At 37.6% G+C, this 125,561-nt stretch overlaps 5 protein-coding genes across 10 annotated transcripts; 2 read left to right on the top strand and 3 right to left on the bottom strand.

Moving 5' to 3' along the window:
* The first annotated feature begins 4,874 nt into the window (after nucleotides 1-4,874).
* acaca (acetyl-CoA carboxylase alpha) lies at nucleotides 4,875-43,852 on the top strand. 6 transcript variants are annotated; one of them, XM_056746687.1, is made up of 55 exons: nucleotides 4,875-5,064; nucleotides 6,034-6,289; nucleotides 7,296-7,428; nucleotides 7,494-7,632; nucleotides 7,849-7,958; nucleotides 8,191-8,272; nucleotides 8,365-8,463; nucleotides 8,540-8,646; nucleotides 8,753-8,863; nucleotides 9,007-9,216; nucleotides 9,299-9,469; nucleotides 11,348-11,509; nucleotides 11,792-11,955; nucleotides 12,140-12,290; nucleotides 12,485-12,588; nucleotides 12,715-12,942; nucleotides 13,244-13,394; nucleotides 13,723-13,857; nucleotides 13,958-14,104; nucleotides 14,288-14,476; nucleotides 14,775-14,875; nucleotides 14,955-15,043; nucleotides 15,546-15,670; nucleotides 15,962-16,075; nucleotides 16,723-16,836; nucleotides 17,105-17,194; nucleotides 17,412-17,530; nucleotides 19,216-19,239; nucleotides 20,328-20,429; nucleotides 21,145-21,288; nucleotides 21,648-21,750; nucleotides 21,944-22,051; nucleotides 22,176-22,232; nucleotides 22,430-22,474; nucleotides 23,124-23,165; nucleotides 23,993-24,208; nucleotides 24,298-24,453; nucleotides 24,610-24,834; nucleotides 26,249-26,404; nucleotides 26,638-26,784; nucleotides 27,170-27,439; nucleotides 27,537-27,634; nucleotides 28,180-28,300; nucleotides 28,436-28,546; nucleotides 31,610-31,753; nucleotides 31,882-32,002; nucleotides 33,449-33,545; nucleotides 34,474-34,570; nucleotides 34,657-34,792; nucleotides 34,891-35,068; nucleotides 35,443-35,555; nucleotides 36,499-36,653; nucleotides 39,080-39,250; nucleotides 40,038-40,174; nucleotides 42,529-43,852. In XM_056746687.1, the coding sequence occupies exons 2-55, from the start codon at nucleotides 6,063-6,065 to the stop codon at nucleotides 42,653-42,655; spliced, it is 7,173 nt and encodes a 2,390-aa protein (XP_056602665.1). In that variant the 5' UTR covers nucleotides 4,875-5,064; nucleotides 6,034-6,062; the 3' UTR covers nucleotides 42,656-43,852. The 6 variants fall into 6 exon arrangements, with proteins under 6 accessions (XP_056602665.1, XP_056602666.1, XP_056602667.1 ...); XM_056746688.1 differs by lacking the exon at nucleotides 22,430-22,474; XM_056746689.1 differs by lacking the exon at nucleotides 20,328-20,429.
* A 1,158-nt stretch (nucleotides 43,853-45,010) lies between these two features.
* Nucleotides 45,011-57,042, bottom strand: aatf (apoptosis antagonizing transcription factor). The gene is made up of 12 exons (XM_056746972.1): nucleotides 56,934-57,042; nucleotides 56,271-56,438; nucleotides 55,559-55,963; nucleotides 55,310-55,447; nucleotides 52,352-52,466; nucleotides 51,850-52,078; nucleotides 51,491-51,658; nucleotides 51,145-51,228; nucleotides 50,963-51,030; nucleotides 50,813-50,893; nucleotides 50,245-50,316; nucleotides 45,011-45,536 (listed from the first exon to the last, which is right to left on the bottom strand). The coding sequence occupies exons 1-12, from the start codon at nucleotides 57,016-57,018 to the stop codon at nucleotides 45,485-45,487; spliced, it is 1,665 nt and encodes a 554-aa protein (XP_056602950.1). The 5' UTR covers nucleotides 57,019-57,042; the 3' UTR covers nucleotides 45,011-45,484.
* A 2,210-nt stretch (nucleotides 57,043-59,252) lies between these two features.
* Nucleotides 59,253-62,562, bottom strand: lhx1b (LIM homeobox 1b). Its single transcript, XM_056746740.1, has 5 exons — nucleotides 62,391-62,562; nucleotides 61,390-61,613; nucleotides 60,948-61,222; nucleotides 60,238-60,403; nucleotides 59,253-59,764 (listed from the first exon to the last, which is right to left on the bottom strand). The coding sequence occupies exons 1-5, from the start codon at nucleotides 62,558-62,560 to the stop codon at nucleotides 59,382-59,384; spliced, it is 1,218 nt and encodes a 405-aa protein (XP_056602718.1). The 5' UTR covers nucleotides 62,561-62,562; the 3' UTR covers nucleotides 59,253-59,381.
* A 32,483-nt stretch (nucleotides 62,563-95,045) lies between these two features.
* Nucleotides 95,046-99,217, bottom strand: mrm1 (mitochondrial rRNA methyltransferase 1 homolog (S. cerevisiae)). Its single transcript, XM_056746317.1, has 5 exons — nucleotides 97,976-99,217; nucleotides 97,740-97,833; nucleotides 97,346-97,466; nucleotides 97,139-97,258; nucleotides 95,046-95,969 (listed from the first exon to the last, which is right to left on the bottom strand). The coding sequence occupies exons 1-5, from the start codon at nucleotides 98,785-98,787 to the stop codon at nucleotides 95,926-95,928; spliced, it is 1,191 nt and encodes a 396-aa protein (XP_056602295.1). The 5' UTR covers nucleotides 98,788-99,217; the 3' UTR covers nucleotides 95,046-95,925.
* A 150-nt stretch (nucleotides 99,218-99,367) lies between these two features.
* On the top strand, nucleotides 99,368-105,273 carry mks1 (MKS transition zone complex subunit 1). The gene is made up of 18 exons (XM_056746390.1): nucleotides 99,368-99,599; nucleotides 100,037-100,164; nucleotides 100,243-100,295; nucleotides 100,376-100,531; nucleotides 100,808-100,905; nucleotides 101,018-101,146; nucleotides 101,531-101,635; nucleotides 102,433-102,541; nucleotides 102,625-102,681; nucleotides 102,765-102,807; nucleotides 103,158-103,220; nucleotides 103,293-103,363; nucleotides 103,442-103,511; nucleotides 103,596-103,703; nucleotides 104,162-104,295; nucleotides 104,395-104,477; nucleotides 104,561-104,658; nucleotides 104,980-105,273. The coding sequence occupies exons 1-18, from the start codon at nucleotides 99,523-99,525 to the stop codon at nucleotides 105,078-105,080; spliced, it is 1,683 nt and encodes a 560-aa protein (XP_056602368.1). The 5' UTR covers nucleotides 99,368-99,522; the 3' UTR covers nucleotides 105,081-105,273.
* Nucleotides 105,274-125,561: the final 20,288 nt, after the last annotated feature.

A 125,561-nucleotide genomic window follows, 5' to 3' on the forward strand; every position in this document is an offset into this window, starting at 1 on the left:
ACTGTTGAGCCCATAGCCCGTCTGCAATTGAACCGAACCTTTGAACCGAACCAATGAACCGACGTCGGGCGGCCTATCAGAGCACGACAACCTGACTGTCTGTCATGATCCAAGAAGAGGCCAAGGCACGGATATTAAACCTGTTAAGAAGATGACTTCTAGGGAAAACGAAGGCGCTCCGGTAAGTTTGCTGTTTATGTACAATCAGACTCTACAGAACAAAAGTATGTTGTTGCTAATTATTTTTTGGAACTATTATTATTATTACTTTTCGACCGACGTCGGTTCGGTTCATTGGTTCGGTTCAATGGTTCGGTTCAATTGCAGACGGGCTCTGGGCTCAACTGTTTTGCCTATCCTGGGTAGCCCGGATGTTACCATGTGAATATTTAACTTGAAATTTTCGATCTGAATTTGAGCAGTCGAATTAGACATATGTTTTCTTTGAAAAGTATTAACTTGAAATTTGAGATCTGAATAAGAGCAATCAAATTTGATCAATCTGAATGTATTTTATCTGAAATTCTGTAAGTTTTTTTTTTGTATCTGAATTTGTGAACATTAAATTCAGGTTTTAATTTGGAAATCAAGAATTTTCATATTTAAATTTCATAGAGGTAAATTTGAAACAAATAAATTCAGATACATGGTTTCCAAAGTAAAATAATTCAAAATCAAGTATTCATAAGCTGTTAAATTTCAAAACATTATGTCTCTTATTTGCTTCCATACAGTGGTGTAAAGTATTGGATTAAATGTAATTAGTTACTGTAATTCAGTATATTTTTGGCTACTTTGTAGTTTTGGCAAATTAGCAAATTTTAGTCTCTACTTGATTACATTTTTATATTAGTAAGCTATATGTTAGTCTATTTTAGCATATGTACTTTTTACTCCTGTACATTTGTAATGACTAATGCAATTACATATTACATTTTGCAAATTACCAAACTTTTTCTGCTGCAGTATATTGCAATTTACAGGGCGTTGAAGGTACTCCATCTTGTGCATTTTGAACTTACTTACTGAAGCTTGTCAACATGGCTTCTTTGTGCAACTCGCACTTTGTGCATTATCAGTTGACATCGCTGGTGTTTTATGTGGTAAGAGGACATGACTTTGGCTAGCGATAAGGTCAAAACCAGCATGTCCAGTGCAACTTTTGAAATTTTTCTTATGATTATTTTATAGAGACCTTTTTGAAGGATATTGGTTTGCTTATGAGCTTAACTGAGACTTCAGTGTTCATAATAGATGTAGGCTAGTTGGCTAGTAGGCTGTTGTAATTTTGACGCGTTCAGTTTGATTTGATTGCTCTCCTCACAAATCAACTGTTTCTTGTTTTTCAAAGACATGTCTTCAAAGCTAACATTACAACATTACATCGACCAATCGCTGAGCTTTTCAGACTACATGATTTGCTCTCTGTGAAGTCTGGAGTCTTTAAGTTGTTGATGTGTTCACACTATGTGACACTACGTAAATGATCTGTAACAGGAGGTGACACACTACATAAGCTGTGAACGATTCTGTCACCCAGCAACTCAATCCAGTGACCAAACCACGTTGTGTAAAGAAAAAACGCAAGTGGAATGGAAAATGACACGAAAAACATGCAACACTGGAATTGTTTATGTGAAAATCACAAAGACTCTTCTGGCTACTTCCTTGTACAGTATGTGTTTTACCATGGGTAAGGCACCTTACTCCCGTTTGCTCCCCGCTGCAGTGATAGCTGCCCACTGCTCCGGGTGTATGTGTGTTCACGACTTGCAGTGCGTGTGTTCACTAATTAACGGATGGGTTAAATGCAAAGATAAAATTTTACAGGGAGGGTGTGGCCTAGTGGTTAGAAAGTTGGACTCTTAGCCGAAAGATCACTGGTTTGATTCTCAGGGCCAGCAGGTAACGACTGACGTGTCCTCAAGGCCGGACTTACCATTGGGCCTGGGGTCCTGCCCTCCAGGGGGACCCGGGTGCTCTTGTTCACTTGATTTGTTTAGTTTTAAGCCAGTCATTTTCTTTGTTCAGTGGCCTAGCACGATTCAATAGCACTTCCTTATGTTAGGAATAATGTCATTTAATTGGCTAAACTTTCCGTCAGTCATGTTGGCATTTCCGGATTGGTTACTTGTGGATTCTATCCCACAAGTTTACCGCAGCTGAAACTTGTCTGCAATAAGACTCTGCTGACAAGTGCTGTCGCAGCGCCGTACTAAAAAGAAAACAAAAAACTGAGAAACAACAACTCGAAAGAACTGCATGTAAAATGGCCATAATGATTCTTTACACCTATGGCACCACACCCTGGTCTTTAGTCAGAGAATCCAGAGCATTTTTCACGGAGTCTCTCGTTTTTCACACACATCTCCCGCCACCCTCCCGTTTTGTTATCTCTCCCATGAGACTCCCTTATTTGAGTTATTTCTCCTTTGAAACTCTCGAAACGACGGGCCTTAGTTAAATTAGGTTAATTAAGTCAAAAAACATACTTTACCAACCAATCGTATTTATATATTTTAAGATATGTCAGTTCAAGATATTTTTTATCTGGACACCTCACAAACATTTAAGTTAGTCTGGGACTAGGCGTTAGCCTTGTCTGGGAAATGTCCTCCATGGGTTTTAGATGTGAATTCACACAAGATATTCTCAATTCACTTTTGTGTGGCAAATATTAAGGACTGGCTACAAATTAATGTATTAAAATAAAGATAAAGCTAAATGAGTAATTAAATTACAAGTTGTTACATCTTAGGTACTTCTTCTTGCGCCAATAAACAACCTGATAACAGCCTTATTACTAATAAGCTCAAAAGTACAGTAGAGGAAGAAAAAATTTACACGTAAGACTTTCAAATTCCGATAGCTTGTTGGCTAGGTCTCCATCGGTTTAGCAACCCGTTGCCTCTTGTATCTCGTGCCCCCGAGTGTAAGCCCATCAGATACAGTATTGATTCATGTTTAGCCACGTGTCCGATCTCTCTCTCTCTTTTCCACTTAGTTTTTTTGCTGGCTCTGCCATGGTGATGGTTTGGAGACTTGCCTTGAACTAGATTATTTCGTCTAATTGTAAGCTGTCTGCTAACTTTACCCAGGCTACGAGTAAAACGTCTTATGTCGTAAAGTAGGGGCTTGTGTAACATCCCGCACACCAAAGTTCCAAGTGGGATTTCAGCCGGTAGAGGGCTGCTAAGGTAGCTGAGGCAGTAAAAAACGTCCAGTTAAGAGTTCTCCTACCACTTAAATAATTTTAGAGAGATCATTTTAAGGTAAAAAACTACCTAGTGTTGCTTTAAGAAAAAGAATACCTTCATAGATTTTAATTCTGTGAATTTCAAAATCTACATTGGCCTTTAACTGTTGAAATATTTTAAAACGCTATTGTAAAAAGTTATGAGGTTACAATATTAGTTAATGCATTAGACATCATGAACTACCATTGAACAACACTTAATTTCAGCATTTACAAAACACATTTGTATAAAAAGCTGTAACTGTTAACATTAGTTAATGCACCATGAACTAAGACGAAAAGTTGTATTTACATCCCAGTGTTAATTATACAGTATGCGCGATTTAAGTACATTTGCCAATTCTAGTCGAAGGATGGGTGCTTTAAAAATGTTTAAAAAATAATAATTATGTGAAGTCAGACTCAAATGCATCTGTTAGATTACACATAGTATTTACCTTCTGAATAACTTATAATATTAAGTACAATTAGAATTATATTTCACACTAACACATTGCAAATTGTATGATCTGTTTATGTAAAAACAGGGTTTTTTCATTTAACTTAAAGTTGTATCAAATGTTATTTCACAATTATATCATCACTGATTAATACTATCATATTAATTTTACTTTAAGAGTAACTTACTAAATCACATTTCTTTGCCAATAATTGTGAAATACTGTGAATACATTTTGCAATGTACACTGTCTGTTTTCCAATAAAATGATTTACCCAATATCTGGATCAGGCTTCCATGTCTAGAGTACAAGTCTGGCAAAAGAGGTCAAGGTTGGTACTTCTGATATACCATAATCAGATCAGCCTAACATCAGACATTTGTTCTAAAGTGCAACTCTGGCTATCAACTGCATGTAGAGTCCCAGTAAAGCAAGAATTACATTAGATTTTATAAAAATCTCTAACATGAGATCACATTTACACCCCTAGCTCTACAAATCTTGGGTTATAGTCTTGATCTGTTTCTGAAAATATCACATGGATGATCAAAACTCCCTTTAACTAACAGAGAATATGTATTATTGTAACACATATAGGCACAAGCTTAGACCTTGGAGCAGAACCTCAACCTGTTCTAGCCTTTTAATTGCGCATCATATTCCATCCTTTTTCTTGCATTATACCAGATATTGCTAATCGTTTTACTGAGGTGTTCTGGACAGTCAAGTCCATCTTATCTGGAATTCTCCCTGACATTGAGTGTTTGCCTACCATCTAAATACCTACCCAGAACACCTCCGTAACTGATGAGCACTTTTCAAGCAACGCGACAGCAACATACATAGCAACAATGCATTTTCCAATATTAACATTTCTCTTCAAAACTGTAGCCTACAATTTACCTTTATACTTAAAGTCTATTATTTCTGAATTTCCAAACACTAAAACCTCGTTGTTCCTTTAACGTCACATAGCAGAATCGCCAACCTTGCTGTTTATTTTAAAAAGACGACTGAGGAAATACGTGCGTCAAATAAACAGTCGAATCATTGGCCACACCTTTAGCGATATTTGCAAGATAGATCCCGCCCATACCTAGAGCGCGCATTCTGATTGGTCAACCCGGGCAGCGCGAGCGCTTGCATCGTTGAGGTCAAAGGACGACGTCCAGTAGTAACCCCCTTCGCATCACACCACCGTGATGGTGCTGTCAAAGAGGTTGGAACTGCGGCCAGAGTACCAGTGTTATATAGCCTATTAGTCATCACAGGAGGGAAGATGTTCTTGAATTAAGAGGAAATTCATTCAACAGATATTTAAACGTCTGGTTATACGCATCAGAATTGCTTACAGACTCTTTTCGCACGGTAAGTTTGTAAAGCTCAGTACAGATACAACTGCCTGAATACGTTGATGCCGGCTAACGTAATGTTAACTGTTTGCACATGTTGGGAAACATCCATAAATGAAGCTCCATGAATCTGATGTTTTAGGTATAGTGGCACATTGAGGTAGCTTGTTTGCTACAGCCTTCTCTCAAGTCGCGACGTGCTGTCCAAATGTTTTCGAGAATACTAAGTCTGATTATTATTCAAGTACCCAGCGATTCACGGTCGAAAGAATACGTCGCAATTAAACTGCGTTAGATAATCGATTAAAATAAACTTTGCATTCATGGTGGAGTGGAGGGTCTAAAATGTATGCGGATACCCTTAACACACTCGTCAATCAGGTCTGTCCAGTTGGAGAAGGTGTGCGGTTGTATTTTCCTCATGTCTCAGACATGCAGGTAAGTTGGTAAATCAAGGCATAATAATCGAATCGGTTCCGATGGCCGATGGTGAGTGGATCCCACTCACTTTGTCAGTGTGAACTTCTGTCTATTACCACCAATGCAATCGAATGGTGGCATGTACCACCTGAATTCTAGCATGCTGGTCCTAATAAATATATATAATATAAAATATGATGCGATAAGGCTGCCTATCTCTATTTAATATTTACCACAGCACTGTATTTTTCTTTTTATTCTCTACTTTATTCTCTTTTACTACAAACATGGTTACTATAGTGGAACCATACTTCATTTCTGTTACCTGGTTTGGTTAAAAACACTAGTTATTGTATTGTCACGCTTACCATAGTAGATTCCATTAGTAGTATTACTGGAATAAATACTTCCAGTAGTAGTATTAATTCAGTATTCCAAATGACAGCATTAGTCTATAGTACGAATAACACGCATAATGTATTTTTAAGAATGTTTAGAACTGATTTATATATTGTCTTATTTATAAAACTTGAATGTGAACTGATTTCTTTGTATACTTCTATAGTGCTTGCAGCCTGCCAGCGTCACCTACCCATGGCAGAGCAGGACTCAGCGGAGAGTAAACCCCCAGCTGTAGCTGGGCTGCACTCTCATTTCATAGTGGGCTCCGTGTCTGAGGATAACTCTGAGGATGAGACTGCAGGAAAACTCGATCTGCAGATGGAGGACAGTCAGCGATCTCTTTCGCCCTCCTCTGTTAGTTCAGACAGCACTTACGAGATGGGCTTCGACAGCCTGGATGGTCCCTTGCACAATTTGAGGTCAGTGATCCTTTGTGCGCTGGTTTTCAGTTATTGTGACATTGCCTTGTATCATGCAGTAGTGCTATCTCTGGTACTAGAGAATAGGGGAGTGACTTTTTAATTAATTTTTACAAATTATTTATTTTTTCTATTGAACACAAAAAAGACATTAGGCCGGATGTTCTTGCTGCATTCAGTCTACATCTACTTTAATTTTCCATTCACCTCTTGTATTCCACTGTGCACAGTTGAGTAGTGTTGCTTGTCTAAGTGATTCAGTCTTTTACCTATTTGTGGATGAGTGAATCTGAAGCCTCTTTCTGTAAATTGCCAGCGTCAACATCAGGGTTCATCTTGGTTCATTGCTGTACTGTGTAAAACTCTGGACAGAGCGCCTCTGTGCTTGAACTCACAACTCCTGTTTCACTGCCGGTATTTGGCAGCTTTTTCTTTTTCTGTACCCAGCATGGTCTCACACAGACATGTCACAACTGGGTGTGCATGCGCGTGGAACCGCTTTAAGGAGAGGTTGGAGTTTAACTGAATTCTAGATTCTGGAATTGACGGTTTGGTGACATTCCCATGCAGGGGTAGTCCAGAAAAAGGAGGGCCTCTGTTTTTGTGTTTATCTTAGATTATTTACAACCTATCCTTACACTTAAAATGTGCCTGTCCGCAAGTGTTGCTAAGAGACTATTTTTACCTATACTTTTTTGTAGCTTTATCATAGCCCAATTTTCAACACTTTACTTTTACATTTAAACTTTCTAAGCTTTCACATTTTTTTCCATAGAACACAGAGTCATATGCACGTTTTGACAGGAGGGAATAAATGATGACTGATTTTCCCTTAAGTAAAATATGTTTCACTATCATTAATGTCACAGTATGTTTAAATGCATACAGACAATCAATTGGTTATTGTTAGTGGCTGATCACCAGCTCTTAACTGCTCTACTAGTGTTTTGTATTCTCTGGTTTCTCAGGCAGCATCGTGTATTGTGATGTATGTGTGTTTTTCAAGGCCTAGTATGTCAGGACTTCATCTTGTGAAGCAAGGCAGGGATCGCAGGCGCATCGACCTGCATCGAGACTTTACCGTGGCTTCCCCCGCCGAGTTTGTCACCCGCTTTGGTGGCAACAAAGTAATCGAGAAGGTAAGGTCATTGACTGCTGTCTCTTATACTTCTGTGGTAGCAGCCATTCAATATGTTTGTCATAGGTTCTCATCGCCAACAATGGGATTGCTGCAGTCAAGTGCATGCGCTCTATCAGGCGCTGGGCTTATGAAATGTTTCGCAATGAGCGGGCCATCCGCTTTGTAGTCATGGTGACCCCGGAGGACCTCAAGGCCAATGCAGGTGAGTTAAACTAGAGCTTAACTGTTAAACTGATCGAGTTAAAAAAAAAAACTCCTCCCAGTCGGGCTTTATCATATTCCAGAAAAGCCACGCTGGGAAGGCAAATGTATTTAAAATGTAAACATGATCTTTCAATATGGCAGACGATTGGAACTTTGATTACAAGACTATTTTTACTCATTTAATCAAATTTTGTAACAATATCAATGTCCACAGAGTACATCAAGATGGCTGATCACTATGTACCAGTGCCAGGAGGGACAAACAACAACAACTATGCTAATGTGGAACTCATCTTGGACATAGCTAAACGGATTCCTGTTCAGGTAATTCCATGTGATCTGGACCCGGTATGTCCTTGCAACCATCAAAAACAACCAAACCAACAGTGAAGCAATGCCGTTGCACCCAGAACAGACATTTTTAGAAAGAATTTTAAGCCTTAAACTTTTACAAATTTATTTGTGATAGACATGAAAAACATAGTGATGAACATAGAATGACAAATATATTACATTTGTTCCTTTTCTCATTCACATTTCACCTCACTTTCTGCAGGCGGTGTGGGCTGGTTGGGGCCATGCCTCTGAGAACCCCAAACTCCCTGAATTACTACACAAGAATGGCATTGCCTTCATGGGTAAGACTGAGAAATTAAAAAGGGCCCATCAGCATCATTGATAATATTATGCACGTCCCGTTATTTGATTGGTGGTTTGTGACATTTATTAGGTCCTCCTAGTCAGGCCATGTGGTCTCTTGGGGACAAGATTGCCTCTTCTATTGTGGCCCAGACGGCTGGCATCCCGACGCTACCCTGGAGTGGAACAGGTTTGTCAGTCCCTCTGTCAGTCCTGTCCTTTCTACTGTGGGTTTGAAGTTTGACTGTGGTGGTTTGTTTGTACAGGACTGACTGTTGAGTGGACAGAGAATGACCAGAGGAATAAAATCGTCAATGTTCCTCCTGAGCTGTATGAGCAGGGATGTATACAGGATGTGGAGGCTGGAATGAAGGTACGCGGTCCATATAACGCAAACATGTGGTCCTGATTCAGACCTGTCAGTGACAGGGCAATACCAAATGCTCAATGTGTTTTTAATGGTTTGATTTGATTCACAGGCAGCTGAGCAGGTGGGATACCCGGTCATGATAAAGGCATCTGAGGGCGGAGGAGGAAAAGGTATCCGGAAGGTCAACAGTGGGGAAGACTTCCCCAATCTATTTAGACAGGTAAGAGGTCATCCTCAATCATAATCCAGCACAACCACATTTCACTTACCTATTGGGGAATCTTGGTGTAGTTTGCTGTAGAACAAATAGTGTTTAATTTCAAAAGCTCATACTCTTTTTCTGTCCGTTTTAATTTCACATAGGTTCAAGCAGAGGTTCCAGGTTCTCCCATCTTCGTGATGCGTTTGGCCAAACATGCTCGCCACCTGGAAGTGCAGATCTTGGCTGATCAGTACGGCAACGCCATCTCTCTGTTCGGCCGTGACTGCTCTGTTCAGCGTAGACACCAGAAGATCATCGAGGAAGCTCCTGCGACTATCGCCACCTCTGATGTCTTTGAGACTATGGAGATGGTATTGGATAGTTATGAGTGCTTGTGAATATTCAACAGAAGACCAACGTTAAAATGCATTTGTTTGTGTACGTCTGTTCCAGTGTGCCGTAAAACTGGCTAAGATGGTGGGCTATGTTAGTGCTGGTACAGTAGAATATCTCTACAGTCAGGATGGCAGCTTTTACTTCCTGGAGCTCAATCCTCGTCTACAAGTGGAACATCCCTGTACCGAGATGGTTGCTGATGTCAATCTGCCTGCCGCCCAGTTGCAGGTCTGTGTGTGAACTTGTGCATTTAGAGAATTGTTTGGAGTTAAATACAACTAAGCTCTATGTCCTTAGATTATCTTGGAGAGCGATTTCAGCTTTTTTCTCATTTTGAGAAAATACAAGAGATTAACATTGGTCCACTTACATATTCGCTTTACTGTACTCTCGTGGGTGTTTTTACAAAATGATAGATAAATCAAAGTTATTTTGTAACATTATGTTGATGTTGCATAAATTGGATTAAACATGGAATATCTTTCTTTAATAGCTGTCCTGTGGATGTAATGTGGCTTAATGTAACTGGCACAATGCAGGTCCGTGCTCCCACTATAACAAGTGCATCTTTATATAGTCACGTGACTGCCGTCCTTGCTATATAGGTCATTTGGCTGAGGCCAGTGTGCCAAGAGCTGGTGGGAGGGGACAGAATCTTTTACATAACTCACAAAGACTGCTGCAGATGAGTGAAGAAAGCAGATAGAGAGAGAAGGTAGACCGTGGGAGTTGCTCAGCAAATGCAGAATTAAAGTGGATGTGAAAAGGACACATATAGCAAAGATAGCAGTCATGTGACTATTTTATTTTTCTTGACATGCAAACAAGTTCCGATCTAAATACAGTTGAATAAGTATGATTTGGAGCGGCACATAACTCTCAATAAATGGTGAAAGCTGAAAATGCATATCACAGTGAAAACCAAGACATGAGGTCAAAATAACTAGAGTTCTGAGACAGGATTGTATCAAGACACAGATCTGGGGAAGATTTCTGAAAGAGCATCTGCTGTATTGAAGGTTCACAGAAGAATGTAGACTCCAATAATCCTTAATGAAAAAGGTTTGGAACCACCAGATCTCTCACTTCAGTTGACCTCCGGTCCAAACTGAGCCATCGATGGAGAAGAGTCTTGGTTAAAGCAATGACCAAGAAGCTGATGATCACTCCTGTTGAGCTCCATGATCATATATGGAGATGGTAGAAACTTGCAGAAGGACAAACATCCCTGCAACATTCCACCAATCTGCGCTTTATTACTGTGTGCCCAGACTTAAGCTTTTGCTCACTGAAGATGAAATATGCAAAAACATACCTTTCAACAAATCTTTCAAACTGTCAAAACAAGATTCTCTGGTCTGATGAATCTCAGTTTCATGCATCATGTCTGGAGAAAACCAGGCACTTCTCACAGCTGAACAATACCGTCTCAACTGTAAAGTGTGGTTGAAACATCATCATGATGTGAGGGTGTTTTTCAGCTGCAGGGACTGGGTCATTTGTCAGAGTAGAAGAAAAGCTCAACGGCACAAATTACAGAGATAATGATCATGAAAACCCATCCCAGAACATTAAGAACCTTGGATAGGGCGGAAGGTTCATTCTCCAACATGACAATGATCCTAAGCACACAGCTAAAACAATGCTAGAGTGGGATTATGGAAACTCTGTCAATGTCCCTGAGTGGCCCAGCTAGTGCTTGGGTTTGAACCCAACTGAACATCTCTGCATAAACCTGAAAATGTCAGTCTACTGATGATCTCCATCCAACCTGACAGAGTTTGAGAGGATCTGAGGAGAAGATTGGCAGAAAATGGCTAAATACAGATGTGGAAAGCTTGTCAAATCATAGCCAATACGATTTGAGACTGTTAAGGTTCTTTAACCAACTACTGAGTTAAGGGTATGAATAGTTATGCCATGTATATTATTTTAAATAAAAAAATAAATGTTTAAGTCACAAATAATTTTTTTGTTTTGACATTTTGCAAGGCAAGTGTACACGGCAATACCATGGCACACGGACTCTACAACCAAACGATTTACTTTATTGTTAAGGAATGATTGCAAATGAAATTAAAGCTGTTTATGTCATCTGTCTGTCAGATCGCAATGGGCATCCCACTTCTCCGTATCAAAGACATAAGAGTCATGTATGGGATGCAGCCATGGGGAGACTCTCCTATTGACTTCGAGGGACTCTCTACCACCCCCTCTCCACGTGGACACGTCATTGCAGCTCGCATTACTAGCGAGAACCCAGATGAGGTGTGTATAAATCCAAATTGTACTGTATGCGAATAGAGATTACACAAGGCCTGGGTAGTCAGAAATAAGAAAATGATCATGAATTAAGTATATTATGATGATAGTGTTTGTGGAATTGGAAAAAATATATGTAGTGATGCAAATGAAAAAAGATGTGAAATACTTTAGTGCGTTACACTTTATTAAGTATAAAAATGTTGAAAAAAACAGTTTGACATGTCATGTTGAATGATGTAATTGATTATATTTACAACTAATAAGATGCTTATTTGTGTTGGTTAGGGTTTTAAGCCCAGCTCGGGTACCGTTCAAGAGCTCAATTTCCGCAGTAATAAGAACGTATGGGGTTATTTTAGCGTGGCGGCTGCTGGAGGCCTCCATGAATTTGCTGACTCTCAGTTTGGTCACTGCTTCTCCTGGGGAGAGAACCGTGAGGAAGCCATCTCGTAAGTACTTCCTGATTTATAGATTCAGTTTTTGACATATTAATACTTTTAAAAGTAAAACAACCTGGAGCTTAGTCTGCAGTCCAAAATGTTCTACAGTGCACAACCCTAAGGCAGCAACAAACCACACATTTTAAGATAAAATGTTCTATTCACCTTAACAACAATATCCGCTTTATCATAGAAACATGGTGGTGGCCCTCAAGGAGCTGTCCATCAGAGGAGACTTCAGGACTACAGTGGAGTATCTGATAAAGCTTCTGGAAACGGAGAGCTTTCAACACAACACCATCGATACCGGTTGGCTTGACCGGCTCATATCAGAGAAGATGCAGGTACAGTCATATGCCTCATAACACCCGCTTCATTTTACATCACAACATGTCTCAGTCAAACATTGATCTATAGTTGCAGGACATCTTGTCATCCTATCCTAATGTTACTATTTGGTGCATCATTTAGTGAAGTCAGTAGTAGCCGTCCTTCATAAACAGGTTTCTTATTTTAAAAAACATGTAATTGTTTGCAGGCCGAGCGTCCTGACACTATGTTAGGAGTAGTCAGTGGAGCTCTGCATGTGGCTGATGTTAACCTCAGGAATAGTGTGTCCAACTTCCTGCATTCACTGGAGAGGTATGAAAATCAAAGTGGCCATCTACTTTACTTTTTAAAAGGGACTTTCAAAAGTTGAATGAATTCTTGAAGTGACTGCTTGTGTAAACGGTGGCTTGCATATGTTCCTTTCCTGGGTTTTTGCAGAGGTCAGGTTTTACCTGCACACACCCTGTTGAACACGGTGGATGTGGAGCTGATATATGAGGGGACCAAATATGTCTTGAAGGTGACGAGACAGTCCCCCAACTCTTATGTGGTCATCATGAACGTCTCTTCAGCTGAGGTGGACGTTCATCGGCTGAGTGACGGGGGTCTGCTGCTCTCATATGATGGCAGCAGCTATACCACATACATGAAGGAGGAGGTGGACGGGTAAATACGGCACAAATGTGGAAGAACGTAGAAATGATGTAGTCATTGTCTCAATTCAAAAAATAGACCTTTAGCCAATATGCTTCTGTCATAAATAATACAAGTGATAAATTATTTACAAATATATTTTATACTTTGAAAAGCTTGTTTGTTTTATATTGTATTCTCCTTGTTCCGTTATATCATGGTATATGAGAAAATTAAATATTTGTATTGTTTAAAAGTGGCTGTCAATGAGGTTAACAGGCAGTTTTTGTGGTCACCATGTTCTGGTTCATTTAAGCATACTGGTTCTTTTTAGGTATCGCATCATTATCGGTAACAAGACATGCGTGTTTGAGAAGGAGAACGACCCATCGCTCCTCCGCTCTCCATCTGCTGGGAAACTCATCCAGTACAATGTGGAGGATGGCGGACACTTGTTTGCTGGACACTGTTATGCAGAGATAGAGGTGTGTTAGAAAGAACATAATCTCAGCCCCAGACTTCAAACCGCAGGTCGTTCAACTTGTCTGTACACAGCTAGCACACATAAAAAAAATATTTGAGAGAGCAGTTTTACATCCATTCTAAATCATGAACATCTTGCAGATGTCTTCTAGATGTCAATATGACATCTGACAGTAGACGTCTTCGAGACGTATCGCAGATGAGGAAATATATGTTGCAGATGTCAATGCAGACATCAAATAGACATCTGCCAGATGGAGTGTGCTATGTGGATAGAGACCACAGAGACTGGTGTGCATGCGTGAATTTCTTGTTTTGTTTGTGATGAAGGTGATGAAGATGGTGATGACCCTTACGGCCTCAGAGTCTGGATGTATTCACTATGTGAAGCGAGCAGGCGCAGTGCTTGAGCCTGGCTGTATCATCGGGAAATTACAGCTGGACGACCCAAGCAGAGTACAGCAGGTACACGCATCTATTACTGATCCTGTTATGAGTGGTTTACATGTGATGCATAGTAAGGTTAAGTGGTCTAGTGATTAAAGTAAGAATTTATGTTTTTAAGGCAGAGCTGTATACAGGAATGTTACCCACCGTTCAGTCTGTGGCTTTAAGAGGAGAGAAGCTTCACCGAGTCTTTCATATCACTCTGGATCATCTGGTGCACATTATGAATGGCTACTGTCTTCCAGAACCTTTCTTCAGTGCCAGGGTGAGGGAACACTGTTTGCGTAATTTAAAGTGATGTCTTCCTTCACTTTCTGTCTCAGAAAAAAGATATGTCATTTTTGTGCAACAAACATCGTATTTATTTGATTGTTTTATAAATATTGCCCTAAATTTGCTCTTTGTGTGAATAGACAATAAGGTTGTGTGTTTGTCTATGTGTTTTTAGCTGAAGGAATGGGTGGAGCGTTTGATGAAGACTCTGAGGGACCCATCTTTGCCCCTGCTAGAGCTTCAGGACATCATGACAAGCGTGTCAGGCCGAATCCCTCCTGCTGTAGAAAAGTCCATTAAGAAAGAAATGGCTCAGTATGCCAGTAACATTACATCTGTCCTCTGCCAGTTTCCCAGCCAGCAGGTGCTACTTTTGGCCTTTTAAAGCTCTGAAACTGTATTTTTTTTGAAAATCTTAGTGACTTTGAGTTAGCTCAACAAACTATTAACACCAAACACAATTGGATTCAGTTTTGCCCATACCCATTTTGTGTGGCATGTAGAGTTTTAGCCTGTAGTGGCCGTTTCAAATCGCTTATTTGCAAGCTTCCATGACAGAAAGATTTCTGCCTATATATACGATAAACTGCAATATAGCTCAATATGTTTTATAACCGAGTGTATCGCTGTTGTTCATAAATGCGCTTCAATTTTCTTATAAGATCGCCAATATCCTGGACAGTCATGCTGCCACACTAAACAGGAAGTCAGAACGAGAGGTCTTCTTCATGAACACACAGAGCATTGTACAGCTGGTTCAGAAGTTAGTCATTCATTCGGACATTATAAACACACATATACTCAGAAACATCCCTAGTAATACACAGTGCATTTGTTACCAGGTACCGCAGTGGCATCAGGGGTCATATGAAGGCAGTAGTGATGGACCTTCTCAGGCAGTACTTAAGAGTGGAAGTTCAGTTTCAACATGGTAAGAATTCTGCCATAAGGTATAAAATTCTGATATCTGAAGATCACTTTTTAGGTGACCACTTGGTGGCAGTATAACATTTTGGTGGATTTGGGTGTATTGATTCTTACAATGGAAAAAAAATTAAAAAGATCATACAGTTTGCGGATTATTCATTTATTTATATATATATATATATTTTTTTTTTTTTATTGCAATTAACCCACGGGATACAAGCATTTGACATTTTGTGTTCATTTCTCACCCTTCTATGCCATTTGGTGCTGCACACCAGGAAATTAATCTGATGTCCAGTTTATAGATAAAATGTGGCATCTGATCATGTATTTTAAATGCATAAAGAATGTATTTGAAGTATTTCCTTTGAATAGTCAAGATTTACAACAGCATGTTGTAGTGGGTCTGTTTTTCTCAGCTATATTGATTATATCTTACACAATTGCATATATATGCAAAATAATAATTAATTGTATCATTCATTTGTGCGTTTGCGGTAATTTAGGACACTATGACAAGTGTGTGTTTGCCCTACGAGAGGAAAACAAAGGAGACATGACCAATGTGCTCAACTACATCTTCTCTCACGCGCAAGTTACAAAGAAGAATTGTCTGGTAACCATGTTGATTGTGAGTCACTCTTTCAATTACACTGGTTAATGATATTTCATTTATTGTGAATGTTTGGTATGGTTTTGAAAGGCTGTAATATAAACTAACCCTTACGAAAATTAACCATGGTTTATTTTGTGGTAAAAGTGTAGTAAACATGTTTTTTTGGTGCATTGATTACTTGGGGCAAAACCAGGTAGTAAAACTATTGTCAATTTTCATAAAAGTAAGACCGTTGTCTAATGCCCCAAAAAAGAAAATATTTTTTCAGTTTGTCATATGAGTCAATGGTTCATCGTCTCTTTGTAGGATCAGCTGTGCGGCCGTGACCCCACCCTGACGGATGAACTCATGGCCATTCTTACAGAGCTCACGCAGCTGAGCAAGACCACTAATGCCAAAGTGGCCCTGCGTGCACGCCAGGTTAGATCCCCTCACTTATACACAGACTAGGTCAGAGGGTCAGAAGCACTGTTTTAAAATCTACTAAGCTCCCCACTTAGGTAACACTTGAATGCCTTATAAGCACCAGTTGGATCTTTTTAACAGTTATGCCTTTGGTTATGATGTTGTCTTATAAGGTAGTTACTAGGGATGTAACCATATTGAAATCTCACTGTACAATAATACCTCGGTATAACGTCCACAGTGCGATATGTATTTGACTATATAGCGTGACAAATGATAACTTAGAAACGTGCCATAAGTATCCCCTTTTCTTTATCCTCTAATCATAACTGTTTCTTAGATGTATGAGTTATAGGATGCGATGCGTCAAATGACTTAAAAATCCCTTTTATAAATTAAAATAATTGCACCAGATGGTTACCTTGCCAAAAAGGTAACGTTTATTATTATAACATTCTCTATGTTAGGCCCAGAAGACCTATCGTTTCATACAGTCACGTAACTACGATAATATTTAGACAATTTTGCTATTGGGATAACACAAAATCGATAATATTGTTAGATAATGAAGCAGCTCACTAAGGTGAGGTTAAGATTTTTTAACAGTTTTCACAAAGTACTTTGTTTAAAGACACAGGAATCTAAACTTTAAATTCTCACAGGTTCTTATTGCTTCTCACCTTCCTTCGTACGAGTTGCGACACAATCAAGTGGAATCAATCTTCCTGTCAGCCATCGACATGTATGGACATCAGTTCTGCATTGAGAACCTACAGGTAGGACTTGTCTATGTGCTTTTAAGTAACAGGACTTGTGATTAAATGTAGTTAAAAGAATTATATTCAAATTGTAATATGATTTTATTCAATTATTCTCCAAAATGACTCTCTGAGTTTGGATTTGAGGAAAAAAAAAGACTTTCATAGGCTTTGGCCTTTTTGCTTTATTTTGAATATTGTATGTTTTAAGTATTTCTTTTTAATTCCAGTTAGTGCTGGTTTTTATTGTAAAATAGTAATAACTTGAAATGTTGCTTTTCTCTAGAAATTGATCCTTTCAGAGACGTCCATCTTTGATGTGCTGCCAAATTTCTTTTACCACAGTAATCAGGTGGTACGAATGGCTGCCCTTGAGGTAAGACTGTAGCTTTGCCATTTCGTTGCCTTGGAATGTTTTTTCTAGAAAACAAAAATGTTTTATCTACAAAGTTAGAATGGAATTCCAAAACTAAACAACTCAATACAGCTCCGAATGCTGATAGAACCTTTTGATTCCAAGGCGACAATATGTTTTATATGGAGTTCTTCAGGACATTTTTCACTTTTTCCCTCATGTGATTCTTTCTCCCCAGGTGTATGTTCGTAGAGCTTACATTGCTTATGAACTGAACAGCGTCCAGCACCGTCAGCTAAAAGACAACACCTGTATCGTTGAGTTCCAGTTTATGCTGCCCACATCCCATCCGAACAGGTACTTAAGGATGTACTATAACCCTGCCTCCCTCACCTCTCCATCACCCCTTTTTGGGACTGTGGAGGAGCATGTTAAAATAGTGAAAGGGGTTATTTATTGCATTTGTATCAAGTATCAATCAGCATAAGGATAGACGAAGTGCAACACAGATTCTCCTCCATGGGTACCACAATTCTCATTCATCCTCTTCTAAAAGCGGTTACCTGTGCACAGTCTTTTCCGATGGTTTAGTCTCTGCTTTAATGAGGTTTGTATGCAAGTAATTGACGAAAAACAATATAGTGACACTCTCTGAATCACAGTTCCTCTTTATGGGGTCACAGATCTTTGCTCCCACATCCATTTCTTTCAGGTGACATTAAACTGATCACATTAACAAACCAAAAAATGCAACGCAACCAATTAAATGGTCTCAGCGATTGCACTGATTGGCTAACTTTCCTGCAGCCCTTGTTTATTGCATGCAACGTTATGCTTGTGAGCTGATTCTGTATAGTTTGTCCTGATGTATGCTATGCTTCTTTGTATTTTTTTCCTAAAATAACTGTCCACAGCATGTGCTTTTTCCACCGTTACTGCTGCATTGCATCTGATGAGCTGAAAATCAATGACTTATGTCTTGTGCTATGTTTGAGTAGTTGCATGCGAGGGAGAGGCAGTCTTAAGTGAAGTGTGTGGCTTCAGTGCTACCAAAATTTCCCCTTAAATTAAATCATTTTATTATTTCCTTCATAAAGATAATGAAGCTTTTTAATGCACCATTTAGATTTTTTATGTGAGCATTGCTGTCATTTTGACAATTAAATTCAAAGACTATTCAGGCTATTAAGCAGTTGTTCCTGTTAAATGGTTTCAAAGCAACAACATAAACGTTATTGCATATACGCACAATGGTCTGCCCTTAACTACTCTTTTACATTCGCCAATAATAGAGTGCCTGTAGATTATTTCTGAGAAGATTAAGACACCGAAAAGAACTGTTACTTGGCTAAACTTGCCTCTCCAATATTTTATACAATTTATATACAGTAGTTTTATAGACTGCTCTACCACTAAATTTCATTGTCACGTATGTTTACTTTAAATGCGACAAAAACACAGGACCCCTTCAACAAATTCTTTATTTAAAAAAAAATGACATACAAAACTCAACAAATTGTTTATTCAATACAATTATTATACAACAAAATAATATAAATTAAATATAATATAAATAGTTATATTATTAGACACTAGCCAGACTGATGAAAAACACAGATTGGACGTTAAGGACAGTCCACAAATGCGCGTCTGATGAAACCGTCTGAAAAGAAAATGGTCAACTGTCATGGAATAATGCCAAAAATCTTAAATTTTGTAAAAAAGGAACATCGAAAATGTATTTCTTAACTTAAATAATTATAAGAAAGCAAAGTAAAATAAAATATCTTATAACTTTCTTTTGGTTTTAAGGGCTAAATCCTCAAGATTGTTGAGTCTCATGAGATTGATTTAGCTTGGAGACTTCTGTTACGTCTCATTGGCAGCAGTCTACAATTGCAGTTCATTTGCGCACAAATGAAACCGTGAAATCGGATTTGATTTGTCTGTCAAGTGAAAGGGCCACACACTTCTAAACTCTCAGGCTGACCTATCTTATTGATGCCTGACACTAACCAATCATCAATGTTGTTTGATTGCAGAGGGAACATCCCCACTCTTAACAGGTATAGTACACATTCTTTTTTTCCCGTAAACCAAAGCATAGGCTAGAAAAGCAGTATGATTAAACACCAGTGTTGGGTAAGTTACTCTGAAAAAGTAATTAATTACTAGTTACTTGTTACATATTTAATAGAGTAATTGGATTACTGTAAAAATGACTCTCTCTAAAAAGTATTTAATTACTTATTACTATTTACTTTCTATATCCTATATCAACCTTGATTAGTTAAGTGACTCAAGGTTAAACATGAAACAAATCTTCATGTAATTCAAATCAACAATGTAAAACTACATAACGTACTTTTACGTTATTTACTGAGTAAAGTATTACAAATGTTTGAAATATACATTTATGTGTTCATTTTTAAGTTAGACTTTGAATTTTAATGTCAATTCCAGTATTGTATACATTACACAGTATTTAGTTCAATAACATCCAAAGTAACGAATTAAGTAACAGAAAAAATAAAAGTAATCCCTTACTTTACTTTTTAAAGGGAAAAGTAATTAAATTAATTATTTACGAATTACTTTGTAACTAGTTACACCCAACACTGTTAAACAGATAGGCTGCGGACTAGTGGTCACGCAATCTAAGCCCAGAAATTTGTGTATGTTTGTGTGATAAAGATATCTTGGATCAACTACCGTAATTAGCATTGAACCAAAATAAAGGTTCGTGTTCCGAATAGCATTCAATACATCCACACCCTGCTGAACGGATCTAATGATCATGATCTTGCTTTCCACGTTGAATGCTTCTTGCACTTAGATGCTGAATCAGACCAGAGGATCACATTTATTGTGATGCTGCGTGTTGTGTTTGGGTTAGACAAAAATGAGTTCACTTTCTGTTAAACTCAAAATAAGAATAAAGATAGCTGCATCTAAAAACATTCTTAACATCAGCGTGTGTGCATGCAAATGATAGAACTCCAGTAATGCTTGAATAAGAAAAAATGTACTGGGTTTGACTAAACTGTATGATAGTGGTGAGTAGTTGTACAATGTGTGTGTTTGATGTCATCTGTTATTGGTGTCTTCCCACTGTGTGTGTCAAAATGTGACCGTGTCATCACTGTCCTCCCAGGAGATTGTCTGTCCCACTACAGGAATACAAATCTCCAGTTATCGCAGCAAATGATAGTTCCGCCACAGGGGCAGCGAGTGACTCTGCTGAAAATGAGGAGAGGTAGAACAGGACAGATGGTTTAAGAGCACTCACAATATTTAATCACAGAGAGGGTTTAATTGGCCATAATGTGTATATTTGTTCTTGTGTTCCCACCTTTTGATGGTTGTGAATCTTTTGTTGGGTTGGGATGTGCTGTTAATACTAACATGGACAAGGAAACCTGTCACTTTTACCTTTTTTCATCGGACTATAAATATACATTGTAAATAACAACAGAATTGATGGAAGTCACGATCATTTAGCAGTTTATTGTAACCATGGGTGTAAGTAGAGGAATATTCCAGGTTAGCTGCAGACTGCTGTTGATTTCTACAGTAAACAGGAAAGAAAAAAAGTGTTTACAATAATGCAGTGTTTACGGAAGTATGCACATTTTTATTCGTTTTTCGAGTCAAAGTTTCTGTCAAAGGAGCTTGATGTTAACCTGGAATATTTATATTAACCAGTCTTCACTATATCTTTAATTGATTTATAAGGCTGCATTAATTCTCCCATACAATGAACTTTCAATCATATTTTTGCATGTTTAAAGAGACATGGCAAAGAATTTCTCTTTAACCCCCTGATCTTGAGTGAGGAAATGATTTGATCTTCTTCCTGGGATCTTCAATAAGGGAATGGTCTACAAAGTACCGGTACAGTAAGTGAGAGTGTAGGTTTGAGTTGATGGTTAATAACACGTTTATTTGTTTTATGTGTGTTGTGCTCTCAGGATGTCCTTCTCTTCTAATCTAAACCACTATGGCATGGTCCATATGTCCAGTGTTAGTGATGTTCTGCTTGACACATCATTCACTCCACCCTGTCAGCGCATGGGTGCCATGGTTTCCTTCCGCTCCTTCCAGGAGTTCATCAGGTCAGCATGTCTTTAGGTTACTTACAATGTGAAATTTAAAGGCAACATAGATACACAACCTATTTAATAAATGTTAGGGATTTGTTTTCTCAATCATTATTTAGAATATATCATTTTATATATAAATGTGTGTATAAAGTAATACATTATATATATAACTACATTTACAATTAATATATCATTTTTCTGCCATTAAAATATTTTTTGATTTAATCTATATAATTTGTATGGATTGTTTAGTTTAAGACATATCACATAATGGATTGTCAATTAGTATTGTTCACACTAAGAAGTGTGACATGATGGATAGTTTTGTTGGTGAACCTAAATGTGTGTGTTAAATTGAATTGTACTCACAGGAACATCCAGGATGTGTTGAGCTGCTTCTCAGACTCTCCTCCATCTACTCCAACATTTCCTGAGGGTGGCATCCCTGTGCTGTATGGAGAGGATGATAATAAGGTGAAACTTTCACCCAACTTGTTAAATAGTGTTCATAGCATTTTAATGAATGGCTTGTAGTTTAACTAGTTATCAACACAGATTTACATAATTTACATATTTCAAAGTATCAATTTGAAATTGCCTGACATGCAAAAATAAAATATATGATATAAAAATTTCAACTTAGTTTTACTTTTGTTTTTCACTGTAGAGCATCCAAGATGAGCCGATTCACATTCTTAACATTGCCATAAAGACTGACAGTGACATTGATGATGATGGGTTGGCGGCCATGTTCCGTGAGTTCACCCAATCTAAGGTGAAGCATGTTTCATGAAGTGAATCTTCATGTTTTTATAGCATTATTTCTTTTGAGCATTGCTGAAGCAGCTTTTCTATCTCAATTTGTTGCGGTGTAAAAATTCAATTAATGTCTACCACAGAAATCTCTGCTGTTTGAGCATGGCATCCGAAGACTTACTTTCCTGGTTGCTCAGAAGGTATGATTAAAAACCGACATTGAAGCATGTTTTTGCTCTCTAACTGCACTATTTCTTCCGATGAGTGATAACTAATAGTCTGCAGTTCAACCTGAATCGAAATAACAGTCATTTATCATAAATTATTTGAAATCTGGCCTGGCCACTGCATGTGTTTCTGTCTCCCTTTCCTTTGCTCTCGGTGCGGTTATTAACAGGATTTCAGGAAGCAGGTCAACTGTGAGGTGGACCAAAGGTTCCATGTAAGTAGTTTTTAAGGGATAAGACACTGGCTCTGTTTCAAAACCTAGAGGAGAGTCTACAGATTTATCTTCTAAAGTAGCATCCTAATAAAAAAAACTCTTTCTGGCCTTTCTAAGTATGATTATTAAGCTTGTTTTTATAATTATTCTAAGGTTTTCATTTAGTAATTTTTTTATTAAAACATGCCCATCCCTAACATCACTTATTTAAAATTGTTTAAACAGTCTTTTATTTTTGCTTTCCTAAAAGACAAGTTTTACGCCCATTTGTTGCTTGACGTTGAAGTTTGGACTTACAGTATTTGTAACTGAATTGAGACTTTTTTTGCATCCTGTAATTGACTAATTAACATGCATGTGTTGTAACATACATGTTTTGCTGGTTCAAAATTGCTATTAAGAAAATTTATTTTTGAGCTATGATGGCAACAAATGTTGTCCATGTATGTAGGTCCCTAGATTTTGGAACAGAGAACTTTAAAATTGTTGAAGTGACTTACACTTTATGATAAAAAAAATGTATTCGGTCAAAATACTCTTTATGTTATATTGTTTATATAAGTCTGGTGTTGGAGTCAAATGAGGTGTTGACATGGATAGAATACAGTGTTGTTTAAGTTTCAGTTAAATGTCTTTTTTTGTTTTATAGAGAGAATTCCCCAAATTTTTCACTTTCCGGGCTCGAGACAAGGTGAGCTATGGTTTACAAATGTCTACGAATGCCAGACATAAAAGGCCATAATACATTACATTTAAAAGCATTTGATAGATCCATTAAGTGCTTTATGTTTGGGGGAAAAAGAACAAAAGGAATATGTGAAGTGAAAAAGGAGGAAGCAGTTATATTCATGTTTCTTGTCTTGGCTGTGGAAGTCACTCCATCATGATCAACAGCGTTTCTCTGTCTTCTATCAACCCTGATAGTTTGCTAAAATGGTTCCAGCAAAGCTCATTACATTAATGAACTTTTTAATTATTTGTCTCATTTGAGAGGGATGACATCCATTAGCAGCGGTGATTACCTACATTTACTAAATCCAGCCTGCTATTACACTGTAGCTCACGGGCACGTTCTTCTCCTGTAGACTCACGTTCATAAAATTTCCCATTCATATTTTATTCATTCTTTTATTAAAACATGACCTCATATTTGCCTGAGTGTTTATGTGGCTTGAACTCCGATGCGGCAAAATAGGGAATGCAACACATTCTCCTTAAAAAAAAAAGCAAATGTGTTGCATCGATGCAATGATTTTATTTCATTTATTTACTTGTTAGATTAAACATTGTTCGGTTTAAATTTGGATTAATTTCTGAGATGCGAGTGGCTCCAAACAAAATGGTAATTTTAACAATCATAACAAAAGCATATGGATTCCTTTTTTCTGCAGATCAGAACTTGGCCTTTCTGGGTTTTGTGTGCATTTTGAATCAGTTGCATATACAAATTTGTATTATAAGTAATAAGTTTGCTCATTTTTAAAACATGCATAACAGTGTGCCAATATTATTTCCTAGTTTGAGGAAGATCGTATCTACAGGCACTTGGAGCCTGCATTAGCTTTCCAATTGGAGCTCAACCGCATGCGTAACTTTGCACTGACGGCTATTCCCTGCTCCAACCATAAAATGCACCTATACCTGGGAGCTGCCCGTGTGGAGGTGGGCACTGAGGTCACAGACTACCGCTTCTTTGTGCGGGCCATCATCCGCCACTCTGACTTGGTCACCAAGGTTAGGAGCTACTTGCATGATCATTCCTCTGTGATCACATCCATATATCTAGTCGCAAATGTACTGACGTGTTGTTCTATGCTGTGTAGGAGGCGTCGTTTGAATACTTGCACAATGAGGCAGAACGTTTGCTGCTTGAGGCCATGGATGAGCTGGAGGTGGCCTTTAATAACACCACAGTGCGCACCGACTGCAATCACATATTTCTCAATTTTGTTCCAACCGTCATCATGGACCCTTCTAAGGTAATTGATACACATAGCCAGCCATTCACGCCAGAGCCTGCCTTCATGTTTTATCACAGAAAATGGTTGGGATGTTGATATTTATATAAGTTATACCATTCTGTACCTACCAAATGCATAAATGTTACATGGTTTAAACATTTGGATTGTCATCAGATCGAGGAATCTGTGCGTTCCATGGTCATGCGTTATGGCAGTCGTCTGTGGAAGCTTCGTGTGCTCCAAGCCGAGCTGAAGATCAACATCCGGCTGACTCCCACTGGAAAACAGATCCCCATCCGCCTCTTCTTGACAAATGAGAGTGGGTACTACCTGGACATCAGCCTGTACAAGGAGGTCACAGACTCCCGTACAGGACAGGTGGGGCACAAAGATCGACAGGTGGGGCTCACGTGTCTCTCATGCAAACACAACACATACATAATATACTGAAAAAGAAATGTCAGTTGAACAACCATTTTTTTAATGCAGGAGTTTGTGGGACATCTGCTAATGTCATTTATAGCACGGCTGATATATCAGCAAGGCCAATAAATGCCAGATGTATTTAATTTACTTCATACCCAAAAACCAAAATACAGTCATTGTTTACTCACACTAGATTGTTCCAACACTGTAAAAATGTCTTTGTTCTGCTGAATTCACAGGAAGATATCTGAAACATTGTAAAATCTTCTCCCCCGTCGACTCCTGTAGTATTTATTTTCCCTAATATGTCCGTAAATTGTGGGTGAGAGCTGACATTCCTCCAAATTTCTTCTTGTGTGTTCATTAAAACAAAGACATTTATACAGGTTTGGAACAATCTAAGGGTGAGTAAATGATGACAGAATGATGTCATTTTTGGGTGAAGTATCCCTTTAAATATCAGGGATTAAAAAGGTAGTGATACAAACTTGCTCAGATCCAATATTAAGTTTGTTAATATGTTTTTGCAGTAAAACAAAATATTAAATGAGTTGACTGAACAGAAGCAGGGAGAAGCTGAAACCTACTGTCTCTTTAACAGACTTATTGTATTATTATTGATGCAGGTATTTTCTGTATATTTTAGTTAAAATAACTAGTATTTTTTTATTTTAATATTAAGTTTGTTGTCAGTCACATTTAAATTCTGTCATATCACACATATTGGTTATATATCAACTTTTGGCCCTACCTGGTGTCTAGATATCAGCATCATCACTTAATAAACCCACATTGGGGGACCATTACTTATAAGTGTTGACTTTTAACCATCTAGTTTTGTTTGTCAATGACATACCAACATACCTGTCAAAAATTAAAACAACATTTCCATGAAATTTGATGCTTAAGGAATATTACCCAAATGTGAAAATTCTCGTGTTTACTCTTGCATGCATTCCTTTCTTCAGCAGAACACCAAAAAATAGTAGATTAATATGCTGTTTTGTTATCTTAAATAAAAACAGTAACCACAAGGTGTTTACATTTCGCATGCCATGATGTTCATTAAATAGGTACAAAAGTATTGTTTTGCTTCAGAAGAAATTTTTTAATGCACTGGAGTCATTTGGAATACATCAATGATGGTATGCGCTTTTTGGAGCTTTTTTGGAGTAACATGAAGACATTTTAATATAATATGTTTATTATTCCTTTGTGTTCAACTGAAGAAAAGGAGTTGTATACATCTGGGATGACATGATTTTTTTATATTTGGGTAAACTATTCCTAAATCACTTTTAGCCATTGAACTGTTGGTATTGATTCTAAATGTGTTTTTTATATTTGTGATATTTATACTTTATGAATCTTTTTGCTTTCTCCTCAGATTATGTTCCAGGCATATGGAGATAAGCAGGGTCCTTTGCACGGTATGCTCATCAACACCCCATATGTCACCAAAGACCTTCTGCAGTCTAAACGCTTCCAGGCCCAGAGCCTTGGCACCACCTACGTCTATGACTTCCCAGAGATGTTTCGTCAGGTATCGTCCTAAAATCAGGCACCCTGCATTTTTATTTTAATGAGTTATGATGCACTTACAAAATGATGTGGCTTCTTTGCAGTGTATATAATTCTGTCATTTGTTGGTGCACCAAAATGACTAATAATTTGAAATAAAACAATAAATGAATGTACATTGATGGAAAATTTTTGTGTATTTAACAAACATCGCTCATAGCTGATTGGTTAATTATGGTGCCTATCTTTCTCAAGTCTTTGAGGAAACTATGGCAGTCCATGGACGCACACGCTGACTTGCCCAAATGTCCTCTGCCATCTGAGCTGCTCACCTTTACGGAGCTGGTTTTGGATTCTCAGGGTCAGCTGGTACAGATGAACCGTTTACCTGGAGGAAATGAGGTTAGTTCATGTAAACAAATTAGCACATGTAGTACATTTAGTGTACACTAGGGGTCACTCTGTTGCTTTTCAACTGTTGTTTTATCAGGATGGTTAGCTGTATTTAGTTTAGGAAATGAAAATTTTACAGTAATGATAATCTGCTTCGCTGTTATTTGGTCATCTTAGAACATGGGTCAATAACCACAACCACTTAAGGGATTAATAAAAGTTATTTCTTCCTTGCTGTTAAAATGTTGTGTGAAGTAAATGCACATTAGCACTATATCGACCACCTTGTTCTCTAGATATTGGTGTCTGAATCTGGATCACCCATTAAAAAAAAAACACAAGAGTCAACTGTTCTTTAACAGTCAGTTTTCTCCGTCTGTGTGTGTCTATCCAGATTGGCATGGTTGCATGGCGGATGACTATCAGAACCCCAGAGTACACGGCCGGTCGTGAGATTATTGTGATCAGCAATGACATCACACACAAAATAGGCTCCTTTGGGCCCCAGGAAGACTTTCTGTTCCTGGAGGCTTCCGAGATGGCAAGAGAAAGTGGCATCCCACGAATCTACATCGCTGCCAACAGTGGAGCCCGCATCGGCCTGGCAGAAGAAATCAGACACATGTTCCACGTCGCCTGGCAGGACCCAGCAGATCCGTACAAGGTTTGGAGTGGATCCAGGGGAGAGGATCACTGATCATTAAAATGGTGTTTGCTTGCAGGATGTGTGTAAATCACAATGTTTGTCTGTTGATTTGTAGGGCTTTAAGTATCTATACCTCACACCTCAAGACTATAAGAAGGTTTCTGCTCTGAACTCGGTGCATTGTGAGCATGTGGAGGACGAGGGGGAATCTAGGTGAGTTAAGACTACCTTATAACATGTCAGACTGTTACAAATATTAATCTACAATATTTGGTTCTGTATATCTTGGCATCTGGCTGTGATGTATTAAAGCAATAAGCAGCAAGAGTGTTATAGTGATTTTAGTGAAAATGAAAACCCACTTTGTCATAGTAAAGCCATTTTGTGCTTTAACATTGATGACAACAGCAGTATCATCAAAACAATATTAATTTATTATTATTCATAAAACTTTTGGCAAGTAATATGTCTAGTCATATTCTCGTCACATAATAAAACCATTTCATTTATTAGGTACCATGTCAATTTATTTATTTCGAAAAAAACGATGTAATAAGAACATTTTAACATATGTTGTGAACCGCGTTGCCTTTTTTGCCCTCTAAAAGGTTTTATGTATTTAAGCATAATTTGTATTCTTAAAAATTTGGGGGGAAGCTTAAAAGTGCAAATGTTGAAGAGGAATGTGTTGAAATGGTACTAGGAAACGTGAAATAATATAAATTCTCTTCTAAGAGACCTTTCATCGCTCTTTGCAGGTATAAAATCACTGACATCATTGGTAAAGAGGAGGGCTTGGGTGTGGAGAACTTGAGAGGTTCCGGCATGATCGCAGGAGAATCATCACTAGCATACGATAATATTATCACCATGAACCTGGTACACTGATGCACTTGTTGCAAACCACTTGTTATTTGGCAAAACATGATGCTAATTTTTAAGCGATTGGTTTAGAGAAACACATAAACATTCATGTGATACTGTTTATAAGAATCTGACTTTGGTGATCATCAGGTGACGTGCAGGGCTATTGGAATCGGCGCTTACTTAGTGAGACTCGGTCAGAGAACGATACAGGTGGAGAACTCGCACATCATCCTGACTGGGGCTGGAGCTCTCAATAAGGTTAGTAAATGCACGGCAACGAACCCTTTTTTTGGCACCTGATGTATTGCTGTGGCCATGATATGCAATGCTACCTTAAGTTTGCTCAGTTGCTGAAATGTAGAAATGGCTGTAAAGGTGTGGCAGATGTTAAAGAGTCTTCTGATTGGTTATCTTTTCTGATCGGAAAGAATCTGACAGCCACGTCAAAACAGTTTTATAATTTGCATAGTCTGAGCTCTATGTTTCTTTTTATTTTCAAAGGTCTTCTCCATTGTTTAGCTGCTGCTAATAAAGGTGGCACATGTGCATAAATTACTTACTCACTCTGCTGATAAGGGCATTTTAATTGGCCTCTTTTTATAATTGCATAATGTAATTTGATGGGGCCGAGGCAGGAATCGTGACAGGCTAGTGTGAACTTCTAAAGCCTTGTGTGCGCTCAACTATGACCTAAATAAATGAAGCCCTAATTCGTGCAATTACCACAACTGCATTGCAATATGACTTTTATAAATCAACCGTCTTTCTTTACTGGTGATTTGGTTGGTGGTGCGTTGAAGCGTGTGTTTTGAAGCTTTTGTAATTTTGGTGACAAAGTTTTACGGTTGCAAGACCTCTCTGCTCTTGTAAAGGTGGGTTTTGTCTGAAGTTTAGGCATCTCATGACAGTTAAAAAGAGACATCTGACTTGTTATTTTCAGACCATTTTTTCAGACAAACTCCCCCCATGGGAATTTCTGCACCAATTTGTTTTTCACAAATTCTTTGCACAAGTTTATTCTTAAAAGTATGAATTGAGCTTAACAAAAAAATGGCAAACATTTGGGATATTCTCATTTATAAAAACAAAATGATTTGCTTTTTATTATTTTAGTTATTAAACAAATATAAAAAGCATTTTGTTAGAATGTGGAATAGGGTTGATTACAGTTAACTGTATATTATTACGTAAAGGCGGGGTGTCCGATTTTTCAGCAGTAAGGTGCACAGTGCACAAGATGGACATTAGTTGAGCCGAGCGCTAACGAAAGCGAAAGATGGGCGTAGGGGTGTGTCTGTTTTGGTGATTTGAACATCAACAACGGCTTGAGAATTCGGACGTCCCGCCTTTAAGTCTGTAACTCAAGGTGATAGCCGTGCGTGTGTGTATATAATTCACCCCTCAGTGATTGCCACCCAGCCCCGCACATCTCTCTCTCTCTCTCTCTGTGTGTGTCTCCCGTCATGATGATGCAGCTCCTGCAGGAATAATAGAAAGAGAAGCGTAAAGTTGTTATTTGCATAGAAATAGGCTGATGTCTGGAGCTGAGACTGGAGGGACACTCATATCATTCCTCTGAGGACAGAATGAGCACTTCTGACCAGACGGGTCTCTCTTGCTCTGTCTCTCTTTATCTGTTTCTCGCTCTCTCCTCTGCAGAAGTCCAAAGCAGGTTATTGTAAATTCACCTGCATATGTCTTTATAATGCAATATGAAGCTGTAATGCATATATGTAAGTTAACGGAAGCAACGCCCCATCTATCCCCAACTGTGAATGCACTCTGCAATCCAATGGAGTGTCTCAGAGAGGACACATTTTTGTAGGCTACCCGGAAGTATTGTAAGTGCCAGGCTGGTTCCCCACCGTTTTTAAGAAACAATAAGGCTTTAAAAAGATCACAAGCGGGTTATAATTGGTGTCTTTTATGTCATACGTGAAAATATTTACCATTTGGCGATTTACCAAAAACCCATTCAAAAAAACCATAGACTGTGGAGCGATGGAACCGGAAGTCTTAAAATGCTGAACACAGCGATTGGCTCATTTACAATGAGCGCAGATATCAGGGTATTGCAGACCTTTGTAACTGTTTCTGTATATGTACTATACCAGTTAAGAGGCCAAAAGTAGACCCCTTAAGACCCAGATCAATACAGATCATCCCTAAAGGCCCAAGTATATTTCAATTTCAATTTTGCTCCTCTCCTTTTCATGCATACTGTAATGAGCGTGAGCTCAAATGCTCATGTGAAAGTGTTGGCCCCCTGTGGGTCTGAGTGTTGTCAATCCCTCGCACATGCACTGCTGTCCACACAGACAGAGAAACCTGCTCAGTTACTGACAATTGTGCACAGATCTTAGCAGATTTAGGTTAGGTCCCAGGGACTGTCTGAGTCCTGCTTGAAGTATAGGGAGACAAAGTTACGCTAGCAACCAGACCAGTACTACACTCCCACTCAGACCAGTATCAGACATCTGATTCCTGCAGCTTTGCACTGGGAATCCCCGCCCTCAATGAAATGGAAAGTCACAAAAAACTACTCTTATTCTTTTCCTTTTTTTGCATGAAGAATCTCACTGGAATGTGAATGGAGACAGGGAAGAGAAATCCAAATATTGATGTAGTTCCAGATGGGAAAAAATAACCCTTTACTCTCACTCATTGAGCACTAAGTGACAGTTATTCTTCCCAAGCAGCTGACAGCATTGAGCTGAGAGCAGAATCTCTTAAGCCCACAGCACTGATCTGACTGCCTGTGTGATGGTATTGATACACTGTCCTGGGACCTCCACAAACACTGACACTCATATTAACACAGAAATACACATTACATGCTTTGTGATTCTATAAGGTTACCTTCCCATGTCCAATCATTATACTGAATAATATATACAGTTATCTAATATAAGATAACTAATTATAAGTTCAAACTAATCCGAATGCTTTAGATGGGTGATGGAGCGCTGGGTTAAATGGCATGGTTGATGGTGCAAGATTGAGCATCTCTAGGAATAAAAAAAGCATAAATATGAAGTGGCAGTTCACTGAATGAATATAATGGCAGAGGGCAGAAGGACTTATGAGCTGATAAAAAGCAACAGTAACTCAAGTTTGCAAACAATGAGGTTTGCAAAAGACGATGCACAACACATCGAATCCATCTGTTCTGGCAGGTGGTGATGTAATGATGTTGGGTATATTTTCTTGGCACATCTGGAGCTCCCCAGTGGTAAAACGGGTTGGGGTCCATGCTGTTTGAGGCTGTGAGGCTACATTAATCTTTGCAGTGTAGTCATTATGTTGTTATTCTCTCCACAGGTTTTGGGTCGCGAGGTGTATACCTCCAATAACCAGCTGGGTGGAGTACAAATCATGCACAATAATGGCATCACACACACCACTGTGTGTGATGACTTTGAGGGAGTGTTTACATTACTCCAGTGGCTGTCTTACATGCCAAAGGTATGCAGGAAGCCTTGAATGATCTGATTGTAAAATATGCGATGTGTATGTGAAAGGTTTTTGGTAAGATGTAGTAACTGAAAAGGTTTATACGCCGACAATACTTTTTCCACATTGCCTTATTTCAGATGACATCTAGTCCCGTACCTATGCTAGCTGCTAAGGATCCCGTTGACCGGCTGGTGGAGTTTGTTCCCACCAAGGCACCTTATGACCCACGGTGGATGCTGGCGGGACGTCCCAGTCAGAGTAAGTGCATGCTACACCAAACACTTAAAGGAATGCTTCACCCAAAAATCTGTCATCACGGAGAACAATATTTGGAAGAATGCTTAAACCAGAAAGATTTTGCCCTCCATTTGATTACTAAGTAGGAAAAAATACAATGGTAGACAAAAGTGCCCCAGAACTGTTTGCTTTCCTACATTCTTCAAAATGTCTTCTTTTGTGCTCTAAAGCACAAAAAAAATTTAGAGTAATTTTTCATACTTTGGAGGAAAGGTCTGTTTGGTTATAAGCTTTCTTTCAAATATCTTTCTCTGTGTTCATCAGAACACAGACATTTAAACAGATTTGGAACAACTCGAGGATGATTAAAAGATGACAGAAATTCGATTTTTGGGTGAAATATGTCTTAAAAGCTTCTGCTTAAATTTCTGCTTGAATACATGCTAATAAAAATGTTATTGTTTAACAGCTAGCAGCTGAATTCCCAATCATCAATCGTTAAAAACATTCTCTCTTTAAGCCAAAATTGTGCTAAAACGCCAGACATGTGGTACATTTCATGTAAATATTTTATTCTTTATATAATATGTTGTAATGAGTGAGTGTGTGTGCCCTGTGATGGGTTGGCACTCCATCCAGGGTGTATCCTGCCTTGATGCCCGATGACTCCTGAGATAGGCGCAGGCTCCCCGTGACCCGAGGTAGTTCGGATAAGCGGTAGAAAATGGATGGATGGATGGATAATATGTTGTTTAATTGTGATCTTAGCAAGTGATTTTAAAGTCTTCACCTTTTAGGTACGATTCGGACATGGCAAATTTAATTTCTCTACGTTCCCTTTTTTCGTATTCGTGTAAAAGTTTCCAGGTTTTCTCTAGGTTCCGAGTTTAAGTTTTGAGGCTCTCCTTTGCCTGGCCCCACATAGTTTTATTATTTTAGTGCTTTGTTTTAACCACAAATTTTGCTTTAAAAACCCGATGTGAGTTGATATAGATCTTAAATTGAATGGAAGTAGGAACATTTGTTTTCAACTCCACTCATGACATTCCTCATTTTGTGTATGTGTTGTTGTGGCCTCCTGCGATGATATATTGTGTTTTGTGTATTAATTGTGTGAGGGATGTGTTGTTAGGAATGAGGAAGGATCCAGTAATGGATGTCTGTGATCCGAGGGTTTATGTTTGAGGCACAGCTCTTGGTCTCTCCTCTCAAAGATAAGACTGGCATGTATGGAATGTTTTTTAGTGCTGAGACAGATTACATATCACTGTAATTGCCACAGCAAGGTAGAGAGATATCGCCTGTAGGGTGGCAGGAGAAGGGATCTTTGTCTTAGTGCTAAGACAAGTTTCATAGTGTAATTAAATGGTATCCTCTCTCTGCAGTAAGCATATTCTCTGTCTCCGCTCAGCATATCTTGGATGAAGATCGGGTGCTTATATAGGCATCTTTCTTTTCTCCCCACAGGCACTAAGGGTGCATACGTGAGTGGATTCTTTGATCATGGATCTTTTATGGAAATCATGCAGCCATGGGCACAGAGTGTAATCGTGGGTCGGGCCAGGTAAGCACCCATGTGTCATGTGTATATGTTATTTTTCCTTTTTTTAGTTTTCATTTCGATTCTTCCCTTTCTACACTTGCCACAGAAGTCGTTTCTATAGAAAAGGCATCAATCACAGTGATGTTAGAATACTGTACAGTTTTTTTATTATCAGCATTGCCAGTCATTCTCTCCCCAAATACCTTAGGATGACCTCTGACCTCAGTGCCTAAAGAGCAGCGTTTGTCAATAGGAAAGATTCTCCTGTGATAAATACATGCTAAAAGCTCCATTGGGAAACATTGGTTTTACATCTGTCTCCATTTATTTCAAAAGTTTGGTCAAAATAGATTGACAAAAACATTTTGTTTTGTTATGTAGTAGTTGCCTGTACAGGACTGTTCAAGTTAAACATAATTTCAATTTTGGATGGACTTGAGATGTTGAATTATGTTTTAATTATATTTTTATATGATATTTATTTATATGATATTATTTTTATATTGATATATAGATATTGGCTTTTTTTAAGCTGTAAAAAAAGTATTTATCGTCAAATAGGCATTTTTCAATATACCGATAAGAGTGATATTTAAAACCATCATTATCGTTTTCTTGATAATAATAAATGTATTTTTTTTGCATTAATAGCCACAGCGGTTACGAACTCTTTCCGTCTCCATACAGTCGAAATTGAGCATGGTTCATTGACCTAAAATAGAAAACACAAAGAAAACAAGCTTCAAGATGAATTTCACTGTCATTATTTGTTTTTTTAATAAAGTAGATATTACAAAACTACGGTAATTGTAAATTCTTTTCGCCCTGACTACAAATCTGATATTACGCCCAATTATCAACTCTCAAAAATGATAATATTGTTTTTCATTGAAATTTTGGGAATGTCAGAATGCAAAGAAAAATAACAAACGTCTCTTGTCAATCATAGGTTGGGAGGAATACCAACTGGAGTTGTTGCAGTAGAAACTCGATCAGTGGAGTTATCCATTCCAGCAGATCCTGCTAATCTAGATTCCGAAGCCAAGGTACGTGTTTACAGAAAGTGTGTTTTCCTAACCCACATGTTCTCTCTGAGGATAATAATCTAGTATTTGTACTCTGTGTCTTGTAGATTATCCAGCAGGCAGGACAGGTGTGGTTCCCTGACTCTGCTTTTAAGACCGCACAGGCCATTAAAGACTTCAACAGAGAGGGTCTTCCACTCATGGTTTTTGCCAACTGGAGGGGCTTCTCCGGCGGGATGAAAGGTCGTAAATTTAGACCGTGAACTCTGTTTCGATTCAAGAACATTTGCTTTGGTGAGCTATGATGGTAGCTGCTAACATCTCAACTCTTGTGACTTCAGACATGTATGATCAGGTGCTGAAGTTTGGAGCTTATATAGTGGATGGACTGAGAGAGTACAGACAGCCGGTGTTGGTCTACATCCCACCACAGGCTGAGCTCAGGGGAGGATCATGGGTTGTGATAGACCCCACCATTAATCCGCGCCACATGGAAATGTATGCAGACAAGGACAGCCGGTAAGAGGAACAGGATGTGAATCTGTGTCTGTATTTAGGATGTGTATCTGTATTAAGTAGAATAGGGCAACGCGCGCTAAATAATTTTAATATGTAAAAATTGCTTTAAAATGGTGTTTATTATCAATGATTACAGCAAAAAAGGTGTCTTTTTGGTCCACAATTCATATGTACGTACCGTATGTACGTGCATATACAGTATATTGTTTATATACATGTTATATTCTGTATATAACATTTCTAATATGTTAAAAAGCACATTTTTCACTTTTTTTATAATATAGTAATATGTGTAACAGATAGGCCTCTACCATATTACGAGATTTTCTCATTACTAGTGAAGAAAGATGTTTGATCTATTGTGTGTCCTACAGTGGTGGAGTTCTGGAGCCTGAGGGAACAGTGGAAATTAAGTTTCGTAAGAAAGATCTGGTGAAGACCATGAGACGAGTGGACCCAGCCTACATGGGACTGGCAGAGAAACTGGGTAGGTTATTTTTGTCGTTGAGATTTAGAAGCAAATATTAACCACAGTAAGTCATGGTACTAGGTGATGAAATGTATTTTTAATTTATCAACATACGTTTATTAAAACATACCATTGGACAAGTTTTAATTTTTTACAATTTAATTTTGGAAAATGTTTTTTACAAATTGTCCAATTTCCCTGAGAATGGATTCGTTAATTTTAAGTCATTTGTATCATCACTAATTGTAGTCACCATATATCTTTTTCCGTTTTCTAATTGTTTGCTGACTTCCCTAGATCTCACTCTCCACCGGAATGTTCTCTCCTCATTGGGTGTGTAAAGGGGCTGTATTAAAGCACCTACTGCACATGATGCTGATTGCATCAACCGTCTTTCTCTTTGTCTGTTCTCCCCGAGGAGACGTGTCAATCACAGGGGCTTCAGATCTATCAGACCCCGCTGCCGTTACACGCCTCCCTCAATCGATTACACCCTCAGCAGTCACTAAAGAGGACCGTGCCACTAGAGTGGCCTGCGGTATCGCAGGAGGCCGCACTGAATGATTGGTTCTGACACGATCAATCTCTTTAAGACAGCCACAGGGCTGATGGGAGATCCTAGAGAGCTCCTTGGTTGCAGCATACCTTTTTATATAAAGCTGTATGCTCAAATGTCTGAAAGTAGTTTCGTAGGCGAAATAGAATTGCAGTAATGTATTCGTTTCTTGCATTACAAAACTAAAATGTTGTTTGATTAAAAAGTGATATTTTTTTATGGATAGCTATTGTATTAATAATGAAGAAAAAGGAGCCAATAAAAGTCCAGTATACTAATAAAATGCCAAGCAAATATTATTCAATGTCAATTTGTTGGTAGACTTTGAAACTGACAACCATAGAGATATGTTGTGCTTTATTGGTTGTGTTGTTTTGGTTAATGTTTGTGTGTGTTTGCATTTAGGCACGCCAGAGTTGAGTGTAAGTGAGCGTAAGGAGCTGGAGGCCAAACTGAAAGAAAGAGAAGAGTTTCTGTTGCCCATATATCATCAGGTAGCCATTCAGTTTGCCGATCTCCATGACACGCCAGGCCGCATGCAGGAGAAGGGAGTCATCACTGTGAGTATTTACTCCCACTGCATTCTACACAAGTCTGCCCTGCTGTTCACATTCTATATTCAGTTATACATACAGTAGTTGGGTTTTTTGTTGAATGCGCTAGTATGAGATGGTCATACCATGGTACCATACCATTATACTAAACCAATTTGCTGTCACACAAAAACATGAAGATAAATATATTATAAACAATGAACAGGAGGGTAAATGAACAGTATGTCTGTTGATTTTCTGTATAGAACCGAAGCCAGTATGCTAAATATACACTGATTCAAGCATTGGTTATGCTTAACACACTTTTACACACAATAATTATATTTAAGGGCAGTCTGTTCAATCTACTAAAGCATTTTTGGATTTTTAATGTACTACTTTGGTTTATGGAGTGTCCAACAACAAGTTTTTGTACATACATGGTTTAAAAACACTATTTTGTAGTAATAAAATGTCTGACTTTCAAATGATTCATACCGCGATTCATCCGTCTAATCCCCTCCTATCCGCTAGCCTAGTGTCATGTGACTGGTCAGATGGTGTAGTCTGTTGTGATTAGTTAAACGTGTTCAGCATGTGCCGCAAACGGAACGCCTATTATCATTCATGGGAGTCTACTGTGATTGGTCAAACATGTTCATCATGTGTCGCAAATGGAACGGCTATCATCATTACTGGATTACGGTTTAAAGATGGTTGAATATTATATACAGTGTATAGAAAGAGATGGCGGGGATTTCACCTTACCAGTTTGAGCCCGAAGAAACGAAGAAACATCCGAAGACGATAGTAGATAATAGATTGAGCACTTAAATCAGCTCTATTCAGTTCATAGCTAGATAACAAACTGTAATACCCCAGAAATAACGGTACATGTAAGCATTATATGCATTAGCTAAATACAGACATAAGGTACACAAATATTTCTTCAAGTTCAGACAAAAATAAATAGTCACACTTACAGGTTGTGATTCGGTGGACCTAACAGATCCAAATAAGGTTGGTATTTCCCCGTCTTTCAAGGATAGTCGTTTAACATATCCTGCAGTGAACGTGCCAAGATTATTGAAGCAATCTTCTGTGAAATGACGCGTGCACAGTAAAACCCTGGGGTTCTACTCCTGTGATATTTGAAAATGAATTGTAACCATTGTTTCCTCAGTTCTTCCTTTGGTAGTTTGAATAAGACGGACTTAGTTTTACAACATAGAACCCAGGTTCTATACATGAACGAGCGACAGTGTTTTGGGGGAGGAGAGTGAAGTTTTCGTGGCAGTCCCAGCAAAACGTAGGCGGGAACTTTTTCTAGGGACATAGATACGCGGCAGTTAGAGACTCAGACAGCGTCGACTCCCTTTTATACAAACCAATAACTTTGTTATTCATTCACCTTCGGACTTACAACTTGGCGGAAAGCTTACTTTCAAACATGGCAACAAAACACACTGCATGAAATGTAAATTTCATGATCTAATGTTACTTAAAATAAATAAAATCAAAACTTAAATGTGGAGAGGCGGTAGCGGGTATAAGTTAGCAATGGATAGGTTTGTGTTATGGAATGAAATGAAAACTGAAAATTCGGCACCAGCAGACAAAACAAAGACAGACAGTGGACCTAAAGTTTCTTACCATTTTTTTGGGGCAATTTGGGACAGGTGGGGCTGAAAAAGTTTGAGAAACACTGATGTACAGTAAAGGGGTGAGGGGGTGCCAGATCTTTAAATGGGTTTACACGGGGGCCATAAACCATTCACATCTATGTGATGCTGAAAGTGTTCAATAAAACCTATATATGTATATTAAACGATGTAAACATAAAAATACACTGTGTGTGTATATATATAAACTCAGTATAATATGTAAATACACTATATTTTAATCTACTTGAGCAACTTAATGTACCATTATTGATGCTTCTTAATGCATCATTAAAATGAGTGAAAATGTATTGCTAAATAATTTTAAAATGACTTTCATAACAGTTTAAAAATGGTTCACCGGTTCTTTCATTAGAAACCTCTTGATCAAAAGCCTTCTGCTTAAAAGCATGCTTGAAAATAGTTTTAAGCACAAATCTAATGTGCTTGCATACATATAAACTAAATTCAAACTAACATCATTTAAAACAAATTATATAAAAAACTATATGTTTTTAAATGGATCAGTTTCCCAAGTACCCAGCATACATAGGAACACCTTCAAAACCGTTTATAAAGCATCCCAGGATGCACCTCATTGTAATAATAAAGAACGGGTGGGTGTGGCCAAACCTTAAAAGAATCATATGAGAGTACTGATGTACAACCATTTTTGGTCACTATTATCTTTAGTGAAACATTTTTAAGTTCATAAATGAAAATTTTGATCATCAAATAGTTTATCTCTGAATAGTATAACTTTGAAATAAGTTGAGCTGTGTGTGTGTTTAGGATATCCTGGACTGGCAGACGTCTCGTCAGTTCTTCTACTGGCGTTTGCGACGGTTACTATTGGAGGACACAGTGAAGAAGAAAATCCAGTGTGCTAACAGCGAGCTAACCGACGGACAGGTTCAGGCTATGCTGCGCCGCTGGTTTGTGGAAGCAGAGGGTGCTGTGAAAGTACGTTGGCAAAATATCCTACCTCCTCTCAATTTCTTTTGTTTTTGTTATCTTAAAGCTGAAGTATCTGCACTTTTTTGCTCTATCCCATCCCATTTCAACACATTTTTACAGTTTACCTTTAATAAGTGAATCATTTGTTGATTTATGTTTCTTCTGGAAAGAATATTTTTGTTCACGGCTGCACCTATCACAGGGTAAAAATCTTTCTGAGGTCTGTGTTGGACCAGAGATAAGTTAAAAGAAGAAATGGATGACGGGCTCGTGTAGCCTAGACAAGGCCTTCACCAATCATCACACCACACAGGTCCTGCCTGGAGCAGAGCCAAACCCCCGGGGCAGTCTAAAGTATCTGTGGAAGACAGTGTCTGGTCCACTAATACATTACTCCAATCAGAGCGAGCTATCTTAAGCTACAATTAATCTCCACCCTGGCACGCGCAGATAGGAGTGCAACACGCTGTTTCTTAATTAAAAGCAAACGGATTAAAAATGATTAATATGGGGCATTAAATGTTCTTGCCGACTACAAGTGCTTGCGGTTTTTGGAAGCACGGAAGCCCATTAACGCCTCGACAAATCTTCACAAGCACAAGTCCGGCTTTGTTTCAGATCAGCCTGATGTTATCAGCCTAAGCCTAAATGAAGAGCTGCTGAGCAGCATTGTGACTTGGTTTTCTAATAGAAGCATTTTCCAAAAGTTTTTTGGGCAGAATGTGTCGAGCAAGCTCAAATCTAAATTGATGTTGTTGTTTTTATGCATTAATCTTTATTTTGTCTCTCTCAGGCATATATGTGGGACAGTAATGAGGAGGTGGTAGAGTGGTTGGAGAGGCAGTTGGCAGAAGAAGAGGGTGCCAGGTCAATCATCGATGAGAATATCAAATATATCCGGAGGGACCACATTCTCAAACAGATCCGCAGGTATGTGGCATCCAGTCTTAATAGATGTAATGTCTGTTTTATTCTGCTTATACATTTTTCTGCTTATTGCTCAGCTAACTCAACATACAAACAAGTAAATAAATAGACATCAAATGTTGAATGATTTTTGTCAATTAATTAGCTTATATGTATGGAGAGACACCATCACAGTTACATGGCAAACGGTTTCCAGAATGAACAGTCCTTTATATATTTACATCGTCATTATTTAGAAATATTTGACAGCTGAATGACTGATCAGTCGGTATCCAGTATTCCGAGAGCTATGTTATATGTTTAGTTTAGCTTTAAAGGTGCAGTTTGTAACAATTTTGCTGATCAAAATATATAACACTAGCTAAGTGGTTTATGGATGAGTACTTGCAATATCTCAAATGTTTCCAACTACTTGTAAATCGTGAGAAAATCAGCATTCTAAACAGCGACACGTGACAGTGCAGTCGCCTGTCAATGGCGTCATATCAGCGTTCCCCTTTTTTACCGCCTTAACATAGTCGTGGACAAATGTTGAAGTAGTGTCTAGCGTCTAGCAACCCACTAAATTGTTTCGAGCAGTCACTTACACTCACCTAAAGGATTATTAGGAACACCTGTTCAATTTCTCATTAATGCAATTATGGTGGTAGTGTAATGGTGTGGGGGATGTTTTCTTGGCACACTTTAGGCCCCTTAGTGCCAATTGGGCATCGTTTAAATGCCACGGCCTTACTGAGCATTGTTTCTGACCATGTCCATCCCTTTATGACCACCATGTACCCATCCTCACATGGCTACTTCCAGCAGGATAATGCATCATGTGACAAAGCTCGAATCATTTCAAATTGGTTTCTTGAACATGACAATGAGTTCACTGTACTAAAATGGCCCCCACAGTCACCAGATCTCAACCCAATAGAGCATCTTTGGGATGTGGTGGAATGGGAGCTTCGTGCATCCCACAAATCTCCATCAATTGCAAGATGCTATCCTATCAATATGGGCCGACATTTCTAAAGAATGCTTTCAGCACCTTGTTGAATCAATGCCACGTAGAATTAAGGCAGTTCTGAAGGCGAAAGGGGGTCAAACACAGTATTAGTATGGTGTTCCTAATAATCCTTTAGGTGAGTGTATTTATGCACCAAAATTATTTGCAACAATTATTAAACTTTACCTCATCTGCTAACATGATTTTTCGTTCCCGTCTGATTGATGGCCATCAGCGGTGGAGTTGAAGACAACATATCTCATCATTCCATGCTCCTGCACAGCGTAATCAAGCTACTGCATTGTGGTTGATTTGATCGTGCACCCCTCTAGCGGCGTTTTTTTACAAACTGCACCTTTAATTGCAATGATGATTTTGTCAAATGACTTCACTACATAATTGAATATGTGTCAAGAAGTTTGAAATTTTGCTAAGTGGAGGTAACACATGCCGTTTCTGCCAATCTCATATTAATCTATAGAGTAGGATTGTATACTTCGTACAAGTCTTTAGTTTGATCACTTCTAAAAAAGACAGATACAGCAGTGCGATTATTTACGAAAACAGGCAAGCTTCTGAAGGGGGGAGGAATTAAAGCACGAGAACACAATACATAATTAAATATCTGTTGATTCACTATAACAATGTGTTGTTTAGCTTATGCACGTATGCGCAGATTGCCAACAAAACACAGACTCTTTTAGCATTGGGACCGCTCCAAAATTTAAACCGATGTTTCACGCTGATCCACCGTTTATATTACATTCATCACCCAAATGCAGTGAACAAAGAAACACAGGTGAACTTCCCGGATGAAGCGCATTGATCGCTGTGCTCTTTCTCTCGCTCTCCCTGGTTGACACGTAGCTATGCTTTTCCAAGAGAATTCTCCATTACAGATCGAAGAAAAGTTTTTACGCAAAGAAATGAAACTGAAAAACTTTCAGAGACCTATGCGCACCTTGGGGGAGTGGATCGAGCAAAGAAATACTACATCATGCGTAAAGAAATCCGAATGCATGAAACACTGTTGAACAATCCATTTAAACATTTGTGCACATACACATGCAGTATTTGTCAAGATGTGGTCTTTTATGTAAACATTTTTTAAATTATAGTAATTTTTTTATCTACAAAACTTATTTGCACATAATTTGCTAAACATTTTTGTACAGTTGTCCTGAACGTTTGACTTGCGGTGTAAAATATGCTCATTACAGTTATTATTAAATTGTCAACAATTACATTTCCTTTCTCACATAAATGCATCTGTGCATTTTTTATACCTCTACACACGGACAAATCTAGATCTATGTTGTAAACACATTTTGATACTATCTTGCATTTGTTTCTCTTTCTGTCTTAGCTTGGTTCAAGCTAACCCTGAGGTGGCCATGGACTCCATTGTTCACATGACCCAGCACATCTCCCCAACACAGCGTGCCGAGGTGGTCCGCATTCTCTCCACCATGGATGCCCCCGCCCCCTCATAGAGCATCTACACAATCATATCAGATGTCCGCTTCTAATGCTATGAGAATAGAGTTACTGGAAACTAGGACCAGATGAGCCAACATGGCAGTGCTGTGATTAACACTGTGGGCTATGATTCTGATGAGGTCTTATGTCAAAATATACTGTGTTTGTCCACTAGAAAACATTTACAGATATCAATGCGCACCTTTAGACACTTTAGTCAAAAATTGTACATGCATTTTTTCATTTATACATTTTGCGATCTAGTCAAGTGCACTTTGATAAATAAGCAGAGACCAATTGTTAAAGTAAAAAAAAAATCCCACAAGAATTTATTTTCTGTAACACTCAATAGGCACTGTAGAAGGCGATTAGAGAGTGTTACTGTATGAGAGAGAGTGTTTAGCAGTTTACAGCTTTAAAGTAAAACATTTTTTACACTAGACTTAGGATTTTCACAATTGTTTAACACAATTGTGTGCATGAACATTTTTTAGCCACAAAACAACAGTGCAGATGTTGGATGTCTCACTGTCTTGCACACAGGTTACACTAAAAGTGAGCAATTTGAGACTTTGACCGTTTGTTGCGAACGCAGTATTTCTTTACATGCAGATGGTCGAGTGAACCGTATGACCGCATCAGCTTGTTGCTTTCTCTTGTGGCTTAACCAACGATGTGATTTTTAAAAAAAAATGTGTATTCACTGATATTGTGCTATTATGCTGTTTTTAGCATAGATTACATAATGCTGAGTTGTCATGACTAATTTATTAAACAATGAAAAAATTAGGTGATTTGCATTTTAGTTAAGACGGTACATTACACTGTAAGAGCATCTGCACATTTTTAGCTGAATTTCATAGTAACCATTTGAATTCTAGAAAGACATGCAAAGAAGTGTGTTATAGTTTTGCTTAACAAAAATAACAACAGAGGTAAGGGTGTCTCGCATGAGTGAATGGAGTAATACAATTCTCATGTCATCATGGTTGATGGCTGGAGATGCTACTGGAAAACCTTGAGATACCTCCGGACTATAGATTGACTCTGTAAACATGGCAACATTGTGATAAGTATGACATCTGCTTTAATCGTCTATAAGTGTTTCTAAATGTGTTCCTGAACGCAATCAGAAGACTGTCTAAATGGAGAATTTCCTGTGTGCAAACTGTTATTGCTCCAAAAATAATTGAATAAAATATATGATCTAACATGGTATTGTATTCTTTAAGTACATTGAGCTTGATACTTCAACTTCATTTATTTATATAGCACATTTAAATGCAATGCTGTTGCCCAAAGTGCTTCACACATTTTAAATCCAATCAAGTACACATATGACCAACAAACACGTAATACAACATTTGTGACCCTGGATGACAAAACAAGTCTTATGGGTAAATTTTTCAAAATTGGAATTTTTACGCTATCAGAAAGTTGAATAAACAAGCTTTCTAGTGATGTATGGGTTGTCAAAATATTGAGAAAATTGCCTTTGAATTTGTTAATCGGAGGCGCTGTAGCAGGCCATTCACTCACTAAAATAAAGAATTATATATCGAAGGTAGGAAATTTACAAAATATCTTTATGGAACATGATCTTTACTTAATATCCTGAAGATTTTTGCCATAAAAGAAAAAGCTATAATTTTGACCGATACAATATATTTTTGGCTTTTACTAAAAATGTTCCCATTTAATTTAAGACTAGTTTTGTGATCGAGGGTCACATTTGTAAAAGATTCCCACATCAGACTTTCCCTACTTTGAAGGCCACACTGACCCTAAGAGATCACTAATATAGTTTGGGGACAAGTTGTGTAGCGCTTTAAAAACCCATAAGTTATATAATTGTTTTCATTTCAATATGCTTCGTTGACTTTTAGAACTCAAACTTACCACACCAGTCCTTTCACAGAAATGACCCTGCTAAAAAATATCCTTATGAATGTATGCAACACTAGCATTAACACATTATCACACAGACCACCAATTTTCCTATTACACCCTTTTTTTCCAAAAGTGACACAAGGACATTGCCCCTTTGAAACACAATCTTGTTTCAACTGACAGATAATCAGTGCTTGTATTCATGTTCTTGAGAAATGGCAGACAGAGAAACACATCTCGATAGATTTATCAATATAGCAATCACTCCCATTCTGACCCCTCTGTGTGCAACGCACCGTCTACTTTCACATTATCTGCCATCAAATGCAGGGACCAAACTGAATCAAACCAATCCAATATTCAATGGAAATAAAAGTGAGGCGTTTCCCTGATATTCCAGTGGTTCTGCATGCTTCCAGAGAGTCAAAATGCAGTTGAGGTTTCCCTATTATTTGCTCATCAATTGATCTGCACAATAACACATGGCAAGGTGTTTATTTAAGAGGCAACAAAAGTTGTAACTTTGAAATTTAATAGAAACACTGTTTCATTTACAGATATTTTCAGAGACAATAAAAAAAAATGAACACAAAAACAAATTCATTAGCTGAGTCCAGGGTTTATGAAGGTTTTCATCTCCAGTAGATATGTTTGGCAACAGTGCAGTTAAAGAGACAGTTCACCAAAAAAATGAAAATTCAAAAATTTCAAACCTGTATGACTTTCTTCCTTCTGCAGAATGCAATATTTTATTTTGAAGAACGTTGTTTACCAAACAACACTGGACTCCACTGACACAAAACCACCGAGACGTTTCTCAAAACATCTTTTTTTGAGTTTTGAACAACATGACGGTAAATAAATGATACAGCATTTTTATTTTTGGTGAACTATCCCTTTATTAAACTTGCTGTTAGGACGCTGCGATTTAAGTATTGAGACAGATGTTTGAATCACTGTGCCATCACCGGACCGTTGGCAAAAAGAGAACGATACAGCTCAGACCTGCAAACAGACAAAACAGAATCCAAAAGGTTAAAAAAAAATCTCACTCAATGGCAACATTTACTGTTCAACTAAACGAAAATGGTTTTCTAAATGGATAGATAGATAGATAGATAGATAGATAGATAGATAGATAGATAGATAGATAGATAGATAGATAGATAGATAGATAGATAGATAGATAGATAGATAGAGCGGGGAAAATAAGTATTTGACACATCAGCATTTTTATCAGTAAGGGGATTTCTAAGTGGGATATTGACAAAATTTCCAGCAGATGTAGCCATCAAGCCAAATATTGAATTCAAACAAAGAAATCAGAACATTTAAGTATACAAGTTCAGTCATAATAAATAAAGTGAAATGACACAGTGAATAAGTATTGAACACACTTTATTTAATACTTTGTAGAAAAGCCTTTGTTGGTGATTACAGCTTCTAGACGGCTCTTGTATAGAGAGACCAGTCGTCTGCATTGCTCAGGAGTGATTCTGGCCCATTCTTCCACACAAATGGTCTTTAAATCTTGAAGGTTCCTTGGGCCTCATTTATGAACTTTGATCTTCAGTTCTCTCCATAGATTTTCTATGGGATTTAGGTTAGGTGATTGACTGGGCCATTCAAGCAGCTTGATTTTCTTTCTTTGAAACCACTTCATTGTGTCCTTTGCCTTGTGTTTGGGATCATTGTCTTGCTGAAATGTCCACCTCTTTTAATTTTCAGCTTCCTGGTAGATGGCAGCAGATTTTTATCCAGAATGTCCCGGTACATTTCTCCATTCATCCTGCCTTCAGTAATATGAAGCCTGCCAGTACCCCTTGCTGAAAAGCAGCCCCAAACCATGATGCTTCCACCCCAAAACTTAACTGTTGGTATGGTGTTCTTGGGGTGGTGGGCAGTGCCATTTCTTCTCTAAACATGGTGTGTAGAATGACTGCCAAAAAGTTCAATTTTGCTTTCATCTGACCATACTATGGGCTTCCAGTAATCCACAGGCTTCTCCAAATGCTCTTTCACAAACTTTAACCGAGCCTCAACATGCTTTTTGTTCAGCAATGGAGTCAGCAAACATGCCATGGCGGTTCAATATATTGCTTATAGTTTTCTTTGAAACAACAGTACCTGCTGATGCAAGGTCTTCCTGAAGTTCTGCCCGTGTGGTTCTTGGCTCTTGGAGAACTCTACTGATTATTCTTTGGACTCCTCTGACAGGGATCTTACGTGGAGCACCTGATCGTACCCGGTTTATGGTGAACTGATGCTCTTTCCATTTCTGGATAATGGCCCCCACAGTGCTCACAGGAACATTCAGCATTCTGGAAATGCGCGTATAACCATTCCCATCAAAATGCTTTTCCATGATAAGATTACGAAGATCTACAGAGAGTTTTTTGCTTTTACCCATCATGAAGTCTTTCCTGTGTGCCTCCTAGGTAATGAGAAGCCTTTACAGGCCATCAATTAGGACTAAAGCAGCTGATATCAATTAGTACTGATAGGGGGAAGGGTTCTCTCTCGATACTGACAGATTTCAGGTGATCTCCTGGCTTTCTATGCCATTTTGCACCTTGTTACCTTCATGTGTTCAATACTTATTCCCTGTGTCATTTCACTTTATTTATTATGACTGAACTTGTATACTTAAATGTTCTGCTTTCTTTGTGTATAGATATAGATAGTGCCCAACCCAAATATCTATCATACCCTGGTTCCTCATACAGCTCGTACTAAACCTTCTGCCACTAAAGGCCACAAATCCTAATAGATAAACTATGGCCCTCTTTAATGCAGAGCGCACAAAAGCACACATGCAGACGCCTGAGATTGAGATGCTAATGTCCCAGAGGGCCGGAGCTGAGCCCATGTCAACAGACTCACTTAAATCCTCAATCCCTATTAGAAATGCAACACCAGTGTCCAGGATTACTGTACACTGTGACGAACACACAACACATACATATTCTGATTTTAACAGCACTTGCTGGGGTGAGGAGGGACGCTACGGATCAAAGGGGAACGTTGAGACCAGAACCCAGTCTCTTGTGATGAGGTTTTACCAAAGACCCCCATCCGACCCTTGTCCCCAGTTCTTTCCCTCACCCCGTTGGGGACAAATGCATAGTGATTATCTATTGAAGCCATGCAGTATTCGTATGCAGTGTATTCACTAGCTTGCCCTTGTGCGAGAGAGAGAAAGAGTGTGTGTGTATGTGTATTCCCATCCCACTATATCAGCATTAACATTCATGGGGCCAGTGGTGCGTGTCGTGGCTATAGAACTGGTGTTGAGATACGGTAATGTTTGTGTGTACGAGTGTATCAGGCTGTATGAGGAAAAGGTTGCCTTGAATTTCTCTCTCCTGCAAAGGTCAGCCGTCCCTCTCTGATGCCATTGACATATATCATTATTATTTCTGTGGTGCAACGATTGTTATGTAAATAAGATGCATATGTTTGTGTGTGCGCATGTAATGGCTGGCGAAAGTCACGTTCCAGTTTGTGTCATTTACTGTACTGATAACATGGCTGTTGTTCATACATACGGAGATCTGCGCTGATTCTCTTACAGATGTCATGCAACATAACTAGATAGCTTCATTTGCAACCTTTTTTTCACAAACCTTTCTGCACAGCTATTGTAGCCACATTTGTTATTCTTAAAGCAACACTTTAAAGTAATTTAAGAAAAATAACTTCAATGTCGAAAAACTATAGTGTTAGAACAAGTCTTAACTGGACTTATTCTATTCACGCTGCTATCTGAGCAGCCCCATAGCGGCTTCAACCACACTTTGTAAGTTCTGTGTTCGGGTCGGTACACGCCCATCCCCTGCCTGCAGAAGAGTGCGACATGGTTCCAAACCACGTGTTTTTCACTCACCAGTTTATCAGTTTAGTCAGCAAATTCACATGTTTTGCACTGCTCATGGGAAGCTTATACAGTGACAGTATTTACGACACCGGTAACAGACAATTGCACTTTTCAACCACATGGGGGAGCCGTGAGTAAAAGTTCAATAGTGTGGCTTTAAGGAACTATTATTTGTCAAGCGTGAAAATTACAGTAAAGGATAACGTACACCCAGTACCCAGTATTTAACATCGTTCCTTTCTTGTTTAATAATATTCCTAAATAAACTGCTTTGCCGTATACAACCCCTTTGGTACGAGGCAAATATCTTCAAGTAATTGATGGCAGATATTCTGTGTAAACTTCTCATCTGGTTAAATATGTAGCACAACTTGCTTCTGACACTTTCAAGTGCTTCATGTTTTTGTCCACTACGTGCTCAAGTAGGAAAACGCTGTGACCGTGAACACCAGGCCAAGTCCATCCGTCACCTGCAGCTCTTCATCAATCCACTCTTAGCTAGAATCTCTCCTCTCTAATCCTGCCTACACATCTGCATCTCTCCTCTACAGCACTCCAAACAGCATAACGCTGGAACCCTAAAAACCTCCTTTAGAATAATTACGGTGTCAAGTATGTGCTCAAAACCTAAAAGAATGGATCACACGAAAATTCTCAAAGTAGGATTTTTCTCGTGTTGTTTGAACATCACACCACATGGATTTAATCCATGGAACACAAAGGAACATTAAGCAAGCTGTTTTGTAAAAAAAATATGAAAAGGCCCTGTAAAGGAACAGAACGAAATAAAGTCTCAGAATGATTGTGTACTACACCTTTAGTAGACAGCAAAGAGGTGTAAAGACTCCAAAATGGGATCAACACACTAGATTTAATCCAGAATCTTCCTAATGAGTGCAACAGATCAACTGTATAGAGCACATGTGTTACTGTACCCTACACACAGCTATGATTTCCTTTTGTTCCCATTGTTCGCATTTGGGTCCCGGTCACAATGTCAGGGTTTATTCTGCATTAACAGCCTCTGGATGTAGGTTATCCCTTACTTAAACATTCTTATGGTTTGCTCACTTGGGTGCCGCTTAAACAAAAAGTTGTTACCAAGTAACGCACAAATGTCTTTTGGAACCACAGGAAGGCGTACAAAAAAACAAAACAAAGAAGGGATTAAAGCTGAAATCTTTGAAACGTCGGTGTGTGAGTGTTTGTGTATATGCATATCTCTAGTGCATGTTTGATTAGTCTGTTCTCTGTTTGTGGAGGATTACTGCTGGCTGACAGGCACACAACACAACTGAACCATTCATTAAACAGACACAAGCGCACACACACAGCCAGGACTTCCTGCTGCTCTCCTCACTGCAAACATAAACCGACAGAAAATAACAGTAAAATATGAAGACAAACATATCTGAACAAGACTATTCAGTTAGAGAGCCAATGAGTTTTGAAAGTCTTAAATCTGTATTAGTTTTCAAAAGGAAAATTTGTTTGAATATGTTTATATTATTAATTTCCATACAACAAAAGTGGATAGGGAACAGAAAAGTACCATACAATTTGTTAAATGTGTCATTAAGCCCTACATCAACAAAAATAAAAACTCAAGTTTGACACAACACTCTCTAAATTCCTCCATTTGTGATGAATGCAAAAGGGCAGCTAGAATGCAAACTTACACTCTCTGGTTATCGTCCATTACTCAAAGTACCTGAATTGTTTTCCTTTTTTTTTTTGTGGATGTTTCAATTAGAAGTAATAAATACTTTAAAAAAAACTATACCCTATTGTTTTACTATGAGAACCGTTATTAACGCATGAGAACATAACACTCACCGGGCATCATCTCTCATGCTGCTGTCGTCCAGGGGAGCCATAAAATTCATTAGTTTACTATGAACATGGAACCTGCCAATAAACAAACACCACCTTATAGCTGCAACAATATAAACACAATCAAACATCTAAATTATCTAAATATTAGGAAGAAATGTTATAATGAATATCTAAATATTAAGATTATAAATCTTAATACTGGACTATCTGCCCTGCTAACTTTTCGGCAGTAGCAATTTGAATTCTGATGAATTAATGTTTATCTTCAACAATAACATAAGCAGTCTGTATCAAAAATGACAGCTAAAAATATTAAATCAATTTAATAGTTCATGTGTAAATAAGAAATGCCTGAACTTCTGGGAAACACTTCACACACACTAAAAATATTTTTTTCCACAACAAATACTGTCTGAATCTTATTTAAAAAAAAATCAAATATATAGCTTTTCACATTATTGGATTGATGCAAAGAAGCTATACAATAAAATACAAGAAACTCTTTGTGGTTATTTGGTGCATCTCTTTTAAAGCATCTCTGATGTAGTCCGAGAGACTGAAAGCTTACCTGATCTTCCTGCCTTTGCTAGCTTTAGTGTCCACCTTTTTCTTGATTCTACTACGTAACTTCTGGATGGCGAGCCACTGCCTGTGAGACCAGAGGTTGGGTTAATATTTTGTTCAAATCTTTACATTGTACACACGCACTCCCACCCACCTTCCCATGGCCACTTGATCATTGGGGTCGACTGCACTTGTTTTGCGCTCGATAAGTTCTCGAAGGAGCTGCAGAAAGTACTCAAATACATCAGTGAACAATAGCAGATGCAACAGGAGGCAAGTATAAGTGAATTATAAAATCAAATCAAAATCCTTTTATTATTCATTCTTCTTTCGTACCTGGTGATAGAAGTCATCGTCATCGAAAATCTCCTCATCCAGATCTTTGAGGTGCAAATTAGCTTTTAGTGCCTGTTCTGCTGCCTGAAACATCAGAATGTTGCATGTCTTGAATGTCTTCAAATGTTACTTTTATATAAAGTGTATTACGTTACTGCCTTGCTCATAATAATTTGAGTCACTTAACACACTTAAAACATAAACAGCATTCTTTTTTACACCAGTACTATGATTGTCATTAAACTGCAATATATTCTCTAATTTTAATTACTATAACCCACACTAACTATAGACCCATTGACTCAATAAGAGAGGTGCATTCTACAAGCTGAGAAGTGTGTCCTACCTCTCCTTCTGTGATGGCTGTGTCCTCTATTTCCGGTGCGGCGGGCTCTGGTTTTCCCAGAACTCTGTACTGAGACCTGCGAGTCTGTGTACGTCTCACCAGCCTCTCTTTATCCATTAACACCTGCTCCACCTGTGTCAGAATGTTCCTGTCAAATGCTCCAAAGCCCTGTGTGATCGAGAAATGCAAGAAAAAGCAAGCAGTTAAACCCTAATAAAACCAATTTAAACATTGCTTGATATATTTTGTTTAATAATCATTATTTTTGTCTAGTATAAATAAGAAGGGAACAAATCATTACTATTAAAAAGGAACATAACTTAGGTGTACACTTTATTGAGCATCTGTGTTCTTGTTACCTTATTGGTCTTGCCCATTGTGAGCCGCGTCTTGTCGTACCATTTCTGCAGGCTGGCGTCACGGTATGGTTGAAAAGCAGCAAAGCGTTTGGCCATGAGACTGGGATACTCTGCCATTTCCAGCTTTCGTTTGGGGGGACCTTTTCGACCTGTCGCCTTGTCCTCATCGTCATCCACATTTTCCTCTTCATCCTCACTGTTTATCTCCTCATCATCATCTTTATTTTTGCTGTGTTAGAAGTAAAATATACTTTACAATGCCTCTAAAGCAGCTCATCCACGCAGTACAAGAGAAGTTTTCATTTTCATAGTTTCATTGAGCTTTTCAAACTGTTTTTGCACTGATGCTCGAGACATGCAGGACAAATCCTTTTTAATGACTTAGGTTGAACTGACCAACATGCAAATACATTTCAATAAATAAGCACACATCATACATATACAGGTGTATGTGGATTGTATGTTATTAGAAGAAATTTATGTTAATGGTAGAAGTTAATACCTATTAGCTGACCAGGCCTTGCCCTCCGAGATTCCTCGGGTTTCTGGGTTTTGGTAGAGTAGCTGATCTTGGAGCTCCAGCAGAGATCTCTGTAGAGCCTTCAGGGCTTTATGACCTACCACACACACATTGGAGCTTATCATGTGGCACCTGTCTGAGCACGGCATCAATTTAGCTTGCTTCACAAAATATAGGGTCATTACAACTCACCTCCTCTAATCCAAGCCATACCTGCACTAAACAAGTTAAAAACCACAAAGAATACGTGTGAAGAAATTAACTCTAAAGCCTGATGCATGCACACCATCAAACAAGATTGATGGAGGCAAGCTACGGGTAAACCAATTATGGTTAACTTGATGAAAAATGTGAAAACTGTGGCTCTTTCAAAGCATAGCTTGTTTCAGTGGTCTGATCTGTCAACTGCTGGTGTGAGTTTTCAAATGGTGCTAGTTGGTCAAATATCTCCAACCTTAGTTTGGCATGTTCCGCATTCAGTACTATGTTTGCACAAAGATACTCAGCCATCATGATTCGGACAGGTATGAGTCTCAAGTGGCAAAGTAAATCTAATTCTCTAGGACCAAAATAGTATAGACTATGGATGGGATGATTAAGTGTGCTATTCTTCAGCTCAGTTTCTCAATGAATTACAGTTAAATGCCACCACATCTGAAAGCCAGAGGCCGCTTTAGCATGGAAACTCTAAAATATGGGCCGTGGAAGAAGTACAATTTATACACTTACTTCCAGGAAATGCCAATGGGCATATTCTATCGCTGTTCGTCAATATGTTTCGATACTTTCATGATAATACAGTATATTTATAATGATGATGTCTGACGAGTGTTGCTTCTTCAAATGCACATTACAAGCGAGTTAATCTCTTAGTGATTTTAGATGGAGCAGTACTTCCTACTGATCAAAGAGCGGTAGTTCACGGAAAAACTGCACGGGTACTGTGCGTTCAGACCTCCAGCAACTGATTCGCTAGTCTCTTGCTACAAGGTTGTTGGAAGGCATTGCTCTAGTAACATTTATAAACAAACTGCAGTTACTGACGCAAGACGGATGATGTGCGCTCCGCTGCTTGCTCAATTCTCAACTTTTGTCTCTTGACTCCCATCGCTGGAAACGCCCACTTTCTGTCCCCAAGGTCACAGTCGCACGTTTCGCAGAGTCAAAAGCTCTCGATTGAAATGAATGAGAATGCATCACTCTTTTCTAAAGAAAATCTACAGTAAAATATTGTGATCTCTGCCACTGGTCGTGCAGTGACTACACACCTTTACAACTGGCTGGTCTCATCCTTCTAAAGAAATAAAAAGCAAAAGTAGCGTTACATTTTAAATTCTCTTTTATCAAATATGCTTTCAGGTTTCATCCGCAAAGCAAACATCAGCTACCGAAAAACCTTAACCCTACACAAAATCGTATATCATAAAGATAGCAAGTAAATAAAAGAGTGATGGGAAGGTGCACAGATTGTGTTATCGTCACTGCTAATCAAAAGTACACAACTACATATGCACCGCAAACCTTCACCTTCCATCTAAAAGCAATGTGCTGTTCAGAATTCAAGAGGACGGCCCAACATCAATCATTCGCTGGCTAAAAGACCACTGCAATAAATATGCAAATGAGAAGCAGGCAGCCCCTCTAAGCACCCAGATCTGCACGAGAACGAAGGTGCGCGCAAACGTTTTCTCCTAGCCGAAAGAATCCTGATATTAAACTACAACTGAATTAATTGATGTAGAGGCTGCAGTTCCTCGGGGCGTCCCAGCTGACTGCACATAAGACAGCAGGCTTAAACAACAACAAACCGAAGCCTACTATTCTTGTTAGAGCATAGATCAAAAATGACTCGCACTCACACGATGTATAATACCAGACAACTTTCAGAGGATATCAAATTTTAAGTTTACAATGTTTCTCTCCTGTAAAGTGAACAAATAAAGGACAGTTTTTCCCAATAAATCTTTTTTGCAAACAAGAATGTAGTCGATTATGGTTTTGCAAGGCTAAAGATATTTTGATATTCTTATCCTTAAAACGCTAATACAAAATTAGCCCCAAGAAGATCAAGAACGTTTCAAAGAAACAACATAAACAAACATGAATGCTCATGCACGCTTTTGTGGTCCAAACTTAACTTCCGGTACACATACACATCCCCTGCAGATTGTTTCTGATAAGCAAAAAAAATAAGAAAGTTACATTAGCTGGCAAGTTTAAAGTATTTCTAGCCAGTATTATTTGGGGTTAAAGTAGAGCAGTTAGCCAATTTCTTGAATTGTATTGTATATTAATTTGATTAAATAAACAATTTATTAAATAGGTTAAAAAAACGTCACATTTAAGTTTAGCCAAGTAACGGTTCCCCTCGTAGATATAAATAACTAAGTTTCTATGGGCCGCTATAGACATGTCGTCCGCCATATTGGAACAGTGCGAGCCGGTCAGTTAACACTCAAGATCAAGTGGACTGTGTACTGTTAAAAATGTTTTATTGTTGTGTTAACTCAAACATCATATCTGCTACACTAACAGATGACAATAACGAAAGGTTATCCAATTTTTCGCAAATGTAAATCCCCGTGGCTTTAACAGCCATGGCTGCGTAGCACCCTCTAGTCAACTGGGGGTGATGTCAGTGGACCGTTCCAAGATGGAAGTCACGTCTATGTGCCTGGAGCACTTGAACACTGCATCTAGTTATTTATGTCTATGAGAAGAACCGTAACTTGGCTAAACTTAAATGTGACAAAAATTTACACAACCTGTTTAAAAATATTTATTTAAATTCATATTTATATAAATTGAATTACATTTTAATACCAGTTATATTAACAGCAACTAGCCAGACCGATCAACAAACACAGACTGGAAGTTAACTTCGGCTCAAGCGTGTGCGTCCGATGAACCTGTTTATAGTTTAAGTATTAATTCACTTACTATTTTTTAAAGCTTCTGCATATTCAGGCCCTCCCCTACTCTTGAACTCTGGGAATGTCTGTGATTGTGGAAGCTGATTGGCTGTCACAAGAGCCTTCTGCATTTTGATTCGTCCTTCAAGCAAGATGTCCCAAAGAGCTGTGAAGATTTGAGAACAGCAAAAAAGGCGAGTAAAATACAGATTCTGGTAACTTATTACAAATTGCTATTGATTAATTTTTTTGTGTGTGAATTCAAACTCTTCCATACCAAGTTGATTTTGCACTGCTTTCCCCTTTTGAACCTCTTCATCCACCTTCTCTTTAGAGAAAGTCCTCAGAGTAGATTCCTCCTCTTCTTCAGGGTCGACCTCACTCTCTCCTTCCTCCTCATCATCCTCAGCAGAGTCCTCTTCATCTTCACTGTCTCCCAGATCATCCATCCCCTCTGTGAATTTCCTCAAGTCTGTGCCCTTCATCTTAGAAATTAAGCTGGATATCTGCGAGTTATTGCCTCCAATAAGATCCTCTTCGTCATCGTTGTCATCTTGGTCTTCATCCATCTCATCATCTTCATCCTCATCTTCAATGTCTTCCTCCTCAACATCATCAATGTTCTCCATGTACTTATCAAGCATTCCACTTTCATCATCATCGTCGTCTTCCTCTTCATCAGCTAAAAATGTGTGGTGGTATAAAAAATGTGTTACTTAATTTATAAAAAGCATTCTTTTTAAATTAACTAAAAGATTACTGTTGTTGGCATTATATTCTTTATTAAATTAGAAAAAGTAAAAAAGACACTTGTTCAATGATGTATAAGATGGTAAACTACTGTATTTTAAACCATATGTGCTAAATAATTATCAGATAAATACTATGGTAGTTGCACGGTATTTCAAAGTGCTTTAAAGATTAACATAATACCATGGTACATCCCTAAAGTAGTTATTTATATAGAACTCACTCCCATGTCATCTCACCTGATCCAATAAGCTCGTTCTGTAGCTGTTTTCTGGATGTTGCCTTGCCACTATACCTGCGATCATTATCTGCCAGAATGGACGCAGTACGCTTCCGCAAATGACCAGATGCAGATTCTTCATCATCATGACCTTCATCAAACCTCTCTACGACTTTAGCTTTCGTCTCTGCAATTGACAAGAACGTTTATTTAGACCAAGGTAGAGTTATGATCATACACTGCTCAGTATGTACATATGACCAACATATTAGATACACAAAGCTAAATAAGCCATATTTCTCTGTATATGTATAACAATATTGTTATACATTCAAGAGTGTATTCATTTGTATACATTTATTGAATAAAAGGGTAAATAAAATGGAAAACAATGGGTACAATAAGTAAGAAGTAACAAAGTTTCGTTGAGTTGTAATTCTAAGGACACAGAAAGAAGTTTATTTTGTAAAAACAAAATATTAACACTGATATAGTACCAAATTCAATCAGATATTAACTTCTTGTATAAAACTATAAGTTTGATAACTGTTCACAGTACAATCGTGGGGTCATATCGTGCTGGTACTGGAGGTGACAGATCTGCAAATATCTCTGTCACAAAATAACTTAAAACATATAAAAAAACAAAGAAAGAACGGCAGATGTGCCAAATTCGTATTACCTTCATCTTCGTCGTCTTCGGGATCTACAAAGTTTGGTAAAGGGTTTAATAAATCCTCGAGCTGCTGTGATATGGAAGCTGCCATGTCTGTCCCACCACGCTGCCGGTGACGTCATCAACGCGCGCCCGTGTAGGCTTGGGTTCAACAGCTTCTTTTTACGGAGAAATCAGACTCTGGCTCGTTTGTTTTTACATTTATATTTGTTTGATATAATGTGAATGTTTCTCTTTGTATAAACTATATGGCATTAATTATAATAAAAATATAATCAAAACGGTTTTACTGTTTATAAATCTACTTCTTTTTCATGTGACAATTTGTGTGTAAATAAATTACATTAAATGGTCAAAGTTGCGTTCAAAGTTGCGTACAAAGTAAGGAAAATTAATTTAGTTACAGTCAGTTAAACAAAAAGAGATATTTGAATTATATTATTTTTCTTTATTTTTTGTTTCAAACAAAGACAATTAAAATATATATATTATAGTATACATACGGTTTTATGAATTAGAATTAAAATGTAATACATTTTTGTCGAATACTCAAAAAGCTTAATTTAGAATGTCTAGTTTATTTTAATCACTATACAAAAATATGTTTATAATGGTTTCCTGATTGTGGTTACTGTTACACAGACGCCAGCTATGCTACAAGCTAGGCCTTTTGGAACACAAAATGAAAAGTATAGGCCTACACGAATAGGCATATATGTAGAAAGAGAAAAGGTTAATAAAAACAGTTTTAATCAGATTAGAGTGATACAAGTAAACGTTAAACCAATAACGCGTATGCCAACAGTAAACGTTGCTCCCAAAACATAATCATATTCTTGTAAATCAATTGTAAAATTTAGATTTTTAAATTGTCAAATAGTATTTGTGAGTTTTACTTATGAGTAAAAGTCCAATGTCATGTTTTTCTGTAAGGCTAAAGCTTTGGATAAATAATAAACACACAGTTAAACACATAAAACTGGAACCTTTAGTCCTTGACCGCGACAGAACATATTCATTTTTCCTGTTCTGTTTTTAAAACAGCAACAATTGTAGCCTATACAGTTTGTTTAAAATAATTGTTGACCAAAATAGTTGTTTGATTTATGTAGGCTATACTTTTTAGACCTGTTAATTGTTCTTGTAAATTATACATTTTTTAACAGTTTAAAGCCTCAACGACAGCGTTTGTTTAATGAACCATTTGGCAATTGCCATGAAAATGTTCAATCCATTTTTGGTCAAGACTTAAATGTTCGTGTACACACAAGAATGGTCTTTTCAAAAGAACCCATCCAAAAAATATGACGTGAAGTAGAAACAAGATATCTACATGAATGAATGAATGAATGAGGCATGTATACAGCGCTTTATTGTGTATTGCTGTATACTTAAGCGCTTTACAATCATATGAGGGGGTTCTCTCCTCACCCACCAGGACATGGGTGTCTTTACGAAATTGAATGCTGACCCAATTATTGCATAAAATAAGAAGTATTTTTCTAAAATGTGCATGTTGTTCTAAAGATCAAACGATGAAAGGTTTTATCAGGGTTTAAATTTGATATCAGTGTCACTTAAACCAGCTAATTTTTGAAGAAAATAAAAAAAGCTCTACATGAATAATTTCAATGAGTTACTGGAGGAATGTTTAAAAAATAAGTTGACAATATATGTTTGTGATTAATTTGTCAACATAGTGTATTCTTTGTGCAAACACAGTATCATGTACAAACTAGCACAGGGAATCACAACTGAAATATAAATTTAATACAAAAGTTTGGTTACTTTTTGAAGAAAAATGTATCCATCAGTATCAAGTGGGTTTTTTCTTTGTTATTATTCAAACCCCTGAAGAAAATGTATGTAAACAAGTGACTGCTTTCTGTCCACTGACCATATGAAATCATTTATAGAAGGTAGACTTTGTCTTATAATTCAAGTGATATTTCGTTTCAAATAAAGGGTTTGTCCCAACACTTTCAGTTTCCCTTTTGAAGGCAAATATTCTGAAATTTAGCAAAATTATAAGCATGAATGCACATGTCCAGACAGATAGAGATTTTGGTGTGAGATGATTTCAAATGTTATCATGGCAAAGCCTTAAAGGGCAAAGAGGTTTTAGGAGTCAGGTTATAGCCTATATATAAACATACACACCAGGTGTAAATATAAACATTCTGCATCAGCTTTTCTTATACTGTCATTACAAGTAGCAGTATTCTGTGGACAATCTTTAGCACTGCTATAAGGTCTAGAGACCAACATTTGACATTCCATTTTCAAGTACACATAAATAGATAAATACATTAAATAAATAGGTAAACGACTCAAATAGATATATAAATACATGGATAAATTAACTAAAATATTGTTGCTATATAAAAATCACACACAAATAATACAATTCCACATGTTTGAAAATCCTGAAACACAGTGCAGGTTGTGCAGAAGCTACCAAACCGTCCCTTCATTCATCTCCGATGAGGGGAGTGACAATTGGTTGCTGTATCCGTTGCCACTGAGAGAGTTCAGGGATGTGAAGGGCGGATTAGAGTCACACAAGTCATTGGAAATACTGTGGATGGAGGTGGGTCCGCTGGGATCTGGGCTGGGGGAGTCCCCTGGGTGGTGCGATATCATCTCACTAAAGCATTGTGCCTCATTGGAGGGGTGGTGTGCTGCATGGTGGTGCTCTATACTCCCTAGAGGGGTTCCTGATGGGCCAGAGGAGGGCATGAATCCTAGATCACCTGGAGTTTGGGCTTGGGAGGATGGTGGACCCTGAGGGAAGTAGTCGTAATTAGACCCCGGGCCATAGAACTCACCTTGATAGTCTGCAAAAAAGAGAAGAGCTTGGAGTAAAGGCTAAGCACACTGTTGATCACAACAAAACTGAACAATGTGAAATTTAAATAGGCTTAATAAAGGATTGTATAAAAAACACATGGTTTCCGTTAAGTATGTGTTCAAATAAAATGTAATTACAATTTACAAAATGTAATAGACAACTTTATAATGCTTCTGCACTTTTTAAAAGGTGCACCACAACAAAATGTTCTTCATTAATGCCATAGAAGATTATTTGTATTCTTATAAGAATCCTTTATTTATTTTTTATAAATTATAAACATTTCCACTATAAAGATAATTTTGTGAAACCACTTATTCATGGTTTTCTATGGCATCTTGAAGCATCCTTTTAACAGCGTACAGCAAGCAGATATGAACAAAGCAATATCCCAGCTCCTAATTCTTTAAATAATTGTACATTTTAATAATAAACATTAATAAATGTAAGCTCACCCACCCCCATAATAAGAGTAATGTCCGTTGGCCATGAGCTCTCCTGACTCCATACGATCGCTCAGCGCTCTCATTCTCCTCGGGCTGCGGAAGAACATGTGTCTTCTAGCGCCCAGTGCGCTCAGCTGCTTCATGCGCCTCTCTTTAGAGCGCCGATTCTGAAACCACACCTGCACACCAGAACAGTACATATTTCATACATTAATAGGAAATTCATGTTTTAAAATTAATCCACAGAAAAGTCATATATTTCACAGATATATTGTCGTTTGAGAAACAGAATATAGGCCTACTCAGTAAATTGACAGGCTACCATTTTAATCCATACGTACACAAGCAGTAGAGGTGAGAAAGAGTATATTTTCTCGTAAAATAATTTCTTCAGTCACAAAATGCTCTCCGCATTAATTCCGTTAAAAAAAATCTAATTTATTAATCAGCACCACGACGTGTTGTGTATATGCGTGACCAGCTTTATGTATTGACACTCCGTTCAAGGTCAATGTCTTTTGTTATAATAATGGCACGAACGTATAGGCAAGTCCATCAACAAAAAGACTGCATTTACAACACAGTAATATACAAAAATGAACAATCTGTATTGCAAATAGTAAGGTCGGGTCTCCCCTTTAGAAATCTCAACTTTGTTAATATATTTTAGAGTGCATTTTTTTAACATTTGCATTATTGAGCAATTTGCAGACTTAGGCCTACCTGTATTACTCTCATACTGAGGCCTGTCTCCTGAGCCAGCTGTTCACGTATGTGTCTGGTGGGTTTGGGGGTAGCAGTGAAAGCAGCTTTTAGTGTCTCTAGCTGTTTGGCTTTGATAGTTGTTCTTGGCCCACGGCGTTTGCCACCTACATTCTGCTCATCGTTTTCGTTGTTGCAGGTCTCCTTGTCGGACAGGTGTCCAGTCTCAGAGTCTTTATAATCATCTTGTGGATCCTGAGATTCTGGCGATAAGCTCGGATCACTGCACGTAGTAACTGAAACGAATACATGAATAAAATAAGTACTAATCTAAGACTATCACCTAGCAGGCTCTATTATATATTATTAATTTATTATGGAATATTTTCATGCTACACAAACATGAATAATCTGTTCATAAGGACTTATTTATTTACAAAGAGAATGGCACAAAGATACTCACTTGACAGAAGGTTTGTGTCTTTTCCGGTGCTGTTATTCATGTAATCGTCCTTGCAGACAAATTTAGATTCATCTAGAATATATAATTCTTCTCCGGTGGAAAGCTGTTTATTGCACATGACACAAGTGAAACAGTTCAGGTGAAAGACTTTGCTCCGTGCTTTCCGAACTAGATCATTGGGGGAGATCCCCTGCGCGCAGCCTCCACATTTAGTGCCATAACGTCTGCAGAAAACAAAGGCATCATTAAAAAAGGTCACATTAATTGTCAAAGTAAAAAAAAATGCAGTCTATAAAATGTATGGAACTTCAGAAAGATCACAACCACAGCATTTTTGTTTGGATCTGCTTCCAAGGAAAAACTAACCGAATTAAATAACCTCGTATAATTTCACACTTTGTTCCTAAAATGTGCTTTTGAAAAAGTAGCAATTGATGCATTTCCTTACACAGCGATGTACAACCTATACTAAATGATTATTTTAAAAAACAGCATATTAATTTTTGCTTTTGGAATCAATTATAAACAGACACCCTCCAACTTCAAAAGAGCCACATTTATTTATTATTTATTTATATACAAATTCTGTGGCTTTCTTCTGGCATTAATTCATTATTCAAATCCACTTATCACATCTTTGCTCGCACTTTTGCAAGCATGCTCATGTGCTGCGAAAGATTAAAGCTATGCGTTCGGCGTTCGTCTTTATAGCTTGTGTAATTCTCATCTCTCTGCCTACCTGACATTCATACCTTGTAAACAAAGAGAATTCTTTCGGTCTGTCATAACAAGTTGACAATGGTTTTAGGGTGTAAAAAGTAATGTGCATAGTAAATCTTTTTTCCATACATATAAATTTTAAAAAGTATTTAAGAAATTCAGCTTGATTTAAGATTGCCTTGCGTATTTATAAGAGCATTTTAGAATTTCATAAATATTGGTCTTATTCTTATTACAATGTTTTACAAAAGAAGGAGTTTGTAACTTATTCCAATGCTTACCTAAAAAAGTCATTTTTGCAGTAGAGTCGTCCTTCTCTCGAAAAGCATTTGTCAGTTAAATTGCATTTACAGTCACAACATTGCACGCATTTTGCGTGCCATGCTCTATCCAAGACGTTAAGCAAAAATCTGTCCAGAATAGGCCTCTCGCATCCAGCGCAGTGGACCATATTTTGGGACTCCCTTCACTGCGTTGCTGTTCTTGTTTGGAGGCAAAAATCTATTTGAAGTTTGGAAAAAACTATCTGGTCCTCGATCCAAGTGAACCAAACGTCACCACGAATGCAGACATTGGTTAAATTACAGCATCCCAGTATTTCGACTCAAATTACAGCACATAAACGTGGTCATCGAATCCTTATTTAAAGACGATTTATCATTAATGGGTGTATTTCATTAAAATACAATAAAAAAGCTGTCGTTGAAGTGTCGAGCGAAATATCGTTACAAATTCTAAAGCTAAATATTATTTTGATTTCGATGAAGCGCACGATATCTCCAAAGCTTCCAATGCTTTAAAATAAATAAAAAGCAAATTGCGTTTAATTCTGTCGCGTTGAAAAAAAGTTCAAATGGATTGTCTCAGTCCTCGTATATCCCTATATATGTGTCATTTCCAGTCACATCTCGCACTCTGTCGCCTCTGTCCCTTGCTTGCGTTTGGAAGCTCGAGAGCCCTAATTCCCTGCGACGTGACGTCATACTGGAACAGAACCAATCAGATACAATAATTTCAGTGGAAAATACTATTCCCTTTCAATTTCTTCTGTCTTCAGTACATTTGGGAATGCACACAATAAGCGTTACCAAAACAATGTTGTCAGAATTTCCGCAGTGGAATAAAAACGAGTTGTATGTATTATAGAAAATGTATCATGCACGGTTTATGCGTTTGTATTTGTTCAGAGAAGCATAATATTGAATTTATTTCCATCTTTATACATTTACCTTAATTTATTTTACGTGCTTTTTCATGCGTAAAGGAGGTGAAATTGAATGAACAAAGTTAAGAACAAAATGGGTGTAAAGATGGCCAGCCTGTTTTTAGTCTCAAAAATGTCATTGTTCTTCAGTAAAGTCCAAAGAATAGAAAAACGAAAAATGAAATTAACAAATTTAAACATAACATGCCCTTCTAAAAACATTGAAAGCACTCCACATTAATTATCTTTAAGGTATTTTGAAACTATATGCTTTGTTGCTACGTTGTTACTAATAATGTCTCATGGAAAGTCAAAAATGTTCAAAAGCATTTAATCACAAATGCAGCTTAAACATTTTAAAAGTTATGCACACAACTGGTTATACCATTTGGTTTGTAGAAACATAGCGTGTACTTAACGAAATTGTATGAATTTTCAAAAGTCTATTTAGCCTATACGTAAGAACCGAGGAAACGGAACTGCATAATTAAAACGAGTAAACGACGACTGCTTTTCAAGATTAGTTATCAAAAAAGAATAATGCACAATTCGGACTAGGCTACACATCTTCGATTGCCATGTGGGAAAAGAGAGGCACGGTAGTTTCCAGCCCAGATTAATGTTCCTCAGCGATTATTCTTCACTACGGGTGAGAGGGCAAGGATCACTAATGATTATAATATAAAGTCTGTGGCTGCTGGGAGATATTATCGCGCAATGGGCAGCGCACAGGGAGCAATCTACGGAGCTGGGAAGAGAGATAGAGATTTTCTCTGCCATAGAACAGAGATGGAACAAGCATCTGCTTGTATGCTAGCCTATGTATATCTTTTGCCGTGGGATTTGATCCTTAACAATGAATCGAGAGAGTGTGATTTTACGACAGTTTTGAATCATTTGTGCATGGCTTTTTAGATATCAAATTTTGCTGGAAAATTGATAGGCTAAACATCCGGGTAATGTTTGATGACGTTTTTGTTCTTACAGTAATAGCACAAAATTATGACTGACATATGCATGTAACAATACAGACCATTAAACATTGTTTAGGTTCCACGAAGAATCATTAAAAATGATATAAAGAATAATTTAACCGAGCATAATAATAAACAATTTTGGTATAAAAATAGTGACATAACGGAAGAATCTTCAAGAAACCATCGTTTAAAAACAATACATAACCATCCATCCATCCATCCATTTTCTACCGCTTATCCGAACTACCTCGGGTCACGGGGAGCCTGCGCCTATCTCAGGAGTCTTTGGGCATCAAGGCAGGATACACCCTGGATGGAGTGCCAACCCATCGCAGAATACATAACCAATGAATTGATATTTAAAAAAATATCAATCCATAAAAAACATAGTAAACTCTCAAAACAATTTCTGATAAAAGAGAATTCAATTAAAGAAACTTTATTTTTAGAAATGATTGTCAGAGGACAAAACATTTATTTAAAACACCACAATTATGTTAACTGCGTGCCAAAGATGACTTGGATAATTATTTGTTGGAGCAAAAGTAAGGGATACTTCAATTTTATCCTTTGCGTGTCAAAGGTGCATTGTGGACACAGAGGCAATGAATTATACACAAACATTTTATAGGTCTGATATAAGACGTTTCTTTATTTTCACCATTTGATATCTTACCAGTGGTTGACATGCACTTTTATGTGAAATAATATACCCAGCTGCTGAAAAATGTTGCTAGTACACAAAAAAGGAGTTGTTAGCCCATGACGTCAACTTAAGAGACATGATAGTAAAACTTTATGTCTTTTGTGCTTGAACGGGTTGAAAGAAATAGTCAGATTTATAGAGCCACCCTCAAAACAACCAAATAAATCACACCATGAATGCTTAAACATAGTGTATTCCTTTTATTTGTTTTACTGTTGCTTTAGATGATGTAAATGAATAAGTAAATCCACAAATTCCACCAGATCACAGTGAACCTGGCCCACTGCCTCTGTTGCTGTTAGATATGAGGCAGAGCTCCCACTGTTTGTTTTGGATTCCACATCATCTCATTAGCATGTGTTAATTACTGCTAATTGAGTTCAACAAGATGAAATGGCAACCCAGAGGGAACACTCATTCACATAATTTGTGAAAAACATAATTGATTATGATTTGCCAAATGAAACCACTTAGCACAGTTTAGGCAGTGTTCAGGTGTGTATTTGTGAGCGAATGTGTGTGTGTTGTTTTACATTTACAGTTGCTCAAAAGTATATTTAAGTTGTACATTGCACATTTAAGTAAACCAAAAATGTGCAGTTATGGAAAGGCAAATTTAATCAAACAGATCAATGAATGAAAGGCTTCTTGTGAACTTATCTTTTTGCATGGTGTATTTAAGGTTTATTTGTCATGAGGAAAAAATTTAGTGTGAATCTTTACATTGCTTAACTGTTAACTGTCGGAGCCCTTTTTGAGCCTACACATAAAAGCACATATTGGAACTAAAATGGTGGAACTAAAAAATCACAGACTTCTGTCTCATTTAGAAAAAGAAAAGTAGTTGATTATTCCAAAAAATCACACACACAAAAAATATTTAAGGTATGTTGTTAGATTTAATTGTAGAAAATAAATGAAAAAAGTTTATGTTTTTTTTTGATAAAAAAATACCTGTTGGTCGCAAAAGCATAAAAAAATCTAAGCACCCTCTTTATAAAAAAGAATCAATTACTCTCTCTACATAAATTATTTAAAAAATCAACAAAGAAATCTGTATTCTAGAGTCTTAGACCTTTCCAATGATATATAGTTTGTCATTATTCGATTAGAAATTACATGCACAATATTGACGCAAACTTAGGTGTCCCGTATATGGAACGGGTTAACAGGCTACTGTAAGGCTAAGGGATGACCTGTATTATAAAATGTAAAGGTATTGTCCTAGTTCCTTGAAGAACCTGTAACATCAATTCCAATTGCACAGAAGGATCTTAGTTGTAAAAAAAGGCTCTATACTGTTTCTTTAGAGTCCCAAATTCCTTTAAGGCATCCCTCTTCTACTTTTTTAAAAGAAGAGTTTGCATGTTTAGGAATAATCTTTCATCTAGATGATGGCCACACTTTTGTTTATCAATAAAATAAATTTGTCATTGGTTTTGTTTTCTTGTTTTATTCATGTACTATCCATTCAGGCATTCGTGGTAGGAGCAAATGTTTATATATTCTCACAATGCCTGTGAATATATACAGTATTGCATTACCTTATTACTGCGGAACAACAAGTATTTCGTTTCTATTGTTTTTTAAGTTATTTTGTAACACAAATCTTATCATGAAATCTTTACACCTGTTCCGCTTTACCCTGGAAAACCCATAAGACATGAAGGTATGAACATGAACAATTTGGGGTATTTTACTAATCAACATTGACTCTCTCTCATTAAGCCTGCCAGTAGAAATCATGGATTTGTTTCACTCGATGTTTCCACATCAGGCCACCCCACAATAGTGACTAGATGATCTCAAAACAGCCAACATCCCAAAAAAAGAATTTATGAAATGCATGGTTTTCCAACTGATAAGAGCGACTAATTCACACCAATTATTGTTCAGAATATGAAGAGTAATACTAGCAATGCTGTAAACACTATTAGTGATAATAGCTTAAAGTATAAAATGCACGTACTGTGTGCATATGAAAATTCTGGTTACAAATTATACATCAGGTATTTTCTAACTTCATAGAAATAAAAGAGAACATGGAGAAGATTATGAAAAGGGAAAAGAATCAGAGGAAGACTCGATTTTTGGCAGCTATGCTTTGCCGTGGCCCAGAGGGGGTGAGACAGTGGTCTTCTGGAACTGAGAGGCCCCTGGGGACCCAGTGCCTGGAGCCTACTGATGATGGAGATTGATGCAGGCAGAGCCACAGACGCCCCAGACGTTCAGCAAAATTAAAAGGCTATTTTGTCAGGTTGTAAAAGAACAGAATGGTGCTGAGGGTGATGGGTATCCCCTCCTCTTTTTTCCTCCATGTGTCTCTTTAGTGTCATCAGGCCCTCAGGGACGGGAACCGTTACATGCCTTTTACTCTCTCTCTCTCCTTCTCTCTCTCTCTCTCTCTCTCTCTCTCTTTCTCACTTTTGAGGTGTCATCCTGTTTATATATATTCTAACGTTTAATGCATTGTTAGATTTTAACACTCATTCCTAATACTGAAATTAAGGATTTTATTCTTAATCTCGAAAAAGACTTCAGATGGGTTTCATGCAATGTCACAATTGATTCTGTAGTATGGAAACAAAATATCTTGTTTTATGTTCCACACAAGAAAGAAAGTCATGCAGATATGGAATGACACGAAGAAAAGTAAACAGTAAAAGAATCGTTACTATCCCTTTAACTTGTATGCTTTATTTCTGAATTTATGAGCAATATTCATAGTAATTCTTGTTAAGGCAAACACCACTTTAAAACAGTACAACAATATTACAATACAGACAAGCAGGATTGCACTGATTGTGAGTCTTTGTAAAAGGTAAAAGTGCAAATAGCCTGCTCCAAAGTTAATTCCTTTCACTTACTTATAAAGACATAATTTGCAGATCATTTATCCTCAATTTGAATTTAATTGACCAGGTGACCCGGGGATGCACCCAGGCCCTTGAGTCCAGCCTGCCCAAGAGCAGTTGGTGTTGAAATGAAAAAGAGAGACAGACTGCAATGAGGAGGAGCTAGACAAACACGCACACAAACAAACACACAAGAGGTCATACTTGTGTCAAGTAGGGAGTGGAGACCAGCTGACTTGTTCACCCTCACGCTCTGTGCAAATCTGGGCGTCTATTGTGTTTGTGTGTACGTAAGATGAGCAGTGTTCCAGAAAGCTGAAGGGAGAACAGGATTTGCCACAGATAAAAGTGCCTGGGATAAGTTTCACCATGTTTATGATCCCAGAGCTGTCGATGCTTATTTAATACTTTTAAAATATTGTACCTGTTCTAGCTCTCAACTATTAGATGTAGTCACAAGTATTATTGCTATACATCCATTTCAGAATAAAAATGACAGAATTGAACAATTGACAGAATTAATAAATTCATAGGCTAATGATATTCAACATTTATTTTCTAAATTTCAATTCTTGATTAAATTCTGATTCCCACGAGTCAAATTGAACTGAATAATGAGCACATTCTTCATAATCCATTATATCATGTAGTAAAGCATAATTTATATTTTGTTCAGGTTTCTTTTTTGTTCATCTATTTCTGTAATCATTTACATCTCGAAGAGTTTTGTGCATTGACATTCTTTAGATTTTTTATGCTATTTTGATACATATCATAGCTATTGTGCTTGTGTGTGAAAGTGTATGTAATACAGTGTGCAGTAATGTCGGTAATATCAGTCTTCTGCTGTACTCATGTCTGATTACGAATCGTTCCAGTGAACCTGACCACCAGCGGCAGTAATCAGCTCAATTTACGCAGGGGTCCTGACCCCAGTGCAGCGATAGCCCTGTTCTCTCTCAGCTTATCATCTCCAGCAGAGTGACCTCACTGATCCCAGCGCAGACAGCAGGTGAGGAAGCCTTGAAATCGATCAGCCGTTACTCTCACTCTGAAATGGGTTTCACTGTGGAGATGCCCTGAATGTGCACTCGATGACTCGGTCAATATGAGAATATAGAGTTTAATGCTCCAAGGGGAACCTATCAACAGCTATTTAAGAAGAGTTATGCAGATGAAACAGTGACCGTGTCCCCATTTCTCAAAATTTGATAGGAAAGTGATATGGAAACGTATTCTTTTTATTGCATAAGTTTGACACAGGTCATTCAATGCACCCGCTCATCTGGGCGTATCAGCTGTCTCTCTATTGCCCCTTCTCACACCCACCATTCACAGACATGTGCCAGAGACCTCCAGGCCAGTACCCCCCACCACACACAGCAGTCACAGATGGGACCCTCACAATAGCCCCCAAGTCTCAGCAAGCTGGCCTTCCTCATGCCCGATTACACCCCAATAACAGCGCAACAATTGATACAGTGACTCACGGAGACCCTGCACAAGCAACTGGAGGAAGACAGTCAAAGGCCTCTTCTTTGAATATCTAAACTGTCTCACCCCTTTTAAGCCTCTACGACCTTATTTTTATCTGCAGAACATAAAAATATTTTAATGAAAGATGGTCACCAAACAACATTGGCCCCAATCGACTTCCATTATATGGTCACAGATGAACTGACACTTTTCTCAAAATATCTCCGCTCCACAGAAGATAGAAAGTCATGCAGGTTTGGAATGATGTGATGGTGAGAATCATTTACATAGTTGGGTGAACCATTAATCCAACTCGCATTATAAAGACTTATTTTTCGTATTTTTATCAAAAATTTCTTTATTCAATTTGAATACGATTATCTCTTAACTTTTCAAGAAATCATATTTTTACCTCCGGCCCAAAGTACGGCTGTAAATCACAGATTGCTTGGCAACCAGAAAAAGTCTTTATTTACAACATTAACCAGGAGAAGAATTCTTACTTTAAAACATTTGTTTATCGAAAAATGCATCCCAAGAATGAGCCAGATACAGAACTCGCTTGCAAGGGCGGTTCCCCATATTTGCGAACCCTTACGTGCAACAACGCGAGGAGGAGAGATATATCAGTTATTTCAGTAATGAATATAAATACAGGTTTTGTTTTCCATTTGCAATTCTGCCCAATTACCTCTGACACGTGACATATGTACATGCACCACCCTAGTCAATAAGAATACCGAGGAATATTATCTCGTAATGATGTAGCTGCACGATATAGATTGCATGGATTGAATTGTCCTAATAAAGGATAGGTTATCCTATAAGAAAGCCACAGCACATTTATTGTGGCGGAGAAGATTTCAGCCTTTTCAGCGTGGTGTGTAGCCAATATAACGATTGATTCTGTACTCTTATAAGCACCAGCCAAGCATGTATTATGAGACCGGCTGTCGGTGGAGAAAAATCAACACCATGTGGCAGATTCAGATAAAATGATTCATGAGACGTACCTCAAAGAATGTGTGTGTGTGCACGCAAAAAAATAGGCCTTCATATAACATTAGCTTTGATTTATCAGTGCCCTCACTAGAGCCTACAGCCCACAACAGAACTGCACCCAGACTACATTAGATTCAGATACACATTCAGACATCAGAGATGGTCCGGCAACACATCTACAGTTATCTGTGACATACATACTCAGAGCGTTTTTGTGCCTGTGTGTGTGTAGAGAACCAACGTGCACATTATGAACAACGTGAGCTACGAACACCAAGGTACAGAACGCACCACACCGTCTTATCAGTGTTCACTAGTTTTCTTTTTTACCTGACGGCCTTGCACACCTGTCAGCATTTTAAGATATGCAGATGAGAAATACTCCACTCAGATCATTCCCATGAATTACCTCAATGCTTAACTCAGCATGAGTCCTTTGTCTACATAATCGCATGGAAATGAGGGGTAAATATAAATCTCTGATTGAATATAATCATCTTAAAACACCCAGAAAGAAAAAATTGACTTAATCCTCTCACTGACAACATCGAGTGTTACAGCATATTAGGCTATAAAATACTGTATGTTTTTATAGGCATATAGGATAACTCAAATCCATAAAATGTTATTCTTGTTGAAAAAATGTGTGCTGTTAGTCTAGTAGGTGTCTAGTAGGAGATGGTGGTCTAGTGGGTTAAACCACTGAACTGGTAAATCAAAGGTTGCTGGTTCGATCCCAGCATCCACCACCAGTGTGTCCTTGAGCAAGACACTTTACTCCATGTTGCTCCAGGGGGATTGTCCCTGTAATAAGTGCACTGTAAGCCAAATGACTAAATGTAGTAGATCAGACTTTAAAGTACAGGGCTGATGATAATTGGTTTGAATAGTTATATACGGACATCTAGGTTTTAAAGAGATAGTTTAGCCAAAAACTGCAATTTGCCATTTATTTACTCATCCTCAGGCCATCCGAGCTGTAGGTGACATTTTTTCTTGAGTAGAACCATAAAGAAGATTGTTTGGTAAATCCGCAGCTCTCTTTGCTTTATATAATGGGTGTCTATAGGGTCCACCTGTCAAAGAGTTCCTAAAGCATATAATTCCAAAAAGTGGCTCCTGGCAACATTTTGGCGTTTCGAGAAGCGAATCGTTTGATTTTGTATAAAACTGAACGTCATTTTTAATAATATGAGCCATAATGCGCTGCCTTTGAACACAATCGCAATCTTATTCTTGTAGTATTTGGTGGTGGATGGCAATACCAGCGTCTGGTGCGTTTAGTGCCACCTGCAGAAAGGGAGTGTTGAGGCTGTACAGTATGGCTAATATTATTAAAAATGACGTTCAAATTTATGAAAATATCGAGCGAGTCACATCACGAAACATCAACATCTCACCAGGAGCCGCTTATACTCCTATTATATGAAGCAGAGAGGGCTGTGGATTTACCAAACAATCTTCTTTATGGTTCTACTCAAGAAAAAATGTCACCTACATCTCAGATGGCCTGACAATGAGTAAATAAACGGCAAATTGGAGTTTTTGGCTGAATTATTGCATGAATAAGCACCAATTTCATCATTTGGCAACATAAACTTCTAGCATGCATGTTTTATCTTCTACTGCTTTGGATAAGTAAAAGCCTCTGTGTTATTTGACATCTGTGCTTGTGTCCCACCTACGAGTCGACTCACAGCAAGGGACAGGGGGCGTGTTTGAAGAAAGCAGAGCTGGCTGGGAGTTTTTGTGGAGATCGGGAGGTCATGCCAGGGTAGGTGCAGCCAGACGGTGGGGTAGGGGAATGGAGGAGGTGCACAGCACGTGTCACTGGTCAAAGTAACAATAAAGAGGGATGCGGGTGGAGAAATCAGCTGAACCTCTCAATCTCAACCTCCACTGTTTCCCTTCGCTGGCCCTAAATCAGAAACATTTACTCCAATGACTCGCACTCTGACCTCCACTCCACCTTTCAACTCAGTAAGACCTCTGGACATTTCTTAAAATTTTAAATGGTGAGATCACATGAGGCATTGTCAAAAAAGGCCTGTTTGCTTTTGTATGGTGGTGACACGAAAAAAATACATCTTTCTTCCAAACATGAAAGTGATTGATTATGTGCAGGGGCTGTTCTAGGTAGACTGGAGATCCGGGCCTGGTTTTAAGAAACCCCTAGCACACAGGTAACGACAGGCTTAATGGGTTTGTCGCGCCACGCAACATCCAGTGTGGACAAATTTTTTAATTCTGGGTTCTAATACGTATCTAACGTCTTTGTCGTGCTGCGTCGCGTCGCGTCGGTCGCGTCCGAAGAAGACACAGTGTTAGGGTAAGAAAACCCTTAATTCCAATAATTCCAACAGAATTGCTAGGGTTTCCTTCCCATAAGGGGTTCTTGCAACAGGGCCCCGGGCTTTAGCCCAGAGACAACCATAAACATCCATCCATTTGTCGGAATAGTAATTTTGCATCTAAAAACGTGTGAAATACGTGACCCCGCCTCTTTCTTGATTTTTTAAAGCGCTCGGGAGCTTGCGCTGTTGTGGCGTCTTCCGTTTCTAAGCAACCATGAGATAAGATTCCGGCAAAGGATAGAGAGACTTTCAGGACTTAATAGGAGAGTACATATTTTGTCCTTTTATGGTGCTCTAATATACAATCACACTTTCACTGTATAAAAAGAGCCATTTGAAAAAAAAGATATCTCATTTTAAATTTAACGAACAAAGAATATATGAAGATAAAAAATGTTGTTTCAAATTTGCTTCAGCATTTTTTTTTCAATTTGGATTAATGCAGTATTGAATGTCAACATGGTTTTTGACAAAGCATATCGCTTTTTTGGGGACAGAATGAGGGGGGTGTTAGAGATGACAAAACATTTTCTAAAAATAGCTTTGAAAGAGTTTCTTTATATAGATGCAATTGTGTTGTTTTATGAGGTCGATTACACGGTGCTGTTGCCCTGGGTATAGCCTGACTGTCTCAGTGCACATATGTGTGTCAGGACACGTCCATGATGGAAGACAGACAGGTGCCCAGCTGCCTTAGGAAAGTGCCCGTCTTGAGCTGGCCACGCCCCCTGCTTTGCATGTCTCATTTTAATATATTGAGTGGGCCATCTGTATGCCATTCATCTCATTCAAAAAGCCGTTAGAAGAGCCGACCCCTCCCTCTGTGGCTCATTAGCATAAACTCAGAATGACATGCACAAACACACACCGGGCCTCAACGTGTGTGTTTACACATGCATTCACGCTCTCACACTGAATGGTGAGATGTGAAGACCTGTTTACATTAACAAAATAAAGCAATCATAGAACTCAAATCCATACAACCATTTACTTGTCTTACAAAATGTATTTAAGTAAATTTAGTAAAGATAACTTTGACATCAATTGATTATAAAATCCCAAAATGTAAGACAGTCATGTTGTCGATTGTAGTGGATAGATTTTTTTGCATGGTGTCACGAATTGTACTTCTTTTACAATGTTTTATTATTTAAGTTAAATAATTAATTTAATTCTGTTCAGCCTTATTAATAATTCAGCTGTTTCATAGTTTCATAAAAACTGTTGCAATGAGTCATCTCTGTTTCACTATAGCGTTAATAAAACATTTCAGACACATCACATTCTTCTCCCATATACCCTATATTTTGGGGTTTTTTTCCCTCAATTTTCTCAAATCTCCGATCCCTCAGACTTGCGTGTTGGTGTTGACTAGCCATTAATCACAAGTCTTATCTGCCACAATAGACACTGTTTTTATGGCATCGTCAAGTCAACATGACAGATCATATCAGTGTATCAGTCCCTGTTTGCTTCTGAAAGCTCACTTCTGCCTGTCTGCTCCAAGACTAGAGATATGGTGAAACGCAGCAGTTTAAATACCCCACCTCCTCTCATGCTCCGTCACTTTCTCTCTCTCTTTTTCACCTCTGGCAGGTAGGAGCGCTGGATCATAACTCACACCGGAGGTCAGGAGCAGGGAAAGCATACGATGGCTGTTTTTGAAAACACTTATTCAGGCTATTAATTTTTGAATTTGCAATGCATAATGAGCATTTCATTTTATAGTTTCAATATGAAACGATATGTTGACTTTAAAGGAACAGATCGCAAAAATGTTGTTCCAAACCAGTATGACTTTCTTTCTTCTTCTTAACACAAATGGAGATCATTTAATAAACATCTGTTGGAAAAGTACTATCATGTGCCCCAACACCAAATAAAAGGCATAGAAATATCAGCACGAATGTTTGTGGAGCTTGATGGTCATCTTTCAAATGAGCCACAGTCGGTTTTGATGGAAAAACACCCTCAAGATGTCATAGCACCATTTACCTAAAGAAGAATGTCAATACAAGATAACAAGGTCAACTGACGGCCAGCATGATTTTACTGTATAATTCTTCTAAAACTGTGTGTAAATAGATTGAATGTCTTTAAGGATAAAGAGTGTCTCTGATGATCCCGTTAAAAAAATAATTGAGGGAAATAAACAATTGAAAGGACATAAATTCGTATAGACTAGATCACGTTATTTGTTCTTGGACAATTTTGAGGACCAAATATTTACAAATCCCGCTTTTTAACCAATACATGTAATCCTTTTATACATTGTTGCAATGCACCTTGCTGCTTCACACACAGAGTTCCTTTCCATGCATAAAAAGGAAGGCAGGATGGAGGTAAAACCAAGGGTCTGGACCTTTAAAGCAGCCTCCTGATGAATGTGTTTGGCAGGCTGGCGGATGATAGAGTGGAGGGAGCGATGTGATAGCGTCGGGCTCTTTGAAGCCTGGCTGAGCCCGAAGGCACGACTCCGCAAGTCCTTCAGCCCCTCATGAGTTAATGTCCTAATCTGTTTTCAGCAGGGCCCTCACAGGCATGCGCAAAAGCCAAGGGCAAAAACTAATGAAATGCTCTTTTAGCCAGCCGTCATTAATTGGTCACAGTTAGAGAGGGAATGTCAACACGGAGGCTATTATCTGCTCTCAATCTCCACGCAGAGCTCCACACAAATGTTCAAGCTAGGGCTTTCACAGGTCCCTCAATCTCTGTCAAAACACCTCTTTCACCAGCCTCGCTTTCACACAGCCTCTGAGAAAGTGTAATGATGTAGTTAAGGCAGTGAATTTAGTTCATATTCTACATAGAACTCTTAAACTGAGACTGTGTATAAATCATAGTTCATCTATAAACATCTTGATGTACATGTGCTGTAAACAGTAGGAATGCATCCATGTTCATTTTATTTTAAAGTATGTGTACTTGTGTCTGTCGCAAATATGACATCACTTTTGGTAACTACTATCATACGTACATGTAGAACAAATCTGCAAAATAAAGTCCTACCAAATTTGAATCAGCTTGAGGAAGCTGAATCCTCAATTCCTCAAAATTGAGTCTCTTCCTTATGGTATCGGCATCTCAGTATGATACTTTGTGGGTTCTTTGTAAACAACATGCATTAAAGGTTTTCTACGTATTACATAAAGAATGTTTCAAGAAAGATGGTTAACCTTTTATAGAAACTACACTAACTTTGTGTGTGTGCGTGCGAGTGTGTGAGTGCGTGCCTGTGCAGAGTTTGGTTTCAAAATGAGATAAAATGTTTCAAAAATAATGTTTTTTATTGTGTTATCTTGTCTTTAGTGTGTTTTATTTTATTGTGTTAGTTAGCCGGGCAGTATGTGTATATATATTGTATATATACAGTACATATATATATATATATATATATATATATATATATATATATATATATCGAGAGAGAGAGAGAGAGAGAGAGAGAGAGAGAGAATCTTCAAAATCAACTGGTAAATCATAAGCAAGGTCATAATTTTTTGCAAACAATACAATATGCCACTTTAAATATAAATATATAAAAATGAGTCAAATTAAAATCTAAGAGGCAGAAAAACACAAGAAAATGAACATTATAATACTTTTTAATGTCGTGTTAGGTTGACTGTATGTACAAAACAAAGGACAATATGGTATGTCCTCTGTGTTTAGATAATATGTTTAAACGATTGCACATGAAAAGATTAACAGGCCTTGTGCATGGCAGTGTGTGTGATAAATGTTGACCTCAGGCTGCAGTGCAAGTGTCAGTGGCATAGTGCTAATAGACCAGCACAGATGAACATCTGATCCCAGTGCTTCAGAACACAAGCCTTTCTTCATGCTTTGTTAAGGCACTCAGGGTTCTCCCGGCCTGGAATGATGCAAATGCTCAGGACAAAACATCACGAATATGGTGTTGCCAATCGACGACAGCCTCGGGCCCTTTCGGTGTCCAGCCCAACACTTCTGTTCAATACATCACACAGCAGGGTAGAGCCAGAGGACAGCAACCATCGCTTCAGGCCTGCAAGAGGTCCACCAGAGACACAAATGAATATTCCATTCCCAGGACCTCAGCATTCACCACCATCAACGACAGAATCAGCCTTGGCTCACCATACAGATGCAAAAAATGTATTATTATGATTATTATTATTGTTGTTGTTATGTGTGATATTTTAACAAATATTATTAATATTAAATACTGCTACTGTACGAATACTACTACAACTATTACCACTAATAAAACTACTACTACAACTAATACTACTACTACTAATAATAATAATAATAATTTTATAGTATCGTTTAATATTAAAGTGAAACGACTGAATTGCCAAATAATTGTATTCACTGTCATCTGGTTTACTGTCAACATCGCAAAAGTATGCTTGCAGATGTCAAAACCCACTGAATTGTAAAAAAAGCTCATATAATTCACCTGCCTTTAGTCATAAACTGACACCTTTTAATTGAATTATGTCAATTTTTCAAAGTTAAAGCTCTGTTTTTATGACAGTTTAATTTCATGAGCTTAAGTAATTCCCTATTAAATATTCTACAAATTTCCTACAATTGAGTGGTAGAAGTCAATCATGGGAAGTCTAATAGAGAAGTATAATTACTTCTCAGAGTGAATAATCTTTTACAGAGCACTAGTTATCAAAAGTTATTTAGCCATGGCTGGCAATTATTACAGCCTTAATCAAATATGGATGGTCATTTGTTAATTGAATTATTGCAGACCATCAGAGTGCGTTTGGGAGGAGAAAAATGAGCTGGGTTATATGGAAACTGAGATCTACAGTAATGGCCCTGAGACCTGCATGGCACTGAGCAGGAATAAACTTGGTCCAAATATAAGTTGGACCTATATTGCTACGTTGGGCAGTCTACTCCAGAAAACATCTGTGATATACACTACACCTTCTTAGAAAGTAAAAATGCCTTGTGATTAAAATGTTCCTGAGTCATCCATATTGTAAAAGTGCATACATAACTCCATAACTACAGTACATGAATGATACCTCTACTCATGGGGCTTACTGAGAACAGGTGTGCTGTTACTTTTCTAAGCTGTCAGACTTTTCTAAGCTATAGTTTTACCTAAACAAAAATCTCATGGACCTACTCTGAAGAAGTCACCTGTGCTAAGACATAAGACGTATCACAAAATGATAAAGACTTCAGTACTATTTTAACTCCAATCAGATCTTATGAAATAAGTCAATTTCGTAACTCATACACTAACAACTTTACATACAGTAATTCAAGTTTTGAATCACATCCCAGATAGAAATATCGTTCACCCTGAGACTCACTACAGGCCCTAAATGAGAGAACAACTAACAACACAAACCAACTCGTCCACACATTATTCACTCACTCCTAACTTTCTCTCTCTCACACACACACACACACACACACACACAAAGAGACACACATTCAGTGCAGAGGAAATGGGAGCAGGCAGTGGAACAGTGGAACACGATTCAGAGGGGAAATGAGAGGAAACAGCTTGGAACAGCACTTGACACTTCAAAAAGAGAGAGAGTATAAAGTATTATCCAAGTCTTTAATATACAGAATTAGATGCATTTATATAGAGAGAAGAAGGAATCGCTGTCACACTTTGGAAGTGTTTACTCTTATATTTAAACACTTATATTTATATTCACACTGATCGAACAAACATAAACAAACGCCAACTACGACAAAAGACAAGAACTCTCTTTGACAAACAAACACCAGTAGGGTTTTTCACAATGATGAAAATATGCAATGGCATAGGGATTCCCCAAAGATGCTAATTCTGTCAGCTTTTACTCAACCTCAAGTTTTTCTAACTTTGTTCTAACAAGTTGTCTTTCTTTGTTCTGATGAACACAGAGAAAGATATTTGGACAAATGTTACCAACTGACATTTCTGGGAAATCATATAGGGAAAAAATATTGAATAATTTCAACATTTTAATTTCCCCTATTGGTAGACAATGATGTCTCAGAAGTGTTTTTTTCCAAATATTTTTCTTTGTGTTCATCGGAAAGTAATTTATAGAGGTTTGGGACAAGTTGGGGGAGGGTGATTGGGGTAATTTTTGGGTGGAGTGTAAAGTATCCCTTAATGTACAACTGAGTAGTGGAGTCTATTGTGCCTTTTGTCTTTCTGGGAAGGTATGCATTTTCAACACTCTGTGGATATATTGTTTTTGTGCCAGTTTTGTTTTTAATGATCAAAAACCTTATATCAGTGCCGTTATATTCAAGTCTTTTCCCTAAAGGTACATAGCTTGTCCAAATGTGTTCTTGAGATGCAGATGTAACATTTGTTATGTCAATAAAACTGTTTGCCTTGAATTGATTAGCTGTGAGGCTGAGGGGCTCCCCGTGGGCCTTTTTGACAAGAGAGAGAGAAAATAGTTGTGTATGTTAGTGAGAGAGACAGACAGCGAGGTCTGATTCACCAAACACAGATTGTATCACTTGTTTCTGCGCTGACTGTGTCAGGTCCGCTGCTGTTCGGGGCTGATACTGCACGCTGGAGATAGCGTAGATAAGAGAGTTGACGTCTGCTCTCATTCACACGGCGGCGGGGGAGAACAGCCTCTCTCTCCTGGGATAGGGGACCGCTGCGGGGAGGGGATGGAGAGGGGGGATGAAAGGGCAAGTGGAGGATGATTTGAATTCATTTAAATAAGATCTGAAGTTGTCGACTGGTTATGTTCAATTTGTCGACATATCGTTCTATTGTACCATTTCATATGAATGATTCAAAATCTTAAAAGAATCATTTAATCACAAGTGATGATTCAAATAAACCAACAAATATTTTTTTTCTATTCAGAATAGGAATGATTTAGAATCGTTTAGAATTGTGTAGGCTATTTATTACTATGCTGCTTAAAGTGCATTGATCGTGTAACCTGCATGAAGAAAATGCTGTGAATATCTGCTATTGAACTTAAGATCAATGGTGTTTAAGAAGACATACTGTAAAAAAAAGATAGCAATCACACCTGAAATACAGTTTACTGTATAATATAGCAATAGTCTTTGTCTTTGGCCTGTCTCATTCATCTGCGTATTTATAAAGACAGTCCAATTCCTCTCTTTAAATCTGTAACTGCCCACAAAATGAGTGTCTGCCTTTGAATTTAGAGTGTTCATTAATAGGATATTATGTGCTCCAGGAGTCCACAGTAATAGAATATTACACACATGGTCTGAGGGATTCTCTCTGTCAATATACAACATCTCATATCAAAGAATTCTAAAACATTGAGGAAAGACATGCCTACTGTATAAAGGCTAAACACATTCTGATGTATATTTATAGGGCTAAACGTCTAATGGAGACATGGTTTCTGCAACAATTAAGAAAAATTTTGGTTTTCACCATACTGATAGCAGATGTAAATATTTGATGCTTTAAATGCCCATTTGAAATCTTAAAAAAATGACATTCTCTGACAATTTTTGTTTTAAGTTATGAAAGATGTCACATCCAAAATGCTGGAATTGGCAAGTAAAAAGGCAAGAATTTCTCTTGCTGTTGAAAACATTTGTTCCTGTGATAGTAGCTTAAATCTTGTGACTTCTTGTGAAATTATTGCTGCAGGATGTGTTTTGTCGAGTGGTTTATAAAATGGGTGAACAAAATGCCATTCAATAGGATGCAAGTTATTTTTTACTATTTAACTTCCTTTACATTTTCTCATGTTTGTTCTGTTTTTTATTCAGATTGAAAAACAGTAAAAATCACAACGTATTGACAGGAGTGAGATGGCTTTTCTAAAAGACAGGGGACACCCGACAGGCAGGTTGAAACAAATGGAGAGCAAGAGAGCCTCTTGAAATATGAGAGGAGAGGTGGAGGGAGGTTGTATTTTGTGAAGGGTCTCTATGAATCCCAAAAGGCGTGTGCATATCAGTCTATCATGGGGCTAATTCATGTCAGAGCGTGTATCTCACATCTTGGGGAGGCCGGAGAGAGGCTGATAAAATGAAAGTGGAAATAATTGAAGTTAGATTCAGTACAGAAGAGGACCCACTCCTTCTCACAGGTTGCATGCTCTTCACATTACCTTGTGTTTTTAACATACAACTCCATCTCCATCCTTCTCGGTTTACATCATATTCCATATTAATGCACAGTACTTGGTTTTAAAGCACGTTTTTGGTTGCTGTGCCAAAGTATAGTAAGGTTTAAAAACTGCATGCAACGCATAACTGCATCTTTGTGTACCCAGAGGGACCATGGTCATTTATAAAATGTATTAACATGTATTTAAGACAAAGTCACATAACCACTACATTGAAAATGTGTGGCAGGACAACACAAACCACACTAAAGTCAAATATAATATTGTCATTGGCAGAAACCTTGTATTTTCATAACTGCCATATTTCAGGAAATGGTAAAGACTGTATTTTTAAATAAATAAACACTGTATCGTCAAAGCTGAAACACTCTTTTTAATAATTCTGAATATTAAGGGTGATCGATAGTAATGATTTATGATGACCTCCATAATCATAAAAAAATGAAAATCAATGTGTCTGGCCGACAGAGACAAAATATGGTGCTTGAATAGGTTCCTCCATTTCATTTTCTACCGCTTATCCGAACTACCTCGGGTCACGGGGAGCCTGCGCCTATCTCAGGAGTCATAGGGCATCAAGGCAGGATACACCCTGGATGGAGTGCCAACCCATCGCAGGGCACACATACTCACTCATTCACTCACGCACTCAAACCCTACGGACAATTTTTTCCAGAGATGCCAATCAACCTACCATGCATGTCTTTGGACCAGGGGAGGAAACCGGAGTACCCAGAGGAAACCCCCGAGGCACGGGAAGAACATGCAAACTCCACACACACAAGTCGGAAGCGGGAATCGAACCCCCAACCCTGGAGGTGTGAGGCGAACGTGCTAACCAGTAAGCCACCGTGCCCCCCTATTGAATAGGTTCCTCTTTAATTTTAAATATTTAATATTTTTTTAAGATACAGCGCTTTTAGTGTTATTGCAAAGAGAGAAAACATATAAAGAAAAAATAACCATGGCATAATGGAGTCCTATCACACGCCCATACATTTTGAGCTATGGTGCACATCTGGGCAATGTGGATTCAAACTTGGTTTGTTACAATTTATGATCTATAATAATTTGTGTTCCTATAATATCTAGAGATGCACCGATATATCGGGCAATATTCAATATCGGTCACTTAAAGCAATTTTTCACACTATCGGCTATTGGACGAGGGTTTAGAAACAGCCAATGATCATGGGTCGAGTTATTCTGTTAATCAAAAGAGGAAAGGAAATAACAAATAGTACTCGTCATTGATGAGAAAATGAAGAAAAATATGTTCTGTAAATATTCTTCCAAAAAATATAAATGACTTTAATGTCTTTTGCATTAGCTTTATTTGCCTCACCAATTGCTGTTCCAAGTTCTCGGCTTCTTGGTTTGCTGTGTGAAAAAATGCAAAAGACTCCCCACAATGCCCACTCACATCTCTTTTCCAAACTTTATTTTAACCACTCAACATTTCTTTCTATCTCTATGAGCATCTTTTACTGCAAAAAAGTTTGAGAAGTAGGAAATCAAAATGAGGCATATACAGTTTTATGGCAAAATGTTGGGATGCACTTTAAAGTATTCATCAATGAACATTTATTTTAATGGAATTGCTTTTGTCTTTTTGTGCTTTCACATTATAGCAGGTGGGGAGCCAGAAAAATACTGTAAAATAACATTCTTTGTAGAGTATAATAACACATTTTTTTGTGTTATTTTACATCCGACTTGTAAATTTGCAGTCTATATCTGTAATTTGACATTTAAAAAATTCCAGAAATTTCTTTAAAATAAAACAGTACAATGCTGTGAAATTATCGTTTTTTTACAGTGTGAGGCTTCTCAGCCCCAGTCAGTCACTACTACTTCTGTTTTGCGCACAGAAGAGTTCCAAGAACTTTCTAAAAAAATCTCACTTCGTGTTCCAAAGCAAGTTAAATGTGTTTGACATGAGGGTGATTAGAAGATGATAGAATTTATTTAGGTTAACTATAGCTTCAACTCACTAATAGAATTTGAAAAGCACATATCGGGTGAAAGTGAAGAGGATCAGACTCTCTTAGATACAAAAAACTGAATCTGTAAATATCTTCTTCTCATATGAAAAGCTTCCTACATTACAAGAAGTAGGAATTAAACAGTATCCCTATGGTAAGAGGCAAGCGTATGAAGAGATGAGGAAAAGAGAGTAGCACGCTGAGAGGGATGTAGTTGAAAAGAAACAAGGCAGATGGCAAAAAGCTGAATAAAATACCGCTGTAGGATCTGAGCTTGTATTCATTTGATCCGACTACCTTTCGATTTTCAAGAGGATTACACCTTGTGTTCAAACGAGAGGAGACAGCAGGAGAATGAGGAGGTGCAGAATACATTGAATGACTGCCTAAAGAGGGCTTCATTCACGCTTAATTCTTTATGTCTCATTAACACTAATCCTTATTACACTGTGAGTAAAGCAGCTCTGAATGGGCTTGTGGTGGAAAGGGGGACATGTGCCCCCATTGTGGTAGGGTGTAGGGGGTTAATCCAGATCTTAAGGCTGGGGTTGAAGTGGACAAGCCACGGTCCACCCATCCCCCCTTCATCGCCCCTATTACCCCTTGAATGTCAACATGAAGGGGACACGGTCATGCTGGTTGGCATAGTAACAGGCAAGTGCACCTCTAAACATCAGCTGTGTTGTAGTAGATTTAAATGCCACAGGTGAATTAATCCATAGTTCCCCCCCAAAGAAAACCTGTTTTCTTTTATTTATTATCATGTTGTTTAATTCCTGTATATGACTCTCTCTTAGCGGAACAAAAATCAGACATTTTAGAAATGTATCAGTGGTTTTGTGTTCATACAATGGAAGTCAATGGGAGGAAAAGTTGCTTGGTTACCTATGTTCTTCAAATTATGTTCTTAAGTGAAACTGTCCCTTCCTTGGTAATTAAAAAAATGATGGGAAATCAGATTAATTTGTGACGTCACAGAAATATGATTGCACCCACTGAGGCCAAGATGCAAAATGAGGCATCAATGTGGTAAAATTTCTAATTTACTTTAGTTTACTCATATATCTAGGTTGGACTCTTTAAGGTCCTGGAGAGGTGAGACTCAGTTCTTGACCCTCTCCTCTTTTCTATATACAGTGTCATCTCCCTTTGTCCAATTAATAAGGCACATGGGTTATCATACCCTTTTTAAGCAGATGATTCACAGCTTTACTTCTATTTTCAGCCAGGTGACCCCACCATCTCTGCCCGTACCTCTGCCTGCCTTCTGGACATATCTTCGGATGAAAGAGCATCACCTACAACTCAATGTCTCCAAGACAGAACTCTGTGTTATACTGGCCCAACCATAAATTGAACACCACTTTACCATTCAGGGTGGATCCATACTATAAAAGTCTACAAGGAACCTAGAGGTGATGTTGGACAATCAGCTGAAATTCACCTCTCACATCACAGCAACCACTCGAATATGCAAGTTCATGTGCTCTACTCTACTGTAACATCTGGAAAATCAGATCGTTCCTGTCGGAGCATTCCTCTGAGCTCCTAGTCCAAGCTCTGGCCATTTCAAGACTGGACTACTGCTATTCTCTACACGCTGACTTTCAAACCAATGCAGTCAAGTCCCAGCACATGATCCAGATTGAGGCAACACGTCTGGTTTTCAATCAGCCTCAAAGAACCTATGTAACAACCCACCTGATTTCACTTTATTGGCTAGCAGCTCACTTTCAATGGCCTTCAGAACTCTAGAGGCAAATTCACCACCCCTTTACCTTACCTCACTTCTCCAGGCCTAAATCCCCTCTCATCATCTTCGGTATGGAAATGTTATATGCTTTTCTTCTTGTAAGTCGCTTTGGATAAAAGCCTCTGCCAAATGAAAAAATGTAAATGAATAAATGTAAGCATCAAGACAATAAACTGCAAAATGGACAGATATACAATGATATAAATAAAAATAGCCCACATGTGATTTTGAATGGAACAGCATAAAGCCCTTAAAAATAGGAGCTACATGGCCTGTGCCCACTTGTAGACACCATCTGGGACCTGGGGTTCAAACTTACGGGTTCCTCTTGAGCTCTTACTAGACAAGCTTGTTAACGCAATTCAGAAATTAGCACCTGCTGTTCTCTGGTTAGGGAGTGTGAGTGAGGTGTTAATTCTGGCTGTGAGCCAAAGAAAAGATGAAGAAGGTGAGAGCATTGTATTTGAGCGCTTTGCAGAGTGTCAGGAATGACCTGTTGTGAGTACACTTCTTTGTGTTTTCCTCTGATCACCCAAAGGGTAGCCCAAAGGTTATAACAGGGAATGTAAAATGTATTGCTTGAATGCACTGTCATTTCGCTGATGTTGGGACTTTAGTCATGTTTGTGCTATTCATGAATGACATTAAGGTCTGAAATCCATGACGTTATAACTTCAGCCAACAGAGCGGGTTGATAGAAACAACAACAGAGTGGCAACTGCTACTACGCATTTTTCACAAGACGCAATGTTTTGCCACTATGCCAGGTATAGATAACATCAACCAGACTTCAGCACGATTCACAAGTAGCAAGGTGTCATAGTGAATCGTAAATGATGTGGGGCATCAGACCCCATGATGCAGAGTTTTTTGATCTCATAGCTTGTCATATACAACTGACACTATGTCACAACTGAAAGACTTGCACGTTTATTTCTTTCCTTCTCGTTCATTACATTAAATATAAGGAGCAAAAAAGGCCTTCAGTGCACAGTGTTCAAACATGGCAAAATAAAGTGATCAACTGCCTTTGACAGGCAATGCAATAGAGACGGCCGTTGAATAGTTAAAATTGTGTATTTCTGGTTTATGCTTTCGACATACATTCAATCTTCACTGAGATTTCTTGTCCTCATTTTTTGCTACTGCCATCCACAAATCCACAAACTCTGGACAGCATCACTCTCATTTCCTCTATCTAGACTGTTATAGTCTCTGTAAAATCAACCCCCTGCCAGAGTTTAAACATACACTCCAGCACACACACTGCACCATATCAAAATGTAATTAAATTATGATGTGATACACATCAGAGCGGTCACGCTTGTTTGTTTCTCTATTATTATAGAGTCAGTGCTTCATGCCGTGAATGTGAAGCAGGGTTTGTGTATGACTCTTGTCCTAGGGGCCCTTCACTCCAGCGAGACACATTCATGCTGAGAATACACATCTTCCACTGGGAACTCAGCTCTTTAATAGTTTTTTACTCTCTGCAGAGCATATGTTACATTATCTGCTGGACTAATTAAATTGTGGCGCTATAGGAATCTTTGTTGGAATAATGAAACAGAACGAGAACAGCGGTAGGTATAATTATTGCTAACAAGGTTGGCCGAATTGTAATGTTTGGAAGAAATTATATTCATTGACCGGAAACCTCCAAAGTTCTAAAAGAGTTGTTTTGTTTAAGCATGAGGATAAATATATTTATTAATGGAGATACAAAGTAACAAGTAAAATGGTAAAAAAACAAAGACCTTTGTTATAGCTTCTTGTTCACTGTAATGTTATTCCAGATATTTTTGTTGAGGAACAGCCCATCAGAAAATATAATTGATTGAAAATATAACATAAAAATATATCATTTATAAACAAAATAGTAAAATAAATGTTAGTACAAAAAATGTATTCTAAGGCTAAAAACGGAAAATGTAAGCATTTTGTCTAGTCGTCATATATTAGAAATACTGTATACAGTCTTGTCTGACTGTGGTCCAGTAAAAACCAAGTTAAACAATTTGTTTTATTTTGTTGTCCAGCAAAGTGCTACTGCTTCTTTGTCTGTTTTTTTAAGAGACAGGACAAATCGCCCCACAATTCTTTTGACTGCCCTGACATTTATTGTTACCATTTGCTTTGTTCACACAATGAATCTGTGTGGCTTTTGTTGCGTGGTGAAATTGCATTTTATGTGTTTTGGCTTTTTAAATTGAGGACAGTTTATAGTACGCAAGACTCAAAACAAGCACCATTGAGGTGAGGGCAATTCAGAAATCGCTCGCTGTTCAACAGCTTTAATGACCACCAATGGATGTCGTCTGCCCTGTTTAGAACAGGAGGTATAATTGACTATGATGGGATTTTATGAGATGTTAGTCCTACATGACAGTGTAAACATTCATTTCTGGTAAGGAGGCTTTCAAACGGGCGAGAAAGATACAGTTGAAGAAGAGGTGTGTGGAGAAATACAGCAATCCACTGCAATCACCTACCCATTTGCTTAAGGAGAGTAGCTCTTTATGTAACCAATTTGAGACGGTTTCCTTTGTTAATGTGCCTTTGTGGTGTTTCGTTGGTTATGCTTAAAATGTTCATTTTATTTTTGCATAAAGATAGAACATTATTCATTAAAACTTCATCTGCATATATGAGTAAAATAGACCTGTCTATACTGTATCTGCAAGAACAATTTGTCCATATTGTGCTTGTTTTTTTTTTCTGTAACCTACATTGTGACGTTAAAATGCATCAATGGTCATTTAAAACAACAACCTTGTCAAAAACAGCTCTGTTCACACTGCAGACACATTGACAAAGAGGGCACACTAAACATCTTTCCACTGAGTGTTTAGAGGATCATGCTTACAACTATGTGCCGGGCTCCATGAATTGTAGTGGTTGTAATCTGGCATGTAAAGCTAAAGTGAAGTGGATGCATAGAATATCAACATCACTCTCGTCTGCCACTAAAATCAATTTAGTGTAATTAACGGAAAGAGCTCTCCAGTATAGGGACTTTCTCATTGACATGATGCCACTCAACCTGATACAGAGTTACCACAATTATGGCAATTACACATGGATGGTTGTCATACTGAGCAGAGCTCGGAGAGCTTCATTGCAACTCTATATTCCTACAAGCTCCCTTCTGGAGGGCTGTGCTGAGGACAGGTCACGGGCACTCTCGAACCCACTCTGATCCTCTGACACACTGCCCTACAGTACTTGTTCTACATTACATACCAACTTTTGGTGCCTACTGTTCCATTTGGATTACCTGGTAGCTCATCTGAAATGCCAAGATGATAGGCAACTCACTATCTCTGTAAAAGCCACAATTTTTTTTTTTTGACGAAATACGAGACACAGGCCGATTATCAGAATTGATAAGCAGTCTATAAAACAGCAGGCTGATCTTCTATGTCTATAACTGGAGGCCCATGCAAAAAGCACTAAGCAGTCCACCTTTAAGAGACAATCGATTGGGCTGTAAAGGGAGAAGGGATTTATGGTAAATGGATCATGGCTGCCAAAGCTGGCATGTCTTCTCTATAGCTCCAGATAGAAGTCATCTTCTCATGTTGGCAGCCCTTTAGCCTCCCCTCCCATAATCCTGTAATTAACATCTAATCACCATAGAGAATAAGCTTTGCAAGGCACTGTTTCCAAAAACAATGATAATTGACAACAGCTGCAATTCCGTATTGTCATTGCATCCAAGGTCTTTGGCACTAAAAAAAATTCTTAACATAGAAAAAAAATGATTAAATTTTTGCATTAAGTCAAATACTTAAAAAAATGTATGCATTTGGCAGACGCTTTTATCCAAAACGACTTGCATTGCATAATACTATTCATTTGTGTTTGAATATGTGCAGAACATGTAGAAACTGATCAGAAAAGTCCGACGTGAAGGTCAGCATCATTTTAATGGATTACTATCGAAGGCCCCCATGTGCGCAGGAGCTGCCCTATCTTACAATCTATAAAATAAACTAAGACATAATTTACAAACTTCTATTCATTTTTTATAGCGTGGAACTGAAATAGCAAATAGATTTTTATTTGTATGTTCAAATTTATTTGCAGTACAATGAGGTTTGAGATTTTTGAGATTTCAAGCAGTCGCCTCAATTTTCTGAAATGCTGTAAAACTATGGAATGAGGGACTCACATCAATATTCCTGACCCCCACTTCTCTGCATCTCATGAAAGCACTCATAACTCTTTAGCCTCATGTGCGGCCTTTGCCGTGAAGAACGGCCATATTTCCTGGTAAACTCGACAGATCTTTTTCCAGTGACAGCTCTGTTGCAGCTGTGTGTGAAGAACATGCAGAGGTCATTGAGATAATATTGGTCATATGAGTAGCATGTTTGAAAGAATGTGACTTTAAATGCAATAGCTATTGATGTTTTATATATTGCTTTTTCATGTAAAATTGTACAGTATGTATATTTTTCCATTTATATAAACCACACGGTACCAATACAAACTCTAAATTTGAAAGAATTTGAAAGTTATTTGCAATATCCTCATTTAAAAATCCAGAAAATTAATTTAATTTGTTTTTTTTTATTTTGATTCTCGGATGTAAAAAGTCTTGGTAAAAATTTACAGGAGCCTTGGAATGAACCCACTTCCCACCCTGAACCTGGGGATGGAATCAAGAATGTGTAGTGCTCCACTAAACTGCTGGGTATTTATAACCAGGCTCCGGTTATTACGAATATCTCAAAACCATCACAAGGAAACTGAATTACATTGAAGCTTACAACAAAGCATCTTACACACATTTGGGGAAAACGCTTAAAAAACAGGAATGGATGGTAGTGTAAAGGATGTACTCTACCAAATGCATAGGTGACATTGTAAAAGATTTTGAGCTGGAATCAAAAACAGGAAGACAGGCAGTCATTAGCCTGGCCACCACAACCACAAAAGACAGATTTGACGGCTAATGTGAAAGCAACGGTGGCCCATAAATCAAGCGGAGGGAAAAATTGGAGGATGAGGGTTAATCAATACATGGGTCAGCCTTTACCACAGCGCAGGATGACACTCCATTTGTTACAGTGAGCCGTGAGAGGAAACATCACTCATGGTGGAGCACATCTGCCATTGTACCAGAGTAACAGTGCAGCAGTGACCCACAGTATGTTACATAACGGAACCCTAAATGTGCTTTTTGGGAGCCCATGTCTTCACCCTTTTATTACGGTCTGAGGATATAATCAATCATGAACAGTTTTGGACTAATGCAAAATCTAAAAAAAATGTAATGTTTGCATTTTTTACAAATATTTTTCATATTTTTTTTACATAGAGCTCTATCATCACTTAAGGGTTACATATCTTCCAATCTTTCATTAACATACCAAACATTAACAAACACTGAAACTTTACAGTAATATAACAAGTGTCTAAATGAGGAGAGACACCACAGAAGATTAAAGTCTATTGGCAACCTTCCAGTCCCCAGCTTGACCTCTCACACTGCTACACATCTCACACAGTGTTGTCTCACAGCAGTGGCTGTGGTAACACTGGGGCCAATGTGGCCTGTAATTGGGTGAAAGCAGCAGCCCCTCTATTAGTCCTCTGCACCTTTGCGCTGTGCCACAGGATGTGGATGGCAGGGGGCAGGGGGCAGGGGGCAGAGTAATTGGACCTGCTAGAGCCCTCTGTCTTTAACCAGTTGAAGTTTAAAGTGACAGAACTCGGAATACACTGAGACTGAGAGGTACGGTTGTAAAAGTTAATTACAGTTATAACTAAACTTATATTTACCAAAGAAAATGTTTGCTTCATGCTAAAATAAAGAGCTCTGCTAGGTTGTCAGTGTAAGGTGGTTGCTAAAGTGTTGTAGAATGGTTAGTGGGGTGCTTTGCAGTTCTAGGTTTTTGTTGTGTGGTTGCTTTTTGCTTCACGTAGAATGAGCAACTTACAACAAACACATTTTATCAGTGTATGTAACTTTTTTTGTTCACTGTTTTATTATCTTCCAGATGTCCAAAAGATTAGAATAGTAGATGACATCTCCTTAACAAGACTTGTGATTTTAGATTACTTTAATGTCTGTAGCACAAAGAATTATGTCCTAATACTTGGGACAAAAACACGATTTGGTGGAAGATAGGAGTCAAAAAAACAATTATCTCCATGTAGGTGAAGCATAATCAAGACTTGATAGAGAACTAACCAAACTGAGGCCTAGTCCAATCGTACATCTGTATTCTTATAAACAGAGTTTTTACTTTAAACGCATCCACATGAAAACGCAAAAACTCACTATAATGTGCTGTCAGAAGCCAAACCAATAGGTGGCGATATAACTTTAACCATAAAGCCGTAATGGCCAATCAGAAGCCTGGAATCTGACGTCAAACAATGGAGATAACGGCATGCATTCCAATGTCATATGCCAAATCTCCGGATTCACCACCTACACACATCACCGAAACCGGAGTTTCAAAAAATCTTCACCCTGACCTGAGTTTTTAAAAAAAGTTTGGTTTCAGTGACCGGGTACTGCGACGAACGGCATAACCGCATAGAAAAAGCTGCGATTTAGAAAATTTCCGTGTTCGTGTGGACAGGGTCTGAGAGCTATATATAAACAAATGGGGAACCCTGATTGAGGGTACAGGTGTGCTTGGTTAGAAGTTTGGAGAGGTGCTTCTGGGAAATGTAGTTTGGGGGAGACTGGGGAGTTTGTGACACTGTGAGTCATTTAAATTAAAAACTTTAGCCTAAATATGAGCGATAGTAATACTCATTTCACCACTAACAAGCTATAACGGAATGTTCCTCCAGATATCCTTTAAAATTTTGCACATTGCCAAAAGGTCTATATGTTTAAAATCCTCAAGTCATATAGTTTCATGCTTTCATTCCCATACACCAACATTTAGGGAGGTCAAAACATACTTCATTATGCATTTAATAAATCTGAGATTGTTTTTTTCTCTGATGATTTGCCTATTGTGCTGTTGGAGGGCTTGAGTGAAATCAATAACCGGCGACACCTGTCTCCAGCACGGCCAAGAAAGGATCTATCATAGTGGAAGTGTGATTTATGCTGTGAGAAGACAGATCAGTAGGAAAGGCCAGAAAGAGAGATGAGGCTGGATGGAGAGACAGGATGGATGCTGATAACGATAGATGCACATTACCTTGTGGAAATTGTCAGAGAACAAGAAGACCTTCTTGCTTTCTTCTTGTTTCTTTCATGAGGCAATAAAAGGTCTTTAATCAACATTCGTTTTTTTATCACAAGTAATGCATTATGCAATACTATTTATATATAGTAAGTAATACAACATTCAGGCATTTTAATAGTAAAACAATATAAGACAACAAGAACTACTTCCTTCAGCACCATCATTATAAAGAAAAGGAATCCGGACATCCATTAAGGTCTTGTATTATTTCTTTGCAGATGCCACTTTATTTTTATTTTTTACACAATTTTAATTTGTTATGTGTGGCATAGGTGCATACTTTTACTTCAGTCCACCGTCTTAACAGAATGTTCTCCACAGCAACCCGAAGGTGAAAGAATATCTGTGAGTCTCTATTATAAGACATGCAGATTTGTACACAAGTCCTGTACCATAATTCAAAATAAAATATATCGTAAAGTCACAGGAAAAAAATTAAAAGACCACTCTAACATTTTCTGAATTTACTGGTAATGTGCATACATAAAATGATCATTTTGGTTTAATTCTGTGAAGTAGTGACAACACTTCTCCCAAATTCTAAAAGAAAAACTTTTTTTTATTTGCAGAAAATTTGCAGATCTTGAATACAACAAGGAATACAAGTTCATATTAAAGGTTAAACAACAACATACTTAAGCTTTTAGATCTAGGATCAGTTCAAAAATAAATACTTGTTAGAATAAACGTAACTTCATGTAATTCCTGAGGTTTGTTTCTGTTGAAATTTAACAGATACTGGACACAATACATCCAGAAATTCTGTGCCATCTTAATTCTTCCCACACCTGTATACATGGGATGACTAAATTGATGACATTAGTTTTCTTTAATGTTAATCCTTTGCTGGATTCAACAAAATGTGAGAAGAATCATTTAGTTAATTTGAAGGTAACAAGATGAGGTCTGCCAGGTTTGTCCTATACTGGGAATATCATACAGAAACCGATCCTGAGCAGGTGATGTAAATGCTAATCATTTATGGCGTAGTCTGTCCTCTCCTGGCTCTGTGCCATAGCAACCACAGTCTCATTTCAAATGTGTCATGCTGCATTACCATCATACACACATACACGCATGTGCACACACAGGCATGCACACACACACACACACACACACACACACTTACAATCCAGTGTTTTCTATTGTCTGACACTTTGACCAGAAGCCAAACTGAATGACAGAGCATGTCTGATATCTTTAGTGGGTTTTATCACACAAATAAAAATCTTAAAGCATTACTTAAGCACTTATTATATCTGTAATAGAGTGTTGAAGTCTATATAATGTATTGTAATGTAATATACTATAATATACTATTGATATTATAAAATATATATATCCATGTCAAATACTTATTAATTTCAGTATATATGTTTATTCAAGAAGTCTGTATATAATGACAATGATGTTTTATATTTTATCATAAAAGGGTTATTAAAAATAGTGAATATCAGCAGAAAATTATAATTGCATCAGTATACAAAAGTGGATTAGCACAATATTAGAGTACTTGCGTCAGTTTTCAACAGTGGACAATAGAAAAAAATGAAGTGCAACTATTTGTCTATATAGCTAAACTAGGAAAATGCTTAAACACCGCACATCATAAGAGTTATAGTACGAGCCCCACTTGTATAATTAGTAGCAGATCTACCAAAACAATATTAAACCTGGCCAAATGTATTTATATTTAAGTAATTTGAAACATTTGTAAATAGTTGTTATCCCTTTCGGTACATTAGTGAGAAATATAGGGAAAATGGCTGTATGTCAATGATTTTTTGAAGCACCTACAAAACAGGCAGGGATATGTTTTTTGGGATATTTAAAACACTCCACTGTATCAAAGCATAATTTTAGTGAATTGTTTAACATAATTTGTGTATTTGATATGTAGTGAAGAAAGACAAACTTTGGGCAAGTTTTAAATAACTACAATACATCAACTTTTTCTATTAAAGCAATAATAATATAAGAAAAACATTATAATTTAAAACCTTTTTTGGTTAATGTACAGCTTAAATGTAATTGTAATTTCCTCAGTAGGACTTCACATTTAGCCCAATCATGACACACCAGCTCAGTCAATTTGCCCTGCTCTTTTAATGAACAAATTGGATAATAACTCACCGTTTGTAATGAGCTAAAACTCTGTCATACAAAATTTATGAGGAATTTTCATTTGTGCAGGGGAGTTGCCTCATTTAATTCACAGAGCATAAAAAGGAGGGTGGGTGAACAAGAGCAATAACAGACAGTCAACTTGGATGGATAAACATCTCCTGGTCTAAATGACTTCAAACATGTGCATGGCATACAATAAAAAATTCTCAGGAATGAGTCTCTCAAAGGCTTGATTTTCACAATATGCACGTGTTGTTTAGTTTTTTTATTCTTTTTTTTCCCTATATGAAACATTCTTATGGTCCTTATGGTAACAAAAAACTCCATCAGCCTTGACCTGCTGCTATCAGAGCTAGCAGGCAGCTTTACGCTCTGCTGTTCCATTACTTTGCTGTGGGCTCTCTCACCGCACTGTTTCTGTGGCATATTAAACAGATTAATAGAACTGCACTCTGGGGAGGGGGAAATGCCAGTCAATCTAACCTGCCGACACAAAGGCGAGAAAAGCAGACGAACCCGCGACTCATCCTTGAGAGCTGATAAAACAAAGACAAATGTCACATTTGAAAGAAATGTGGAACTCTGAATGTTGACTTCCAGCTTCGATTTAGTAAATAGAGAGAGAGTCAGAATGATGGGCTCAAGTGCCAGTAGAAGTGGAGGTTAAAAGTGGGGACTTCTAAAGCGAACCTCACTATTACTATTGTTCTAGAAACCCCTTAAATAAATAAACTTAAATAAATCCAACTTGTTCTTTCATATCGTGTAGGACCTAAATTGTCTTGAACAGAAGAGGTGTTATTGGAAGACCAAAACATTTTGTGTGACCTTCATTTTGTCTAAAATATCTGTTTTCATTTAATCTAGGTCATAGAACCATATACCACCACTGAAAAATATTTTAAATAAGCAGAATACCATGTCCTGGGGTTGAGCAAATAGCAAGACAAGAACACCTAAAGTAAACTGCCCTCGCAATCAACCACAACACTTTAAAACAATGCAGCTTAGAACTTATTTAATTATGAATTTTAATAACGTTCAATACACACCATAGATCTGACTATATTCAATTCAAAAGATAAACATACATTGGTGTTACAGTATAAGACATGAGCATGAAGCATTGAGCTGTTGGAGATCATTTACCCCAGTAAAAACAATACATTGCTTCATTAAATCAGACTAACTCATCTTATATCTCATTCTCCCCTGCAGCTATGACAAAAACGAAATTGTCTACAGTATTAGAAGCTTAATCGTCCAGTCTTGCTCCCTGCTGACATGCCAATCAAGAACATTGTAGTATAATTGTAAAGCAGGGATGGGAAACCAAAATGTCAGATACTGATAAAGTGAATTTTACATAAATGCATCCCAATGGAGCAGGTCTAGCTTGAGTATTCTGTGGCCAAACCCTAAGCTTATAGCTTGATTCAGAGAGGGAAAACTCAATACTCAAGTATAGTGTAAAGCCATAGGCCTACTAATATATATGTAGTGCCACCTGCTGAACCAGTCTTAGTACTACTGATGACTGTTTACAGAAGTATTTTCTTATCGAATTGGTTTCAGAAAAGATTATACTGAAGATAATACCTCTCGAATGAAACATCCAATATTTAAGGATTTGTATACTTATATAAGCTTTTTTCTTAATTATCCTTATACAGTTATTATTTTAAAAGAACACACCATAACCTTTAAAAAACCTTTAAAAAAATAATACTGATGAGATTTACTTTAAAATAATTGATTGAATGCAAAAAACAATGAATAAATGCATACGTTTATATATAAGTTTTATTTTGAAAAATGTTACACCCTGAGCTCACAAAGACCCAGAACAGAGCAGGTCTTGCCTTAAACAAGTCGGTCACATAGGGCAGTCAAGGGGCAGAATGCATGTAGAGTCTCTCTTTATCTGATCAATGGGGCTCTCCAGACTCTCAGACTGTTAATTGATGAAGTAATCCAGTCATTAATCACTGTAGCGAGCTAATGAGAGACGTCCGAGTAAATAATGCTGCAGTCCTGCCGCCATCATCGTCACCTTAGTGTGCGGGTGGACAGAAGAGAGTGCAACAGGATGCCTGTGAGAGAAATAAAAAACATTAAAAGAGAAATTACTTTGTCTTATTATTACTTAGAAAAAATAATCAGTGGCAAAGATTTTCAGGGGGATTGCAGTTGGGGACATATTTTATATTTTAAACAATAAATGGTGAAAATCTTTTGAATACTAATTTTATGTATGAAATAAACATAGCATTTGGAAGATACATGGATAAAGGATGAAAATTCTACAGTTTATACTGAAACTTCATTCCCCCTTGAAATTTACTTGATGGACGGATAGGTGTTGTTTATAAAATCACAATGTCAAAGCTAACACAATTTCTAGCTAACTTTTAGCTAGGATACCTAACTGGCCCCTCTTGTTAATTATATATTTACATTTATATTTAGGCATTTGGCAGACGCTTTTATCCAAAGCGACTTACATTGCTTTATCCTATACATTTTACATAGGAATTTATCACTCTTAATATATCACTCTAAAGTCATAGCAAATATGATTACAGTTATTCCTCACATTCTGTTTTTATTCCTATAAACGGTTTCATGGACGCATGCGCCTGGCCCGAAGTTAACTTCCGGTCTTTGTTTGTTATCAGTCTGGCTAGTGGCTGATAACATAACGATTTATATTTTTATTCATATTAATATATATAATTTTTTACTGTATAATAATTGTATTAAATAAACAATTTGTTGAATTTTATTGTATGTTAATTTTATGAAATAAACAACTTGTTAAATGAGTTGTGTAACTTCATCGCATTTATGTTTAGCCAAGTAAGGGTTCTTCTACTGGTAACCCAAAATAATACCGGCTAAATATTTTTAATTTGCTAGCTAATGTAATTTACTTGTTATTTCTTTTGCATGTTTTCGGAAATAATCTACAGGGATTTCTTTGAGGATGTGTTCTGGAAGTTAAATTGGGTCACAAAAGCGTGAATGCGAAGTTACTTTGTTTATGTTATGACTTTGAAACCATCGATTAAAAATGTATTTATATATTAGCATATTAAACCGCACATAATAGATATTTGTCAACAATGTTTTCTTTCAATTAAAACATATTTTTTTATTTTTGGGGGGTTAAATATGATCCTGATTCCTGATTCTTATTATATAATCTATGATTAATCTATGATAGGTACAAAAAATGTGTTTGTTTTGTAGGTTGTTGTACCTGTGGCTACAGACACATTAAGTGATTCCACTCCAGGCTGCAGGTCTCTGCGTGGAGATATAGTGAGCAGAACATCACACAGCTGCCGCAGTTCAGAAGACAAACCTTCTCCCTCCCCACCTAACAACAGACACAGGCGGTTGTAGACACAACACAAGGGCGCACACCATTACAGTATGAGACAGGATAACTATATAAAACACATACCCATTAACAGTAGTGTAGGTCTTGACATCTTGAAATGTGAAACCGGCACAACTGCCGCTTCAGATTTTCCTTCCTCTAATCCAACTGTGCCAACAACCTGCCAGCCTTGTTCTGCTTTTACCTTTATAGACACAAAAAAATAAATTCTTTATGTTCACTAATACATTTCAACTGATAATACATAATAACATTTCAATCTTATATTATATAAGAATATTTCTTAATGTAAGATATTATAATAGTCTATTTAGTGTTTTTATACCATATACAGAAATCTAACATGTAATGTTTGTGAGAATGACTCAAACAATTTACAGCAACACTAAACTGCCCTCTAGAGGCTACAAAAGGAAAGGTTGTCACGAATTTTAAGAGAAGGGATACACTTGCTGACCTTGATCATATCTTTTAGGTTGCTGTAGCCAAACACTTTCATGACCTCCATCACACCAGCACTGGCTTTGCTCACTGTAGGTGTCAATGGACAGCTAACAAAAAGTAGAACATAATCAGTTCCCATGGCTTAAAGAAGACCACATTTAGTTGTTTGTGTAACAATCAGTTGTGGGTAATGATCAGATTACAATTACATGATCAGATAAACTGATACGGCTGATATTTGATGTCCACCTGTTATGAATGCTGCTGACCACCCGATCCACTCCCAGGAAATATGCAGACCGTAAAATTGCACCAAGATTCATTGGATCCTGTATTCTGTCCAAAACCAGCCATAACGTCTCTTGATTCTTCTCCTGATCATGATGAGATATTATTGGTCGCTCCTCTGTGACAAAGCCTAGAGAACTTCCAAGCAGACACAACCCCTGGTGCACTTTTCCACCACACATGTTGTCGAGCGTTTTCTTGTTGACTCTCTGGATCTGCACACCACGCTTGATGCCCTCCTGACAGACCCTCGAGATCGCATCTCTCTGGGGTCCTTTATCATCCTTCACGAAGAGACGACTTGGCCTTCTTCTATCTTGCATGAGCGCCAGCAAACATGGGGCCACTCCAAACACAATCTCCAACTGTTCATCTTTATTTTCCGCGGTGTCTTTATGAATCCCAAAGATCTTTCCAGTTTCTGACTCAGTGAAATCCTCAAACCTCAGATTCTGAAGCTCAGAAGACACTTTCCTCTCTGTAACAGATGTTTTCTCTTCGGGAGCCACCTGAGATTTTCTGCTCTGTGTTTTTGTTATTTTGGGAATACTAGTATCATCACGAAAAGTAGGTTTATACCTCGCATAGGACTTTGTGGTTTTATTCGAGTTTAAGGGATTATTTGTCAACTTTTCATCATCTCTTGACATAAGAAGTTGACTTGTGCAGTGATAGGCAGACACAGATGTGAGATATAATTCATTTATGCCGATCAAACAATGTCTATTCCTAACTTGATTAGAGACTTGGTATACTCTTTTACACATCTGCATATCTGTAATAAATGTACAAACGCAGAAGGACAATTTTCTAGCAAAAATGAAAAGTATACACTATAAGCTTCGGTTGGTTTTACATTAACTGCTGCCAAAGACACAGCCAAGCGTTCATATAATAATGTATTTCAAACAAACACGTTATTTACTATGAATTTATTAAGGCATTGCTAAAAATATTCCACCTAACGTTGCTTGTTATTGCTGCTAACTCTAAAGCTAACTCGCCCTTCAACAGATTAACAACAATATAAAAGCATAAATTTCCATTTTAGCGCGGTAAACAAGCAGATATGAAAACGACCTAAAAAAAACAAAGCAACCAAACCCTAAAACAACGTATATCCAAGGAAATGGGACTCATTACGGTTCATTGGCAGTTGTCAACGTGAATGTTCTCTAGCGTGGTGTGTGTATTACATACTAAGAATGCTGCTCCCAGAACAGTATAGAGCACCACTCTATGAGCGCATATTGAGTGAGGAGTAGTGCGGGCTGATCTGAAAACAGCGTGTGGAGGTCCGTATGCGCTTAAGTCGAGCATGCGCATAACTCACTTCCTGCTGCTTCCGTTAGCATGTTGCTACGCAACGAGACGCTCCAAAGTGCAGTAATATCTTTCAGACGTAGATCGGTTAAAAGCGGCGCATCATTTTCTTAATGGATAATACTAATCTGTGCACATGACATATTAACACTTAATATTCTACATTTGGAGGCTGGGTGCCAGATATGGCTGACGGCTGGTGTACTGACACTGGAGAAGCGGTTTACCGCTCGAGGGATGCAGTTAAAAACTTACGAATACGGTAAGTTATAGCTGCCGTAAAATTGTTACTTGTTGTGAACTTATCCTCCTGGATGCACACTTTTGCATCAGAAATCGACTTCTCTAACAAAACAGAAGTTATGCTATTTGATATTGCCACTGTATTCTTTGGGTTGATTTGCAGTGCCGTGTGTGCATGAACAATAATTAGCATTTAGCAGCATAGAAATGAAAAGTACCACAAAAGTAGCATAATCTTATACGATTACCAAATTCACCATTTTAACTGAGCAGATGTCTTCTCTTACAAAACACATTGCATTGATAATATCAGACATATTCATATTACGGTACTGAATGTTATGCTTGTGCCACGGTATTTACATGGTACTATAAAGAATACTAACAATAGTACATATCCAAATCACCATGGCCAAAAACAAGTATTAGTACGTTATTATTTTGTTTCTGTCTCAGTGTCCGCATACAACGGGTGACCTCCACAGCGGCTCTGTCTCAGCATCTCCATCACCAAGTGCTGTCTCACCAAGAGAGAGGAGCTATAGAGCTTGACACCTTCAGCTCACAGACACAAATGGCTTCTGGTATGTGGAAAAGCTTTACAAATCAGTTATTAAGATAATATTACTGTTGCTTATGTTCTGTGTCTGTTTTTAATCCAGCCACTGATGAGGAGGAATTGGTGGTTGGTTGGCAAGAGAAGTTCTTCAGTCAGGTAAGAGACCAAGACGAGCTGTGTGGCTTTAAATACACAAGATAATGGTTTGATGACTTGTTTTTATCATTCATATGCAGTTTGAAGTGGACCTTTACCAGACAGAGACGAACTGTCAATCTCCACTGGAGCGTCAGTATCACACAGAAATACTGGCAACGGAAAGGACTAAAAGAAGAAAAAACCAGCGCATTTTCACCTACACAGACTTTGATCGCTTTGCCAAGTGGGAAGAGGTTAGTAAACTGTTTCTTCTCTCTTTTTTTGCTAATTTGAAGACCATCATTATATATGCTGATCTCACAAAAAACTTCACATTTCGGCCAAAACTTATTAAAACATATTTCACATAGAAATGAAACATATTGCTTTACAATTTCAACTAAACGTTGCATTACGGTAATGACATTTTTTAAAGGAAAGTGCTTAATTGTCAAATATACAGATGTGGTCTTGACAGGTTTTGTGAGACACGCCCATACAGTTTTCTACATTTGTGATTTTGTTGACAGCAAGCACAGAGTCTGCTGATCCCAGCTCGGCCAAAACCTACATTCCTAGCAGAACGCATGGCCAATGTTAGACACAGGAGACAAGAAAGACGTCCTGTGTAAGCCTAACTGCCAGCATTTTGTCCTCTGTGAAGGCCTTATCTTTCCTTTCTATTGTTATCTTCATATTTGAAATTTTAAAAGGTTTGTGTAATTTTGGGTTGTTTTTAGAGAGCCCATTGTTCCCAAATCCTGTACAATTGTGTGGGAACCCTCAGAGGAGTTCATAAAGAACAGCCACACCATCAACACACCTGTCCAGAGCATGTACATTATGGGAGATCTTGGGGCTTCGGGGAAGTAAGTCAGAACGTTCCATTAGCCATACTTAATGTCCTATTTGCTTTTAGAAGGTCCGCTTTCAATGTTAGAACAAATGTTTGCAATTCATGAAACAGTTTACACTGTACATGTCATACGTAGCCATGTTAAGGCTGCACTCTTTCCTATAGTTGGGATCCTTTTTGTCAATATGACTGAGCAGATCATGTTGATGACCATTGATGTACATTGTTACATGTGTAAATGTAGTCTAAAAGTCATAGTATGTTCTCATGGTAGCCTTTATGTATCATTTAAATAAATGTGAAATAACAAAATCAGTCATTGATGTATATGACCCACAGGAGAATAAGATCTGACCATCCTATTCTGACTTTTACATTATTTGTTTGTGTTTTACAGGTTGGGCCTAAAAGAGAATGAATATGTGTTATGCACCATAAGAGCAGATAGTAACGGTGTCATTACAATCAAACCGGACTTTAACAACAACAGAGGCGCTTACAGGCAAGACCAGCTCTTCCATATATTTTACAGATTGATGCGATGTGATTTTTTTACTCGCATCAAAATATGTCCTTTACATTACGGGCGACATGTAAAAAGCAGTAATTTCGTTTTTGACAGTAATTTCAAAATAAGGCCTCTACAATCAAACTATCCATAACCATAGAAATGTCAATACTTTAGCATGTTTTACAAAAAAGGAAGCCATGATCCCTACCCTAAGTAATCTTTTGTTCATCATGCATAATTAGACATTAATGAAGCATATTTTTTATAGAAAATTATAAATCATATTTTTAAATATGGAAAACTACCTGTATCGGCAATGATCATCTGGTCACACTTTATTTTAAGGTTCAATTCTCTGTGTTAATAAACCATTAACTATGACTTTTGCCTCAGTAAACTACTAATTTGTTGCTTATAATTAGTTAATGAGGTAGTTGTTAGGTTTAGTTATTAGGTAGGATTAGAGAAGTAGATTATAAGAACTAATAAACAAACAATTTGCAAAAAATAGGTAAAATAGCTATAATCTAATAAGCAACTAGCTAATAGTGAGAATTGGTTCCTATACTAAAGTGTTACCGATCATCTATATTGCCATGTACACCATATGGCAGGAAAATATTCAACTTTTAACTAGAGAAATATAAAGAAATTTGTTAACCTTGAACCCTTTTGCAGGGTACTGTCAGATGTGTTACTTAAACAAAATATAACATCTAGTAGAAGCACATCTAAGAACACAGTATATCCACTTATTTTTATTTTAATCTGTTTAAATAACATGTCAGGCTAGAGACAGTGGGAGAGAAGAGGGAGGTGTGGAGGCTCTATTTGGAAAATGCCTCCGAAGACATTAAGGCAGAGGAAAAGGAGAGAGAGCAGCACATGTACAGAGATGTAGGTCCTTTAAGATTATTTCATTGTCATTTTTTCTACGAGGCTGTTTTTAACTCACAATTCTAAAATATTTTTCTCCTTAGTTGTACACACGTCACAGAGATTACCTTAACAGCCTGGTTGGCCAGGACTTTGAGATGGTAAGAATCATACGCATTATATCATGGTGTCATTGTATTGAAAATATGTTCAAATTGTATTCTTGTCTGGTCATTTTCTTCAGCCACCTCCAGGGGTACTTCGCCTGATTGTAAACGGAGAGATCGGTGGGTATTATCAGTTATCTTGATCACCTTAAAGGGAAAATGTCACCCTCACATTGTCATCTTTTTGTGCAGTAAAATTGATGTGGTCTAAAACGTCAAGGAGACCAAGAAAGACATGTTACCCCATGTAGTTTTAAAATGACTTATGGGTTAAATGATAACAAAATTTACGAGGTTGTAGACCTGCAGTGCAGACCATACAAGGAAACATTGGCGCTTTATAAAATCAGCTCTTTATATGCGTTCTTGAATTGCACATTTGTAATGTATTTTAACTATTTAACTGCAGATTTAAAGTACGAGTTTACAAATTCACTCAATTGATCGTAATGTTTCAATTTTCATTTCAGTTTCAGCTCAGGGATATGAATATGACAATCTTTATGTCCACTTCTTCCTGGATTTACCAAACAGTGAGTCAACATTACCATACAGTGGCCCTAAAAGTTATGGACCCTTATAAAAGTTTGACTTGGATTCTATAGGTTGGTCCAGCGTTCCCTTTCACTGCCTGTCAGGTGTCACTCAGACCTGTCGCACACGCAGTCTAGGGAAGGTAAGACATAATCATAGTTTCCTACATCCATTAACATGTATTCCTGAAAGTGTGGATACCATGTTTTCTCTTTCATAGGAGGATGTAGCCTTTTTCTCCTATCCATTCAGCTTCGAGTCCTTCTTTAGGAAAGAGGATGAGTCTGATGGTAAGAACATTGTACCTTTTTTGATGACACGCTCAAGTCTTAAATTATAAACAACCACTGATAATCCAAGTATATTCTGTGCAGGATCATTACCCCAGTGGCCAGTTTTATATTTTAAAGTTCTCTCCTTGGATTTCTGGCAACGGTACAGAACTGAAGGTTATGGTTTCCTTGTCATTCCCTCAACACCAGGTATGACAGACATTTGTTTTGAGGTAGAAGTATTAATCCGTGTAATAAAGCGACTACTGATTCACCCAAAAAGCTTTTGAAAAGACTCTTTTTAATTATTCCTCTGAAATTGTAAAGTGACATTTTATTAATATTTTTAATTTAGTCGATAACACTAAAATTCAAATAAAATGAAGAGTCCGACAGAAACAGGAGTATTTCAATGAATATTTATTTAACTACACAAAATGTTAAATAAAGATGAATAAGTATCAAACATGGACATTTGCTGAGACTAAAAAACTTTGCAAATTGTTTAATACCCCTTTAGTTTGCAGAAATGGTAACAGAAATTTTGTTACAATTCAATTTGAGAATATATTTTTTATGCATATATCACTTACATAATCGTTCTGCAAATTTAGTGTCACATTTATGTTTGTGACTTTCAACTCAACTTCAGTATGCTGTGTTCTCAGGGTGTCACAAAATGACTTGTCAAACATGGAGACCCATCCAGACTGGCACGGTGGCTGAACTGAGGCGCTTCTTTATCGGTGGAGCTCCTGAACTTGAGGACATCAGCTATGTCAGACTTCCTGGAACTTTCAAGGTAACTCACACATCTCTTAGTGTGAGGTTTTTGTCCAGTAACTATATTGAGTACTTTGTCCTTGAATACAGGATACATGAAAGTTCCTTCTATTTCTAGGGAGAGCGACTGAGTCGATTTGGCTTCCGCACTAAGACGACTGGAAGTGTGACCTTTAATCTTAACTGCATACAGCATGCCAGGTTGGCCAAAAATTGCATTTTTTGATTGCAACTATCTGATCTGCCCATTTAAGGTCATGAGAGATTTGTGGTGCTTTTCTCAGGGCTTTTATTGATGCAAACACCCTGAAAAGAAGGAGACAGACTGTTCTAGATCAGCTGGGAGGTCACAGTCAGCAGGGCTCTGTCTATAATGTACTAGGTAAGAGAATTCGGAATCACTTTAGTTCTGTTTTTATTGCTATCGATGGCTATTGACAACAGTACAAAATAACAGATTGAATAGGTCATTAACAATCAAGGACGTCCAATGCATTAAGGATAAAACTAACAAGTCTATTTTTTTATTCATGTTCTGTGCAGTGTTTTTTTATAACTTTCAGAACTATTTAAAATTACTAGAGGCTTGATTTCATGGCTCTAAAAATGTCAAGTGTTGTTGCCTATCCCAGCATCCTGTGTCACAAAACATAATCGGTCGAAACACAAGAAATGAGTATCACACCATTCTTTGTGATTTCAGAAGCGTTTCAGAGGGCCCGTAAGCGCATGCAGGAGGCGAGAGAGAGTTTACCCAGAGACCTCATCAATACCACTGGACTAAACTCAGAGTCGACTGCATAATAACACCTTAAAGCCTTAATGCTGTCTCTGTCACCTATTTCATATTGTTGTATTTATGTATATACTGTATGTACATATTTTTAAAATTTGATGGAAATACTTGTAAATGTTTTTAATATAGTTTTTATATGTTATGTTTGTATTGTGTACAGTAAATCCCTCTATACATAATATGAATATTTGAGCATACTTAATAAAGACATTACCACAAACATTGAACTGCCTGGTTTGTTTTTGGCATTTTTGGGGGTTGGTATTTGGTTTCTTTCCACATACTGAAAATGGTTCAATTGTAGTTGGTAAGTTTGCCCATGACAGTTGATTTCGTTTATGTTATCTATTGTTATTAAATTGTTTTATTTTAGAGTCCACACATTTTGGGATGCATGTATATCACTGAATGAACAGAAGAGGGCACCATCTAAGTTATAAATAACCACCCAGAACAAAATACAGCCACGAATAAATGTAGAGACTATTTAAAAATATATTTTCTCTTTTCTACATTTAGTATTTATGGGTATGTGATAAGGGTAATGGTCGTTTTCAAAATAACAGAAAATATGCTCTATTTTTTCAGACAGTGCGGCAAGAAAATGAATAATACAACAGTAATATTTACAGTACAGGTTTTAAATGATTTTACCTTAACCTTTTCATGTGTCTTGTCATCCTGTCAGTCATTTACAATGCTGTTGGATGACTTTACGTCACTCCTGAGGTTCGATTTAGTTGAAATTTAAAAATTAAAATATAACAAATGAAATTTGGAATGGTCTTTTATTTTGTTCTCCACCTGTAAAGCCAGTAATTTGACTTGACCTGCACTGACTTAGATATATATGACATTAAAAAACACTGTGGATGTTTTTTCTATTATAAAAGTAATTCACATTCACAGCTCGGATTAAAAGTGCCATTTGTTACATTTGGAGCACATAAAGTCAGCTATCAGCACCCCTGTCCTCATTGCGTTTAAGACAGGCACTTGAATTAAAACTGAGCGTGCTGTCCTTCCACCACCTGTCCATGTGTAAAGTGAAGCAATGTGCGGTAGCATCCGTCTGAGGAAAGCGCTCTCCATTTTTCCTATTGCGTGCACAAAGTAGAGTGTAAAGGGGGTTACAAGCTGCCCCATTCAGCCCTGGCGCCTACAGCACCTGCTTCTGTCACAATGCATCCTGTTCAGGACCTCACGTCTCAGTCTGCAGACAAGAGGTCAGATATTCTGGGACGTTACTGGGAAAGAAACAAGGGTTATAGGGATGTTAAAATGGATTAAAGAGATAGTTCAACCAAATGAAACCTCTGCCATCGTTTACTTTGCCTCACGTTGTTTTAAACATGTATGACTTTCTATGGAATACAAAACATGACTCATGATGAAACAGATGTTAGGCCCATTGTTGATGTTGCTATTTCTGTAACTTGTGTTGTTTCTGTAGGTCAGTTGAGTGTAGCACAAAGCGTTGTGGGTTCCCCCAGTAAACACAAATATTGATCAAATGTACAGTGTGCCTGCAATGCATTGAAGTCACTTTGGATGAAAGTGTCTTCCAAATGCACAAATGTAAAATACGTATTGTTGATAGAGATCTCAGGTCCCTTACAGTCGGATAAGTTGGCAATTGTCCTAAAGTCTGAAGTCATGTGATAGCGACAAAATGCCATTTAAAGTGTAAATCAATCAATACGTGATAAAGAATAACAAACAATAAAGTCTGTTCACAGCTCATGCCAGGTGAAATTCCCAACGGCTGGCATCAAGCAGACATGCCTGGCTCAGCATGCCTGTCACTGACCTCATCCTTTCATCACAAAGACATTTATTAGCATATGGCTGCTTTAACAGGAGCGTGTCAGTCACGGCAGGCATCTTCATTAGAGAGGCCCGCTGCCCTATGGCTCCTGATTACCCGCTGACCTCGGGTCTGAGAGGCAGAGTGTCCCAATTCTGTCCCTGCTTTCCAATCATCAGCCTTCCCCAAGCTGGATTTGGCCCTGCTGCCTCCATAGAGACCACTCGACATTTTACACCCTTTGGATTGCGAGAGACGCATCGAAGGCATGTAGCAAGCTTATAAATATGTATATATAAGTTCTATAGAAAATGTAAATGGTTCTTGTCTATACAAAACTCATTGTCTTGATGCTAAATAGGGGATTGCTTGTGAGTAAAATGAGCCCGATTACTTTTTAGTCCATATGGATCCCTTCTCTAAATATATGACACGTTTTCTTTTTGCCTGTTTTATGTTTTGCAGATTTACAGATTTTTTCGTTAAAATAATAGTAACTTTCTCTAAATAAAATCATCAGAAATCCTAAAACTTCGACATGGGAAAATTACCGCCCCTGCGGGTGGCCATTTTGTGTGTGGAGTGCAGGATGGCAAGAAAGAAAGAGAGATGGGACGCAGCTGTGGTGGTCGAAAGTATATCTCACAGCTGTGAACAACTGTTCTGATCTTTATTTTTATACATGGACTCTGGACTCCAGCCGGCCCTGTTACAGCTGGGACACGTCTCCAAGGACCGAAGGACAAAACAAAGTCATTCCAAATTAATGTTGCTCTATTTTCGTGTGATAATTCAAAAAGACTGGAATATAAACCTAAATAGATCATCTGGAAAATACAATATAGCCTGAGAATGTTAAAGATTTCATGAAATAGTTGATCTTCTTGTAATATTTCCAATTGGAAGTTTGGGTGTTTCCATTTTTTACAGCCAGTTGTTTTTAGTGTTGGCGTCAGCCCAGCAAAACTTGACAGTTTGTAACATGAACAAAAGCAATTCTCAAAATAAAAGTCATTCTGGAAATAAAATAATTCTGGCCATTTTCTTTCAGGAAATAAAAAATAATAATTAGCACATCCGAAAACAAGGAAGGAATTACAAGTGTCATTTATAATTTAGAGGAAAAGGATATTCACATTCTAGGGATTATTTTGATATATTAAATTTATTTTGTTTTGCTTTAAAGCGCCAATCTTTTATTCTATTTTATAAACATTGGGTGTCAATATTTCTGTCATGTTTAAACTAGGCCTAAATATAATGCGCACAACAATGGAGTGTAATCTAAAAGGGTATCGTTTAATGATTCCAAAGCAGAATAACACAGGAACACAAGCACACGTAAACACAAACAATAAATGAGGATAACACAGGGTTTAAAGGCCTACAGATGTCAAACAAAGGAAACTAATGAACTAGAGGAAAAACATAATAGAACCGGGACGATTTCAAATCGTTTAATATATTTGAAAATATACAGAATAATACATAGTTATTGTTGCTATTGTGAGGTTGCAGATTTTCATATATATTTCATATTATTTGTTATTTAATATTGCATTATATTTTACAGCATATTCCCATGTATTTCACTCACCCAGAAACCATTCGTGTTTCAGTTTTTTTAACACGTCACAACAATACAACCAGCATAACATTCAGAACTAAACTGAAATGTTAAGCAAGCATCTTTAAAACATTATTATCTATGTAAAAAAATGAAAAGGGAAGTGCTTCTAAACCTCTGTTGTTTACGTCTTGCAAAATCATGAAATGCAGGTTATTTTATTTACAGTTGAAAGAAAAAGTATGTGAACCCTTACTTGGGGTTACTTGGATTTCTTCATAAATTGGTCATAAAATGTGTTCTGATCTTCATCTAAGTCACAACAATAGAGAAACACAGTCTGCTTAAACTAATACCGCACAAACATTATACGTTTTCATGTTTTTATTGAACACAACATGTAAACATTCATAGTGCAGGGTGGAAAAAGTATGTGAAACCCTAGGCTAATGACTTCTCCAAGAGCTAATTGGAGCCAGGAGTCAGCCAACCTGGGGTCCAATCAATGTGATGAGATTGGATGTGTTGATTAAAGCTGGCCTGTCCAATAAAAAACACACACCAGTTTTGAGTTTGCTGTTCTGAAGAAGCGTTGTCTGATGTGAACCATGCCTCGCACAAAAGAGCTCTCAGAAGACCTACGATCAAGAATTGTTGACTTACATAAAGCTGGAAAGGGCTACAAAAGTATATCTAAAAGCCTTGATGTCCATGTGTCCACGGTAAAACAGATTGTCTACAAATGGAGAAAGTTCAGCACTGTTGCTACACTCCCTAGGTGTGGTCGTCCTGTAAAGATGACTGCAAGAGCACAGCGCAGAATGCTCAATGAGGTGAAGAAGAATCCTGTAGTGTCAAGCTAAACACTTACAGAAATCTCTGGCACATGCTAACATTTTTGTTGACAAATCTACAATAAGGAAAACATTAAACAAGAATGGACTTCATGGGAGGACACCACGGAGGAAGCCACTGCTGTCCAAAAAAAACATTGCAGCACGTTTGAAGTTTGCAAAAGAGCACCTGGATGTTCCACAGCACTACTGGCAAAACATTCTGTGGACAGATGAAACCAAAATTGAGTTGTTTGGAAAGAACACACAACGCTATGTGTGGAGAACAAAAGGCACAGCACACCAACATCAAAACCTCATCCCAACTGTGAAATATGGTGGAGGGGGCATCATGGTTTGGGGCTGCTTTGCTGCCTCAGGCCCTGGACGGATTACTGTCATCGATGGAAAAATGAATTCCAAAGTTTATCAAGACATTTTGCAGGAAAACTTAAGACCATCTGTCCGTCAACTGAATCTTAACAGAGGATGGACGATGCAACAGGACAACGACCCAAAGCATAGAAGTAATTCAACAACAGAATGGCTTCAACAGAAGAAAATACACCTTCTGGAGTGGCCCAGTCAGAGTCCTGACCTCAACCCGATTGAGATGCTGTGGCATGACCTCAAGAGAGCGATTCACACCAGACATCCCAAGAATATTGCTGAACTGAAACACTTTTGTAAAGAGGAATGGTCCAAAATTTCTCCTGACCGTTGTGCAGGTCTGATCTGCAACTATAGGAAATGTTTGGTTGAGGTTATTGCTGCCAAAGGAGGGTCAACCAGTTATTAAACCCAAAGGTTCACATACTTTTTCCACCCTGCACTATGAACGTTTACATGTTGTGTTCAATAAAACATGAAAATGTATAATGTTTGTGTGGTATTAGTTTAAGCAGACTGTGTTTCTCTATTGTTGTGACTTAGATGAAGAACACATTTTATGACCAATTTATGAAGAAATCCAAGTAAGCCCAAAGGGTTCACATACTTTTTCTTTCAACTGTATTTTTATGTGAGTTGCAATCAAATGACGTACGACATATGTTTCCTACAAAATTATACCCAGACAGTTCAAATTATGAATAATTATTATAAGCTTTTTTGCAAATCAGGGTAAGTTAGAGAGATAGTTTTGAAAAATCCCTTTTTATGTATACCTGCATAATAAATGCGCAATGGAAAAACATGAAAGAAAATGTAGACTTCATTAACCCTAAAGTTGTGATCAATTGCAAAATACAGAAGAATCAGCTGTATGAATACTAATAATCATGGAAAATACCGTGCATTGTGGCATCTTTACTTTTAAAAGTTAGATTTTTGTTCATTTTTAACTTAATAAAGTTTAAGATTTTAGACCTATAAAGTAAAGATGTAAAATGCAACAAGCTAGTCTAATATGAAGAAGAAACATTATGACTGCAGTCAATTCTTTGTGTGTACAGGAACAAGCACACCTGTAAAAAGTGCAAATGTTTTGATAAATGCAGTCCCTGCATGCCTTTTCATTGAGGGGTCAAGTTCTCTCTGCCCTCACTCCATCTGCTGTAGTCCCAACAGCTTCAGTATCAAACTGAATCTTAAAATATGATGCAGGCAATAATCTGAAATTCCCATTTATATACCGTAACTGATATAAGGAGAGCTTTGCCTTACCCGAATGTCGTTCAACATTTTCGTTTCTCAATTGAATTCATGTTATCTTGCTGCAGCCATGAAACAGCAGATAATCAAAAAGCAAATATTGATGTCTGGAAGGAATGCATTCCTGTTTCCACAAATCAGCTTGAAAAATAAACGTCTCTAGGTCAGTTACAGGGAGCCAAAGAGGAAAATAAATACATGGATAAATTCTGTTTTTTTGTGGTGAACTAGATTAAAACTGCTTTCAGTTACATTTGGTTCAAGCTGAGTTCAAACTTACAAACAAGAAAAACACCTTCTGTAACCGAGTATTTAAAAGGGAATCTAGAGTTCCATCCGGGTCTAGGATTCTAGAACTGGAGATTACGCTTAGCAGCATGGAAACCCATGGCAGAGTTTTCCAGAGATGCAGGAGTGTGCTGGCATTCAAGGCTCATGGTTGCAGCTGAGCCATGCCGACTATAAGTCAACGACTCCAGAATGATGGAATTCATAGCACAGAAATTCCCAGACCCATATCCATACACCTCAAGAACATCGCAAATAGGATGAAAGGTAGTACTCCCCCTTCTGACTGAGATTGCTTGAGCGTATCCACCCTAACTAGTTCATAAACTTCATAATGTTTATTCTTTTTTTTTTCAATTGTAACATTTTGTATTTCACAGGCACGGCACTGTTATTTACTGTCTTATCTTCTCAATGAAGATTCACAGATTTATGAAATGCAGAGCTGTCTTTATTCACCAGACTTGGTTAAAAACAATATTGCTATATTAACCAATGTATGCATATTGTCACATGAAATGTGTGAAAACGGAATGAGACACACATTTAAAACACACAATTTTCAGTCAAATTACATTTAATTCTGTCCATCACATAAATACTATAGAGTGTTTAAGTCTGCCCTACTTTTTGATTCGATACATAACACCTGTGCCATATTTATTCACATTTGTTTTAATAAAGGTCAGAATTGTCATTTTGGTTGTACTGACCATTTAATACAACTATTGTGAGGATGTCAGAACTCTTGGGGAAAACTCGTCGTGGCATTACAGTTGACCCCTCTTTGCCTAAACAGATATCTTTAATCCCTGCCTAGTAAGCAAGCAATTCTTCACACTGAATACCATATGACCCGCGGGTGACTTCATCCTATTTTTGACAACATATACTCAAACAGAGTTGGTGCCATGTCACACAACACCAGCGGGCCATATCTTACTCTCAGTGGCTTTGCGGGGAGAGCAAGTGTGTTTGTATGTCTTGTAATGTGTTGTCACAGAGAGGATTAAAATGCTGTGTAGGCCGCCTGCCAAGTACAGATCCTGTTTCCTTTGCACCTTCATATATGTCAATGGAGCGCTCTGGTCATACTCTTGTGAACTGCTGCTCTGTCTAGCTGTCTGCTGTGTTGTCATTGCTCTGAAACTTTTGCTAGCTGGACAAGCCAGTATTGTTTCAAAACATGTATAAAATGGATTTTCTGCAAAAATAAATGTAATGGTGCTTGATGATGCAAAGGGTGCACTGGATGGTTGCCAGGTCTTATTATGCATTCACAAGGGTGTTCACAAGGCCAATCCCAAATTCATGACTTTTTAAATCATGTGGTCATTTTATATTTCTGATCTTCCATTGCCATTTTTATTCAAACATCACATCTGGGATGTTCCAGATGTTTGTTGTTGATATTGCTCTGTACTGTTGTTGTGCCCAATGATAAATAATAAGTTAAACATACTATTCAATAAAAACATAACAAATCAAGTTTTTTCTTGGTGATGTGCTTTACACCTTCTTGTGCAGTGATGTAATGCTAGGAAAGCTCTGTTGAGAACATTAAGCTGGTTTAGTGTCAAACTCTGGCAATGACGTCGGGCTCATGTGGCCTCTTCTGTGATAAATGCATTGCATCCCCCTCCTTCAATGTTTTTTTTTTCTTTTGCATAGCAGCTGTTTGGTAACATGTGGTAAAAGGAGAGCGAATCAAACAGGGATCTTAATTTTTAGGGACAACTGCGCGTGCTGAACATGTCGGCTTTTAGAAAGTGCCGGTGCCAGAGCAAAATAATCTTGTCGTATAACTATTATGAGATACAAAGGAATAAAGATCTCAATTTCACAGAGAAATGTTATTAATGTTTCAGCAGGCAAACAATCTGTAATATTTGGATCCGTTCCAACAATTCTCCTCTGGTCCTGTGTTTAGACGGGGTCTCTATGGCAGCAGGTGACACAAGTTTGGTTCCAAGAACCGCAACCCAACACTGCTGGTTATGAGCCTGTGGACACTCATTACAACTACTATGTCCTCCTGCTCATAATGCTTCATAAATCTTAACTACATGACATGCGCATAAATATAGTACAATTATAGACGGTTTTATTTAGATTTAGATGAAGAAATGTGGATGTGGTTATTTAATAGTAATATTACAAGACATATAAATAAACAGTGCGCTCACAAGGAATCTGCCCATTTTCTATGTGAATTATTGGAGAATTGTGTGGAATGGATTTTAATATGGAATATGGAAAATGTGGTGAATGAGGTTGAGAGTATGCGGTGGTGGTGGCGTACACTATTTCACCGACTAATAATTAAATAAATCTGAGGCGCTTTTCATAAAACTTTGTAGGCACAAACAGTTTAAAGGTCTATCGTCTAATAACCTGAGTAATAATTCATGCTCGTAAAAACAAAGCTGGAAATCCAAAGTCGTACTGCGGGTCCAGTAAAGGTTAGATATTATCAGTGCTAAAACTAACAACAGTCAGGCTTCTATAAATATTTAGGTTCTTCTACTTTCGCATCATTCCTGAGGGAGTACGTAAGACCTCTGGACATTTTGATATGAAACATCTAATCTCGTGAAAAAATATTGCAAACCGATGCTTTGTTCCAGTCACTTTCTCCTCCGTACAGCGCAGGTCCCTGAGTTCTATCAGCCAGCTGGCTGGACAGATTCCTGAGAATTCCCATGGGTCTGCTGGAATGTGCCGCTGAGGTTGAGTTGTGTCTGTACCGACTTACTTAGCACACTGCCATTCCCTATAAAACTGTCTGTATGTTTCTAATCTATTATATCCCCTTGTAACCATTCAGGTTCTCCAGCCATAACAGTCACCAATACTCACATATCGGGTTCCTATTTTTAAACTGATTGCATAAAATATGATGTTGTCACACTGTAAAAGGATTAGCGGAGTAAACTGAGTACTGTAAATTCCAAAACAAAAGTCAACTGAGTACTCTGAGCAATAAGGTCAACCAAGCGGATAACACCTTCCATTTCTACAGACAGTTATAGAGCGTTTATTTTTGCTTCTATATTCAGTTACTTCCAGTTACAAACTTTGGTCAACATCTATGTTACTTGTTTCTGAGAAGCACTTGCGAAGCATCATGATAACTTGTATATAAAACTTCTTTGATGTTAATGATTAACAGAAAATCAAAAAACACATCACTGTAGATATACTGTAAAAGTGGTAACTACTGTAAAAGATTTCACCAGCTCTTACAATTTACTGTCTAAAATATGCATCAGACAGTTCAAATACAGGTCACCTGAGGCTACTTTTCCAAGTAAAAATTGCTTCACGTTATCTTTAAGATACAGTTCAAGAGCACTAGGTTGGCATCTTTTTTATATAGCGTAAGCAAACGCTTTGTCTTAATGTCACCCACTTTTTTTGCGCAAACCAGTTCATCCAAAAATAAAATTTCGATCATTTTTATTCATCCTCATTCAAAACCAGCATATGTTTCTTTCTTATATTTACATTTAGGCTTTTAGGAGACGGTTTCATCCAAAGCGATTTACAAGAGGCGAAGAAACAAAGACGCGGTGAAAATACGATTTCGGTGCTTTTCTGTTCTGTTCAGAGGATGCCAGTGTTCTTTTGTTCCCAGCGTTTTTAAAAATGTCTTTTGTGTTCTGCATAAGAATGAAAGTCATACAGGTTTGGAATGACATGAGGGTGAGTAGCATGCAGTCTGCCCCAAGTAAACCGAAACATCTCCCATAGACAATACCCACTTTTCAAAGGAACATGCACAACTTTGGAATGACTCCAGGAAAGAATAGTTTTCTCCCTGATAAAAAAAGCAAATCAAGAGATCCACAATTTCAGGGCCAAACAGACCATGCTGTTGAGAGCCTGGAATCCTTTGTCATAGCTGGGCATTAGCAGTAAGAATGGTAACAGCTGAGAGAGTGGGGGCCGACAGAAAAACAAACAAGACACGGCCCACTGTCCTCTTAATCTTGCCCGGGTTTCCTGCTGACAGATGCGTTAACGGGAAACTGCAGCTCCAGACGACGGCGCCGAACTGTTTTACGGCCCGCTGGGTGAGAATGAAACCTACCAAACGGCTACCAGACTGAACCACTTGACCAATGGAGTTTGAGAGGAGTCTTATGGGACACTGGCACATGTTCCATTTCCCATAAACGCTCAAGCAGTTGGATGCTACATCGTCATTGTGCAATGCACTTGGTGTTGTTACAGCAAATAGGCCTATGTAAATTCATGCTGTGTTCCTGTGCGTGCAAATATTCTCAACTGTGTTGAAGCTTTTTGTGGCATTGGTTACATTAGTATCACAGGAGCAGATTCCAGAGTTCATGTAAAGATGAGATTGTGTCCTTGTTTGTTGGTATTTGACCTTAAACTTTCATGCCTGGTACTGTTTCAACCTTCAAGCACATGATCCCTCACTATTTCAGCTCTGGTTTCAACATCCTTCAATGCAGCATGGCAACACACTTCCAAACACATACATACAGAACCAATTTACATCATCGGCTGCACAATAATCACCCTGGGTGAAGAAAAGAGGCAATGCTATTTTTGATGAAGAGAAACTACTGTATTGTTTGTCATAGCTGGCACACAGAAGTGTTGACTGGTGTCTTATGGAGGGAGATGTTTTATTTAACTTTTCTCATCGATCTGCATATAAATAACACGTTGTAGCAAAATTGTGTAATATGTATGCCAAAGTTCAATGTTTGCGTAGAGAACTTCTTTTACACTGTAAAAAATGTTCCGTAATTTTTACATAAAAATACCGGCAGCTGTGGTTGCCAGTAAAATTCCGTAAAAAATACAGGAAAAGAACGTAAAAAGCTTTGCAGTTTAAAACTTCAGGGCACAAACTTCAAACTGTGAATGAACTTAATACATTTTAGTCTTTTATATCAACAACATTTCTTTATAGAAAATGAAAACTTGGTCCAAATGCATAAAAGTGATAACATTACATTAATTAATTTATTTCTTTGTAATTCATTATTAAAGTCACTTTTAAACAAAGCAACATGCAAGCATGACATCAGAATATCTTTGCCTGACCGTGAGTTAAACACAGACTCCACTCTTCAGCATAGTGGTGACCCACAAAACATTTAATATCAGAAAAGAAAAGAGAAAATACAAATTCCGTAGTTTTTACGGAAAAATACCGGCAGCTGTGGTTGCCAGCAAACTACCGTAAAATTACGGGAACATCCTGTTTTTATTGATCCAATCAATTCACAGTGGAAAACATGAGCCACACCCACTATTCATCTTGTAAATACGTCAGAATACTGAAGACGATCATCACTTCTGCTTCACAGGGACTGCAGCATAACAGCCATGACTTGATGCTTTATTGGTGTATTTAAAGTCACTCTTTTTGTGATCAGGGTTTGCTTTAGTTGGCATCTTTCAGCCGTCCTAGTTTTCAGTTACAGTTACAGTTACAGTTACAGTTACAGTTTTCTTTGTGCTGCTATGACATTGTTTTATATAAAACATATCTTGTAGCAAATCACATCAAATGAAAGTGTGATTAGGTATTAACTTTTTATCTGGGATGTTGTTTAATTACTTATTGTATTTTTTGTTACAAACGCCTCAATGAATTCACTTTTAAAATTCACATTTCATGCAACAATAAATCTAAAAAATATTTGAACTCTTAAAAAGCTTGCATTTTGTCTTTGACTCAGACATCAAGAATCAGTGTATGAATCTCAACAGTGGTGACTAACAAATGAAAAGCTTACAGCCGCAATGCATGCTGGGAGTCATTGATGAGTTTTGTGCTTTGATGATACCCAGAATGCATTGCGTTTATCTTTAGAGGTTTTTTTCTGTTGTCACCATTGTTGAGACAAACTCTTATATTCTAGATATCTGCTAGAACATTTATAGTTAGATGTGCTGTTAAAGACATTCAGTATGTTAATTAATTTCATTCAATATCATAAATGAGGACAACAAGTAACTTTAAAGCACTACCTAAACTCTTGAACATGTACTTACTCACCAACACAAATAATTGAATGCGTTAGCTTTATCTGAGCTTTCCACCCACCTGAGTCAGTGTGTTTCAACTCATAGATGTCAATACTGGGGAAAGACTTCTTCACATGCAAAGCAAATGGTCAAGACCACAACTAAAGCAAACACTCTTCACCATAATGGTGACTCAACAAAACCATCAACATGTAAACTTGTGTTCATTTTCAATTAGAACTTTTGTAGACGTGCAACAGAAATAAAGTGACAGTGGTGTCTGTAACTGAAGGTGATAAAAGTGTTTGTGGAGTTGAAAAAAAACTCTTTGTGACTACTTTGGGATTTCACTGTTCATTTCCCAGAGAATTTGACAGTGTTATCCGTATTTTTATGGACGTTTTTTGACAACAGTTTTCTCTGTGAAAACTACAGAATTTCACTGTTAATTTCACAGCATTTTTTACAGGGTTTTTCCGTAAAAACTATTGAATTTTTGCTGTTAATTTTACAGACAATTTTACAGTGTTTTTCTGTATTTTTTACGGACACTTTCTGATAACAGGTTTTTTATTTGAAAACAACAGGATTTTACCGTTAATTTCACAGGCATTTTTTACAGTGATATGAAATATATTTGAAGTAAACATGAAGCCTAAAACATTTAGTTTCTATTTATTTTTATGCAGTCTGTAACTTTTGACTTTATATTGGCATCTCTGTTTAAAACATAAAATTGTAAGTTGTTTTATGAACTGCATTAACTTGACTTCTTCCATGAAACTGGACCTGACAGATAAAAAATGATTATCTAAAAATTGCCATTGTGAACAGATTAACATTCTTGCTCTATAACAGATTTTGTTTTAACAAAAAAAAGTTAAGGATTGCAGCTTTGAAAGTCAGCATAAAAATAATGATGGTAGAAGAGACCGTAATATTGTGACATATATTCTAATGAAACACCTTCCATAATGTGGAAGAATTAAGGTGGCACTTCGTTTCGTCTTTCGGGTATCGTTTGGATCATTGGAGGTGAAAGGCATATTAATTAAAAATAAGGCTTGGAGAGATAAATCATTTATTATATGAATAGAAAAAAATAGAAATGTCAATTTTGATGTAATCGTGACTTTAAAAAACATTTAATTGACATGTTTTCTTTTTTCTCAGACATCTCGGCAGTTAGTATAATTTCATACAGTATAGAAATGAAGGTTTATTATATGCGTCTCATGAATTAAAAACATAAAAAATAAATTAATACGTTTCTTTTTCTCAAAAGCGCCTCTGAATTCATTGAATTATTTAAAGGGATCAGAACTATCATCATTTTGATGAATTGTGATTAGCTTTTTTACTTTTGCTCATTCAAGGTGTTTTAGCAGCTAAATAAGTATGAAACAGTGAGAACAAACTCACCAAAACCACAATTCAGTTTTGTGACAGCCATACACTAGAGGGAGATTAATGCAACACAGTATATTGTCCCTGTGCGAAACGCTGATGTAGAAGGGTTAGATTATGGCCACATGCACTTCATTTAGTTTAGCCAAACACAAATACTGCTGTCCTTGTCAATCAGGGCTTTGCTTTTCCTGGTTACTCAGCACTGAGACAGGGTGTGGTGGTACGGAGAAAACCCACATCCTTCTGGACCTCATTGTACTGGAGCACCTGTGAGAATGTTATTGGCATCATCACCTTCCTCCCACTCATTGTACTCCCTGTGACCTGAAAGGGCGGTTGTAATTTGACTGTTTCTAAGCGTTACAAACCCTCCTTGTTCCAGTTACACAAAGCCATTACATATAAGGCATGGCATCACCAAGAGAGAGCTGAAGGAGGAGGAACGCGTCTATACATTTTAAGTTTTAATATTAGTTGTTAAATAGTTTCCTTAGATGTTTTGGAATGGCTCGAGAAGACTTTGTTTCATCTGTAAAGCAGATTACATTGAAAGACAGCTGTATCACAGCAAGACCTTGCACCCACTATGGATAGCCAGTCATGCCTATATAAGACTAACTGAATGTAATGTTCATCCTCAGTGATGTATGAGTCATCAGCTGTTGTGAGAGTGAGGTCATGGTAATATTTCTTCATAATCAGCAGGAGAACGAGCTCTTACATACTCCAACGATCCGCGGGGGCAGAGAGACACGTGTGGGAGATCAGAATGCAAACAATGGACACTTCAATATCCATTCTGAAGGGTTCCAGATGGCAGCAAAGAAGATGAAAAATGTATTTGGGCATTTTTATTTGGCCGGATACATTTTTTTCAAATTGTCAAAAAAGGCCTGGGCTTCTGTTAATAGCTAAGTTAAAACTTAAATACTTGACAGACGAACGGAAAAAAAACTAACCCTCTCTCTTTCTCTCAACAGGTATTGTTCTGACTATCGTGTATACTACTTACTTTGTATAAGCACCTATTGTATTATTGCTCCTGAACTCTCTGTAAGTCGCTTTGTATAAAAGCGTCTGCTAAATGACTAAATGTAAATGTAAACTTCTCCAGTTGAAAAATGTTGTCAGATCTGAAAACTGCAATTATTATAAGACGAATCCAGAAAGTGTTCTCAGATCGAAACTGACCCCCACTCAGAGTTCTCTCTTACCTCTGGATTATTTTACTCATAAATTAAAAATAAATGTGGAGGCATGAAAAATAAGAATTTACTCCAGTGATGAACTTGCCACCTGTTCAGTGTGTTTCCCTGTTCCAGCACTTCCTGTGACCCTCGGATAAGGGAATAAAAATGGATTTACTCACCCTCATTTCTGTTCCATGCAAACCTAAAGTGTATGACTTTCTTCCATGGAAAACAAAAAGAGAAAATTCAAAGAATTGAGTTTGTCAAGCTTTTCAAGCTTTAAAAAGAATCAAAAGCACCAAAGTATCCCAAAGTAGTCCATATAACCTTATGCCTCACAAGTTTTCTGAAGTTTGCATTTAAGACATGTCAGATATAATAATATGGTATTATTTTTCAGTAAAGATGGATGGATAGCTAAAGTAGATGGATTCAAGCTGATATTTTCTTATAACATATATTTGTCATTATTTTTTGGTACTTGATGCTGTTGACCCTTATTAAGTATAAAGCAAAAACTCGCACCAAAAAGCCGGGGCATTGCACCTTATTTTTCACTTACTGTATGTACGGTTTTGTCCAATAAACAAAACTTGAAATTACAAAGTAAAAAACAGAAACAGACTGTCAATTCTTCATTGGTTTACACATAGCTATGGAAAATTGCAAATGAAGCCAAGAGAACAACATTTCACAGTCCTACTGGGTGCCACAAAAATGACCAATGTGCTCATTTTTACATACTTTAATAACCAATTGCCTCTTCCTAAACTAGTGAGTCACTGTTTGCATGTTCACTCTTTATTTGTGTGTCTTGTGCCAGGCTTGGTGATGCCAGTTGGCCCTAAGAACTCCAGGGAAACCAGTGTAAGATGCCAATACCTAGTTTCCTCTTGAGGGGACTAACCATAAGCATATGTCCCAGCTGGGGGCTTTCTGCTTTATTAGACTTGCGTCTCATCTCGCTAATCATAAGTACACTGACAAAACTGCCATGGGACGCCAGTTTATGGTGCTTCGCTGTAAACAGAGTTCCATAAAAACAAATATCGCTAATGTTAGTAATAAGGCAGTTTTCCTTTCCAATGAGATTTCTTATTAACAAGAGTACACACAATACATTATCAGACAAAACACTGCTAAACCCATTTGTCATTGCTAAAGGTTTTAAACTTTTTTCCACTGAAGCCCATTTGTCTGAGAATCTTAGCTGAAACTTGTGGCACACTTACTAAAGCCGGGTGTACACAGTGCAAATTCTGATGGTCGGAAGATCGTATGTCAACGCACACGTCACTAGTGAGTAAAAACTGAGAAGTGTATAGAGGCAGTGATACATGAAACAATTGTACGACCTGCCGATTTCCCAAACAATCGTAAATTCCGCGCCAAAAACATGGAGTCAGAAGAAGAGATTACTTTCTTTGTGATAAAATAAAATAAGGCCATGGCAAAGAACTTGGTTGAAGATCAGAGAACAGCATGGACTTTCTGTTCTTCAAAAACAACTTGAGGTAATAACTAATCTGTTCGTGCATGTTTTGATGTGATCACAGAAGACATTATATCAATCTTGGCATGTTACGCAAGTTTGTGCAAATAGTATCTCCTAATTAGTCGATTTCAGATAGATCAACAAATCGGCTGGTTCAACAGCATACATGTCACGGTTTCAATCCGACAGCTCCCGAAGTTTCTTGACATGTCTAAAAAGGAAGAGATCTTAAGGCGCTCGGCTCGTAATTCTACGCACAAGATACGGATAACAACGATTTCCTCGCGATTGGAAAAAAGCATCTGTGAGCTCATACGACAGCAAAAATCGCATAGTGTACACCCGCCTTAAGACTTCAAATTAATGCATAAAAACCTGAACCATATCCGAACGTTTTTTTTTTATTTTCACTAATTTTAACATTTTATTCACAAAGTTGGGTAGTTGGTTTCTTATGGGTTCGATCTCCAGGATCAAGAACATCCTCAAATTTCAGGAGGCCTATACGTATATAAGAAAGCATATAATGAAAATATTATCATCTTATCAATGTGCAGACACATGACAAATTAATTTGATATAACGTAGGCATCGAGCTGGTACTGGACATTTAATTCAATAATTAATTAATTAATCTCCAATTCTCAGTTTTGTTCGGAAATGATATTATACAGATACTAGGTATAAGTCAACCATATGAATAAACCAGGCCCAGTTATCATATATTCTGATTGGGCAGATGTATAATCATAGTGGATTGAATGCATTATTTTTATGTTTTTCTTTGATTAAATAGACAGATCTTGATTTTTGTAGGACATCCAAATAATCATTCATTATTTTTATACAGTTTTTTATTCATAAGTTTTCATTATTTTAAGATAGATATTTTGAAGGGCCCAAGAAAAATCTGGAGTATCAATGTACCCCTAGACCCAACCCTGAAGTAAAGGTGCATTTAGATTCACACAGAGTTCAGTGTATCCTGTTCATTGGATATCTGTTTAAAGGTCCAGTGTACTAAGTTTAGCAGCATCTAGCGGCGAGATTGTGAAATGCAACCAACAGCTCACTCCACCCCTCCCTTTTACAGTACTATGGCAGCTGACACAGCACTAAGATGTCATCACACGATCACTTATTTGCTGAAGGAGATAACATGGTTACAAAATGCACTCTGTAGAATAGTTTGTCAGTTTAGGGCTACTGTAGAAACAACATGGAGAATTCCACGCAAAGGGACCTGCGGTGTATATAGATAGAAATAGTTCATTCTAAGGTTATAAAAACAACGCTTCATTATGTAAGGTCTTTATAGACATAGCCTAGTTATGAATATGAAATTGCCTTTCTGTCAAAAGATAATACACAAAAAATGACACATTGGACCTTTAAGTGGACTTCACTGACAATAATTGTCTCATTTGGAACGCATTGCATAATGAACATAAACTTGGGGTTTTTTATTTTGTTGACTTGGTTATCCATGATGGTATGAAAACATGCTGATATTGGAATGGTAATTTGAAGAAAAAACAGCACTGCAGCAAGAAGAAAACAAGAATTTGTTGATTTTTGATTAAAGATCTCGATTACTTTATTTTAAATACACTACACATATATATATAAAGTAGCTATTATTTTGAATGCACATGAAAACCATTAAGCATCTGCAGACACTTCCAGCCAAAGCCAACTTATATTCCATTCAAGCTGTCCTCATGATCCACCATTTAAGCAATAGATCTACCTATCCTTTGACCTTACATTACATGAAAAGTATCAGTTAAATATAATAGTGTACAGTGTGATTTTGGTACAGCAACGTTCAGTTGGTGCTAAGCAATCTCGTAAAAATGTCAGATACAAGCGTCACCCTTCAACAGTGACAAACACACACAAAATTGTACAGTTTCAAGTCCAATGTCAAACGTTTATCTAAAACAAACAGAGAGGTTGTTTGTGTGAGCCGTTGGACAGCTGGGACGTCGCTGTGTGGATAACACTCAACATGAGACTCAAGCATTTTGGGAGTCCTTCTGGTGACAACAGCCTCTCAATGGTCTTTTACCATAGTCTCATTTCCACATCAAATGCTGAGGAATGGGATACTACCCATGGGGTAAAGAGTAATGAGCACCACTGCTTTATTCCCCTTCTCTATTCCTCTGGCTTCTTTAAAGACGAGGGAAAGTCCCTCATGCTTTAATGATCCTCCCTTAACCAGACACATCGCTTCTCATCCAAACTAGCGGACAATTACAACTCTATTCTATCTTGTCAATTCTCAAGCTCACTTACAAGGCCATTAACATTCACTTGATAATGGACTAAAATGGCAAATGGGGTTTCCTTATCTATGCTTTGCCTAAAATAGAAATAAAATCCTTAAACATCGGTGTGCACAATGAAGCCTTTATGTTCCGGGTTTTGATGGGCAAAATAATGAACCCTGTTGCTGAATAAATGAGAAGCTTTTTTCAGCACAAATGCGGCAGTGTCGGACAACTACTTCAGCTAAGAACATTCGTGTAGACAAAGTTGATCTTGGCAGAATTTATACATAACAAATTTGGTCTTTGTATGTTTTAAATAAGCAGTTACTTTCAGGCGTGACTAGGAATACAGAACTATTATATTCGCTCAGTTCTGTTAACCATGATTTTGCAGAATTTAATCCTGAAAAAACTAGAGTAAGGAAACTCTTAGGTCCATTTAATAAAACCGGCTGTTTACCTGCATTGACTTTGCGGAAAAAAATCTGAAATTAATGATTGTTTGTTTACGCATTTGGCAAACAAACACGTAGTGCATGTCACTTATTCAATCACTTAGTCTGGATGTTTGGTCCCTTGGACCGATTCAGAAATAATGCATTCGTTTATAAATTTACCCATTAGTATTTGAGTTATATGAGAGTAATTTTCTTATTTTTATTAAAACGTAAAAAAGATTTTGTTAACTGGCTGAACAAAAACAGTGATTTAATATATGAATAATTTAATTGTAATCTAGCTCATTTGAAATTATTTTAAGAAGGCATGTAAGAGCGTGAGCAGTTAGGTGGGAAAAACATTTATACTGCAAAATCAAAACTAATGATTTACTTTTTAAAATTTAAATTCTGTCTCCTGTTTGCTATCGCAACTGAAATGAAAGGAATGAAAGTTTACGTGCAATTTGATTCAATTCTGAATGGTGCGCAAACACCCCTACAAAAAGAAAAGCTCCTAAAGAAAGCTCTAAATAACTCTTAGTTTTACAGTCTTAACACATCTATACTTAAACTTAATCATGTTTATCTCTTTTTTAACAACAGCAGTGCACTTCACGCGCACGTACATTGCCAAATGAGTAATGTGTTTGTAGAATTTAAAAGGAGGTAAACATTAATCTTCCACTACATTAACATTTCGTACAGTCTTTCCTAGTTTGCTGGCTGATGCTTGGTCTGTTTTTGTCTTAGGCCTCCAGTGTTTATGAACGCTACTGCACTGTAAACTTAAACGCTGAAAACACCCATGTATTAATTGGACTTTATAGCGGCTGCTACATGTGGTCAATGCACTGTGAAGTTTAAGCTACGGGCTCCAAGACAAACAAGTCTTTTTTTACAGCCAAATGTAACAGCAGTTTGAGATCCAGCGCCTGCGCTCTGCCAAACCATTGGACTACATCTGCACAGTCAGGCAAAGAAAGAGTCACATTGTAAAACACATTGAAAAATTAATAGAATAATATTTACCTCTGTGAGGGAAAACTAGTTCATTTAGGAGATTGATTTTTGAAAAGGACATTATGTGGTCTAGATTGTTTGTTTTAAGAGGTACATTTTGAAATCAAGTACATTTTCCCACAGTGTGATTTAGGAAGTATACAGGTTGAATACATACAGAATTACAGGAACAGCTTCTACACACACATATTTTGCTGTACAAAGTTGTAACTCATCATCTACTATTGCCAACAGCTCCAGCATAAACCAAATCTTGTACAGTATAAACATAATAACTTTGTCAATGACTAAAAACATGAGGCCATGATGACTGTAAAGGTTGAAAACACATCTTTTCTCTACTGACTGGAGCATTGCGCATGCTAAACAAAATAATGAACAGATTGAAACAGAATACAGCAATTCAAGTCACAAATGAAAGTGTGCACATCTTATTTATCTTGATGAATAAATCATTTTTTATTTAAACACAAATGAAATGCAAAGGTAAAATAAATC

This window comes from Triplophysa dalaica, chromosome 4, assembly GCF_015846415.1.
Source record: "Triplophysa dalaica isolate WHDGS20190420 chromosome 4, ASM1584641v1, whole genome shotgun sequence".
NCBI classification, from domain to species: domain Eukaryota; kingdom Metazoa; phylum Chordata; class Actinopteri; order Cypriniformes; family Nemacheilidae; genus Triplophysa; species Triplophysa dalaica.

What these genes read in the sequence shown, in the direction of transcription:
- aatf (XM_056746972.1), bottom strand. Translation starts at nt 57,018, where the DNA reads ATGGCAGCTTCCATATCACAGCAGCTCGAGGATTTATTAAACCCTTTA. An exon ending in CAGCCATCACAGAAGGAGAG is followed by an intron (nt 51,229 to 51,490) that starts GTAGGACACACT and finishes CTGATGTTTCAG; the next exon opens with GCAGCAGAACAGGCACTAAA. An exon ending in GATCAAGTGGCCATGGGAAG is followed by an intron (nt 50,894 to 50,962) that starts GTGGGTGGGAGT and finishes CTGGTCTCACAG; the next exon opens with GCAGTGGCTCGCCATCCAGA.
- mrm1 (XM_056746317.1), bottom strand. Translation starts at nt 98,787, where the DNA reads ATGCAGATGTGTAAAAGAGTATACCAAGTCTCTAATCAAGTTAGGAAT. An exon ending in GTCAGCAGCATTCATAACAG is followed by an intron (nt 97,834 to 97,975) that starts GTGGACATCAAA and finishes ACTTTTTGTTAG; the next exon opens with CTGTCCATTGACACCTACAG. An exon ending in TAATGTGTCTGTAGCCACAG is followed by an intron (nt 95,970 to 97,138) that starts GTACAACAACCT and finishes TTTCTCTCACAG; the next exon opens with GCATCCTGTTGCACTCTCTT.
- acaca (XM_056746687.1), top strand. Translation starts at nt 6,063, where the DNA reads ATGGCAGAGCAGGACTCAGCGGAGAGTAAACCCCCAGCTGTAGCTGGG. An exon ending in ACCCAAGCAGAGTACAGCAG is followed by an intron (nt 13,858 to 13,957) that starts GTACACGCATCT and finishes TATGTTTTTAAG; the next exon opens with GCAGAGCTGTATACAGGAAT. An exon ending in ATCTAGATTCCGAAGCCAAG is followed by an intron (nt 34,571 to 34,656) that starts GTACGTGTTTAC and finishes TGTGTCTTGTAG; the next exon opens with ATTATCCAGCAGGCAGGACA.
- lhx1b (XM_056746740.1), bottom strand. Translation starts at nt 62,560, where the DNA reads ATGGTCCACTGCGCTGGATGCGAGAGGCCTATTCTGGACAGATTTTTG. An exon ending in AGACACAAACCTTCTGTCAA is followed by an intron (nt 61,223 to 61,389) that starts GTGAGTATCTTT and finishes TATTCGTTTCAG; the next exon opens with TTACTACGTGCAGTGATCCG. An exon ending in TCAGTATGAGAGTAATACAG is followed by an intron (nt 60,404 to 60,947) that starts GTAGGCCTAAGT and finishes TCTGGTGTGCAG; the next exon opens with GTGTGGTTTCAGAATCGGCG.
- mks1 (XM_056746390.1), top strand. Translation starts at nt 99,523, where the DNA reads ATGGCTGACGGCTGGTGTACTGACACTGGAGAAGCGGTTTACCGCTCG. An exon ending in AGCAGCACATGTACAGAGAT is followed by an intron (nt 102,542 to 102,624) that starts GTAGGTCCTTTA and finishes TTTTCTCCTTAG; the next exon opens with TTGTACACACGTCACAGAGA. An exon ending in GCACACGCAGTCTAGGGAAG is followed by an intron (nt 103,364 to 103,441) that starts GTAAGACATAAT and finishes TCTCTTTCATAG; the next exon opens with GAGGATGTAGCCTTTTTCTC.